Here is a 106,884-nt window from a genome sequence, read left to right on the forward strand (position 1 = left end):
AATCTTTAGGTGCCTTTTGGAAAACTCCAAGCGGACTGGCAAGTGCCTTTTACTGAGGAGTGGCTTCCGTCTGGCCAATATACCATAAAGGCCTGATTGGTGGAGTGCTGCAAAGACTGTTGTTCTTCTGGAAGTTTCTCCCTTCTCCACAGAGGAACTGTCAGTGTGACCATCGGGTCCTTAGTCACCTCCCTGACCAAGGCCCTTCTCCCCCGATTGCTCAGTTTGGCCAGCAGCCAGCTCTAGGTAGAGTCTTGGTCGTTCCAAACTCCTTCCATTTAAGAATGATGGAGGCCACCGTGTTCTTGAAGATCTTCAATGCTGCAGAAATGTTTTGGTACCCTTCCCCAGATCTGTGCCTCGACACAATCATGTCTCAGACCTCTACGGGGAGTTCCTTCAACCTCATAGCTTGGTTTTTGCTCTGACATGCACTGTCAACTGTGGGACCTTATATAGACAGGTGTGTGCCTTTACAAATCATGTCCAATCAATTGAATTTACCACAAGTGGACTCCAATCAAGTTGTAGAAACATCTCAAGGATGATCAATGGAAACAGGATGCACCGGAGCTCAATGTTGAGTCTCATAGCAAAGGGTCTGAATACTTATGTAAATAAGATTTATTTTATATATATATAAATTTGCTAAATGTTCTAAACCTCTTCTAACTGTTTCATTATGGAGTATTGTGTGTAGATACTTTTTTTTTACATTTTAGAATAAAGTTGTAAGGTAACAAACTGTGGAAAAGTCAAGGGGTCTGAATACTTTCCAAATGCACTGTAAATACATGACGGACATGGAATCACCTCAACGTAAGATTAGACCACTTTTGCAGCTTCAAGTTGACTAACATATTTTCATGAGTGAGACAATTAACAGTAACACGGCATAAAGTTATTATACATGTGTAGTAACTGAGTATTACAATAGGAAAATTGTTATAGGACTTTGGAAATGACTTTAGAATTGCATAAGTGGAATAAGGAACAGTCACTAGTCCTTGTGTACAGTACTTACAAAAACTCAGCTCATTGCTATGCATTTAAAATGCAAGTATCAAAGTATAATGTAACATGCTAATGAAATGTTGCGCCAAAACAATTTTTATTACACAGGCACAATAACCATTTAATATTAAGTGTAACTGAGAATGCTAACAGTAACTAAATATCCCGAAACTGCTTTCTGGAATCAACTACATCCATGGTAGATGGAAAATCATGTTAGTTTGTATTCTGAGTAAGCTAGATGGTATAGTGCATGTTTGAAACACTTACCCTCAGATGGACAGAGGTTCAAAGTCGTTTTTGCTAAGCATCCAACTTGCTGTTTGCAAATGGCTTTGAATTACACTGTCTTTCCAGGTATAATGAAATTAATTGCAGCTTTCAACTTTTTCAGGGTCACTTTTTCAGGGTCATTGAGCATTCAACTTATTAATACTTATCTGTACAAAATATCATTGGTTAAATATAATTTGATTTAATTATGTACACCCGAGGCAATGGACATTCAGGAGAATGGAAATATACCGAATGTTCACGTAGAAATGTATTGTATAGCTCCAATCTGACTGTCAGATTGGAATAGTATAGGAGGTTGTGTGTGCTCTATTCATTCTATTTCCATCGTCAACATGCAGTTCCAGATACAGCCCTGCCGTTAGTTGAAACCAGCCAATCCAATAGTTTCAGAAAAGTAGTCACTTCCTGAGATCTGTACGTAACGTGAAGGATTTACACACATATCATTTCAGTAGCAGTACTAAACCAACTTTACAATACGCGAGGTGACATCCTCAGGACTAATCTAAACATCAGATTATTTACACCAAGGACTGGAACATTGGAATCCGACAACAGTATTAGGATGCAACAATTTATTTTCATGACTACATCATTCCTATACATCCGTTCCAGAAGCTCTGTACAACTGTCCTACAAGACATACTTCAACAGATGGCAATATCAGATTTCGCACAAACAAATATCACAAGGTTTATTCAAGTTTCATTCACATACACAGACAATAACAATGTGTTGTAACACATATAGAGCGTGCCCAGGGAGAAGAAGAGCAGGTCAAGATGGAATATGGGCACCAACGCCTAAAAAACACTACATTCACAGTCATTCCTATTTCTCATACTAACTTCATTAAAACCACCATCACCGCTCCCGTCCTCCCAAGGCACGCTGACCAGCACATCGTAAGGGGATCCCCTGAATGACACAAACAGGAAGGCTTTTATACACAAGCCCACGCCCTTAATGAACAATCATACACCTGGCACAGGCAGACCAACATCGATGTGTTCAAAATAGGTTGATGGTTCTTCCCGTTACAAGTATTCAAATAGTTTTCATAAGTAGTACTTTTTACGGATCTGTATTCATACAGTTATAGTTACCTCCAAATTAACTATTTATTCCAACAGAAATAGTTACTTTCCAAAAAGCATAGTTCAAACTATCGTTATCCCAGGGCAGGTTAACTGTAAGGTATGTTTGTTATGTGTCAAGCCCCAGTAAGACTAGCTGTAGCCATTGGCGTCGGCTAATGGGGATCCTGACTAAATAAAAATCAATATGACCTTTTGTCTATATTCCCGGTTCTATGAAAAGGACAAAAACAATGTGTTCCAATAAACATGGATCTGATCTGTTATTGGTCCTTATTTATTAATTCATGCAACAGTGGATCACCTCACTAAGGGAACATAGACATGGTCCCACAACCACAAACAGACAGAGGTTTACTAAACAGCCACCCACGGCCTTCCACCCTGTCTCCCAAAACACAACCTCTCTTCTTGCGTGTTTCAAGGGTACGCACTTCAAGAATCAATAGGTACATATGAAAATGGAAGTAGCAACCGCAGATTTTCCCTTCATCAGCTTTTCATGACGTCACTCTGTATTCAGCTTCAAAGGAGAAGGTTTTGGTTCTATTCAACCAGTAAGTGACAAATACTGCTCTCACAAATACTGTTCTCCGTTCATTCATTGTCCTCATCCTTTACTGGTTGGGTTATTGTTAACATCTTTGTTTTTAGTGAGAGTTCAGTAAACTTACGAATACCTTTATTTCTTTATTTTATTTCACCTTTATTTTATCACGGAGTCAAACTGAGGCCAAGGTTTCTTTTACAGATGAGTCCAAAAATGACAGAAATCAAAATATATACACAAAATGCAAGCAGAAAGAAAAACACGGTCATACAAAACAACCACATTCATCAGTATTCAGGTCCTCAATCAGCTTTCTGAATTGCCCTAGAGGCACCAACACATTAGAATTAACAACATTTTGTAGACTGTTCGGATTGCTACTCAAATATCTACATGTGTTAGGTGCTATAATGACCCATAGTTGGATTACTGGTTGTGTTATTTTAAACCCATTTGTTTATTGTGAGTACTGTCAACCTCCAACTACCTACACATGGTATTGTAGGTACTATAGTGGCAAATGGTTGGGTCACTGGTTGTGTTATTTTGAACCCATTTGTTTATTGTGAGTACCGTCAACTTCCGACAGGGATGCATCTTTATGGGGGCTCATGGTCAAAATGACCTAGCTGTACAGGTGAAGATTGGCACAGATCCAACTCTTTCTCCCCAACCCCTCCCATCCTCAGTCCCTTCTCCACACATCAGATTCATTCCTCCTGTGCACCTCCCCTTGGCCAGGTAAACCATATAAATATTCAAACCTCAGTTAGCTACCCAGGGAGCTCTTGGTTGCCTCGAGACGTGGAGAAAGAGGGAGAGAGACAGGTGTAGACGTGCAACAGGTGGAGTTTCTCAGGATAAGGAGGAAATAAATGATCTTCACAAAACCACTGGGATTGAGACAGCGGTGCAAGGATGGGGCTTGTAGTAAGTCTGCATTGGACTTTTGATTATCAGGATTTTAATTGACTTATTTTGTTTTGTTTTCATCTTAACTAAAATTATTTTATTTTACAGTTCATACTTGCAAAAAATATTTAGCTCTATATTTTATGTTAATGGCTGCTTCTTAAGGGGATTTTATACATTTCTAAATGGAATTTCTATACCTGATTAGCAAAGAGGCACATTGATAGTTTACAGCTTCTCATAATTAATGTGTATTTTGACATACAGAAGGGGAAAGATGATTATAAACTGGCAGCGACCTCCGAGGACGATGGAAAGAAGAAGAGTGAAAAGCAGGTGAAGAAAGCGAAGGAAAAGACGGATATGGATGACCTGAAAAAGGAAGTTGACCTGGTGAGGAAAACTGATTATTTATTCATTTATTCATCTAATTTAGATGAGATGGACAGTGCACATGAATCCATATGCAATTTCTTTAAAATATATACAATGACATAGCTTTAAAAATGACTGTTTTCTATAAGAAAAGACAAAGTTGCACTGTAACAAAAAAATAACGTTTTTTTCCCACATGAAAAAAGACAACAGTTGACTATAGAATACTACAGCTCTAACTATAGAATTCTACAGTGAACTGTAGAATACTATACTATACACTGTAGCATCCCTCGATCATGTGTAGTACTTACTGTAGAATGTTGTAGTAAATATGACAGTATTATTGTTTTTTTTTAAACACTGTAGAAAATACTACAGTAATGTTCACAAAAACACAACAGTCCGCAAAAACACTACACTTATTTAACTTTATTAACTACAACAGTATTTTATTTGCATATACCCTGCCAATTCCATTCCCCCATATTGCATTGTGTGCCACCCATAAGTGAGAAATTATCCGTTCAGACTTCAATCCTACAAGTACAATGCTTTCTTTTAGTATTTTTTCAGTAGGTTTCCTGAAGGAGAAAACCTCCCCTTCTGTGTCAAAGATAATGAAACCAAAAAACTATAGTAAATAATATAGTAATGCAGTAATGTTATACGGTAATTTGGGTGGGGAAAGAATTGCTGCATTTCAAATGGTACTGTAATTCCATCCCACAGAATTCAGTACGATAACATTTTTTTTGGAGCTCCTAAAACCTTTTGACCACTAGTGGGTGCATGGTATTATTGTTTCTGGCTCATTACCATATTTTGAGGCTTGCCTTGTAAGAGGCTGTATTTGTTGCACCCATTAGCGAGAATGTTGTACCAATTTAACTGGTGTGTGTGGTAGTAGTGCCCAACAATTTCAAATGTATAGGGAACACATTTAATTGGCAGTAAGTCTTAAACCTTTAATGGTTGAGCATTTTGCGATGTCATTTTGGTCTGTTTTGCCCTGTAGTCACTGACAGTTTGGAAGCCTTTGTTAAGGCCTCTAGAAGTGCAAATGATATGAAACACAAAATATGAATTGATATGCTGTAATGTGTAAGCACTACCTAACAGCTAACCTGCTTGTACGAATCCCATGTCATGTAAAACACTGTGAAATACAAACCTCTTCTCTCCTCAATTAATTTCATTCATTCCAATTACAGTCAGTAGTGTTCACTTTTTTTTATCACATTTCCAACTTTAACTGTATATATAACTGTAAAACAACACATTTCACTGAACCTGGCCAGTGTGTGACAATAAAATATATATGTATATTTTTTTAACAGTATAATAGAGTCAATTCTATGATATTTTACTGTCATTACACAGTACTTGCTCTGATACTTTATTCATATTACAGTAGGCAATATGAAATACAGTAATTTACCACTAGCTGCTGTAAAATTCACGGCAACCCCTTTACAGTGTAAGCCTATTAATCTCTGTGGGCCGGAAAAGGTGCAGCACACAACCTATCAAGCCTGTATAAAGCTCTTTGGTTTCTAGATTTGCATTTGGGCACTCATTTGCATTTTCATTTACTTACTATTACTCTGCAGTGAGTCTTGGGGGCAGTTCTAAAACCCCAATAGCCTATGTTTAAACTTGAGAGAAACAGTAGCCTATCGCTGGCAACTGCTTTCTTACATGTAGCGAAATAGGAAAACGGATATGTGCACTGTGCAGTACTTTTTCAGGGCAGAAGGTAAAATTCCGTAATGGATCAGTCATGAATCAGAGCAATTCCATCCTTCATACAGAAACAAATGACTCTTCTATGGTTTAGATTCAAATCTATGCTGCATGACCTTGTCAAACATAGAATCAGTTCAAACTATTGGAGAAATGTGTTTCATCACTATATGTTCTGTTTAATTCTGCCAATGTGGAAAGATTAAAGAACAACCTAGTTCAACAAGCTCTCTCTCTCTCTCTCTCTCTCTCTCTCTCTCTCTCTCTCTCTCTCTCTCTCTCTGATTTAGGATGACCACAAGTTGACCTTGGATGAACTTAACAGGAAATACTGCACAGACTTAGCCAGGGTGAGTGAATATCTATGTGTGTTCATGTGTGTTCATGTGTGCCTCCGTTTGTAACATTGACAACCAGTTGGATCAGTAGCTCCTAAGGATGAAAGCTGACTGTAATTTGGAAGAGCATTGAAGTCTTGGAGGTTACGACACAAGGTCGTAGCGTTGGTAGAACTTCCTCTGCCTTCTAAGTCACAATGACATATGTCACGATAACACCGAATCGTAACATATGAAACATATCTATATCTTCCTAAAGTTTACACAGTTTGGAGTAAAATATATATTTTCAGATTGTGTGACATCCCTTTGCTTACTTTGTGCCTTGCTCTTTCCTCCTTCCCTCCCTCCTCCTTCCCCTTCACTTTACATTCTCCCTCTCTCCTTCTTCCCCCACCTAGGGTCTATCTTCGGTTCGGGCTAAGGAGCTTCTTCTTCGCGATGGCCCAAACACCTTGACTCCTCCCCGCACTACCCCTGAGTGGGTGAAGTTCTGCAAGCAGCTCTTTGGCGGGTTCTGCATGCTGCTGTGGATCGGAGCTGTGCTCTGCTTCATAGCCCACATTATCCAGGTCACCTCAGAGGAAGAGCCGACCAATGCTAATGTGAGAGTCATACAATCATAGAATTCAGAGATAATTTGAGACGAAGCCTCCAGTGCCTGAAAGGCTTTTCCTACTTAATGATAACGCAATATACTCATAATCATTCTGCCTCTTCTTAACAGTTGTACCTGGGTCTTGTGCTCGCTGTTGTCGTCATTATCACCGGTTGTTTCTCCTACTACCAAGAGGCCAAGAGCTCAAAGATCATGGACTCCTTCAAAAACCTGGTCCCGCAGGTTAGACTTCTGCCTTTTCAAACACCTCTGAGAAGAACTCTATCATATAGTTACGTGTACGGATGTTAATCGTGTCATCTTCCTTGTAGCAAGCCCTGGTTGTCCGTGACGGTGAGAAGAAGAACATCAACACTGAAGAAGTGGTGGTTGGCGATATAGTGGAGGTGAAAGGAGGAGATAGGATACCAGCTGATTTGCGTATCATCTCTGCCAGCGGCTGCAAGGTGGATTCTTAAAAATACATTAAGTCATGTGTCACACGCGTAAATGTAATTCATTCGTTGTTGTATTGACACAATTGTCTTTCCCCACTCAGGTGGACAACTCCTCCCTCACTGGTGAATCTGAGCCCCAAACTCGTAGTCCCGATTTTAGCAATGACAACCCCCTGGAAACCAGGAACATCGCCTTCTTCTCCACCAACTGTGTTGAAGGTAAATACCTTCTGTAACTATCTGCAATTATTGAATAGTTCAAATTACTTGTATAAATTTGTTATTTTAGGAGGGGATTCAAACCGGAGTTAAAAGTGCGTATATTGAACTTTATTCATTTTTTATACAGTGTTTATTTGTTTCTATTCTGTTTGTATTCTGCCATTGAACTTAAGCATGGGGGAAACGCCAGAAATGGAGGTGTGTCGGAGGTGTGTCTGACCTTGATTTAATACCCAAATAATTCCATCACCATTAATAAGGTCGAGCAAACATGTCGGTTATATGTGGAAAAGCATCTACTTTATTTTCCCCCGATAGCAGTAACAGCATTCTCCATGCACTGTAATTTATAAATTGATAAGAGCTAATTGATAAGAGCTAGGTAAATGAGTAATCCCCACAGTGAAGTATGAAATATGTGCCGTTATGCAGATTTTTTATTGTATGGCCTTATAACTTGCAGGGATTAAATTTGGAGACACACGCCAAATGGGATGACAAGGTAAAGAGTTGCGCCAAATTTAACCTTTGTGCCCTTTAGAATGTTTTAAACATATGCTCCAACGTTTCTTGTTTCTTTATTAGCCACTATCGTTTGGTGACTTTACACAATAACCACATATATTTAGTGTTCGTTCCCTTCTCTACATTCGTATCATTCCATCACATCGTTTGATTTAGCCTACCTTTCTCTTGTTCATCTGTAAACGCTGTCACGTCTTTGTGTCTGTGGCTGAGGGTCAACTAATAGTGTATACTATTTCATGAAGGCCAAATACAAATTGTAGTAAAAATAAATCGGGGGCATATAGGCTTGTTAAATCATTATGGTGCTCAAACCTATACACTGATCAAGACGCACAGCGCAACACTGTGCACAGTTCCATGATCAGTGTGGGCAATTAGGGTATGTTTATGATATCATACTATTTTATACTATTCTCCATATTATAATTATAAAACTATTATTGGCTAGACTACTTTCAACGTTACCATTGATTAACTGAATGTGGCAACTTTCAAAATGAATCAAAACACCTTTATTTGTGCATAAAGGCTTTATTTTTCCATGAAGTAGGATTCATGATTATTCCCTAAACATAAATAAAGTGTAAAATCAGTGTTTTAAAATGTACCCATGGGTTCTTAAACAGCCTTGAAAACGCATATTTGTCTCTATCGTTCTATATTCTCAACACATTCTCTACAATCAAGTCTTGTTGCGATCAAATTTAAATTTAAGGTACACAGTATTTAAAGAGATTACTTTAGATAAATTAACAGAAAAACTAATTAAACAAAAACTCCCTGATTGAATTGGTAGGCCACCAAGTTGGTGTGTTTTCTGAGGTTTAATTACATGTATTCAGTGCTCGCAAGGAAACCTTGTTAAGCACCTCCATAAAGTAAGTCTGAATACCAACTACTGAGAAGTGGGTAGGAAAGGGAGGCATAGGAAAAGTGTTGAATTGTCTGAATTGCCTCTTTGTGATTCTAAACAAGGAATCATCAATTTTTTTTCTTCAGCAGATGGTCAGGGGGCCGGAACATAATTGGCCGCAAGAAGACCAAACAGATATCATATTTGACTAAAACATCGTAATTTCAAACCTTGCTTACATTTGTATATGATCACGTGTCTCTCTTTTATGTGTGGGAATACTTGTGAACATATTTCCCAAATTAAAATCACCTGGAGCTGATTTCCTGGGGTTTAAATTTTAGTTTTAAATCCAACAATGAAAATGCCCCCCCCAAAGAAATATATATATATATTATTATAATATATTTTTTTATATTATTTTAACAATTTTGTTACATATATTTTTTTTCTGCTCAGAAATCATGGGGAGGCAAAATAAAACCACCCGCGTCCAAATTCGGCGCACGGGCCGCTAGTTGGAGAACCCTGTTCTAAACCATATTCTCAATTTTTGACCCTTCCAGGAACTGCCAGAGGTATCGTCATCAACACTGGTGACCACACTATCATGGGTCGTATCGCCGCCTTGGCTATGAGTCTGGAAAGTGGGCAGACGCCTCTCGGAATTGAAATTGACCACTTCATCGAAATCATCACCGGTGTGTCCGTCTTCTTCGGTGTGACTTTCTTAATCCTCTCCGTCATTCTGGGCTATGGTTGGCTGCCATCCATCATCTTCCTCATTGGAATCATCGTCGCTAATGTGCCAGAGGGTCTTCTGGCTACTGTAACTGTGAGTGCAGATGAAAAGTCATGTTTAACAAAAACTTTATAAAAAAAATATAAAACATTTTACAAAATATGTTTTTTTGTTATAACAACAAAACATATTTTGTCTAATTTTCAATGTTTTAACCCTCTGCTGTGGATTTCCATCTAAGGTGTGTCTAACTCTGACTGCCAAGCGTATGGCCAAGAAGAACTGCCTGGTGAAGAATCTGGAAGCTGTGGAGACCCTGGGGTCCACCTCCACAATCTGCTCTGACAAGACTGGCACCCTGACCCAGAACAGAATGACTGTGGCTCACATGTGGTTCGACAACCAGATACATGACGCTGACACCACAGAGAACCAGAGTGGTACCTCTTTCGACAAAAGCTCTGCCACCTGGGCTGCCCTGGCTAGAGTCGCTGGCCTGTGCAACCGAGCCGTCTTCCTGGCAGAACAGAACAACGTACCTATCCTCAAGAGAGATGTGAGTGGTGATGCCTCAGAGACTGCCCTGCTAAAGTGTATCGAGCTGTGCTGTGGGTCTGTCAAAGACATGAGAGAAAAGTACAGCAAAGTCGTTGAGATCCCCTTCAACTCCACCAACAAATACCAGGTAACCACGTGGGCTCTTTATACATAGTATCTGGTCAATCAAATCAAATCAAGCTTTATTTACACAGTACATTTCAGACATGAAATGCAACACAATGTGCTTCAAAGGAAAAAAGCAATGGAAAAAAAAACATGGAAGTAAAAACTGAAATATTTACTACACAATCAACATAAGAGGATAAAAAAAAACATAAAAATATTCAAAACTGAAAAACTGAACAAGTAAAATCCGTGGGTTGACAACGGGTTAAACTGAAATCTAAATGATGGTGTGATGGACTTAAAATCATGGATGGCTTTTCTCAATCAGCTTGTAACTGCTACTGGGTATCTACATCCAGTCAGCTTGTAACTGCTACTGGGTATCTACATCCAGTCAGCTTGTAACTGCCACTGGGTAACTACATCCAGTCAGCTTGTAACTGCCACTGGGTATCTACATCCAGTCAGCGTGTAACTGCCACTGGGTATCTACATCCAGTCAGCTTGTAACTGCTACTGGGTATCTACATCCAGTCAGCTTGTAACTGCTACTGGGTATCTACATCCAGTCAGCTTGTAACTGCCACTGGGTATCTACATCCAGTCAGCTTGTAACTGCCACTGGGTATCTACATCCAGTCAGCTTGTAACTGCCACTGGGTATCTACATCCAGTCAGCGTGTAACTGCCACTGGGTATCTACATCCAGTCAGTGTGTAACTGCCACTGGGTATCTACATCCAGTCAGCGTGTAACTGCCACTGGGTATCTACATCCAGTCAGCATGTAACTGCCACTGGGTATCTACATCCAGTCAGCTTGTAACTGCCACTGGGTATCTACATCCAATAAGTAGCCGTAACTTTACTTTACCAGGCTCACTGGTAACCTGCTGATTTATTTAAAATAAAGTCAACCCTCTTCATGGTGTCATCTCATCTTCCACTAGCTCTCCATTCATGAGGACAACACGGCCGGTGAGTCCAATCATCTGCTGGTGATGAAGGGAGCCCCTGAGAGGATACTGGACAGCTGCTCCACCATCTTGCTCCAAGGCAAAGAACATCCTCTGGATGACGAGATAAAGGAATCATTTCAGAAAGCCTACGAAGCGCTAGGAGGACTGGGAGAGAGAGTGCTGGGTAAGAGGGCACACCAATATGGAAACATTCATTCAAAGGTTTGGGAGCTAATGTACAGTCTTGAACATGCACAATTTGTTCTAAGTTGTTTCTGCCTCTGCGTCCTTTCCAGGTTTCTGCCATTTCCAGCTCCCTGATGACCAGTTTCCAGAAGGCTTTGACTTTGACTGTGAAGATGTGAACTTTCCCACTGAGAATCTGTGCTTCGTTGGCCTCATGTCCATGATTGACCCTCCCCGTGCTGCTGTGCCTGACGCTGTGAGCAAGTGCAGGTGTGCTGGAATCAAGGTATGGCAATATCATAGTAAACTCAAGACTCTTCGGCCATCACACATAGCAGCCACTGTGAACAGGCCACTCAACTTCCCGTCCTACCCTTAGGTTATCATGGTCACTGGGGATCATCCCATCACTGCGAAGGCCATTGCCAAGGGGTGGGCATCATCTCTGAGGGAAACGAGACTGTTGAGGAAATTGCTGCTCGTCTGAAAATCCCAGTTTCTGAGGTCAACCCAAGGTATGTTGAAGTTTGTTCGGGAACATTTCAGTGTATGTCATCACACTGTTTACACTTAAAGAGGAGTGACAGAAACCTATATTTTGCCATTTTGTGAAAAATACAATCCAGTTATATTTAGCATATATTTTAACTTTTCGTCTTTGTGCCATGCAGAGATGCCAAGGCCTGCGTTGTCCACGGTGGAGAGCTGAAGGACATGACCGCCGAAGAGTTGGATGACATCCTGAAGTATCACACTGAGATTGTGTTTGCCAGAACTTCTCCTCAGCAGAAGCTGATTATTGTGGAGGGTTGCCAGCGTCAGGTACTATTTAGTTAATGAATCCATGATTATGAGTCAGTCAGGATCATTGCATCCTTCGTTGCTAAGATCATTAAGGAGAGTGCACAGTTATGAACTTGAAAGTTATTAATAAACCATTATTAGGTACATTTGGGCAGTCGTATACAACATTTTTAACAGAAATGCAATGGTTCATTGGATCAGTCTAAAATGTTACACATACACTGCTGCCATCTAGGCGCCAAAATCTAAATTGCACCTGTGCTGGAATAATACATTATGGCCTTTCTCTTCCATTTAAAAGATGATGGAACAAAAAAAATACAAAAGAACGCATGTTTTTTTCTTTGTATTATCTTTTACCAGATCTAATGTGTTGTTTTCTCCTGCATTCATTTCACATTTCCACAAACTTCAAAGTGTTTCCTTTCAAATGGTATCAAGAATATGCATATCCTTGCTTCCGGTCCTGAGCTACAGGCAGTTAGATTGGGGTATGTCATTTTAGGCGAAAATTGGAAAAAAAGGGTCCGATCCTACTAAACACCTCTCTTACTTATCCACAGGGGGCCATTGTGGCTGTGACAGGTGATGGTGTGAACGATTCCCCTGCACTGAGGAAGGCTGACATCGGTGTTGCTATGGGTATCGCTGGATCTGACGTCTCCAAGCAGGCTGCAGACATGATCCTCCTGGATGACAACTTTGCCTCCATCGTGACTGGTGTTGAAGAGGGTATGAGGAGCTCTGCCGATGATTATCAATCTGCTGTGTCTTTCCATCCTTCTGTCATCACTCTGACTATCCCTTCCATCCTCTATTTTCCCCCCAGGCCGTCTGATCTTTGACAACTTGAAGAAGTCCATCACCTACACCTTGTCAAGTAAAATTCCAGAGATGACCCCCTTCCTCTTCTTGCTCCTCGCCAACATTCCACTGGCCCTAGGGACCGTCACCATCCTCTGCATCGACCTGGGAACTGACATGGTGGGTCTTTCAGATGGGGATATTCCTCCTTAGTGAACAATCTGATCATGTGTTCTGGTGCATCACCACGAACAATGTTCGTGATCATTTCAGAGGTTGTTCAGAAGATATTTTCACAAACATCGAAGTGACCAACGATATGTTTCTAATTCGGGTGATTTTTTCCCATCGTTACCTTCAAGATCCCCGCTATCTCCCTGGCCTATGAACAAGCTGAGAACGACATCATGAAGAGACAGCCACGGAACCCCAAAACAGACCGACTGGTGAACGAGAGACTCATTAGTGTGGCCTATGGTCAATTTGGTAAGGCTTCTGTTTTGCCTTCCCTCAAAGCAGGTCTTTTTGAGTTGTATGTTGACCAGTCTGTTTCATAGCACATTTACAATCTGATCAATGTCTCTTCACTGACAAAATACTTGGTCACACTTTATTAGGATAGTCCATCTGTATTATCAACAAAACATCATACTATCAACAGACTATCAGTTGATTAGCAACTGCTTGCCATGGTTAGAGTAAGGTAAAGTTATGGTTAGGACTAGGGTTAGTAGATAGTTAGTTGAAATGTAACTGATGTTAGTCTGTAGATAGTCCATCTGTGGATGCTCTACAGACTATCCAAGTAAAGTGTTATCAAATGCTCTCCTCCTTTTTCCTCTTCACAGGAGTGATGCTGGCCGCAGCCGGCTTCTTCACATACTTTGTAATCATGGCTGAGAACGGGTTCTATCCCATGGATCTGCTAGGAATCCGTTTGGACTGGGAAAACCAGTATATCAACGACTTGGAGGACAGCTACGGCCAGCAGTGGGTGAGTACACAAACGCTGCTCTGCCTTGGATCAGGGTTGTTGCACAGGTTGCATTTCGGATAGTCAGTGGACGAATAGTCACTGCCAGAGAGACAGGTCTGTAGCCTCGGCACTGCACCTCACAACCCCCAACGTCCTCTCCGTGCTTTGGGCTTCGCAGACAGCTGGCTACTATTCCTCCATCTGTGCACTTGTGGATGCCACTGCTGTCGCTGGCTCACATTCTCACCACACATTTAGTAACATTGTAATTAACATGTTCCCCCTTCTCCCCTCTGTTTCCCTATCTACCCACATCTCTTCCCCTCTCTCTTGCTCGGTCTCTCTCTCTCTCCCTCTTGCTCTCTCTCCCCCCTCTCTCTTTCTCCCCATCTCTCTCTCTCTCCCCTTATCCTTCAGACATATGAGAGCAGAAAGATTATTGAGTTCACCTGCCACACAGCATACTTTGCCGCTGTCGTGATTGCACAGTGGGCCGTTTTGATCGTCTGTAAGACCAGGAAGAACTCCTTCTTTCAGCAGGGACTAATGAAGTAAGTACACACATCGATCTCCGTGGTCTGGGTCCTAAGACACACACACACGTTCATACAGCCCTGCGACTCACTTCAAAAATCAATATCCACCCTGTTGGTTTTAAATCCCTTAAAATGTATTTTTCCTCCCACCTCAGGAACCGTGTTCTCATCTTCGGACTTTGTTCGGAATCCGCCCTGGCTCTCTTCCTGTCCTACTGTCCTGGAATGGACATTGCCATCAGAATGTACCCACTCAAGTGAGCAATAGACCCTTCAGATTATCTTATGCTCTTCTGTATACCAACTTGGAACAAAGGTCACCCTCTTTTTTAAAAGATGAGTGGTAAAATGGGTGGATATTATAAAGGGCGGAAACTACTGCGGTCTCACAGGATCAGTTAGGGCTCACTAGCTAGCTGAAGTGTGATGGGGTTTGCTGCCCAACCAAGAGAGAAAACACAGCTCCAGTGTAATGGGGTTTACTGCCCAACCAAGAGAGAAAACACAGCTCCAGTGTAATGGGGTTTACTGCCCAACCAAGAGAGAAAACACAGCTCCAGTGTAATGGGGTTTACTACCCAACCAAGAGAGAAAACACAGCTCCAGTGTAATGGGGTTTACTACCCAACCAAGAGAGAAAGCACAGCTCCAGTGTAATGGGGTTTACTACCCAACCAAGGGAGAAAACACAGCTCCAGTTTAAAGATGTTTACTACCCAACCAATAGAGAAAACACAGCTCCAGTGTAATGGGGTTTACTGCCGAACCAAGAGAGAAAACGGAGCTCCCGTGTAATGGGGTTTGCTGCCCAACCAAGAGAGAAAGCACAGCTCCAGTGTAATGGGGTTTACTGCCCAACCAATAGAGAAAACACAGCTCCAGTTTAGTGGGGTTTACTGCCCAACCAAGAGAGAAAACACAGCTCCAGTGTAATGGGGTTTACTGCCCAACCAAGAGAGAAAACACAGCTCCAGTGTAATGGGGTTTACTGCCCAACCAAGAGAGAAAACACAGCTCCAGTGTAATGGTGTTTACTACCCAACCAAGAGAGAAAACACAGCTCCAGTGTAATGGGGTTTACCACCCAACCAAGAGAGAAAACGCAGCTCCAGTGTAATGGGGTTTACTACCCAACCAATAGAGAAAACACAACTCCAGTGTAATGGGGTTTACTGCCCAACCAAGAGAGAAAACGCAGCTCCAGTGTAATGGGGTTTACTACCCAACCAAGAGAGAAAATGCAGCTCCAGTGTAATGGGGTTTACTACCCAACCAAGAGTGAAAACACAGCTCCAGTTTAGTGGGGTTTACTACCCAACCAAGAGAGAAAACGCCGCTCCAGTGTAATGGGGTTTACTGCCCAACCAAGAGAGAAAACACAGCTCCAGTGTAATGGGGTTTACTACCCAACCAAGAGAGAAAACACAGCTCCAGTGTTTATTTTACTAGGCAAGTCAGTTAAGAACAAATTCTTATTTACAATGACAGCCTAGGAACAGTGGGTTGTTCAGGGGCAGAATGACAGATATTTACCTTATCATCTCAGGGATTTGATTTAGCAACCTTTCGGTTACTGACCCAACGCTCTAACCACTAGGCTACCTGCCGCCCCAATGGGGTTTACTGCCCAACCAAGAGAGAAAATGCAGCTCCAGTGTAATGGGGTTTACTGCCCAATCAAGAGAGAAAATGCAGTTCCCAGATTTACGCTCAATTTATTCCTTTTTTATTCTCCTTCCCTCTTTCCACTTGTCTTTCATTCACTTTTACATCAAATCCTTTTATTTTCTATTTCGTTGTCTTTTTCCTCAGGCCTTTCTGGTGGGTATGTGCATTTCCCTACACCCTGCTCATCTTCATCTATGATGAGGTTAGAAAATACATAATGCGACGGAGCCCAGGAGGTAAGTGCTCAGGGACTAGCCGACAACAAGTTTTTAAGTTAACGCCGACAATTGGTCGTCACTGTCAATTATTGTACAATAACATGACAATGACATGTAGGATTGGGAGTGCGGGATTATATAATTTGTCTCATGGAGATTTGCAGTGTGGCAAGATGAAATCGAACTAATTTGTTTCTTCTCTCGGGAATTGTCTCTTCTTTCAGGTTGGGTGTACCAAGAGACATACTATTGAGACAAAGAGGCTGTCCCAGGATCACTCAATGTCACTCTGCTGCAGTATTGCCTTATAATGTAATCGTTCATTTTTACAATGATATTAAACTCATTTGCCTTTGATAGACAATTCTCAGACCTTTCTTGATAGTTCATTCCTGTAGCTCTTTAAGAGTCTCGGTTGCACTTTACTATTCATCTTTATGGAGTCAGATTGCATAGTCTTATTACGGGGTATCATCAAGCATGAAAGAGCAGCATCACACATCCAATACCCGATCACCCTAAAAAACTTTGGAGATCTCATTCCAGATCCAACATGGATCGATCTGAAATGAGCAGCAAAAACAACAGGTCACAATGTCAACAGTAGCCTATACCTGGGAAATGTGTTTAGGCCTACCTTTACTTGTAAATGAAGTCCATTCGTCTGTCCTTACATTAGAAAACGTTTCAATCAAATCATTCTGTATTTTGTTTGATGTAGGCCTATCCGAAGACACGGTGGAAGTGTCTGGGTTCATCATTACTCCTAAATGCTTAATCTTTTTTTCCTAAGCTTGTCTTTCTTCAAAATGTCACTGATTTCCTTTAGGCTACCTAAACATGAGAATAACTGTTAATTAGCCTATACGAACTTGTAAAACGTAGTCAGTGTGTGTGAAACAAACGGTGAAAAAGAGTGTCACCATGTGGTGGTCTCTGATAAAGGTGCTGGTTTAGATTGTAGGTGCAACTGTCCCAGCGTCCCGGTTAGAGGACGGAAATGACCAGTAGTTTCACGTTTTTAATGTCACATGCACAAGTACATTAAAATGCCTTTCTTTCAAGCTCTAACCCCAGCAATGCAGTAATCAATAACAATGTAATACTACAAATAACAAGGTAGAACAAAAACACACACGATATTAAAAGAAGAAAGAAGTAAGTAAGCATACTATATACAGGGTTAGTTCCAGTACCATATGTGTAGGGCTACTGGATCAATAGAGACAGATACACAGTTCACACGTTTATTACTACACTAAAGACACACACACATCAGCCAGGAAGTGGACTAGTGAAAGTCTAAGTGATAGTTGTTTCAAGAACAGAGAGAGAAATACACAAATCAAATAAAAAAATCTAATTTTATTTGTCACATGCTTTGTAAACAACAGGTGTAGACTAACAGTGAAATGCTTACTTAGGGGCCCTTCCAAACAATGCAGAGAGAAAAATAGAGAAATAATAGAAAAACAATACTACCAGAATAAATACACAATGAGTTGGGGGATATGAGGTAATTGAGGTAGATATGTACATATAGGTAGGGATAAAGTGACTAGGCAACAGGATAGATCATAAACAGTAACAGCAGCATATGTGATGAGTCAAAATAGTTCAAAAGGCTCAATACAGAGAGTAGGACAGGATAGGGTATTACAATGTGTTATATAGCAGTAAGGCTATAGCAACACAGTGCTATGGTAGCAAATAGCAGGAATGTAGAAAATGGAAGGTAATGGCGTAAACATGTAGCACTAAGTAATTAGCAAAGGCCTAACAGGCTAAGCATAGCACAGGTTGTAAACACACTATGTACAGGGGGCTAGGCTAACCTAACACACAATAGGAACCAGGCAGACTAGCATAGGCATCAGCTGTTAGAATACTAGGCTAATATGTCAAAGGCTATGGGTTACTGTACACAGTACAGCTAATAGCATTGGTTAGTAGGGATAGCATAACATACAGCACAGTAGTGTAAACAATAGTATCTAGAAGTAGCATGCTAAGCTACCGATGCTAAGCTAGCATGTAAACAACAGTACGGCCATGGGGGCAGCCATCTTGGGTTGCTTAACACAAACACGGCGGCCATCTTAAGGCCTTAGCAAACAATGGACCAAGGCTGTACTGCCTGGCTGAAGCACACAGGACTGGATAAATGGACTATGCAACATGATATACTACACCAGGACTTGACAAAAAGACAAACATCGAAGGTGGATATAGAAATGTAGTTACATAGTTATACACACTGGGCATAAGTTCTAGCAGAAGATCCCTGACTCGGCAAAGTCCACAGTAAGGTTGAGCAAGGTTCACGAGGGAGAGGTCCACCGGTGACGCCCTCTCTGTTGGTGCAGCCAGGAGGTTTGTCAACTTGCTTGCCCTCTCAGAAGGTGCCATCAGGCGTCCACCCTCCTAGCAACCGCCCCTAGTAACCAAACAGAGTGGTCAGGGGTGGAGGTGTGAACAGACAGTTTATAACCTGGGGTAACCTCTGATGGGGCTGGAGAGTCTCAAAGTGTGTGCCTCTATCTCCCAAGGTCAGAGAAAGGGTTTGAGAGAGAGTTTTGTACAATCTGTGCCCACATATCGTCTCCTGGCCTGTCCACAAACTGGAAGAATTATAGTCTAAACAGAGGTGCTGTCCGTGTAGCACAACAGAGTTAAACTGCCCAGAGGCGCTGTCCATTCAGCAGTGCTGAATCCTGGCCTCGGCCTAAGCTACAGAATATATGGAGACTGTTTAGTACCAAAAATACAATATATATAAACAATAATAATAATGTTTCCTGATCTTTCTTATCGCTCAGATATATAGCCCTACAAATGGAGGTGTCATAATAACCCATTAAACCTAGCGGTCAAACAGGGAAATGGTTCGAAACGTTTTTTCCAAAAAGATTTGGCATGGATCCTCAGATCCTCAAAAAGTTCTACAGCTGCAACATCGAGAGCATCCTGACCGGTTGCATCACTGCCTGGTACGGCAATTGCTCGGCCTCCGACCGCAAGGCACTACAGAGGGTAGTACGTATGGCCCAGTATATCACTGGGGTTAAGCTGCCTGCCATCCAGGACCTCTACACCAGGCGGTGTCAGAGGAAGGCCCTAAAAATTGTCAAAGACCGCATCCACCCTAATCATAGACTACTACCGCATGGCAAGCGGTACCGGAGTGCCAAGTCTAGGACAAAAGGCTTCTCAACAGTGTTTACCCCCAAGCCATAAGACTCCTGAACAGGTAATCAAATGGCTACCTGGTCTACTTGCATTGTGTGCCCCCCCAAAACCCTCTTTTTACGCTGCTGCTACTCTCTGTTTTTCATATATGCATAGTCACTTTAACTATACATTCATGTACTTACTACCTCAATTGGCCCGACCAACCAGTGCAACCGCACATTGGCTGACCGGGCTATCCGCATTGTGTCCCACCACCTACTACATGCCAACCCCTCTTAAACACTACTGCTACTCTCTGTTCATCATATATGCATAGTCACTTTAACCATATCTACATGTACATACTACCTCAATCAGCCCGACTAACCGGTGTCTGTATGTAGCCTCGCTACTGTTATAGCCTCGCTACTGTTATAGCCTCGCTATTCTATATAGTATCGCTACTGTTATTTTTCACTTTCTGTTTACGGTTGTTTTTATTTCTTTACTTACCTATTGTTCACCTAATACCTTTTTTGCACTCTTGGTTAGAGCGTGTAAGTAAGCATTTCACTGTAAGGTCTACACCTGTTGTATTCGGCGCACGTGACAAATAAACTTTGTGTAACAAGTGTCGTTGTATGTGGACCAAAACGCAGCGGGTATATTAATCATCTTCTTTTATTGAAGGAAAAACAAAACACTTACACAAAACAAACGACAAAACAGTCCCATCAGGTGCTCAGACTAAACAGGAAACAACCACCCACAAACACAAGAGAAAATAAACCTACTTAAATATGGCCTCCAATTAGAAGCAACGACAACCAGCTGCCTCTAATTTGAGATCGTTCCAAAACCCCAACATAGAAATAGAAAAACCAGAACAATACATAGAAATACAAAATATAGAACATACACCAAAAACCCCAAAACACACAAAACAAACACCCCCTGCCACGCCCTGACCAAACTACAATAACAAACAACCCCTTTTACTGGTCAGGACGTGACACTTTGATTTGATGTGATGTGTCTGTATATTGTTTATTTTATGCCACGTATCGGTTGTAACTGTTGATCGCTACATCAGTCTATGGCTGAACTGAGTTGAGCAGTGTCATTGTGTCGGATGACAAGAAATAAACGGCCATCAGAGGTTATGTGTATCTTGGCTACATTGGTATTTAGGCCTACATTTGGCAAACCTTTTTGTCAATTTTGGTTAATAGCCTTGGCCCATGTCATTCGGTCAACGCTAGCTGGCCTGACCACGTGATCTAACTAGCCAGCTAAATATGATTACCTGAGGTTGCTACTAATTAATAGTAACACTCTAGCTAGTGCTTGCTAATAGGCTGGCGTACAGTAATCTGTCATACCACATTAACTCAATTGGATTGAGGTCTGGGCTTTGACTAGGCCATTCCAAGACATTTAAATGTTTCCTCTTAAACCACTCAAGTGTTGCTTTAGCAGTATGCTTAGGGTCATTGTCCTGCTGGAAGGTGAACCTCCATCCCAGTCTCAAATCTCTTGAAGACTGAAACAGGTTTCCCTCAAGAATTTCCCTGTATTTAGCACCATCCATCATTCCTTCAAATTCTGACCAGTTTCCCAGTTCCTGCCGATGAAAAACATGGGGATGGTGTTCTCTGGGTGATGAGAGGTGTTGGGTTTGCGCCAGACATAGCGTTTTCCTAAAAAGCCAATCAGAGAAGGGGGTTCAGGTACCGTCCAGTAGCATTGCACTCACTCCCTCCTGGCTAGCTCGCCAAATGTTGGTTCCGTTTTTCTGGGTTCCTTATTTGTTCAGTAAATAAAATGGAGCAGAGAAAAACGGAACCAAAACTTATCAAGAATATATGAATTAAACCGTATTGCTGTATTATATTGTGATTCACAGTAGCGCCATTATGTATTGTGATTTACTGATATGTATGCATTGAATTATTCTACACTTTCTCTGTCCTTGTGTGGTAACTGCACATGACAGCTTGGTTGTAACCAGCAGTGCAACCTTGTAGCCTTGTCCATCTTCTTAAAGCAGGAAAAGAGAGAGCCGTAAAAGGACATCTTCTGCAACATCAACTGTATCAACCTACCATATTATTTCACACAAGGCTTTATTACTAAAAGCTACACATTTAAAAGGATTAAAAAGAGACATGTTTAATATGGATTAAAGGAGAGCAATGAGACCTGAGATGTCTACACGGTGAGGGTATGACCTTTGACCCTCTGTAACATTATCACTCATCATTAGTTCATTATCCGGATTATCCGTAATCATGGTAGCACCCACATGAATGTAGAAGTATTTAGAAACATATTTTATTCTTATTTGCAATAAAAGTGACTCCAAAATGACACAATACGTTATTTACCATTCATTTCTATTGGGCACAAAATAGTCTAAAACACAACCTAAACGAACTGAAAATGCATCCAACAAGTTCGTAGAGTCACATCCCTGATGTAGTCATTGCATGCTAACAATATGGTACCAAATACTATAAAGTAGTCAAAAATACTTTGGACTACTTTATTGATTAGAATCTTTAGGGGTGTCAATCATCTTTACCATTACCTTTTTGAGAAAAAGAAACATTACCAGGTAGGCCAGTTGAGAACAAGTTCTCATTTACAACTGTGACCTGGCCAAGATAAAGCAAAGCAGTGCGACACAAACAACAACACAGAGTTACACATGGAATAAACAAACATACAGTTAATAACACAATAGAAAAGTATATATACAGTGTGTGCAAATGAAGTAAGGAGGTAAGGCAATAAATAGGACATAGTAGCGAAGTAATTACAATTTAGCAAATTAACACTGGAGTGATAGATGTGCAGATGATGATGTGCAAGTAGAAATACTGGTGTGCAAAAGAGCAAAAAAGTAAATAAAAACAATATGTGTCACGTCCTGACCAGTAGAAGGGGTTGTTTGTTATTGTAGTTTGGTCAGGGCGTGGCAGGGGGTGTTTGTTTAGAGTGTTTCGGGGTTTGTTGGGTAATGATCTATGTTAGTATATTTCTATGTTTAGTCTAGTATGTCTATTTCTATGTTTAGTTAATTGGGTTGACCTTCAATTGGATGCAGCTGCACTTCATTGCTTCTAATTGAAGGTACTATTTAAGAGGGGTGTTTTTTCTATGGGATTTGTGGGTAGTTGTTCCGTGTGTAGCTGTGTGCCTCACAGGACTGGTTGTCATCATTGTTTCGTTTTTTTCGTATTAAAGAAAATGAGCATACACATTCCCGCTGCATTTTGGTCCACTCCTTACGACAGCCGTGACAGAACTACCCACCACAAACGGACCAAGCAGCGGAGGAAGGAGCAGCAGGTGGATTATAAGGAGTCATGGACATTGGAGGAGATCCTGGACGGGGCAGGACCATGGCACCAGGCTGGGGAGTACCAGCGCCCTAAGGAGGAGCTGGAGGCAGCCAAGGCGGAAAGGTGCCATTACGAGGCGTTATACGCGCCAATTGGCAAGTGTGAGAGGCAGCCCCAATAAATGTTTTGGGGGGGGCACACGGGGAGAGTGGCTAGGTCAGGTAATAGACCTATGCCAACTCCCCGTGCTTATTATGGGGAGCAAGGGATCATGAGAGCACCGGTGTATGCGGAAGTGCGCACGATCTCGCACAGTCCGGTGCGAGCGATCCCAGCCCCTCACAAGTGCCGTGCTAGAGTGGGCATCCAGCCGGGTAGGAGTATGCCTGCACAGCACATCTGGCCACCAGTGCGCCTCCTAGGCCCAGGCTACCCTACGCCTGCTCTACGCACGGCAGCCATCAGGCCTCTGCACAGCCCAGTTCGCCCTGTGCCAGCACTCCGCTCGTGCAGGGCTACTGTTACCATCCAGCCAGGACGGGTTGTGCAGGCGGTGCGCTCCAGACCGCCGGTGCCTACTCATGACCCAGTGTATCCAGTTCCCGCTCCTCGCACTAGCCTTGAGGTGCGTGTTTCCAGTCTGGCGCCTCCAAAGCCAGCACCACGCACCAGGCCTCCAGTGCGTCAGCCCAGTCCAGTACGTCCTGTTCCCGCTCCTCGCACTAGCCTTGGGGTGCGTGTCTCCAGTCTGGTACCTCCAGTACCAGCCCCACGCACCAGGCCTCCAGTGCGTCAGCCCAGTCCAGTTCGTCCTGCTCCTGCACCTCGCACTAGCCCTGTGGTGCGTGTCCCTAGTCTGGCGCCTCCAAAGCCAGCCCCACGCATCAGGCCTTCAGTGCGCAGTCCCCGTCCAGAGCTTCCGGCGACAGTGCCCCGTCCAGAGCTTCCGGCGACAGATCCCCGTCCAGAGCTTCCGGCAACAGTTCCCCGTCCAGAGCTTCCGGCGACAGTGCCCCGTCCAGAGCTTCCGGCGACAGTACCCCGTCTAGAGACGGCCCACAGTCCGGAGCCAGCAGAGACGGCCCACAGTCCGGAGCCAGCAGAGACGGCCCACAGTCCAGAACCGGAGACCCCAGAGTCGCCCTCCAGTCCGGAGACCCCAGAGTCGCCCTCCAGTCCGGAGACCCCAGAGTCGCCCTCCAGTCCAGAGACCCCAGAGTCGCCCTGCAGTCCGGAGCTCTCCAGAGTAACCCTCCAGTCCGGAGCTCTCCAGCGACGCGCATCAGCCCGAGGTCTCCAGCGACGCGCATCAGCCCGAGGTTGAATTATTTTGAGCATACATACAATATATTGCACATCTTTATCAAGGCTGTCAGTATTTTTGGACCCCCACCGTAGTAACAGTCAGAAGAGATGGTAGACCTGTCGACTATTTTGAAGGAGGTTTGTGCAGAAATAAGGCTCTAACAGTTCAAGTTGAAAAGATTGGCAGTGATGTCACTCAAGTATATTCTTCTTACTTGCTACAGATATTTGCATGCTTCGATTTAGTGCTTCTCAACTGTACCGAACCATCATTACATACAGTACACTGGATCAGGAGTTTACTGTATCACCAATCAAGTTACTTTATTATCTTTGACAGTCAGTCTTTGTTGTCGAGTTACATACAGTATGAACACAATATCAAATGCTTATATTTGGTTGTTGATCTCCTATATGGGTCCCAAAAGATGATCCAAGATCTTTTCAGTGGTTCAACCAGCTGTCACTAAAAAACTCCTCGACCAATCAGATTCATTTAGAGAGACGAGAGCCCCGGTGGTGTCTGTCGCCATTTCATCCTCACTGGTTAAGCCGACCCAACTCTCAATATCCACTTGGAGCAAGCGTGAAGTGTAAAATCTATTGTATGGACATTATAATGACCCATGTTTGTAGTCCTGGAGCTCCTGAACATGTTGATGTACAGAGTAAACAAATCTGCAGGAAGCTGAAAGGAAAGGGGGAGTGTAACAGGGTGAAGATAGCCCTGTGTTGCTATTGCATTGAATATGCTCCTGGATAGATTCCCTTTGTCTGGTTACTTTCAGGTTAACGAAGTGACTAAGCAGACTTGTTCCACCTTTCTATTAAAGAAGAGTACGATAGTGGTATGATAGTGTGCTCTGGACACAAGCCGGATCAGGAAGAGGCTGCTGCTGGACTCCAAGCTGCCAACTGGAACGGTTGCGTTTTTAATGAATTGTTGATAAGCATTTTGATAAACTAAGAGTAAAGTAAAGACTATTGTTGTTTGTTTCCTTGGTGTGACAGCTTGGAGGCCAACAAAGTAGAATGCACAAGCGGTTATTGAATTGTTTAGATGTATTATAATCTGTCTGTGCATTTGAAGGCGAAGGCTAATATTTGACCATTGAGCTTTACTTTCTGTAGTTATATTGTATTTGCCTGTGGGCCTGGTTCACTGTTTGCTGTGTTCAACTAAACTAACTGAGTGATGTGTGATATCTATCCACTGAATCTATCCATTGTGTACCTAACCTAAATAAAAACCTGCAACTAGGTGCATTAAAGGGATAGTTCACTCAAATTGCAAAATAACATATTGGTTTCCTTACCCTTTAAGCAGTCTATGGACAAGGTATGACAGCCATCCATGCTTTGGATCATTATCCCTGGTACTGTTTCCAAATGCTAATGTTTGACCATGACTTGAATGGGATTTGTGCCACAAATGCAAAAACGTCAGCAACTGGTTAGCAATTGGAAACCAAAGCATAGATTGCCGTCATACCTTGTCATAGACTGCTTACAGGGTAAGGAAACCAATGTGTAGTTTAGTCATTTGGGTGAAGAATCCCTTTAAGTAAGCTCCTGAATTTAGGAGTTTGTATACAGCCTTTCATGCTTTTCCACATGTGAGTCGATGCAACTTGTAATAACGAATATTTTATAGTCTTGTGATAAACGTGTAATATGTTTAATTCCGTGTCTGATCTGTTTCCACGACCATGTATCCATTTGACGTCTTCATTGACTGTCCAATCCAACAAGAATCTGTTTGTTAAAGGAGTTCTGGAAACGCCCTGAATTTGCTTGCGGCTGTTACGTACGATATGAATATGTCAACAGCTAGCCTTTGTTTTCCATTTTCCCTCTATGGATCTTCCTGGTATGATAGTTCCCTTGTCCATCGTCACAGATAGCTTACAGAGACAGTGGTAACCATGGAGATGTCTGGGGACCTTGTTTATACCAATGAAGATGTTTTCTGGGAACCGTTTGGAGTTGACAACCATAACTATGTCTTTGAAGAGTCCATGTGTGAAACTCCAGATATGTCTACTGACTACCAGACTGGGAATGAAGTGACCCCAAGAAGCACACCACAACCTGGTTACTCAGGTAAGGGGGGCACACACACACACACACACACACATTCCATCCTTTTATCCCTTATGTTATATTCAGACAGTTCACATTACTGTAGTTAATAGAAAGTCCTTCTCTGGTCAGGTTCTGATAGCTCATGGAAGAGACCCTTCCTTGTTGCTGCAGTGTCTCTGGGGCTGCTGTGTGTTCTCCTACTGGCTGAGATCATTGGCTTGTCAGTCTCCTGTAAGTGTGACACGTACAATTATGCTTCTCATTTATTTATGGGTAACAAGTATGAAATGGTTTAGAAAGCAACCATTGCTTCATCTGTTTTTAGATCACGTTCACATTGGCTTTGTCTGTCTATAACTTGCCAATCTTAAGAATTTGCTTTCTGGTCAATGAGTTTATATTTATTTTCTTTGTAGAATATTGATTAAATTCATTGTGATTTCACCTTGTAAATAACTGTGTTTTTCTGTTCACCTTTTTGGTCTCTGGATATGCTGCTAATATTCTCAACAACAGATCTGTTTGTTTTTTCAACAAAAAATATTTCATATTTCCCTATGTAACAAACACCAATAAATAATATGGTGTGGCTGCAGTTCTGGATTTTCTGGAAGCCAATTTACTGTTGCAAAAAAAATACGGAGATTTCTGCGCATGCGGCATCCACCAGCCTACCTGTGTTCATTTGCTGCTCGGTGACTCCACGGCCGCTTGTATGCATAACAGTTTCAACAAACGTAGGTCTTTGTCTGTTGGAACAGTAGGCCATTGCAAACATAATTATGACACAAACAGTTTGTCTAGCAATTTCATTTTTTCAGGGGGGGGAATAATATGCAGCTATTTAGGCAAGCTATGTGTAGTTTACACAGCATATCAAACATGCTAGAAACAGACAGGCAGTCAATAGCGATTTTAATGATATTTTTTCATCATCATCATTGCAAGCATTGGTTTAACAGAAGGCAGACTGCTGGCTATATGTCAGCATAACTATAATGATTACGTCTCACACAAAACGCTACTTGTTTTGCCCCAGTGCAATCGGAAGACTGCGTCTTGCTTGTGCTAGCTGTGGCAATATCCATTACAACAGACAGAAGGTTGTAGCCTTCGTATATATTTTCAGAACGTCATATATTTAGGGAAAGTTTGTTCAAATCTCAACTGATCAGAAATATGAGTCAGAGAGAGGCTACATCATCATATGATCAAATTGGTTGATGGTTCATAAGAGGGTGAGTAAAGTGAAAAACATTGAACATGTGTGTACAACATCATGTGAGCAGAACGTGATTTGGCTCATTAAGATTTGAGAAAAAAGCTTTCAGAGCGGTAGGACAGGAGCGGGCGAAAACCCCGTATTCGTAGCCTCGGCCTAAATAATAATATTTCCAACATAATAAAGATAACTAGATGTATGGGTTCTGAAATTGATTGGTTGTATTGCAATGCAATGTGTTGTTAAAGTTCAGTTAACAGCGAAAACCTGTACGGAAGGATGGCAGAAGTTTGGCTGCAGCTGTTACTACATCTCTACTGAGGTGAACACCTGGGATTATACCAGACAGGACTGTCTGAACAGAGGAGCAGACCTGGTGGTCGTTAACAGCGAAGATGAACAGGTAAGAGAGAGTGTATTCGAGGGAAGACATATGTTATTAAATCAATTTGAAATCAAAATTGAAGTCTTTCAAGACCTCAGATGACAAGAAGCTTCCCATCCTGTTGGGGGGAATGCAAAGAACTGTGGGTTGGCAGGGCACCACATTGCTGCCTGCCATGAGATCAACCAACCAACCTGCGCTTGTCTTCTATGCCATTGTGTTCTTATTGTTAACGCTATTGTCCATTGTACGTATGTTTATTTTCTTACTGATTTCCATTTCAAATACAGCCCCATCCCCCACCATTGGTTCTTTTTGCTAATGATTGTCATTGATGTTAATATAGTCAATGAATCATTCCATTTCCAACATATGCTTTGGCAATATGAACATTATGTCATGCCAATAAAGCAATTAAAAATGTAAGTCATGGAAAGAGAGAGAGAGAGCAACAGACAGAGATACAGAGAGAGAGAAAGTGGGAGGGAAGGGGTGAAAGATGGATATGATAAATCTTCATTATATGCTATAATTCGATTTTTTTACATACACTACTGTTCAAAGGTTTGGGGTCACTTAGAAATGTCCTTGTTTTTTTTGTCCATTAAAATAACATCAAATTGATCAGAAATACAGTGTAGACATTGTTAATTACTATTGTAGCTGGAAACGGATGATTTTTTATGGAATATCTAAGGCGTATAAAGGCCCATTATCAGCAACCATCACTCCTGTGTTCCAATGGCACGCTGTGTTAGCTAATCCAAGTTTATCATTTTAAAATGCTAAATGATCATTAGAAAACCCTTTTGCAGTTATGTTAGCACAGCTGAAAACTGTTGTCCTGATTAAAGAAGCAATAAAACTGGCCTTCTTTAGACTAGTTGAGTATCTGGAGCGTCAGCATTTGTGGGTTCGATTACAGGCTCAAAATGGCCAGAAACAAAGAACTTTCTTCTGAAACTCGTCAGTCTATTCTTGTTCTGAGAAATGAACGCTATTCCATTCGAGAAATTGGCAAGATACTGAAGATCTCGTACAACGCTGTGTACTACTCCCTTCACAGAACAGCGCAAACTGTCTCTAACCAGAATAGAAAGAGGAGTGGGAGGCCCCGGTGCACAACTGAGCAAGAGGACAAGTACAGTGGCTTGCGAAAGTATTCACCCGCCTTGGCATTTTTCCAGTGTCGTTACAACCCCAGTTGTAACTACACTGATTAAGTATATCAACCAGCTAGCTAATTAATAGAATCACATGTACTACATTAGGGTTGGAGTGAAAACCTACAGGACAGCTAGCCAGCCAGTTTTAGAGGAATGCCAACATTCCATTCAAACAACGCAGTCAATCCACAGCAATACGCTGGCTGAAATCAGTTGATGATAGGGCTTAGAAAAGTTGTAAATGCAATAAGTACTGATATTGTATCATATAATAGCACTCACAGCTTTCCAAGAAAACTAAATCTGATACATTTATGGTCTGTTTACATATATTTGGGAGGCTATTTATTCAGAAAATTGGTATTAAACCTGTATTAAATGTATTTATAATTATATTGCAATATTTTAGATTGACTATAACTCCATTACACAACTTCTGATATGCCTTACTTTTATTTTCTTGCTGAAGTAAAAGCAGGAAATGCATCACCTACTGTATGCCTCTACTGCAATTAATTTCTATTTGACTGGTTTTGGATTTCTCCCTGACCAAGATGGCTGCCATTTGGCCCCAGTATGGAACTTTTCAGTATTATGACAGAGCCCATCTAGTAATTTCATAGGATATCTATATATACAGTCAAGTAGAAATCTTAGGTCCCGTTCCACAGCTAAGGCGAGGCAACAACCAATGGTTGCGTGCCACGTCATCGACTGACAAATTGCTGTAACATACCGTATGATGTGGTTAGCTGATACTTCATATACCTTTCCAGGCGTTTTAAGATCTGTCAAGCGTCAGCAACATCTAAGCTCTGGAACACGTACATTATTTTTCCAAGAGATATACATTACACTGTACATTTCTCATCACAACTAAAAACGTATCAATGTTATATTTACCAGCAGTAATGAAAGAGCCTACCTTTAACGTAATACTGTGGACACAAACCACACGATCAGCATTGTCCAGGAGAGGTCTGTTTGCAGGACCAGAGGTAGTAGTCTTTTTAAATGCCTGTTTATGTTGTTGTTTTTTTGTTTGATAGGGCACCAAAATGGTGCCCTATCACCTATATAGTGGACTACTTTTGAGCCCTATGGCCCTATGGGCCCTGGTCAGTGAAATAGCACCCTATCCCCTACTTATGACCAGAAAAGTAGAATACCAGTATACCACTATACCAGGGAAGAATATGTACCCGACACAGTACTGAATCAAATAAATGACAGAAATCAGACACAAAATGACACGCTTGACTGCTTTAATTTGGATTTAAAAACCACAAACAAATCCTAGGCCTATATCTAGTTTAGTCAAAAACTATTTCTTCAGTCACCCCATTTACTTATAAAATAAAACTATTGTATCCATCCCTTGTATGTTATACTTCCAATGCAAACAGTGCACAGCTATGATTTTGATTTCACAATACAACCATGCTTTATGTTCTCATACAAATCTTTGTTCATAAAGATGTATTTTTTTGTTATCCACTTAGTTCAATCTACTGTGCCGCGCCCAAACAGCATACAAAAACAATCTCCATTCACAAGCAATATTGACCTTATTCACTCAGCAGCCATTGTTCATTGACCAAGGTAAAATGTTTTATGTTACATTTTATAGGGTATACATATTCGATTACATGTTGTATAGGCCTACATTTGATTTGGGACACTCACAAGAACATGGATAGAGCATTGTCATAGTGCTCAGATTTTAAAAGACGAGTGCTTATTAGCTACCACACTAGCCATCTATGGTAGAACATTCATCTGAGAACTAGGTCTAGAGAAACTTCAATTCACTTATAGAAATGTAAATGACTATACATTATTATAAAAACTGTAGACAACAACATGGGGGAAAACACAGCTCATCTATCCTACATCATGTCTAACTTCATATCAACAGTATTGATATAAAGGAATAACAAACTATATACTATTTATGCAATAACATGGGTCAAATTAACAACCAACACCCCTGGCAAACCCACACACCCACTCCTCCCCACCCATTCACTCCTCCACACACCCACTCCTCCCCACACCTCCCCACCCATACACTCCGCCCCACACACACACACCCACATCATATATCGTTCTCCATGTGAATCCTCTGGTGCCTCTTAAGGTTGCACTTCTGTGTGAAGCGTTTGCCGCAGTCCGAGCAGCTGTAGGGTCTCTCCCCAGTGTGAACGCGCCGGTGGGCCTTCAGGTTGCTTAACTTAGTGAAGCTCCGGCCACACAGGGCGCAGATGAACGGCCTCTCCCCCGTGTGGGTCTGCTGGTGGGCCTTAAGGCTACTGGGATGGGGGAAGACTTTACCACACACTGGGCAGCGGAGGGCCAGCCTCCCAGGGTGATGATGCTGGTAGTTCCCTTGTTGTTGGGTTGGGGTTTGGGAGGAGGTGAGCCCTCCCTGGGCGGTCCCCCTGTTGTACATCGGGTAGCCGCCCCGCTTGGCAGCATCCCTGTATACTCTCATGCGCGGCAGGGTTTGAGCACTGGGCTTATATTTGGAAGGAATCCTGTAGTTTAGAGAGCTGAAGACATGACAGCCTGATGAGGAGGAGGAGACAGAGGCCCCCGCTGTGCTGGGATTGGTTTGGGGAGCAAAATCTCTAGCTAGCTGCTTCGTCTCTGCCGATTCAGAGGACGACAGAGGCTCTCTTACCAGTCGTAGGTTCGACTGAGCTTGTCTGTGAACGTCAGTATCCGTGTCTAATATTCTACGGCCTATCCACACCGGTGAGGCTGTACTCCTCGTTCTGTCACCATCATTGCTGGGTCCTCTGCTCTGGTTCTGAGATGGCCCTGCTAGTCTGGGTGTCTGGGTGACCTGTTGGGCCTCTGGGTCCGCAGAGGGAAACCCAATAGAGTCTCCTGTACTCTGAACGAGTGAGTGTGAGTCCCGCTGCTCCTCTGTGTAGGTGTGAGCTGCAGACGGCTGTATGGCCACCTTGATTCTCCACGGCTCTATGTCCTCCTCCCCTTCCTCCTCCTTAACACTGCCTACCAGCGAAGGACTGGGAGCTGGAGGAGTGGGAGGAGTTGGTTTAGCTGCTACCTGTGATGACTCCACTGTTTCCTGTCCACAGCTTCTCCACCTGACCTCTGGCTCCTCCTCCAGCTTCAGGTCACACCCGCTCAGCAGAAGCACACCTGGGGAGACAGGTGAGACAGGTGAAAAACGTTTTGCTACACAACTAATGAGACAACAACATAACATACACCCCCTGAACTCAAAGTATGTCTCAAACGGTATAGGCTAATTGGTTATATTGTGGTTGTGGGAACCAACCTTAGGCTGGGAAAGAACAGTGGTAGATGAGCATATCTATTTATAAACTGTCATAGGGAGAAGCAACCCATTTTGGAAACAGTTGCAATACCTAAACATTCACCATTTAACCCTTGGTTATACCGAAAAGTATTTTGTGACTCAAAGGAAGCCCCCACTTACTGTCCTGTATTCCTGGAGGTCTGTCGTCTGTTTCCTCGTTGTAGACATCTGTCCTGCCACAGTCTCCACACCTGGCCCTCTGACTGACATCCTTCAGCTGACTCTCTGCCCGCTGCAGCAAGGTCCGCAGAGACTCCACTTCCTGTTGACCACGTCTTACCTCCTCCAGGAAGCCATCCTCCACCAGTCTGGTGATCTCGTACATGGCTGACTTTAGGACTGTCTCCATGACTCCTGAGAGCTGGGTCTGGAATGTGAGGACTAGGTTCTCCGACATACTGCTTGTGTGTCTTTTTCACAGATCAATTCACAGTGGGATCTGTCCCAAACATCTGTGCTTGTGGGAGCAAGTCAGGACTGTGTGTGTGTGATCCTGAAGTGAATCTCTTCAGAGAGCCCTATTATTCATAATAAGTGGGTAGAAATATGCCATGTCTATCACGTATCTGTTTCTCTAACCAATAAGAGTGACAGCTCCTCCAGCTAGCTAGCAACTAAAGTGGCAAAGACCGTCCAGCGCAGAAGAGTGCAACATAGGTTCAATAAAACGGTCACATCGCAAAATTCGACTAGGTAACAAACAAGGTATCAGCCAAAAATGGGGTCGTATCAGGCTTGCAAAAAAAAAGAAAAGTCTAGCTAGCTAACATGATACTGGTACTAGCCTTGTTACAAGTCAATAATGGGATATTTTGCAACATACAGTACTATTGATTAAAAACGTTATTACCAAAAGGCTGACATCACTTCATGAGCATGGGGTAGTTGTCTCCAGATCTTTGAAGAAATCGAAAAAAACATGCTAATCGACGATGGATTCCGGAAATCAATCGCACGTCACCCTTCTGCTGTACGGTGGTCCTGCGTGATCAACGTGCGCATGGTAAGGAAAAGTTTTAAGAAACGCGTTAATAGAACAAGTGAAACCTTTCGTTTGCGCCAAATTATACATATGTGTGGGGTAGAGAATTACTTCGATAATTACTTTACTTCGTCTATCTATGATGAAAATATAGTTGTAAGCTATATAAATAGTTAAAAACATATTTACCAATGGAATTAAAGGGATTATCTGGTACTTTTGCACACTTTAGCAATTAGTTCTGAAAGTAGCCCTCATGAGCGAAAAGTGGGTCTGATAATTGCGTACTACATCACATATGTGCAGATATGTCACCATGTCATTGATCTCTCGCTTTGCTGTGCGTGCATCTTGCTAGCTGTCACTGAAATGGCAGGGAGACTGAAGCTCATTGGCTAAACTCAAATTACTATGTGGCTAATGCATGTGTGGAGAATGTTCGAGAAAATGGCCCAGCACAGCTTCCAGAAAAACAGTCACTTTCAAACTAGGGATTTCGTGGCTAATTGAGGGTAGACAGTAATTCCGATCATAGATTATGCATGTATGAACTACAGATTGACACATCCAGCCCAAAGCGGGAGGTTTAAAAAAAGACTTAGTAGTCGCCAAAGGTCAGAAGCATGTCTTTAAGGAATGATATATTCACCGACTACATGGGGAGCAAAATATTTAATGTACATAAAAGACAATTACGGCAATTCAGGTTCAATTCATTCGGTTAACAAAGTATTATGTACAGGAAGAAAATGCATGGTTACAGTATGGTTAGTGACTGGGGTAGAAAGCTAGCTTGGTGAACAGAAAATATGAGACATGCTGCATTCATGACATGTCAGAACTAAGAAACTCAGAAATGTACAACTTGGAACTCGTTGTAGGAAGATGATACCCAAGTTTCCCACTTGGAAAGTATCAACATCAACCAATAGGAAACTCTATGCAAATAACTTCATTTTAACTCTGAGGTTCCCAGTTTCCGACTTGCAGTGGTGGAAAAAGTACTCAAAAGTCATACTGTAGCAAAAGTAAAAATACCTTAATAGAAAATGACTCAAGTAAAACTGAAAGACACCCAGTAAAATACTACTTAAGTAAAAGTCTAAAAGTATTTCGTTTTAAATATACTTAAGTATTAAAAGTAAATGGAATTGCTAAAATGGAATTAAGTATCAAAAGTAAAAGTATTAATCATTTAAAATTCCTTATATTTTGCAAACCAGACAGCAACATTTTTAGTGATTTTTTAAAATATTTACTGACAGCCAGGGGCACACTACAACACTCTGCCATTAATTTACAAACAAAGCATTTGTGTTTAGTGAGTCTGTCAGATCAGAGGCAGTAAGGATGACCAGGGATGTTCTCTTGATAAGTGCATGAATTGGACCATTTTCCTGTCAAAATGTAACAAGTACTTTTGGGTGTCAGGGAAAATGTTTGGAGTTCTTTTCTTTAAGAATGTAGTGAAGTAAAAGTAAAACTTGTAAAAAACATAAATAGTAAAGTACAGATAAACCAAAAAACTACTTAAGTAGTACTTTAAAGTATTTTTCCTTAAGTACTTTACACCACTGCAGACTTGTCATGAAAGCAGTATTATTCTAATGTTTGGTAGGTTGGTATGGTCATTATGACAGACAATCTATCATTTAAGGCATACATTCTTATTCAACACATGGTTAGATTTCCAACAACTCATATTTTCAATGTCCTTATTAATAAACAATTGATCAAAAAAATTTTTTCTCAATGTCAAATAAAATAATAACAAACCAACCTATCCTAAGATGAATGCACTAAAAGTAAGTCGCTTTGGATAAAAGCATATGCTAAAGAACAAAAACGTAACATTTTTTTTCTCTTCAGTTCAGGAGATCTGGCCTGTGTTTGCGCTGGTGCAACTTCAGATGGTCCAGTCGTTTGAAGCGGAGTCCACACACAGCGCAGCAGTAAGGTCTCTCCCCAGTGTGGATGCGCAGGTGCACTTTCAAAATGTCTGCTCGTGTGAAGCTCTTGTCACACATAGTGCAGCGGTGGGGTTTCTCCTGTGTGTGAATGCGCTGATGCAGCTTGAGGTTCCAGAGCCGGCTGAATTTGTTCCCACAGATAGAGCAGCAGTAGGGCTTGTCTGTCGTCTGGCTGCACTTGTGCCTCTTCAGGTCGGAGAAGGAGGTGAAGCCCTTGCCGCAGTGGCTGCAGAGGTGGAGTCCCTCTGCCTGGTGGACCCGCTGGTGGACCTTGAGGTTGCAGGCCTGGGTGAAGGTCTTACCGCACTGGGTGCAGGAGTATGGAGGCCCAGATCCTGACTCTCTAACAATTTTGTGTGTCTGCTTGTGGGCCTTGAGGGAACCAAAGTCTGGGAAGGTCATGGTACATTGATTGCAGGCATGACGCCTCCCCGCTCCTCCTGTTACCTGCTCTTGTGAACGATCTCGTAGGTTTAGAGAGTGTCCAAAGTCGTCAGCGGCATCATACAGGCTCTCTGTGTTGTTGTTGTGGGCTGAGCTTCCAGAGTGGATGGAGGTTAGTCCCCTGTGGCCAGCTCTGCTACCTGACTCTGGGACACCGTGTTCTGGGTACAAGACACTGGAGTCCTGTAGGTACCCCTCCTCGTTAATCAACAGGCAGTTCCGGTCTCCCACCTCCGGGTGGGGGGATGGCGTTGGCGACCCCACCTGCTCCCTCTGGCTCTGATGGGGGCGAGGCATGTTGGAGCGATGGTGATGGTCTCCCCCCTCAGACCCCCCCAGGTTCACCTGGTAGTGACCCGCAGCTCCGTAGCTCAGCGCCCCCAGACGAGACGGAGAACCAGGAAGCCTATCCAGCCCTTCCATGTCTAGAAGATGGTCGCTACCACCATCACCGCTGTAACCAGACTTCTCAAAGGCGCCCCCAAGGTCCTCCATGCTGTAACGAGGGCGGTAGAGAGGGTCGGTGGGGTCCTCTGGCTCTCCCTCGGGGCCCAGTGGTTCAGGCCCCTGGTCTAGACCGGACCCCCAGTCATCCTGGCACCGCTGTAGATCCGGCTGAATAAAACTCTTACTGGGCCCCGAGACGTCTGAACCATCGGCCTCTGAAGAACACAGGGGACATGAGGCATCAGAAGCATTAATATTTAAGACATTAGCAATAGTAGAAATGGTAGTAGAGTAACTGTAATGTTAAATGTCTACTTACAGTTTCAAGTTGACTTTCCATGTATAATAATGAATACATTTGAAATGACACAGCATACTATAAAAGTTACTCTTGTTATCATTCTCATCATCATAAAAGGTAGGCAATTGTCTGTGTTATGTTTGTTGTAAACTCCTGACTCACCGTCCAGGCAGAACTCCCATCTCTCCTGTAGCTCAGTGTTGTGGAGAGCCTCCTCTTTCAGCAGGCTGTCCAGCTTCTGACCTGCGACCTCTGTGGACTGGAAGAGCAAATTATTCTGACTAAATGATGGATAAACTGACCGTGACTGAATAGAGCTGACATGATGGTTTTCTATTCAGAATTCTCTTCTGGGACCCCCAGACATCTCACAACTTTGTCGTAGCCCTGAACTAGCATACCTGATTCAAGTAGTGAAGGGCTTGATGATTCGTTGACAAGTTGAATCAGGTGTTTTAATTCTGTAACAGTTCAAATATGAGGAGAGGTTTGAAAAAGGCTGCCCAATTCTTCCTCACAATTCTAATATGTTCTTGAAAATATATTTCTGAGCATTTTGTAACACTGCACCCTCCACTCTTCCAAGGTGTTTAGTCCCCTAGATACAAGAGGTTCTCCTAGGGGTGGTGGCCTCAGCCTCCATGAGTTTACTCAGTCCCCTACCTACCTCAGAGATTCTCCTAGGGGTGGTGGCCTCAGCCTCCATGAGTTTACTCAGTCCTCTACCTACCTCAGAGATTCTCCTAGGGGTGGTGGCCTCAGCCTCCATGAGTTTACTCAGTCCTCTACCTACCTCAGAGATTCTCCTAGGGGTGGTGGCCTCAGCCTCCATGAGTTTACTCAGTCCTCTACCTACCTCAGAGGTTCTCCTTGGGCTGGTGGCCTCAGCCTCCATGAGTTTACTCAGTCCTCTACCTACCTCAGAGGTTCTCCTAGGGCTGGTGGCCTCAGCCTCCATGAGTTTACTCAGTCCTCTACCTACCTCAGAGGTTCTCCTTGGGCTGGTGGCCTCAGCCTCCATGTGTTTAGTCAGTCCTCTACCTACCTCAGAGGTTCTCCTGGTGGCCTCAGCCTCCTCCAGATCATTGAAGGCTGTCTCCCCGGCCACGCCCCCACAGCTGCTCCACTCCTCCCCTGGTACCTTCTCCTGCTTCAGGCCACGCCCCCTCTCCACACCTGGCCACAGGTAAACAAAGAGAACATTTCATTTGGAGTAAAAGGAAAGTAACATTGTGGATAATGGAGTCTCCTCACATCAGATGAAGGAAAGGAAACATCTTATTAAGATGCCACCACCACCCATGACTTTGACTATTTTCTTAAACCAATACTGTCTGATCAGTGATCACCAAAGTATGAAAGGTACACAATACAGCAGCCCATCTTCAGAGTGATTCCTCCATATGGCCATTTCCATGTAAAAGTATCCATACATCAAAACACAATAATGTTGAAGTAAAGACCCCTGTCAAGTAATAAACACATATTTCGTTTTGGAGAAATGATTTGCCTTCTGTAAGTTTAAGAAACTTTGCCTTGTAATTCCGTAACCAAAAACCCACATATGTTTAAGATGTTTTCTCATTTCTGTCCCTCATGAGGGAGGATAATGAAAGTTCACAGAAGTTACAAGTAATGGTATACCGACCAATTAGTTAGTGTTTTTACTGATATCAATTTGTTTATGAATTATTAAGTGATTAAAACACGTTATTCTGTTACCAAATCAGTATCAGAATTACTGATACTCCAACTGAATTGGCTACATTGGGAAATCATAGTCTGTCCTCCCTTCTACTGGCATACTGTTATGTTCAGCTCATAGGATCTCATGCTACTGTCCTCTCTTCCACTGACATACTGTTATGTTCAGCTCATAACGGTTTTCTTTCTTTCTGTCGTCTGGTGGTCAAAGCAAGAGTGTGTAAACAGTCTGGACAACCGCTCCCTCTCAGTCGCTGCATCTTCTCTCTCCAGTTTCTGTTACCTCTCCCGGCTCTTACTGACACCTACCCATGAGCCCCCTCTCTTTCGATTTACCTACTGTAACCAACATTCTCACCCACTGAACACCGACCGACACCGGACGTCCATGGATTTTGAAAAGCAGTTGAAATATGATCAGTCCGTCCTGGCCTTGATTTTAACGTCCACAGACGTCGTTTTGGGGTTGGTCCGGCCATGATTTCAACATCTACAGCCTTGATTTGGCCCAAACATAGACGTCCATGATTGGTGGCTATTATTCTAATGACCAAATCTACAACCAATCATAGACATTTATGTTTCACAAGTTTGGACAGTACAGTATAGAGCATAGATCAGTACAGTACATTTCACTACAGTAGAGCAGACTAGAGTAGTATAATGTACTATACTGTACAACAACAAAAAGTAACAATAGCTAGCTAACAACCTCCTTTTCCACATGGAAAAGACGGAGAGAGACTTGCTAGCTACGTCAGCTAGCTAGCTGGGATTTTCTACAAGGAATCTGCCTCCTGAAAAAGCTTCTCCCAAGTGGATGTGACACCTACTCCCGTTGCCTGCTGCACTGCTGCTTGGATTCCACCTGGCGATCCAGCGCACATGCACTGTTGAGGCGAGTGACTCTGAACTTACAATAGCTAGCCCCAAGTTGTTATATTTATCACCTGTGCTTTGTGCTATTTGCCTCATGACTCCTGCGTGCTTTGTTGACTATGAACTTGCTTGTTTACCCAACCGTGGGACAGTCTGTTTGTTCCCACACTCGGAACTCTGACTCTCTATTGGTTACACGGACTCTTGGCCTCCCATCCTATTCTAACTTACTGTACTAAATTTACTGTACTATTCTAACCACCTCTCGCCAGCTTTGTATTCATGTTACCTGATGAAACTGCTGTACAATATGATCTTGTTGCCATCTAATGCACATTCAAATGTTATGAAATCAACACTGAAGAGCTCTCCCTGTCCTCTACCGTGCCCTGATTGTATTATTGCTGATTATATCTGGAAATGTGCATGTACAGTACATCCTGACCCATCTACTGTTGCTAGCCCCAATTCTGATATCTGCTTCATTGATTTCTGCTCTCGTAAAAGCCTGGGTTTTCTGCACGTTAACACTAGAAGCTTATTACCTAAAATTGATCAATTGAAAGTGTGGGTTCACAGCTCCAATCCAGATGTGTTGGTCATTACTGAGACGTGGTTAAGAAAGAATGTTTTGAACACTGATGTTAACCTTTGTGGTTATAACCTTTTTCAGCAAGACAGATCTTCCAAAGGTGGGGGAGTGGCAATCTTTACCAAGGATCACCTTCAGTGCTCAGTTGTCTCCAAGTCTGTCCCCAAACAATTTGATTTGCTGATTTTAAGCATTAAACATTCAAATAACACTTTGTTGACTGTTGCTGGGTGTTATCGTCCTCCATCAGCACCGGCCTGTACCCTAAATGCCCTAAGCTCTCTCCTTGCCCCTTACACTAAGTCTGAATTTGTCCTGCTAGGTGTCCTAAACTGGGACATGCTTAAACCACCTGACCAAGTCCTAAAGCAATGTGACTCCCTAAATATTTCTCTGATTATTACCAATCCCACAAGGTATGACTCCAAACACCCAGATAAAATACTCTCCTTGATGTTATCCTTACAAATAATCCTGATAGGTATCAGTCTGTTTTTTTTCTGTAATGACCTTAGTGATCACTGTTTTACAGCCTGTGTTCGTAATGGCTGCTCAGTGAAACGACCTGTCCTGACTTGTCATAGACGCTTGCTAAAAAACTTTAATGAGCAAGCCTTCCTTCATGATCTGGCCTCTGTAATTTGGGGTAGAATCAGCTTGATCACCTCTGTCGAAGACATTTGGACCTTCTTTTTTGATCTTTTCCAGTGGTACCGTTAACAAATACGTGCCCATAAAGAATATGAGAATTAAAAACAGGTTCAGCCCCTGGTCCGACCGTGATCTGGCAGAGTTACTCCACCTCAAGAATTCCATTTGGTAAATCGCTCAGCACACTCAGGCTGACTGGCTCTCGTTCAGGCACATTAGAAATAAGTGCACTCGGGCTATCAGGAAGGCCAAAGTTAGTTACTTTAAGGAGCAGTTCTCTCTCTGTGGGTCTAACCCCAATAAATTCTGCCAAATTAAAGACCTGGAGAATAAACCCCCCTCCTCACAGCTGCCCATGTCCCTTAATGTTGATGATGTGGTTGTTACTGACAAGAAGCACATGGCTGAGCTCTTTAATCACCACTTCATTAAGTCAGGATTCCTATTTGACTCTGCCATGCCTCCTTGCCCATCCAACATTTCCTCATCTCCCACCCCTTCTAATGTGACTATCCCTGATGCTCCTCCCTCTTTTTCCCCTGCCCCTCTACAAAGTTTCTCCCTGCAGGCTGACCACGGTGCTAAAGGATCTCCTTAAACTTGACCCCAGAAAAACTGAATCTGGTTCAGATGGTTTAGACCCTTTCTTCTTTAAGGTAGATGCCCCTATCATCGCCAAGAACATCTCTGACCTTTTTAACCTCACTCTCCTCTCTGGGTAGGTTCCCATTGCTTGGATGGCAGCCACAGTGTGTACTTTGGGAAAAACTTGTCAATAATCAACTGACTGGCTTCCTTGATGTCTATAGTATTCTATATGCTCAGGTTATGGATGTGTCACTGCAACCTTAAAGGTTGTAAATGATGTCACCAGTGCCCTTGATTCTAAGCAATGTTGTGCTGCTATTTTTATTGACTTGGCCAAAGGTTTTAATACGGTAGACCATTCCATTCCTTTGGGCTGGCTATGGAGTATTGGTGTCTCGGAGGGGTCTTTGTCCTGGTGCGCTAACTACCTCTCTCAAAAAGTGCAGTGTATAAAGTCAGAGCATCTGCGGTCTCAGCCACTGCCTGTCACCAAGGGAGTACCCCAAGGCCCCACACTCTTCTCAATATACATCAACAACATAGCTCAAGCAGTAGGAAGCTCTCTCATCCATTTATATGCAGATGATAGTCTTATACTCAGCTGGCCCCTCCCTGGATTTTGTGTTAAATGCTCTACAACAAAGCTTTCTTAGTGTCCAACAAGCTTTCTCTACCCTTAACCTTGTTCTGAACACCTCCAAAACAAAGGCCATGTGGTTTGGCAAGAAGAATGCCCCTCTTCCCACAGGTGTTATTACTACCTCTGAGGGTTTAGAGCTTGAGGTAGTCACCTCATACAAGTACTTGTGAATATGGCTAGACAGTACACTGTCCTTCTCTCAGCACATATCAAACCTGCAGGCAAAGGTTAAATCTAGACTTGGATTCCTCTATCATAACCGCTCCTCTTTCATCACAGCTACCAAACTAACCCTGATTCAGATGACCACCCTAACCATGGCAGATTACGGAGACATAATTTATAGATCGGCAGGTAAGGGTTCTCTCGGGTGGCTAGATGTTCTTTACAATTCGGCCATCAGATTTGCCACCAATGCTCCTTATAGGACACATCACTGCACTCTATACTCCTCTGTAAACTGGTCATCTCTGTATACCTGTCGCAAGACCCACTGGTTGATGCTTATTTATAAAACCCTCTTAGGCCTCACTCCCCCCTGTCTGAGATACCTACTGCAGCCCTCATCCTCCACATACAACACCCGTTCTGCCAGTAACACTCTGTTAAAGGTCCCCAAAGCACACACATCCATGGGTCGCTCCTCTTTTCAGTTCGCTGCAGCTAACGACTGGAACGAGCTGCAAAAAAACACTGAAACTGACCGTTTTATCTCAATATGTTCATTCAAAGACTCAATCATGGACACTCTTACTGACAGTTGTGGCTGCTTCACGTGATGTATTATTGTCTCTACCTTCTTGCATTTTGTGCTGTTGTCTGTGCCCAATAACGTTTGTACCATGTTTTGTGCTGCTACCATGTTGTTATCATGTGTTGCAACCATGCTGTTTTCATGTGTTGCTGCCATGCTATGTTGTTGTCTTAGGTCTCTCTATGTAGTGTTATGGTGTCTCTCTTGTCGTGACATTTGTTTTGTCCTATATTTTTATTTTTAATCCCAGCCACTGTCCCCGCATAAGACCTTTTTCCTTCTGGTAGGCCATCACACGAAACCCCACTAATCTACAGAAGGAAACGCACGAGGTGGCTAAATACAGACCTCCCTCCATCTTATGCCAGCTTGCTACCTATGATCTGGCTAGCTGTCTGAATCCCACGGGACACTTATGATCACTCAGCTAAGCATGCTTCTCCTTAATGTCAATATGCCTTGTCCATTGCTGTTCTGGTTAGTGTTTATTGGCTTATTTCACTGTAGAGCCTCTAGCCCTGCTCATTATACCTTATCCAACCTTTCAGTTCCACCACCTACCCATGCTATGACATCTTCTGGTTTCAATTATGTTTCTAGAGACAATATCTCTCTCATCATCACTCAATGCCTAGGTTTACCTCCACTGTATTCACATCCTACCATACCTTTGTCTGTACATTATACCTTGAAGCTATTTTATCGTCCCCAGAAACCTGCTCCTTTTACTCTCTATTCTGGACGTCATAGACGACCAATTCTCATAGCTTTTAGCCGTACCCTTATCCTGCTCCTCCTCTGTTCCTCTGGTGATGTAGAGGTGAATCCAGGCCCTGCAGTGCCTAGCTCCACTCCTATTCCCCAGGCGCTCTCTTTTGATGACTTCTGTAACCGTAATAGCCTTGGTTTCAAGCATGTTAATATTAGAAGCCTTCTCCCTAAGTTTGTTTTATTCACTGCTTTAGCACACTCTGCCAACCCGGATGTCCTAGCCATGTCTGAATCCTGGCTTAGGAAGTCCACCAAAAACTCTGAAATCTTCATCCCAAACTACAACATTTTCCGCCAAGATAGAATGGCCAAAGGGGGCGGTGTTGCAATCTACTGCAGAGATAGCCTGCAGAGTTCTTTCCTACTATCGAGGTCTATACCCAAACAATTTGAACTTCTACTTTTAAAAATCCATCTCTCTAAAAACAAGTCTCTCACCGTTGCCGCCTGCTATAGACCACCCTCTTCCCCCAGCTGTGCTCTGGACACTATATGTGAACTGATTGCCCCCCATCTATCTTCAGAGCTTGTGCTGCTAGGTGACCTAAACTGGAACATGCTTAACACCCCAGCCATCCTACAATCTAAGCTTGATGCTTTCAATCTCACACAAATTATCAATGAACCTACCAGGTACCACCCCAAAGCCGTAAACACGGGCACCCTCATAGATACAACTATGATTATTATTATTATTTGACCATGCTGGTCATTTATGAACATTTGAACATCTAGGCCATGTGCTGTTATAATCTTCACCCGGCACAGCCAGAAGAGGACTGGCCACCCCTCATAGCCTGGTTCCTCTCTAGGTTTCTTCCTAGGTTTTGGCATTTCTAGGGAGTTTTTCCTAGCCACCGTGCTTCTACACCTGCATTGCTTGCTGTTTGGGGTTTTAGGCTGGGTTTCTGTACAGCACTTTGAGATATCAGCTAATGTAAGAAGGGCTATATAAATCAATTTGATTTGATTTGATATCATCCTAACCAACTTGCCCTCTAAATACACCTCTGCTGTTTTCAACCAAGATCTCAGCGATCACTGCCTCATTGCCTACATCCGTAATGGGTCAGCGGTCAAACGACCTCCACTCACTGTCAAACGCTCCCTGAAACATTTCAGCGAGCAAGCCTTTCTAATCGACCTGGCCCAGGTATCCTGGAAGGATATTGACCTCTTCCCGTCAGTAGAGGATGCCTGGCTATTTTTAAAAAATGCCTTCCTCACCATCTTAAATAAGCACGCCCCATTCAAGAAATTTAGAACCAGGAACAGATATAGCCCTTGGTTCTCTCCAGACCTGACTGCCCTTAACCAACACAAAAACATCCTGTGGCATTCTGCATTAGCATCGAACAGCCCCCATGATATGCAACTTTTCAGGGAAGTTAGAAACCAATATACACAGGCAGTTAGAAAAGCCAAGGCTAGCTTTTTCAAGCAGAAATTTGCTTCCTGTAACACAAACTCTAAAAAGTTCTGGGACACTGTTAAGTCCATGGAGAATAAGAACACCTCCTCCCAGCTGCCCACTGCACTGAGGATAGGAAACTGTCACCTCCGATAAATCCACTATAATTGAGAATTTCAATAAGCATTTATCTACGGCTGGCCATGCTTTCCACCTCGCTACCCCTACCGCGGTCAATAGCACTGCACCCCCCACAGCTTCTCGCCCAAGCATTCCCCATTTCTCCTTCTCCCAAATCCAGTCAGCTGATGTTCTGAAAGAGCTGCAAAATCTGGACCCCTACAAATCAGCCGGGCAAGACATTATGGACCCTTTCTTTCTAAAATGATCTGCCGAAATTGTTGCAACCCCTATTACTAGCCTGTTCAACCTCTCTTTCGTGTCATCTGAGATTCCAAAAGATTGGAAAGCAGCTGCTGTCATCCCCCTCTTCAAAGGAGGGGACACTCTTGACCCAAACTGCTACAGACCTATATCTATCCTACCCTGCCTTTCTAAGGTCTTCGAAAGTCAAGTCAACAAACAAATTACCGACCATTTCGAATCCCACCGCACCTTCTCCGCTATGCAATCTTGTTTCAGAGCTGGTCATGGGTGCACCTCAGCCACGCTCAAGGTCCTAAACAATATCGTAACCGCCATCGATAAGAAACAATACTGTGCTGCTGTATTCATTGACCTGGCCAAGGCTTTCGACTCTGTCAATCACCACATCGGCAGACTCAATAGCCTCGGTTTCTCAAATGATTGCCTCGCCTGGTTCACCAACTACTTCTCTGATAGAGTTCAACGTGTCAAATCGGAGGGCCTGTTGTCCGGACCTCTGGCAGTCTCTATGGGGGTGCCACAGGGTTCAATTCTTGGGCCAACTCTTTTCTCTGTATACATCAATGGTGTCACACTTGCTGCTGGTGAGTGTCTGATCCACCTCTATTCAGACGACACTATTCTGTATACTTCTGGCCCTTCTTTGGACACTGTTAACAACCCTCCAGACAAGCTTTAATGCCATACAACTCTCCTTCCGTAGCCTCCAACTGCTTTTAAATACAAGTAAAACTAAATGCATGCTCTTCAACCGATTGCTGCCCGCACCTGCCCGCCCGTCCAGCATCACTACTCTGGACGGTTCTTACTTAGAATATGTGGACAACTACAAATACCTAGGTGTCTGGTTAGACACTAAGCTCTCCTTCCAGACTCACATCAACCATCTCCAATCTAAAGTTAAATCTAGAATTGGCTTCCTATTTTGCAACAAAGCATCCTTCACTCATGCTTCTAAACATACCCTCGTAAAACTGACCATCCTACCGATCCTCGACTTCGGCGATGTCATTTACAAAATAGCCTCCAATACCCTACTCAATAATCTGGATGCCGTCTATCACAATGCCATCCGTTTTGTCACCAAAGCCCCATATACTACCCACCACTGCGACCTGTACGCTCTCGTTGACTGGCCCTGGCTTCATACTCGTCGCCAAACCCACTGGCTCCAAGTCATCTACAAGACCCTGCTGGGTAAAGTCCCCCCTTATCTCAGCTCACTGGTCACCATAGCAGCACCCACCTGTAGCACGCGCTCCAGCAGATATATCTCTCTGGTCACCCCCAAAGCCAATTCCTCCTTTGGCCGTCTCTCCTTCCAGTTCTCCGCTGCCAATGACTGGAACGAACTACAAAAATCTCTGAAACTGGAAACACTTATCTCCCTCACTAGCTTTAAGCACCAGCTGTCAGAGCAGCTCACAGATCACTGCACCTGTACATAGCCCATCTATTATTTAGCCCAAACAACTACCTCTTCCCCTACTGTATGTATTTATTTATTTATTTATTTGCTACTTTGCACCCCATTATTTATATTTATACTTTGCACTTTCTTTCACTACAAATCTACCATTCCAGTGTTTAACTTGCCATATTGTATTTACTTTGCCACCATGGCCTTTACCTCCCTTATCTCACCTCATTTGCTCAAATTGTATATGGACTTATTTTTCTACTGTATTATTGACTCCATGTGTAACTCTGCGTTGTTGTATGTGTCGAACTGCTTTGCTTTATCTTGGCCAGGTCGCAATTGTAAATGAGAACTTGTTCTCAACTTGCCTACCTGGATAAATAAAGGTGAAATAAATAAATAAAAAATAAATAGTAAATACGATTTTTTTTCTTAACTGACTTGCCTAGTTAAATAAAAAATATGATACATTACTGTACTGAACTCTCTCTGTACTGTACTCTACTGTGCTGTAATGATGTCAAAACCTGTGAAACATAGACGTCTATGATTGGTTCAGATTTGTGCCATTCCGGACCAATCAAATTTGGTTTTGTTTGGGGGCGGAGCTCATTAGAATAATATACTACCTTTCAAAAGTTTGGGGTCACTTTGAAAAGTCCTTGTTTTTTAAAGAAAATATAGTTTTTGGTCCATTAAAATAACATCAAATTGATCAGAAATACAGTATGGACATTGGTAATGTTGTAAATGACTACTGTAGCTGGAAACGGCAGATTTTTTATGGAATACAGGCGTACAGAGTCCCATTATCAGCAACCATCACTCTTGTGTTCCAATGTCACGTTGTATTACCTAATCCAAGTTTATCATTTTAAAAGGCTAATTGATCATTAGAAAACCTTTTTGCAATTCTGTTAGCAGAGCTGAAAAATGTTGTTCCAGTTAAAGAAGCAATAAAACTGGCCTTCTTTGGACTAGTTGAGTATCTGGAGCATCAGCATTTGTGGGTTCGATTAGAGTCTCAAAATGGCCAGAAACAAATAACATTCTTCTGAAACTCATCAGTCTATTCTTGTTCTGAGAAATGAAGGCTCACAAGTCCTCAACTGGCAGCTTCATTAAATAGTACCAGCAAAACACCAGTCTCAACATCAACAGTGAAGAGGCGACTCCGGGATGCTGGCATTCTAGGCAGAGTTGCAAAGAAAAAGCCATATCTCAGACTGGCCAATAAAAATAAAAATATTAAAATGAGCAAAAGAACACAGACACTGGACAGAGGAATTCTGCCTAGAACGCCAGCATCCCAGTCACCTCTTCACTGTCGACGTTGAGACTGGTGTTTTGCGGGTACCATTTAATGAAGCTACCAGTTGAGGACTTGTGAGGCATCCGTTTCTCAAACTAGACACTCTAATGTACTTGTCCTCTTGCTCAGTTGTGCATCAGGGCCTTCCACTCCTCTTTCTATTCTGGTTAGAGACAGTTTGCGCTGTTCTGTGAAGGGAGTAGTACACAGCGTTGTACGAGATCTTAAGTTTCTTGGCCATTTCTCTCGCATGGAATAGCCTTCATTTCTCAGAACAAGAATAGACTGATGAGTTTCAGAAGAAAGTGCTTTGTTTCTGGCCATTTTGAGCCTGTAATTGGACCCACAAATGCTGACGCTCCAGATACTTAACTAGTCTAAAGAAGGCTAGTTTTATTGCTTCTTTAAATCAGGACAACAGTTTTCAGCTCTGATAACATAATTGCAAAAGGGGTTTCTAATGATCAATTAGCCTTTTAAAATGATAAAGTTGGATTTGCTAACACAACGTGCCATTGGAACACAGGAGTGATGGTTGCTGATTATGGGCCTCTGTACGCCTATGTAGATATTCCATTAAAAATCTGCCGTTTCCAGCTACAATAGTCATTTACAACATTAACGATGTCTACACTGTATTTTTGATCAATTTGATAATGGACTAAAAACTTGCTTTTCTTTCAAAAACAAGGACATTTCTAAATGACCCCAAACTTTTGAAAGGTAGTGTACATGCAATGGATGATATTGCATATTTCTACCTTTGTGTACCTATTCAGGATACATCACCATGAAGAGAATGACATTCATATCCATAATTATGCATTTCTGTGTAGTACACATCAGCGACCGATTATGTATTTCCATTTCCGTAAATCTGTTATCGGGTGTAAATCCATTTAAACTTACTGTAGTTCAATAACCAATATATTACTGTATACAGTGCCTTCAGAAAGTATTCACACCCCTTGACTTTTTCCACATTTTGTTGTGTTGCAGCCTACATTTAAAATGGATTAAAACTAGATTTTTTTTGTCAATAACCCATCATGTCAAAATGAAATTGTTTTTCTAAATGTTTACAAATTAATACAAAATGAAAAGCTGAAATGTCTTGAGTCAATAAGCATTCAACCCCTTTGTTATGGCAAGCCTAAATAAGTTCTGGAGTAAAAATGTGCTTAACAAGTCACATAATAAGATGCATGGACTCACTGTGTGTGCAATAACAGTGTTAACAGTCTTTTTTTAATGACTACCTCCTCTCTGTACCCAACACATAAAATAATCTGTTTGGTCCCTCAGTCGAACAGTGAATTTCAAACAGATTCAACCACAAAGACCAGGGAGGTTTTCCAATGCCTCGCAAAGAAAAGCACCTATTGATAGATGGGGAAAATAAACAAAGCAGACATTGAATATCCCTTTCAGCATGGTGAAGTAATTAATTAAACTTTGGATGGTGTAACAATACACCTGTAGTGGAATTTTACTGTCTCTTTCTGCTTACAGTCTCTCACACTTATCATACATGTTTTACCTGCTGCATACTTAGAAATGCGCCCGCCATAGACAGACAGGGTATTTGAGGTTTGCTCTTATAAGAATATTTTGAAGATAAATACACATCGCAGGGGATGAGAGGACGAGAGGACTAGACTTAATTGTCAATAGGGAATTGTCAACGGAAATAGTTGGTTTTCAGTTCAACAGCTGTTTAGAATCTGTTGAATGTCAGTCCTGAACTCAGAGCTACGTGTGCCATGTTTTCATTGGTCTGTACATTGAGTGGAACAGGATACTTGTTATTTGGCCATTGGCCCAGTTGTACTGCAAGGACTTCTGATTGGTCAACCCCAGGCTAGGGTGGGGGGTTATAAGTGGCATCCTGTTTCTTTGTTCTGTGGAGAAAAGCTGAGGACAGGGGAGACTGAACATCTACCTCCCAGCATAACATCTATGATTTGTCCTTCTCAAATAAATCAATTTTTCTCCCCCGATTTGCTTTGGAGTTGGAGTTAGTGTTACTGAAGAATAACATCAACTGCTAACACTCTCACAAGGTCAGCTCAGCGGGAGTGGAATTATTGTCTGAATACCCAGACTCTGTGGTTGCCAGGTGTTTTCTTCCTGAGCAGCCGGTCTCTGGGAGAAAACACTTTGCTGAGAAACAATGTACTTGGCTATCTTTGTGTAACAAGTAGTGATAGTATAAATATGCTGAGGGGGAAATACCTCATCAGAGCTTCTGACTAACTTCCACACAAAGTGCTGTTTATCTGTAATCTCTCCGCTGGCGTGAATAAACATAAATTAATTTAAGCTTGACTTTGGGGTCCTTAGTGGTAATTTCCACAACACACCCAAAGATACAGGCATCCTTCCTAACTCAGTTGCCTGAGAGGAAGGAAACCGCTCAGGGAATTCACCATGAGGCCAATGGTGACTTTAAAACAGTTACAGAGTTTAATGGCTGTGATAAGAGAAAACTGAGGATGGACCAAGAACATTGGAGTTACTCCACAATACTAACCTCATTGACACAGTGAAAAGGAAGCAAACCTGTACAGAATAAAAAATATTCCACAACATGCATCCTGTTTGCAACAAGGCACTGTACAGAACAAAAATATTCCAAAACATGCATCCTGTTTGCAACAAGGCACTAAAGTAATACTTCCAAAAAAATGGCAAAGCAATTCACTTTTTGTCCTGAATACAAAGGGTTATGTTTTGGGCAAATCCAACACATTACTGAGTACCACTCTCCATATTTTCAAGGATAGTGGCATCATGCTATAGGTATACTTGTAATTGTTCAGGACTGGGGAGTTTTTCAGGATGAAAACTAAACGGAGCCAAGCACAGGCATAATCCTAGAGGAAAACGTGGTTCAGTCTGGTTTCCACCAGACAATGGAAGATGAATTCACTTTTTATTAGGACAATAACCTAAAACACAAGGCCAAATCAACAATGGAGTTGTTTACCAAGACAGTGAATGTCCCAGTTTTTACTTAAATATACTTGAAAATCTATGGCAACACCTGAAAATTGTTGTCTAGCAATGATCAACAACCAATTTGACAGAGCTTGAAGAACTTTTAAAAATAATAACGGGCAAATGTTGCACAATCCAGGTGTGGAAAGCTCTTAGAAACATACCCACAAAGACTCACAGCTGTAATCGCTGCTAAAGGTGCTTCTACAAAGCATTGACTCAAGGGTGACTACGTATGTAAATGGGATATTTCTGTATTTGTAACCATATTTTTAAAACATGTTTTCACTTTGTCATGATGGAGTATTGTGTGTAGATGGGTGAGAAAAATATTTTCTGAAAGCACTTTATACTGTCTTCAGATTTCTCTCTCTCTCTTCACCTGTCTGTGAGGTTCCAGAGCTTCTCTCCTCGGCTTCTTCGTCAGCTCTCCCACAGTCCGCACACTTCCCCGTACGGCCTACCTCTCTGTCCCTATCCCTGCGTCTGTTCTCCGACCACTGCAGCCGCTTCTTCAGTGACTCGACCTGCTCCCGGCTCCGGGACACCTCCTTGAGGAAGCTATCCTCCACCAGCCTGGTGATCTCGTACATGGCAGCCTTGAATACCGTCTCCATGACTCCGGAGAGCTGAGACTGGAAGGTTACGATGGCTTCAGACATCATGGAAAACGGTCTATGAGTAGCTAGCTACAGTTAACAGTTGGTAACGTTTAGCTACTTTTGTTCAGGTGAGTCAGTGTTACGATCCAGTCTAGCAAAAGGCTAGGAATCTATCTAGCTTACGTTAGCAGGCTAGCAAAGCTAGTTACTGTTGGAAGTTGTCTCTCTCCATGACGGTCCTAATAACATGTTTTATCATTTCGAGATTTAAGTTGTAGCATTTACTGTATATGAAGCTATTCGAATGGATATAAATGCCAGAGGTATTGAGAGAACAAGGTTATGGTAGTTAGCTAACTAGCTACAGAGTCAACACAAAAAGCATCCACAAAACAACAGCACTTCCGGAAACAAACCTACGAATCGGGTAGTGGGACAATCTACATTGGAACGCTCCTTACTGGAGAGAGAAGACAACATTTATTTTAAGAAAAACTTTGTTTGTTCTTACGTTTACTGTAAATAATGTTCAAAATATAATATTGCTATTATTATAAAATTCGGATATTCGGATGATTAGTAGGCTATTTATCGTGGAAATTATTTACAGGAAATCGACACGGAAGCGATTCATCCCGCCCACCAGACCGTATATTATCTGGAAAAAAACGACCAACCCCCATGCTCAGCAAGTGATTTCAGCCTTTTGGTAATAACGATTTGCATCAATAATATGGTGCAAAATATCCCATTATTGACTAGCAACACGGCTAGTAGTAGCATGTTAGCTATCTAGCTATTTTCTTTAGCAAGCTGGATACGACCCCAGACAACTGTTACATTGTGAACCTTGCAATTTGACCGTCTTGTTGAACCTTTGTTGCACTCTTTTACGCTGGACTGTCTTCGCCACTTGGTTGTTAGCGAGCTGGGAGGATCTGTCACTCTTGTTGGACAGAGAAACAGATACGCGATGTGTCAGTGATGGACATGGCATATTTCTACCCACTTATTCTGAATAATAGGGCTCTCTGAAGAGATTCACTTTAGGATCACACACACCTGACTTGCTCCCACATGCACAGATGCTTGGTGCAGATCCCACTGTGAATTGATCTGTGAAAAAGACACACACGAGCAGTATGTCGGAGAACCTCGTCCTCACCTTCCAGACCCAGCTCTCGGGAGTCATGGAGACGGTCCTAAAGTCAGCCATATATGAGATCACCAGGCTGGTGGAGGACGGCTTCCTGGAGGAGGTGTCCCGGAGCCGTGAGCAGGTCGAGTCGCTGAAGAAGAGGCTACAGCGGTCGGAGAACAGAGGAAGGGAGAGGGACAGAGAGGGAGGCCAGAGGGGGAAGTGTGCAGACTGTGGGAGAGCTGATGAGGAAGGTGGAAGCTCTGGAAACTCACAGACAGGTGAGGAGAGACACATCTAAAGACAATATGGAGGAATCACTCTGAAGTGTGACTGATGTAATCTGTACCTTTCATACTTTGGTGACGAGGCAGTATTGGTTTAAGAAAGGAGTTAGTGGTATCTCAATAAGAGGCCTCCTTTCCTTCATCTGCACTGATGCAAAAAAGACTTCACAGCATCCACAATGTTGCTTTCGCCTTTCCTTTTACGTAAATAAAATGTTCTCTTTGTTTACCTGTGGCAAGGTGTGGAGAGGGGGCATTGTCTGAAGCAGGAGAAGGTACCAGGGGAGGAGTGGAGCAGCTGTGGGGGCGTGGCCGGGGAAACAGCCTTCCATGATCTGGAGGCAGAGGCCACCAGCCTTAGGAGAATCTCTGAGGTATCTTGGGGACTAAACACTTGTGAAGGGTGGAGGGTGCAGTGTTACAGGACATTCAGGTAGAAATATATTTCAGAAAACATATTAGAACAGATAGTCTGTCATGAATAATAGGGCAGCCTTTGTCCAACCTCTCCTCATATTTGAACTGTTCCAGAACTTAAACACTTGATTCAAATTGTCAACGAATCATCAAGCCCTTCACTACTTGAATCAAGTATGCTAGTTCAGGGCTACGACAAAGTTGTGAGATGTCTGGGGGTCCCAGAAGAGAATTCTGAATAGAGAACCATCATGTCAGCTCTATTCAGTCACTGTCAGTTTATCCATCATTTAGTCAGAATCAACTCATTCATTTCGTCTGGCAGTCCACAGAGGTCGCAGGTCAGAAGCTGGACAGCCTGCTGAAAGAGGAGCCTCTCCACAACACTGAGCTACGGGAGAGATGGGGCATCTGCCTGGATGGTGAGTTGTTTACAACAAACATAACATAGACAATTGCCTACCTTTAGGTTTAAGAGAATGATAAGAAGAGTAACTTATAATATGCTTTGTCATTCCAAATGTATTCATTATTACACATGTAAAGTCAACTTGAAGCTGTAAGTACAGATTTAACATTACAGTTACTCTACTACCGTTTCTACTAGTTCTAATGTCTTAAATATTAATGCTTCTAATGCCTCATGTCCCCTGTGTTTTCAGGGGCCGATGGTTCAGACGTCTCGGGGCCCAGTAAGAGTTTCAGTGAGCAGGAGCTGCAGCAGTGCCAGGCTGACTGGGGATCCGGTCTAGACCAGGGGCCTGAACCACCAGGCCCAGAGGAAAACCCAGCGGACCCCAGCCAACCTCTCTTCCAACCCCGTTACAGCATGGAGGAACTGAGGGGTGGCTTTGAGAAGTCTGGTTACGGCGTTGCTGGTGGTGGAAGAGGCCATCGTCTAGACGTGGAAGGGCTGGATAGGCTTCCTGGTTCTCCGTCTCATCTGGGGGGGCTGAGCTACGGAGCTGTGGGTCACTACCAGGTGGACCTGGGGGGGTCTGAAGGGGGAGACCATCACCATCGCTCCCACATGCCTGGCCCCCATCGGAGCCGGAGGGAGCAAGTGGGGTCGCCAACGCCATCCCCCCACCCAGAGGTGGGTGTCCGGAACTGCCTGTTGATCAACGAGGAGGGGTACCTGCAGGACTCTAGTGTCTTGTACCCTGAACACGGTGTCCCAGAGTCAGGTAGCAGAGCCGGCCACAGGGGGCTAACCTCCATCCACTCTGGAAGCTCAGCCCACAACAACAACACAGAGAGCCTGTATTGTGCCCCTGACAGCTTTGGACACTCTCTAAACCTCAGAGATTGTTCACAAGGGCAGGTAACAGAAGGAGGAGTAATGGGAGGAGGGGCGAAGCGTCACGCCTGCAATCAATGCACCATGACATTCTCAGACTCTGGCTCCCTTGAGGCCCACAAGCAGACACACAAAATGGGTAGAGTCTCAGAGTCAGGATCTGGGCCTCCGTACTCCTGCACCCAGTGTGGTAAGACCTTCACCCAGGCCTGCAACCTCAAGGTCCACCAGCGGGTCCACCAGGCAGAGGGACTCCACCTCTGCAGCCACTGCTCCAAGGGCTTCACCTCCTTCTCTGACCTGAAGAGGCACAAGTGCAGCCAGATGACAGACAAGCCCTACTGCTGCTCCATCTGTGGGAACAAATTCAGTCGACTCTGGAACCTCAAGCTGCACCGGCGCATTCACACGCAGGAGAAACCCCACTGCTGCACTATGTGTGACAAGAGCTTTGCTCGGGCGGACAATTTGAAGGTGCACCAGCGCACCCACACTGGGGAGAGACCGTACTGCTGCGCTGTGTGTGGACTCAGCTTCAAACAACTGAACCATCTGAAGTGGCACCAGCGCAAACACAGGCTGGATCTCCTGGCCTGAGCAGTGTTCTAGAAAACAATTTTTTGAGAAATTGTTTATTAATAAGGACATTGAAAATATGAACTGTTGGAAATCTAACCATGCGTTGAATAAGAATTAACGTCTTACATTATGGACCGTCTATAAATTGTCTGTCATAATGATCATGCGTAACCTATGAAACATTTGAATGATGGGGCATTCATGTGCTCGTGGGAAGTCGTAAGTCTGACATGATTGTGTTCAAGTGCATTTGAATTCAGACCAATTCTTTAAACAATAAGATTTTTGCTAGCTTGTTTGCTAGCTAACGTTGCTCATAATAAAGTTATCTAGTTTGCTTAACATTGACAGTATGGTAAAACTAGCTACATTATCCAAATTGATATGTTTGTAATTGTCAAAATTGGATTTGTTGTCATGTTTTGGTTGAAAAGGTATAAGTGGTTTCCCACTTGATATTACAACTTAGAGGGTTGTTCAAGTGAAACTTTCCAGTCCAGCCCAGATTTTTACATACAAATAAAACACATTTTAAATCAACTAGACATGAACACAGTACACCTATATTTAAACTTGTTTTTAGGCTTCTAACTTTCCTAATAAATAGAGTTGAAAACAAATTACGACAAATAACCAGAATATGTTTTAAATACAATTATTCAAGTCAAATTCCCTGTGCTCAAGAATGCCAAGGTAACCTGTCTAAATGACTATCATCCTGTAGTACTCACATCTGTAGCTAAAAATGCTTTGAAAGCCTGTTCATGGCTCACATCAACACCATCATCCCAGACAACCTGTACCCACTCCAATTTGCATACAGCCCCAACAGATCCACAGATGACACAATCTCTAGTGCACTCCACTGCATTTTCCACTTGGACAAAAGGAACAGCAACAGTACATAATGCTTTTCATTGGCTACAGCTCAGCGTTCCACACCATAGTGCCCTCCAAGCTCATCACTAAGCTAAGGACCCTGGGACTGAACCATGGACTGAAGACCTCCCTCTGCAACTACATCCTGGACTTCGTGACGGGACGCCCCCAGGTAGTGAGGGTAGGCAACAACACACCCGCCACACTAACCATCAACACGGGGGCCCCTCAGGGATGCGTGCTTAGTCCCCTCCTATACTCTCTGTTCACCCACAATGCCTGGCCATGCACGACTCCAACATCATCATTTAGTTTGTCGACAACACGATGGTGGTAAGCCTGATCACCGACGACAATGAGACAGCCTTTAGGGAGGAGATCAGAGACCTGGCAGTGTGGTGCCAGGACAAAAACCTCTCCCTCAATGTGGGCAAGACAAAGGAGCTGATTGTGGACTACAGGAAACGGAGGGCCGAGCACGCACCCATTCACATTGACAGGACTGTAGTGGGTCGAGAGCTTCAAGTTCCTCGGTGTCCACATCACTAAGGATCTATTGGTGGCAGGTAGCCTAGTGGTTAGAGCATTGGGCCAGTAACCGAAAGGTTGCTGGATCGAATCCCTGAGCTGACAAGGTAAAAATCTGTAGTTCTGCCCCTGAACAAGGCAGTTAACCCACTGTTCCCCGGTAGGCTGTCATTGTAAATAAGAATATGTTCTTAACTCACTTGCATAGTTAAATAAAGGTTAAATAAAAAAATCTATCATGGTCCAAACACACCAACACAGTCGTGAATTACTTTTATTATTATGTTTTACTTTTCTATTATTTCTGTATTTTCTTTCTCTGCATTGTTGGGAAGGGCTCGTAAGTAAGCATTTCACTGTTAGTCCACACCTGTTGTTTATGAAGCATGTGACAAATAAAATTTGATTATGAATTCAAAATTGTTCTTTTCTTTTGTGCACTTTGCTATGTCATTCTCTCGAAGCATAATTATTCCAAACAACAAAAGCACCACAAATGTTTACACAACAAAAGCTTACATTTTAGTAATTTAGCAGATGCGCTTATCCAAAGTGACTTACAGTGGCTTGCGAAAGTATTCACCCCTATTGGTATTTTTCATATGTTGTTGCCTTACAACCTGGAATTAAAATAGATTTTGGGGGGGTTTGTATCATTTGACTTACACAACATGCCTACCACTTTGAAGATGCAAAATATTTTTTATTGTGAAACAAACAAGATATAAGACAAAAAAACAGAACTTGAGCATGCATAAGTATTCACCCCCCCAAAGTCAATACTTTGTAGAGCCATGTTTTGCAGCAATTACAGCTGCAAGTCTCTTGGGGTATGTCTCTGTAAGCTTGGCACATCTAGCCACTGGGATTTTTCCCCATTCTTCAAGGCAAAACTGCTCCAGCTCCTTCAAGATGGATGGGCTCCGCTGGTGTACAGCAATCTTTAAGTCATACCACAGATTCTCAATTGGATTGAGGTCTGAACTTTGACTAGGCTATTCCAAGACATTTAAATGTTTCCCCTTAAACCACTCGAGTGTTGCTTTAGCAGTATGCTTTGGGTCATTGTACTGCTGGAAGGTGAACCTCCGTCCCAGTCTCAAATCTCTGGAAGACTGAAACAGGTTTCCCCTAACAAAATTCCCTGTATTTAGCTCCATCCATCATTCCTTCAATTCTGACCAGTTTCTCAGTCCCTACTGTTGAATGACATCCCCAAATCATGATGCTGCCACCACCATGCTTCACTGTGGGGATGGTGTTCTCGGGGTGATGAGAGGTGTTGGATTTGCGCTAGACATAGCGTTTTCCTTGATGGCCAAAAAGCTCCCACATGCGTTTTGGCGAACACCAAACATGTTTGCTTATTTTTTTCTTTAAGCAATTACCTTTTTATGGCCACTCTTCTGTAAAGCCCAACTGTGTAATGTATGGGTTAAAGTGGTCCTATGGACAGATACTACAATCTCCGCTGTGGAGCTTTGCAGCTCCTTCAGGGTTATCTTTGGTCTCTTTGTTGCCTTTCTGATTAAAACCTCTTTGGGCTAGGTGTGCCACTAGCTCCCCACCTCGACAACATCCGGTGAAATTGCAAAGCGCGAAATTCAAAATACAAAATTCGTAATATTAATGCCCTACTAGCCTGATCCGTGAGTTTTGGTGGGCGGCCCTCTCTTGGCAGGTTTGTTGTGGTGCCATATTCTTTTCATTTTTTAACAATGGATTTAATGGTGCTCTGTAGGTTTTTCAAAGGTTTGGATATTTGTTTATAACCCAACCCTGATCTGTACTTCTCCACAACTTTGTCCCTGACCTGTTTGGAGAGCTCCTTGGTCTTCATGGTACCCCTTGCTTAAGGGTGTTGCAGACTCTGGGGCCATTCGGAACAGGTGTATATATACTGAGATCATGTGACACTTAGATTGCACACAGGTGGACTTTATTTAACTAATTATGTGACTTCTGAAGGTAATTGGTTGCACCAGATCTTATTTAGGAGCTTCATAGCAAAGGGGGTGAATACATATGCACGCACCACTTTTCCGTTCTATTTTTTGTCCATTTTCTTTTAAACATATAATATTTTTCATTTCACTTCACCAGTTTGGTCTATTTTGTGTATGTCCATTACATGAAATCCCAATAAAAATCCATTTAAAATGACAGGCAGCAGCCACTTAATGTTAGTGATGGCTGTTTAACAGTCTGTTGGCCTTGGGATAGAAGCTGTTTTTCAGTCTCTTGGTCCCCGCTTTGATGCATCTGTACTGACCTCGCCTTCTGGATGATAGCGGGGTGAACAGGCAGTGGCTCGGGTGGTTGTTGTCCTTGATGATCTTTTTGGCCTTCCTGTGACATCGGGTGGTGCAGGTGTCCTGGAGGGCAGGTAGTTTGCCCCCGGTGATGCGTTGTGCAGACCTCACTACCCTCTGGAGAGCCTTACGGTTGTGGGCGGAGGAGTTGCCGTACCAGGCTGTGAGGCAGCCTGACAGGATGCTCTCGATTGTGCATCTGTAAAAGTTTGTGATTGTTTTTGGTGACAAGCCAAATTTCTTCAGCCTCCTGAGGTTGAAGAGGCGCTGCTGTGCCTTCTTCTCCACGCTGTCTGTGTGGGTGGACCATTTCAGTTTGTCCATGATGTGTACGGCGAGGAACTTAAAACTTTCCACCTTCTCCACTACTCTCCCGTCGATGTGGATAGGGGGATGCTCCCTCTGCTGATTCCTGAAGTCCACGATCATTTTCTTTGTTTTGTTGACATTGAATGTGAGGTTATATTCCTGACACCACACTCCGAGGGCCCTCACCTCCTCCCTGTAGGTCGTCTCGTCGTTGTTGGTAATCAAGCCTACCACTGTAGTGTCGTCTGCAACCTACAGTCATGGGTGAACAGGGAGTACAGGAGAGGGCTGAGAACGCACCCTTGTGGGGCCCCAGTGTTGAGGATCAGCGAGGTGGAGATGTTGTTACCTACCCTCACCACCTGGGGGCGGCCCGTCAGGAAGTCCAGGACCCAGTTGCACAGGGCGGGGTCGAGACCCAGGATCTCGAAGTTAATGACGAGTTTGGAGGGTACTATGGTGTTAAATGCTGAGCTGTAGTCGATGAACAGCATTCTTACATAGGTATTCCTCTTGTCCAGATGGGTTAGGGCAGTGTGCAGTGTGATTGCGATTGCGTCGTCTGTGGACCTATTGGGGCGGTAAGCAAATAGGAGTGGGTTTAGGGTGTCAGGTAGGGTGGAGGTGATATGGTCCTTGACTAGTCTCTCAAAGCACTTCATGATGACGGAAGTGAGTGCTACAGGGCGATAGTCTCCCAGGACAAGGGGTGGTGGAAGTGACCTTGAACGGGTGAGGCTGTGGGTGAGGAGGGGTGGCAGGAGAAGGGTTCATGTTTACCCCCATAGCCTGGCGAGGGCTGGTGCGGCATCGGCTGCAGTGGCATGGGCTGCGGCTTGAAGTGGAAGCAGCGTGAAGGCTGGGGCTGTACGACCAGTGGCGCAGTGGGGTGGAAGGCAGAAACGGTGCAGGCGCTGCAAGAAAGCCCCTGGAGTGACACAGTGCCTGCTGTGATTGGTATAGATTTCACAACGCAGCGGACCGCTCACATCCCTTGACCCCACCCCTAAAGCACCAGTTAGATGTCAATGTCATCACTCAGGCAGAATCTGCAGCAAGCACAGAGAAAATATGGATATTCAGAACTTCTTCTGTAAGAGCTAGCTGAGACCGAGAAGAGAGAACGTTTTTCTGACTGAAGCACTTATCTTCTGACAGTGACACGGTGCCCCCCTGTGGACAGATGCTGAACTTTACTGAAACATAATTCACCCTGTTTAAAATTAGCAATGTTGAGGTGGCAGAACTGACAAATTTAAATGAATCATAGTCTTATAACCTTTTCCATTCTTAAAGCAAACATGTTTGGCTCATGTCTTATTTCCATGCATTCCATATGTAACTATTTGCAAAAAAAAATATATATATATTTCATTAAGCTTTTATTTGTATTACTCTTTTTATTCAATTAGCTACATACTTGTTCTATTGTTGCATTGTCGAGAGGTTAACCTGCAAGTAAGCACCAGCCCAAAAAAAGGGAGCAGGTTGAGGCATTAGTGATTGAGGTGGAGAGGCCAGAACAGCCAGAAAGTCAAAGAGCAGCAGCAGTTACGCCTCGTTCACAACGGTGTGAAAACACAACGCCCCCTTGTGGTTCAAGGTTCCGTTGCGAAACGTCAGTCGAACAACAGGATGTAACCAAAACAGAGAAGATGAAAATATGTGGTTTTCGATATGGCTTTATGGGACAGCTAGCAACTTGTTAACAATTACCCATTTGAGTGGCACAGTGGTCTAAGGCACTGCATCGCAGTGCTTGAGGCATCTCTACAGACCCGGGTTCGATCCCAGGCTGTGTCACAGCCGACCGGGATACCCATGGGGCGCACAATTGGCCCAGCATCGTCTGGGTTAGGGGAGGGTTTGGCCAGCTGGGATTTCCTTGTCCCATCGCGCTCTACCGACTCCTTGTGGAAGGCCGGGCGCCTGCAAGCTGACTCCGGTTTTTAGCTGGACGGTGTTTCCTCCGACACATTGGTGCATCTGGCTTCCGGGTTAAGCGAGAAGCAGTGGCTTAGCAGGGTCGCGTTTCGGAGGAGGGATGGTTCTCTACCTTCACCTCTCCCGAGTCAGTAAGGGAGTTGCAGCGATGGGCCAAGACTGTAACTGTCAATTGGATACCACGAAATTGAGGAGAAAAGGGGGTAAAAGTACAACAACAACAAAAAATACACATTGGCTGTTAAGCCAATTAGAATAGTAATGTTAAATAATACACATTGGCTGGTAAAACAATTATATTAAATGACTGTTGCCTCCTGTTTAATTTTATTGTGATGGTAATAACGTTTTTTTAAGTGGAGGTCGCTAGCTACAATAGTATCTTCAACCTAGCCTAGCGTTCAGCTAGCTAGCGAGCTGCTCTGCCGTGCGAGCTAGCTTGATTTGTAATAATGTTAGAGAAACATGTTGGGAAAAAACTAAGTAATCGAAACATGTTTTATTATCACCTGAAACAATATATTTATCCTGTCTCGAATGGTGATATTTTGCAGTCTATCAAAATAAATGCAATCTCTGACGAGAAACAGGCTCTCCCCCATCTTGCATTACAAACACTACATTTGTTAGTTCAGTAGGGAGAAGAAGGCGTATGGCGTAATGAAAGTAGGCATACGGCGTAATGAAATACGTCACGATGTGAACGGGGCATTATGCCACTTGCTAGTCGGAACAAGGAAACTCTGACATTTTCGAAATGGTTATACACGTGCCGCATTTAACCAGTTAGCAAGTCAGAAATGACAGAGTTTCCTAGTTTTATGGTTTTTGCAGGGTTGGTGGTAGCTAACTAGCTAGTCTCCGTCAGCATAAACCTAGCAGCATGGTCAATTCAGCATCTGCGTTGGCCACACAGTATTTACTACGATCCGGCCTCTGCAGAAGTCAGGGCTGTTGTCAATGCGTAGCTATACAGAGCCCTCCACATTGTTAAAAATGTTAGGAGGCGTGATGTGGAATGGAGCTCACTTGGGCCTCTGCATGCCTCTGGAGGCTCCGCAAATTGCGTCACACCCGCCATATGGAAACTCCGATCACATGAAGCTCGGATCAGGGATAAATTGGCTTTTACAATGTGGAGGGCTCCATATAGCTCTGCATTGACATGATTGGTTGACTGTAGGTGGGGGAGTGAGGTCCTGTTTGAACACAAACTCACTTCCTTGACAACTTCCTTCACAGCAGCTCTGCTTTGCCAAGCGCAAGACGTATGTGTGCCCTGACTTCTACAGAGGTCATAAGAGGTTATATCGCAGTAAATGCTGTACAGCCACTGCAGACATCTGATTAACCATGCAAAGCCTTTAAGGAACTTGATTTGGCCTCCACAGATGTCCAGATCATATTTTCAGATCAAGCATAAATCTGATTTTAGGGTTGGCTACTGCTAATAAGCTATGGTTAAGCACTCAGCATCCTTAAGCTAGTGGGTGTCGGTCAGAGTTATTTAACAATATATTAAGTGGATGGGCAAGCTAAGGATGTTGATAAAAGTCACGATATTAGGAAAAGTGTATATTTCCAGCTAGTGTATTTGATGGGTTTCATTTCTGTAGCTAGCTTGGCTGGCTAGTTCAGTAGCTACTGGCTGGCTAGCTAGCTGAGACCGAGAAGAGAGAAAGTTTTTCTGACTGAAGCACATATCTTCTGACAGGGACGTCTGGAAGATGGCGGCGAGTGCAGACGAGATTTCAGCTTGCTCCGAGTAACCTTAACTTTTATCCCTCTCAAACTTACTTAAATGTAACGGAACTTGGCTTATAGTAAACACAATAGAGAACAACGCTTAGTTGACCGATAATTTGATTCAAAACTTTGAGAAATGGAAGGAAAAAATGTGCAAAAGAGCAAAGTGAGGAGAAGGCAGTTGCTAGCTGAGCACTCATACGTTGAGAAAAACCGCCACCTGACTCCTCAGGAGAAGAAATGGATTCTGGACATTCCGTTGATTCTGAAAATGCAGTCAATAGTCCTGCACCCAAAAAGACACAGATAGAATTGTCTTTGCGCAAACTACAGGTCAACATAATCGATGCTGTCTCTGCAAAGATAAACGAAAGAGCCGATGACCTGGAGAAAATTATATGCGAAAACACATAAAAAATTGTTGACCTCGAGACCTCTCTGAATCACGCATACAAGAGTATCGAGGAGCTTAAACTTGCAAACACTGCTACATCTGAGAAATGCACTGCTCAGGAGAAGACCATCGTAGACATGCAAGAGCGCTTATCGGAAGCAGAGCGATACCGGAGAAGGTGGGGGCTACGGCTTTACGATGTCCCCGAGGACCAGGATGAGAATGTGAAGCGCTTAGTAAGAGACATCTGTAACCGTGTGGCACCGGACTTCCCCGATTGATATATGTATATGGCTGTGGATGTTGCTCATCGTATTGGGAAGAAACAAGATGCCATCGTCAGCTGCTCGATCATCATCCAGTTTGCTTTTCGCACAGCGAGAGATGCAGTTTGGAAGAAAGCAAAGGAAAGCGCCTTTCTGAAAGAGAGAAAACTTAGATTCGGGGAGGACTTAACTGCAGCAGACAAGGCAGCAAAGGCAAAATTATGGCCTCTTGTACAACAGGCCCGAAATCAAGGAAAGGGTGGAGACTACAGGGGAATCAGAGCCTTTTTCGTCAACGGAAAAGAAATACGACCGGGGTGATTTGTTCTGTCGGTAGGTTTACAAGGTAGTTCCTTCCTCACTGCAAACTGAACGTTCTACTTTTGAAACATGGTGTTACTGTTTTACAAGTTAAGACTTCTGTTAATACATATATGAAGCAACTTTTTATAGAGAGGGTAAAGTTGAGATTGCATAGGATTTTTCTTTCTATTCTATAGATATGGACTTGAAGTTTATGTCAATCAATGCCAGGGGGATGGGATAGGAAACCTGTTGAAGAGAAAAGCTTTTTTTTTGTAAGGACTGCAACGCAGATCTTGTATTCGTTCAAGAAACACATTCATGCAAAGAGGACTATAATTATTCTAAAAATCAGTGGGGCAGTGACATTTTTTTGGCCCACGGGACAAATCATTTAGCTGGGGTTGCAATTTTAGCACAAAATTTCAAAGGGAAATTTTTGTTTACTTAAATGGACTCCAATGGACATTGGCTAGTAGCGGTCATCAACCACATGGACAGATTATTTGTGTTGTGTAATGTATATGGATACTGTTCTAGTCCTCCAAATAACTTACTTCTAGAGGAAATTGAAGAAATTCTTAAAAGCCTTCTGAGAAAATATCCATCCAGTCAGATTATAGTTGGTGGAGATTTTAATATGGTTTATTCTAATGAGACTGATAGATTGCCTCATAGGCCTAACATTGGTGTGAACAAGTTGGTGAATTTCTGCCAAAGCCTGGACTTAATTGACATATGGAGAGTAAAAAAACCCTGGAGAGATACAGTAGACATGGAGTAATAGAGATCGTTCACTACAATCAAGAATTTATTTGTGGGTGATAACCTCTAGTCTTGAGCCCAACACTGTAGAGGTAAAAATACTGCCTGCAGTCCTGACGGATCATAAAGTCATATGGTTGACTGTAAGAATGTGCAGTAATGATGGTAAGAAATACTCTGGTGGTTACTGGAAATTAAATAACTCATTGTTATTGCATGATGATTTAAAAAATGTGATTAAGAATTTTATTTCTGTTTACTGGAGTTTAGCTACATCTAATGCAGAATATGGGAAATATTGGGAACTGCTGAAATTTAAAATCCGCTCAGCCTGTATTACTTATGGAAAACGGCTTGCCTTAAGATGGAGATGTGAGGTAGCTGAACTCTCTAAAACAATTGCCGATATCACAAAGATTGAGCATCTTGATCTTAATGAGAAAGCTAAATTGAATGATTTACAGAATCAACTAGATACATTGTATGAGGAAAAGGCTAGAGGAGCTTTCATAAGATCTAGAAAACAATGGCTTGAAAAAGGTGAAAAGAACAGTAGATACTTTTTTAATTTGGAGAAGAGGAGAGGGGAACTCAACACACTTCGGAAACTTAATGGGGTTACCACTGAGGATAGAGAGTTGTTATCAGACTTTACCACTAAGTTTTATGAGAATCTTTACTCCTTAGATAACAATTTACGCAGACGACACCATTATGTACACTTCTGGCCCTTCTTTGGACACTGTGTTAACAACCCTCCAGACGAGCTTCAATGCCATTCAACTCTCCTTCCGTGGTCTCCAACTGCTCCTAAACACAAGTAAAACTAAATGCATGCTCTTCAACCGATCGCTGCCTGCACCTGCTCGCCTGTCCAGCATCACTTCTCTGGACGGTTCTAACTTAGAATTTGTGGACAACTACAAATACCTAGGTGTCTGGTTAGACTGTAAACTCTCCTTCCAGACTCACATCAATCATCTCCAATCCAAAGTGAAATCTCGAATTGGCTTCCTATTTCGCAACAAAGCATCCTTCACTCATGCTGCCAAACATACCCTCGTAAAACTGACCATCCTACCAATCCTCGACTTCGGCGATGTCATTTACAAAATAGCTTCCAATACCCTACTCAACAAGCTGGATGCAGTCTATCACAGTGCCATCCGTTTTGTCACCAAAGCCCCATATACTACCCACCACTGCGACCTGTACGCTCTCGTTGGCTGGCCTTCGCTTCATAATCGTCGCCAAACACATTGGCTCCAGGTCATCTACAAGACCCTGCTAGGTAAAGTCCCCCCTTATCTCCACTCACTGGTCACCATAGCAGCACCCACCTGTAGCACGCGCTCCAGCAGGTATATCTCTCTGGTCACCCCTAAAGCCAACTCCTCCTTTGGTCGTCTCTCCTTCCAGTTCTCTGCTGCCAATGACTGGAACGAACTACAAAAATCTCTGAAACTGGAAACACTTATCTCCCTCACTAGCTTTAAGCACCAGCTGTCAGAGCAGCTCACAGATCACTGCACCTGTACATAGCCCATCTATAATTTAGCCCAAACTACTACCTCTTCCCCTACTGTATTTATTTATTTTATTTATTTTGCTCCTTTGCACCATATTATTTATATTTTATCTTTGAACTTTCTTCAAACTACAAATCTACCATTCCAGTGTTTTTCTTGCTATACTTTATTTACTTTGCCACCATGGCATTTTTTTGCCTTTACCTCCATTATCTCACATCATTTGCTCACATTGTATATAGTCTTTTTTTTCTTTTTTCTACTGCATCATTGATTGTATGTTGTTTTACTCCATGTGTAACTCTGTGTTTTTGTATGTTGTCGAACTGCTTTGCTTTATCTTGGCCAGGTCGCAATTGTAAATGAGAACTTGTTCTCAACTTGCCTACCTGGTTAAATAAAGGTGAAATAAAATAAATAAATAAAAATTTTGAGTGACTCTAAGGATCTCCTTGATTCTATAGAGAATGTTAATTCGGTTAGTGAAGAACTCAATCAGTCTTGTTGCCAAGATCATTATGGACATCCAGTACGGGGTTGCTCAGTTAAAAAAGAACAAATCTCCAGGTTGTGATGGATTAACATCTGAATTTTACTAAACCTTCTTTGAAGAAATAGCACCTTTTTTACTTGAAACATTTAAGGAGGCTATAAAGAAGGGAGAACTACCTGCCTCTCTTATACCTAAACCACACAAGGATGTCCTAAGTATTGATAATTGGCGTCCAATCACACTCCTAAATAATGACTACAAAATTATAGCCTTAATCTTTGCAAAAAGGTTAAAGTCTTGCTTAAATGATCTGATTGATGAATGTCAATCAGGGTTTATGAAAGGGCGCCATATATCTAATAATCTGAGGCTGGTGTTAGACTTGGTTGAGTATTGTGATCTATTAGATGACTTCCCTGTTATCCTATTTTGGGATTTTCAGAAAGCATTTGATACAGTAAGTCACAATTTTATCTTTGATTGTCTTAAGCATTTGAAATGTTGTCGTTTTTTGTTGATGCTATTAGAACTCTGTATAATGGTGGCAATAGCTTTCTCAAACTCTGTCATGGAACATCCTCGAGGGTTAACATTTACAAAGGAATACGACAAGGTTGTCCAATTTCACCTTTTTTATTTTTGTTAGTATCTCAAATGTTATGCTCATTAGTTCATAAAAGTCAATTTGAAGGCATTACATTCCAGGCCAGAGAGATCAAGATATCCCAACTGGTGGATGACACCTCACTTTTTTTGAAAAATGTGTCTCAAGCTAGATTAGCATTGGATATCGTGAAGCAGTTCTCTAAAATCTCAGGTTTGGTATAAAATCTTTACAAATGTGAGATGTTTGTTTTGAAAGGAGCTGTCAATCCAGCAGATTGTAACATCTCTGAAAAAGATACTGTAACCTACCTTGGTGTAAAGATCACCAAAAATCTTAAGGCTATGAATGATCTTAATGTGCTGGGCTTTGTTGTATAAACACCACTTTTCACCTCATAAATGTTTTATATGGAACAATGGGTCGATATTATAAAGAAACAAGATGTTATTTAACCATAAATGGTTCTCGAAAAACATTGTCCTTGTCAGCCAATTAGTTAATATTAGTGGGAGTCTATTTACACGGAGAGAATTTATGGAAAGATACAACTTTGAGGTTTCAAGCAAGGAATATGACACTGTTATTAAAGCTATACCTAGTGGGATAAAAACTTTACTTCAGAATAATGCATATTTGGAAATATCTCCGATTGTAAGCGATATTCAGGTGAATGGCATTGGTCTACTAGATAAGAAATTCAACAATCGTTTATTAAGGGATATTTTCTACAGGAAGTCTATTCCCTCTGCGATATTTTGTTGGGCTTCATCGTTTGATGTAAACTGGCGCCGTGCTTGGCTCACTCCACACAAATTTATGGTGACCAATAAAGTAAAGGAGATCTCCTTTAAGATAATCCATAGATTCTATCCGTGTAATAGCTTGATTTCTAAATATATACTTGATGTTACCAGTGAATGCAGTTTTTGTGAACTAGAAACTGAATCTATTGAACACTTATTCTGTAATTGTTTATATAGTGAAGTGTTCTGGACTGATGTAAAAATACATCTTGGCCTCAAATTGCATACAACCATTAAAATTTCTACGTTTGACATTTTATTTTACTACACTGATTCCACAATTGAACATGAGTATGTCATAAATCTCTTTATTTTATTAGGAAAATATTTCATACACAAATCAAAATTTATGAAGAAAAATACCCTTTTTTAAATTCTTTTATCTGGTTTGGAAAACTATTTAGAGTCTTTAAAACGTATACAAAACAAAATGTCAAAAAAATGTATTCGCTATAAGGCTGTATTTGATTTGATATAATGTTGAATAGTTTTTTTCTTTTTTTTCTCACTTCTTTGGAATCCCTCTGGATGTTATGTTTATGTTTTGCATGTTACTGTTAAAAAAATAAAAATAAAAAAAATATATATATATATATATAAAAAAATAGTTTCATAAAAAAAAAAAAAAAATACATATCTTCTGACAGTGACACAGTGCCCCCATGTGGACAGAAGCTGAACTTTACTGAACATTATAATTCACCCTGTTTAAAATTAGCAGTGTTGAGGTGGTAGAACTGACAAAATTAAATGAATCATAGTCTTATAACCTTTTCCATTCTACCAGCAAACATGTTTGGCTCATGTCTTATTTCCATACATTCCATATGTAACTATTTGTAAAAAAAAAATATATATATATATATATATATATATATTAGTATTACTATTTTTATTCAATTAGCTACATACTTGTTCTATTGTTGTTGCTTTGACAAGGGGTTAACCTGCAAGTCAGCATTTCATTGCACTTAGTATTCCATGTATGTGACAAATAAACAAACTTGAACTTGCTCTACGAATGACACTCTACTACTTTTCTCCTTTCCCCCCCTTCTGACACCCAGGTGGCGACACTGCGTGCCTGGCAGATATCTCAACTTGGATGTCAGCCCACCACCTCAAGCTCTACAAGATGGAACTGCTCTTCCTCCCGGTTGACAACTCCAAAGTGTCCCAAAGAACCTTGGCGTGACCCTGGACAACATCCTGTAGTTCTCTGCCAACATCAAAGCAGTGACCCACTCCTGCAGGTTCCTGCTCTACAACATCCGTAGAGTACGACCCTACCTCACACAGGAAGCGGCGCAGGTCCTAATCCAGGCACTTGTCATCTCCCGTCTGCACTACTGCAACTCGCTGTTGGCTAGACTTCCCGCTTGTGCCATCAAACCCCTGCAACTTATCCAGAACACAGCAGCTCACCTGGTTTTCAACCTTCCAAAGTTCTCACGTCACCTCGCTCCTCTGCACACTCCAATGGCTTCCAGTCGAAGCTTGCATCCACTACAACACCATGGTGCTTACCTACAGCAAGAGGAACGGCCCCTCCCTACATTTAGGCTATGCTCAAACCCTACATCCCAACCCGAGCACTTTGTTCTGCCACCTCAGGTCTCTTGGCCCTCCCACCCCTACGGGGAGGGCAGCTCCCGCTCAGCCCAGTCCATGCTCGACTCTTTCCTGGCACCCCAATGGTAATACCATCTTCCCTCTGAAGCTAGGACAACAGAGTCCCTGCCCATCTTCCAAAAACATCTGAAACCCTCCCTCTTCAAACAGTATCTTAAATAATCCTCCTCCTCACCTCGACCCCCCACACCCCTTAAATGTTTTAAATAAAAACTTTACCTGAACTTGGTCATAAAGTCAGTCTCGTCCAAAACAGAGTTTTGTGAGACTTGTAGTCATGATTGTATCACAAAGTAAATGAAGCTTGGGTTTGTTTCAATCCTGCCCACAGTTGGCAGCACACAAGTTATCATCAATTCAGAGTGCAGCTGCATGCAACCCAATTGTAATGCCCGTGGTAGTTAAGTTAAGGACAATTGGTAAATTACATAGTTCAATATGTTAAAATAGATGTTAAAATTTAAATGTAAATTCCAATAGCTTAAAAACCTAGAATCAACTATAAATTGTTGAAATTCATATACAAATATTGAATGCATTTAATTAATTTATAGTCTCATTTAAATTGTGTAATTTATTGATGGTCCCTAACTAGCCCCGGAGATAGGATATCCAATGTCAAAGTCAGGTCGCACACCAACCGGCTGAAGCTAATTTGCAAAATAATTTGGCTAACTCTTCCCACTTGTGAACATACACACAATACACCCACATCAAACCATACCAAAGAGGATGATTTAGGTGACCTGGAAACATGCCCAAAACAAGTTAAGTTATCCCAGTATCTCCTTGACCGTTTTGGATTGCAAAACTAAAGAGACACACCAGACAATACACAGAGACAGCAACAGAAGAATAGGATTGGATGGAAAGAGACACCAGAAGAACAGAACAGGCCATAACAGAAGAGGATAGGCAAAGGAGACCGTAACAAATAAGAACCTGAGACAGCAACTGACCACACACAGACAGCAACAGACAAGACACAGGAAGTGACAGAAGAGGGCAGATGGAGAGAGAACAGAGGTAGGATGAGCACACAATAGACTGCATCACTTCAAGATGCACTATAGATTCTAATCAGTTTTATTTAATTACACAAAGTATAACAGGTTAAATATAGCCAGCGAAAAAGTAAAACATTGTTAACAAAGAATTTGCTGGTGAGGTGAAAAGGCCTGTGAAATTACTATAAAAACAATTATTTACTTTTACACTTTTAACAACCATGACAGGATGAGAAATGGTTGACAAGAGACAGCAACATAGAATACTAAGAGACAGTAACATAGAATTCTAGATTTTGCTCGCCTGAAGTAGAGTATCTTGTCATAAATTGCAGACCACACTATCTGCCTAGAGAGTTCTCAGCTATACTTTTCGTGGCTGTTTATTTACCACCACAGATGGATGCTGGCACTAAGACCCCACTCAGTCAGCTGTATAAGGAAATAAGCAAACAGGAAACCACTCACCCAGAGGCGGCGCTCCTAGTGGCCGGAGACTTTAATGCAGGGAAACTTAAATCAGTTCTACCTCATTTCTATCAACATGTTAAATGTGCAACCAGAGGGGAAAAAAATTCTAGATTAGCTGTACTCCACACACAGAGACGCGTACAAAGCTCTCCCTCGCCCTCCATTTGGTAAATCCGACCACAATTCTATCATCCTGATTCCTGCTTACAAGCAAAAATGAAAGCAGGAAGCACCAGTGACTCGGTCTATAAAAAAGTGGCCAGATGAAGCAGATGCTAAACTACAGGCCTATTTTGCTATCACAGACTGGAACATGTTCTCGGGATTCTTCCGATGGCATTGAGTAGTACACCACATCAGTCACTGGCTTTATCAATCAGTGCATCGAGGACGTTGTCCACACATTGACTGTATGTACATACCCCAACCAGAAGCCATGGATTACAGGCAACATTCTCACTGAGCTAAAGGGTAGAGCTGCCGCTTTCAAGGTGCAGGACTCTAACCCGGAAGCTTATAAGAAATCCTGCTATGCCCTCCGAAGAAACCATCTAACAGGCAAAGCGTCAATACAGGGCTAAGATTGAATCGTACTACACCGGCTCCGACGCTCGTCTTATGTGGCAGGGCTTGCAAACTATTACAGACTACAAAGGGAAGCACAGCCGCGAGCTGCCCAGTGACACGAGCCTACCAGACAAGTTAAATCACTTCTATGCTCGCTTCGAGGCAAGCAACACCGAGGCATGCATGAGAGCATCAGCTGTTCCGGACAACTGTGTGATCACGCTCTCCGTAGCCGACATGAGTAAGACCTTTAAACAGGTCAACATTCACAAGGCTGCGGGGCCAGACGGATTACCAGGACATGTGCTCTGGGCATGTGCTGACGAACTGGCAGGTGTCTTCACTGACATTTTCAACGTGTCCCTGATTTAGTCTGTAATACCAACATGTTTCAAGCAGACCACCATTGTCCCTGTGCCCAAGAACATGAAGGCAACCTGCCTAAATGACTACAGACCCGTAGCACTCACGTCCGTAGCCATGAAGTGCTTTGAAAGGCTGGTAATGGCTCACATTAACACCATTATCCCAGAAACCCTAGACACGTTCCAACTTGCATACCGCCCAAACAGATCTACAGATGATGCAATCTCTATTGCACTCCACACTGCCCTTTCCCACCTGGACAAAAAGAACACCTATGTGAGAATGCTATTCATTGACTACAGCTCAGCGTTCAACACTATAGTACCCTCAAAGCTCATCACTAAGCTAAGGATCCTGGGACTAAACACCTCCCTCTGCAACTGGATCCTGGACTTCCTGACGGGCCGCCCCAGGTGGTGAGGGTAGGTAGCAACACATCTGCCACGCTGATCCTCAACACTGGAGCCCCCCAGGGGTGCGTGCTCAGTACCCTCCTGTACTACCTGTTCACCCACGACTGCATGGCCAGGCACGACTCCAACACCATCATTAAGTTTGCAGACAACACAACAGCCTGATCACCGACAACGATGAGACAGCCTATAGGGAGGAGGTCAGAGACCTGGCCAGGTGGTGCCAGAATAACAACCTATCCCTCAACGTAACCAAGGGTAAGGAGATGATTGTGTACTACAGGAAAAGGAGGACCGAGCACGCCCCCATTCTCATCGACGGGGCTGTAGTGGAGCAGGTTGAGAGCTTCAAGTTCCTTGGTGTCCACACCACCCACCAACCCCTCTTCTATGCTACTGCTACTCTCTGTTTATCATATATGCATAGTCACTTTAACCATATCTACATGTACATACTACCTCAATCAGCCCGACTAACAGGTGCCTGTATATAGCCTCGCTACTGTTATAGCCTCGCTACTGTTTAGCCTCGCTACTGTATATAGCCTCGCTACTGCTATTTTTCACTGTCTTTTAACTGTTGTTTTTATTTCTTTACTTACCTATTGTTCACCTAATACCTTTTTTGCACTGTTGGTTAGAGCCTGTAAGTAAGCATATCACTGTAAGGTCTACACCTGTTGTATTCGGCGCACATGGCAAATAAAATTTGATTTGAGAATACTAAGAGACAGTAACATAGAATACTAAGAGACAGTAACATAGAATACTAAGAGACAGTAACATAAAATACTAAGAGACAGCAACATAGAATACTAAGAGACAGCAACATAGAATACTAAGAGACAGCAACATAGAATACTAAGAGACAGCAACATAGAATACTAAGAGACAGCAGCATAGAATACTAAGAGACAGCAGCATAGAATACTAAGAGACAGCAGCATAGAATACTAAGCGACAGCAGCATAGAATACTAAGCGTCAGCAACATAGAATACTAAGAGACAGCAACATAGAATACTAAGAGACAGCAAGATAGAATACTAAGAGACAGCAACATAGAATACTAAGCGATAATAACATAGAATACTAAGAGACAGTAACATAGAATACTAAGAGACAGCAACATAGAATACTAAGAGACAGCAACATAGAATTCTAAGAGACAGCAACATAGAATACTAAGCGATAATAACATAGAATACTAAGAGATAGCAACATAGAATACTAAGAGACAGCAACATAGAATACTAAGAGACAGCAACATAGAATACTAAGTGATAATAACATAGAATACTAAGAGACAGCAACATAGAATACTAAGAGACAGCAACATAGAATACTAAGAGACAGCAACATAGAATACTAAGAGACAGCAACATAGAATACTAAGCAATAATAACATAGAATACTAAGAGACAGTAACATAGAATACTAAGAGACAGCAACATAGAATACTAAAAGACAGCAACATAGAATTCTAAGAGACAGCAACATAGAATACTAAGTGATAATAACATAGAATACTAAGAGACAGCAACATAGAATACTAAGAGACAGCAACATAGAATACTAAGAGACAGCAACATAGAATACTAAGAGACAGCAACATAGAATACTAAGCGACAGCAGCATAGAATACTAAGAGACAGCAACATAGAATACTAAGAGACAGCAACATAGAATATTAAGAGACAGCAACATAGAATACTAAGCGATAATAACATAGAATACTAATAGACAGCAACATAGAATACTAAGAGACAGCAACATAGAATACTAAGAGACAGTAACATAGAATATTAAGAGACAGCAAGATAGAATACTAAGCGACAGCAACATAGAATACTAAGCGATAATAACATAGAATACTAAGAGACAGCAACAGAAGAGGGCAGACAAGAGATACCAACAGATGACACGGAGAAAGTGATGGAGAGAGGCAGAGGAGTGGTGAGCACAGTAGACTGTATCACTTAAAGCTGTTCTGTGCATTCTAATTTGTGTGTGTGTGTGTGTGTGTGTGTGTGTGTGTGTGTGTGTGTGTGTGTGTGTGTGTGTGTGTGTGAGAGAGAGAGACAGAGACAGAGAGAGATAGTGTGTGAGAGAGAGAGGGTGATTGAGTACTGTGGGATTCTTTAATCAGTTTGGCTTATTGCACATGTCAGAGTCCATGGTTGAAGTTGTTGAGTGGTTTTTGGCAATACACTATAGATGTACAGTACCGGTCAAAAGTTTGAACACACCTTCTCATTCAGGGGCTTTTCTTAGTTTTTACTATTTTCTGATGATTGTGGAGGCCAGGTCTTCTGATGCAGCACTCCATCACTCACCATCTTGGACACATAGCCCTTACAAAGCCTGGAGGTGTGTTGGGTCACTGTCCTGTTGAAAAACAAATGATAGTCGCACTAAGAGCAAACCAGATGGGATGGCATATCGGTGGTAGCCATGCTGGTTAAGCGTGCCTTGAATTCTAAATAAATCATTGACAGTGTTACCAGCAAAGCACCCCCACACCATCACACCTCCTCCTCGATGCGTCACCGTGGGAATCACACATGCAGAGTTCATCTGTTCACCTACTCTGCGTCTCACAAAGACAGACGGCGGTTGGAACCAAAAATCTCACATTTGGACTCATCAGACCAAAGGACAGATTTCCACCAGTCTAATGTCCATTGCTCTTGTTTCTTGGCCCAAGCAAGTTTCTTATTATTGTTGGTGTCCTTTCGTAGTGGTTTCTTTGCAGCAATTCGACCATGAAGGCCTGATTCACACGGTCTCCTCTGAACAGTTGATGTTGAGATGTGTCTGTTACTTGAACTCCGTGAAGCATTTATTTGGGCTGCAATTTCTGAGGCTGGTAACTCTAATGAACTTGTCCTCTGCAGCAGAGGTAACTCTGGGTCTTCCTTTTCTGTGGCGGTCCTAATGAGAGCCAGTTTCATCATAGCGCTTGATGGTTTTGCGACTGCACCTGAAGAAACTTTCAAAGTTCTTGACATTTTCCAGATTGACTGACCTTCATGTCTTAAAGTATTGCTGGACTGTCGTTTCTCTTTGCTTATTTGAGCTGTTCTTGCCATAATATGGAGTTGGCCTTCCCTGTGGCTCAGTTGGTAGAGCATGGTGTTTGCAACGCCAGCATGGTGTGTGCAACGCCAGGGTTGTGGGTTCGATTCCCACGGGGGGCCAGTACAAAAAAAAACAAAATATGCATGAAATGAAAATGTATGTATTCACTACTGTAAGTTGCTCTGGATAAGAGCGTCTGCTAAATGACTAAAATGTAAATGTCTTTTACCAAATAGGACTATCGTCTGTATACCCCACCTACTTTGTCACAACACAACTGATTGTCTCAAACGCATTAAGAAGGAAAGAAATTCCACAAATTAACTTTTAAGAAGGCACACCTGTTAATTAAAATGCATTCCAGGTGACAACTTCATATAGTTGGTTGTGAGAATGCCAACAGTGTGCAAACTGTCATCAAGGCAAAGGGTGGCTACATTGAATAATCTCAAATATAAAATATATTTTGATTTGTTTAACACTTTTTGGGTTACTAAATGATTCCACATGTGTTATTTCATAGTTTTGATGTCTTCACTATTATTCTACAATGTAGAAAATAGTCAAAATAAAGAAAAACCCTTGAATGAGTAGGTGTGTGTAAACTTTTGACTGGTACTGCATGTGTTCCAGAGTAGAGAGTGTTCCAGAGTGGAGACTGTTCCAGAGGAGACTGTTCCAAAGGAGACTGTTCCAGAGTAGAGAGACCCACAGTAGTAACTGTACTTGAATACTGGCAATGTCTGCTGTTGCAGGTGGGAAGATGCAAGTTAGTTACCTGAAAAATATTCAATCTCTCAGTGTTCATCTTAAAGTGCACCAAATTCATGCATTTAGCTGCTGATATTACTTTTTTGTTGGCAGCGGTTCTCTTCAACCCACACTTTCATATGAATCTACAATCGATTAATATATTATTTTTTTAATTACAGGATTGATCAGAATTGGCCTATGTTGGTGATATGACTTCTTCTTTTATGGACTCGGCGCACAGTGCTTTGTGTGACGCATTGAGTGATGGCTGAGAAATTGCTTCCCGTGTACATTTCCTGTCAATTTATACACAATAAATAAAGGTCGTCTTTTTTAACTCGAATAAGGTAACGTTCCGATGTAGAATGTCCCACTACCCGACCCGTTGGTTTGTTTCCGGAAGTACATTCTTTGGGGGTGGATGCTTATTGTGTTAACTGGCTAGCAAAGTAAGTGCCGAGCCAAATACCATAGCCTTGCTTTCTCTCAATACCACTGGTATTTGTATTTATTCGAATAGCCTCATATACAGCAAATGCTACATCTTATATCTCGAAATTATAAAAAATTGCATTAGGTAGAGACCACAACATCCAACAGTAACGTTTGCTAGCATGCTAACACAGACAAAAGTGGTTTAGTTACCTGTATCTGCTGCTAATTTTAGCGATTTTTCCTTTTGATATACGGAATCGTAACACTGACCAACCTGAACAAAAGTAGCTAAAAGTTACGATCTCATAACTGTAGCTAGCTGCTCATAGACACTTTGCCATGATGTCCGCAGCCATCATAACTTTCCAGTCTCAGCTCTCCGGAGTCATGGAGACGGTCCTTAAGTCAGCTATGTACGAGATCACCAGGCTGGTGGAGGATAGTTTCCTGGAGGAGGTGTCCCGGAGCCGGGAACAGGTCGAGTCACTGAAGACGCGGCTGCAGTGGTCGGAGAGGAACAGAGAGGGAGGCCAGAGGGGGAAGTGTTGGGACTGTGGGAGAACTGGCAAGGAAGATGAAGAAATAAGCTTAGGAACTTCACAGACAGGTGAGAAGAGAGACATCTAACGACACAGTACCAGTCAAAAGTTTGGACACACCTACTCATTCAAGGGTTTTTCTTTATTTTTATTATTTTCTACATTGTAGAATAATAGTGAAGACATCAAAACTATGAAATAACACATGGAATCATGTAGTAAGCCAAAAAGTGTTAAACAAATCAAAATATATTTTACATTTTAGATTCTTCAAACTAGCCGCTTTTAACAGCTTTGTGTAACCGATGTGAAATGGCTATTTAGTTAGCGGTGGTGCGCGCTAATAGCGTTTCAATCAGTGACGTCACTCGCTCTGAGACTTGAAGTAGGGTTTCCCCTTGCGTTGCAAGGGCCACGGCTTTTGTGGCGCGATGGGTAACGATGCTTCGTGGGGTGTCAGTTGTTGATGTGTGCAAGGGTCCCTGGTTCGAGCCCGGGTTGGGGCGAAGAGAGGGACGGAACCTACACTGTTACATTTGCACACGCTTGGCATTCTCTCAACCAGCTTCACCTGGAATGCTTTTCCAACAATCTTGAAGGAGTTTCCACGAATGCTGAGCACTTGTCGGCTGCATTTCCTTCACTCTCTGGTCCAACTCATCCCAAACCATCTCAATTGGGTTGACATCAGGTGTTTGTGTTGTGTTGTGTTGTGGAGGCCAGGTCATCTGATGCATTACTCTCCTCCTTGGTCAAATAGCCCTGGAGGTGTGTTGGGTCATTGTCCTGTTGAAAAACAAATGATAGACCCACTAAGCGCAAACCAGATGGGATGGCATATCGCTGCAGAACACTGTGTTAGCCACGCTGGTTAAGTGTGCCTTGAATTCTAAATAAATCACATAGTGTCACCAGCAAAGCACCATTACACCTCCTGGATGCTTCCCGGTCGGAACCACAAATGTGGAGATCATCCGTTCACCTACTCTGCATCTCATGAAGACATGGCAGTTGTAACCACAAGTCTCAAATTTGGACTCATAAGACCAAAGGAGAGATTTCCACCAGTCTAATGTCCATTGCTTGTGTGTCTTGGCCCAAGCAAGTCTCTTCTTATTGGTGTCCTTTTAGTAGTGGTTTCTTTGCAGCAATTCGACACGCAGTCTCCTCTGAACAGTTGATGTTGAGATGTGTCTGTTACGTGAACTCTGTGAAGCATTTATTTGGGCTGCAATTTCTGAGGCTGGTAACTCTATTGAACTTGTCCTCTGCAGCAGAGGTAACTCTGGGTTTTGCGACTGCACTTGAAGAAACATGAAAAGTTCTTGAAATTTCCTGGATTGACTGACCTTCATGTCTTAAAGTAATAATTGACTGTCATTTCTCTTTGCTTATTTGAGCTGTTCTTGCCATAATATGGACTTGGTCTTTCACCAAAAAGGGCTGTCTTTTGTATACCTCCCCCACCTTGTCACAACACAACTGATAGGCTCAAACGCATTAAGAAGAAAATAAATTCCACAAACTTTTGACTGGTTTTATATATATATATATATATATATATATATGAGTGGCAGGCTGCTGTATTGTGTACCTTTCATACTTTGGTGATCACTGATCAGACAGTATTGCTTTAAGAAAATAGTCAAAGTCATGGGTGGTGGTGGCATCTTAGTAAGATGTTTCCTTTCCTTCATCTGATGTGAGGAGACTCCATTATCCACAATGTTACATTCCTTTTACTCCAAATGAAATGTTCTCTTTGTTTACCTGTGGCCAGGTGTGGAGAGGGGGCGTGGCCTGAAGCAGGAGAAGGTACCAGGGGAGGAGTGGAGCAGCTGTGGGGGCGTGGCCAGGGAAACAACCTTCCATGATCTGGAGGAGGCAGAGGCCACCAAGAGAACCTCTGAGGTAGGTAGGGGACTGACTAAACACATGGAGGCAAAGGCCACCAGCCCTAGGAGAACCTCTTGTATCTAGGGGACTAAACACCTGTGAAGGGTGGAGTGTTACAGAAAGTTCAGTTAGAAATGTTATTTTAAAGGATATATTAGAACAGATCAGTCTGTGAGGAAGAATTGGGCAGCCTTCTTCAAACCTCTCCTCATATTTGAACTCTTCCAGTTCTGGGCTGCAGCAAAGTTGTGAGATGTCTGGGTGTTCCAGAGGAGAGTTCTGAATAGAGAACCATCATGTCAGCTCTATTCAGTCACTGTCAGTTTATCCATCATTTAGTTAGAATCAACTCATTCATTTCGTCTGGCAGTCCACAGAGGTCGCAGGTCAGAAGCTGGACAGCCTGCTGAAAGAGGAGGCTCTCCACAACACTGAGCTACGGGAGAGATGGGATTTCTGCCTGGACGGTGAGTTGAGTTTACCACCAACATAACAGACAATAGCCAACCTTTATGATGATGAGAATGATAACAAGAGTAAGTTATAGTATGCTGTGTCATTTCAAATGTATTCATTATTACACATGTCAACTTGAAACTGTAAGTACACATTTAACATTACTGTTACTCTACTACTGTGTCTACTATTGCCAATGCCTTAAATCACGTGTCAAACTCATTCCACAGAGTGTCTGTGGGTTTCGCTCCTTCCTTGTACTTGATTGATGAATTAAGGCCACTATTTAGTAAGGAACTCCCCTCATCTGGTTGTCTAGGTCTTAATTGAAAATCAAAAACCAGCAGACACTAGGCCCTCTATGGAATGAGTTTAACACCCCTGTCTTAAATATTAATGCTTCTAATGCCTCATGTACCCTGTGTTCTTCAGAGGCTGATGGTTCAGATGTCTCTGGGCCCAGTAAGAGTTTTATTCAGCAGGAGCTACAGCAGTGCCAGGATGACTGGGGATCCAGTCTAGACCAGAGGCCTGAACCACCAGGCCCCGAGAGAGACCAAGGGAAACCCATCGACCCTCTCTACCGTCCCCACTACAGCATGGAGGAACTAGGGGGTGACTTTGAGAAGTCTGGTTATGGCAGTCCTAGTAGTGGAGGCCATCTTCTAGACATGGAAGGGCTGGATAGGCTTCCTGGTTCTCCGTCTCGTCTGGGGGCGCTGAGCTACGGAGCTGTGGGTCACTACCAGGTGAACCTGGGGGGGTCTGAGGGGGGAGACCATCACCATCGCTCCCACATGCCTGGCCCCCATCGGAGCCGGAGGAATCAGGTGGGGTCGCCAACGCCATCCCCCCACCCGGAGGTGGGAGACCTGAACTGCCTGTTGATCAACGAGGAGGGGTACCTGCAGGACTCCAGTGTCTTGTACCCTGAACACGGTGTCGCAGAGTCGGGTAACAGAGCTGGCCACAGGGGGCTAACCTCCATCCACTCTGGAAGCTCAGACCACAACAACACAGAGAGCCTGTATGATGCCGCTGATGACTTTGGACACTCTTTAAACCTCAGAGATCGTTCACAAGAGCAGGTAACAGGAGGAGCGGGGAGCCGTCATGCCTGCAATCAATGTACCATGAGCTTCCCAGACTCTGGTTCCCTCAAGGCCCACAAGCAGACACACAAAACGGGGAGAGGGTTGAGTTCAGGGTCTGGTCCTCCGTATTCCTGCACCCAGTGCGGTAAGACCTTCACCCAGGCCTGTAACCTTAAGGTCCACCAGCGGGTCCACCAGGCAGAGGGACTCCACCTTTGCAGCCACTGCTCCAAGGGCTTCACCTCCTTCTCCGACCTGAAGAGGCACAAGTGCAGCCAGACGACAGACAAGCCCTACTGCTGCTCCGTCTGTGGGAACAAATTTAGCCGGCTCTGGAACCTCAAGCTGCATCAGCGCATTCACACGCAGGAGAAACCACACCGCTGCAATATGTGTGACAAGAGCTTCACGCGGGTGGACATTTTGAAGGTACACCAGCGCACACACACTGGGGAGAGACCGTACTGCTGTGCTGTGTGTGGACTCTGCTTCAAACGACTGGCCCATCTAAAGTTACACCAGCACAAACACAGGCCGGATTTCCTGGCCTGAGCGGTGGTCTAGAACAGTGGTTTTCATATTGTGAGGCATGGGGTCCCCCAATTATTATTTTTTAATATATATATATATACTACCATTCAAAAGTTTTGACACACCTATTCATTCAAGGATTTTTCTTTATTTTTACAATTTTCTACATTGTAGAATAATAGTGAAGACATCAAAACTATGAAATAACACATATGGAATCATTTTGTAACCAACAAAGTATTAAACATATAAAAGTATAATGATTTATTTTTTCAATATATATTTTGAAAGTTTCTTCAAGTGCAGTTGCAAAACTATCAATCGCTATGATGAAACTGAATCTCATGAGGAGCGCCACAGAAAAGGAAGACCCAGAGTTTCCTCTGCTGCAGAGAATAAGTTCATAAGAGTTACCTGCCTCAGACATTGCAGCCCAAATAAATCAAGTAACAGACCCATCTCAACATCAACTGTTCAGAGGAGACTGCGTGAATCAGGCCGTCATGGTCGATGACATTAGATGGATTGGACATTAGACCGGTGGAAATCTGTCTTTTAGTCTGATGAGTCCAAATTTGAGGTTTTTGGTTCCAACCGCATGTGTGGGTCCCACCGTGAAGCATGGAGGAAGTGGTGTGATGGTGTGGTGGTGCTTTGCTGGTGACACTATGTGATTTATTTTGTATTCAAGGCACATTTAACCAGCATGGCTACCACCGCATTCTGCAGTGATATGCCATCCCATCTGGTTTGCGCTTAGTGGGACTATCATTTGTTTTTCAACAGGACAATGACCCAACACACCTCCAGGCTGTGTAAGGGCTATTTGACCAATAAGGAGAGTAATGGAGTGTTGCATCAGATGACCTGGCCTCCACAAACACGCGACCTGAACCCAATTGAGATGATTTGGGATGAGTTGGACCGCAGAGTGAAGGAAAAGAAGCCAACAAGTGCTCAGCATATGTGGGAACACCAAGACTGTTGGAAAAGCAAGCCAGGTGACACTGGTTCAGAGAATGCCAAGAATATGCAAAGCTGTAATCAAGGCAAAGGCTGGCTATTTGAAAAATCTCAAATATTATTTGATTTGTTTAACACTTTTTTTGGTCACTACATGATTCCATATGTGTTATTTCCTAATTATGTCTTCACTATTATTCCACAATGTAGAAAAAGAGTAAAAATAAAGAAAAACCCTTGATGTGTAGGTGTTCTAAAACTTTTGACTGGTAGTGTGTGTATGTACATACATACATACATACATAAAGTGCCTTCGGAAAGTATTCAGACCTATTGACTTTTTCCACATTTTGTTACTTACAGCCTTATAAAATTGATTATTGTTTTTTTTCCTTATCAATCTACACACAATACCCCATAATGATGGGGAGTGTTGCTGCACAGCTATTTTCAGGTCTCTCCAGAGATGTTTGATCAGGTTCAAGTCTTGTCTTGGCTGTGTGCTTCGGGTCGTTGTCCTGTTGGAAGGTGAAACTTCATCCCAGTCTGAGGTCCTGAGCGCTCGGGAGCAGGTTTACATTAAGGATTGCTATGTACTTTGCTCCGTTCATATTTCCCTCGATCCTGAAAAACATCCCCACAGCATGATGCTTCCACCACAATGCTTCACCGTATGGATGGTGGCAGGTTTTTCTAGATGTGAAGCTTGGCTTTTTATTTTTTTTATTTCACCTTTATTTAACCAGGCAGGCCAGTTGAGAAGAAGTTGTCATTTACAACTGCGACCTGGCCAAGATAAAACAAAGCAGTGCGACAAAAACAACAACACAAAGTTACACATAAACAGACGTACAGTCAACAACACAATACAAAAATCTGTATACAGCGTGTGCAAATTTAGAAGAGTAGGGCAATAAGGCAATAAATAGGCCATATTGGTGAAATTATTACAATTTAGCATTAACACTGGAGTGATAGATGTGCAGATGATGATGTGCAAGTAGAGATACTGGGGTGCAAAAGAGCAAGAGGATAAATAATATGGGGATGAGGTAGTTGGGTGTGCTATTTACAGATTGGCTGTGTACAGCTACAGTGATCTGGCATTCAGGCCAGAGTTCAATCTTGGTTTCATTGGATAATATTGACTCTGAGAGTCTTTAGGTGCCTTTTGGCAAATTTCAAGCGGGCTGTCGTGCCTTTTACTGAGGAATGGCTTCTGTATGGCCACTACCATAAAGGCCTATTGGTGGAGTGCTGCAAAGATGGCTTCCCTTCTGGAATGTTCTCCCATCTCCACAGAGGAACTCTGGAGCTCTGTCAGAGTGACCATCGGGTTCTTGGTCATCTCCCTGACCAAGGCCCTTCTCACCCGATTGCTCAGTTTGGCCGGGCGGCCAGCTCTAGGAAGAATGATGTATGCCACTGTGCTCATGTGGACCTTCAATGCTGCAGAAATGTTTTGGTACCCTTTCCCAGATCTGAGTCTCGACACAATCCTGTCTCGGAGCTCTACGGACAATTCCTTCGACCTCCATGGCTTGGTTTTTGCTCTGACATGCACTGTCAACTGTCGGACCTTATATAGACAGGTGTGTGCCTTTTCCAAATCATGTCCAATCAATTGAATTTACCACAGGTGGACTCCAATCAAGTTGTATAAACATCTCAAGGATGATCAATGGAAACAGGATGCATCTGAGCTCAATTTCGAGTCTCATAGCAAATTGTCTGAATACAATTATTTTATACATTTGCACAAATTTCAAAAAACGTATTTTCGGTTTGTCATTATGGGGTATTCTGTGTAGATTGCTGTGGATTTGTATTTACTTAATCAAGGCTGTAACGTAACAAATTTGGAAAAATCAAGGGGTGTGAATCCTTTCCAAAGGCACTGTATATACTCAGTCCAGCTCTGAAAGTTGAAACAGTAGAATGCACAAGGTGCAATTTGGAAATTGGGTAGTGCATCATCAGTTCCTCTTGTCATGTCAGTCATTACATACCTCAGAGAGCTATTTATAACTTGTCAGAAATGTCCAGATCAACTAGCCCATGTCAACTAACATGTTTTTCCATTTATACCTTACAAAAATATAAACAACATGCAACAATTTTACTGAGTTACAGTTCATATAAGGAAATCAGTCAATTGAAATAAATTCATTAAGCCCTAATCTATGGACTTCACATGACTGGGCAGGGGAGCAGCCATGGGTTGGCCTGGGAGGGCATAGGCCCACCCACTGGGAGCCAGGCCCAGCCAAACAGAATGAGCTTCTCCCCACAAAAGAGCTTTATTACAGACATAAATACTCCTCAGTTTCAACAGCTGTCTGGGTGGCTGGTCTCAGACAATCCCGCAGGTGAAGAAGCCGGATGTTGAGGTCTTGGGCTGGCATGGTTACACTTGCGGTTGTGAAGCTAGTTGGATGTACTGCCAAACTCTTGAAAATGATGTTGGAGGTGGCTTATGGTAGAGAAATTAACAGTCAATTATCTGGCAACAGCTCTGGTGGACATTCCTGCAGTCAGCATGCCAATTACACGCTCCCTCAAAATCTGAGACATATGTAGCATTGTGACAAAACTGCACATTTTAGAGTCATTTTATTGTCCCCAGCTCAAGGTGCACCTGTGTAATGATCATGCCGTTTAATCAGCTTCTTGATATGCAACACCTGCCAGGTGGATGGATTATCTTGGCTAAAGAGAAATGCTCACTAACAGGGATGTAAACTAATTTGTATACAACATTTGAGAGAAGTAAGCTTTTTGTGTGAATGGAACATTTCTGGGATCTTTTATTTCAGCTCAAGAAACACGAGATCAACTCTACATGTATTTACATTTTTTTTCAGTATAGGTTATTTAGCACAAAGATCTTGACAAGTTTGTCAGTCAAATAACACATGAATACACATTAGACATGGCCAAATGTATAGAATTGCAAGAAAATTAGCTTTAAAACGGCAACATTCTCTCCACCAACAAGAGCGGTGTGAACATAGTGTCATGAACAGTGCTAGTGCCAATAGAAATAGACGTGTTAGATTCTGGGTTAAACTTGGAACATTGTTATACTCAGAAGGATAGTATCTAACAGTGTGGGACTGGTTTTTACATCAGAAGTTAATGGTTATCTGTAGGAGCCAGATGTCTTTGGTATGTGTAGGGGAGACGGGTGGAGATCTTAGAACCTAACCATGTCACTGAGGGAGAGAGGGTAATGTATAACGTTTACATTATGTCAGGATATGTTATTGTTAGCCATCAGGGATCCTATGGAAGGGATCCTCTGGGAGAAGAGACACCATCTGATATCAATCACTAAAGACAGCCTTGAGTTGAGAAGACTCAGCCTAGGAGAAAGGGTTAAATATCAGTGCTTGTGTGAAATGTTGTTTGTCTGAATGCAGCTCTATGGACCCTTTGGGAAGAATTAAACTTGGTTAAGCTTTCCTAGTGTCCGTGGAGTCATTAACTCAAAGAATTAGAACCTAACATGTGGTACGCGTTCCGCAATGCTGGAAGGGGGGGGGCCCCCTGCGTGAAAAGATTTGGGATCCCTTGGTCTCATTTTTATTTGACATTGAGAACTATTTTTTTGTGATCAATTGTTTATTAATAAGGACATTGAAAATATAAACTGTTGGAAACCTGACCATGTTTTGAATAAGTATGTATGCCTTTTATATCAGGATTTCCCAAACTCTGTCCCCACGTTTTGGTTTTTGCCATAGTGTAAAGGACATCATGCTTATTGCTAAGCGAGCACCACATCCTCCTGATTCGGCCCATACCGGTCTTGAACTTGGGACTTCTGCCTCCCAAACACACGTGACCGCCCTCAAGCGCCTTAGCCGATCGCGCCACCTCAACAGTTAGCTAATGAGGCGATGCAAGCAGGACACTTTTAAGGCTGAGAGGGAACAGTTTGGGAAACCCTGCCTTAGATTAGACTGTCTAGGAATTGTCTGTCATAATGATCATGCCAACCTACCAAACATTTCAAAAGCACTTAAACACGATCATGGCAGATTTACGACTTCCCACAAGCACATGAATGCCCCATATTCAAGTCTGACCAATTCTTCAACCAATAAGATTTTAGCTAGCTTGATTGCTAGCTAACTTTACTAATAATAGAATTAGCTAGTTTGCTTAACATTGACTATATGATAAAACTAGCGACATTATGCGCATTGATAAGTTTGTAATTGTCAAATTGATTCGTCATGTTTTGGAGGAAAATGTATAGGGTCAGTGGTGAAATGTAACAACCTCCTCCACAAGTACAATTACGACTTCGACGGTTGTTCAAGTGAAACTTCCTATGCCAGACCAGATTTTTACTTACAAATAAAATGGAATAAACACATTTTAAAGCAACGACTTCAAACCCGCAGAACATAAAAAAGCATGATGTGTGACGTGAACACAGTACACCTACATTTAAACTTGGTTTTAGGCATCTAACTTTACTAATAAATAAAATAAAAAACAAATGACAACCAGAATTAGTTTTAATTAAATTAATCAACTCAATTCAAAAAAAATATTTTTTTACATTTTGCTACATTCTCTCGCTGCATGATTCTTCCAAACAAAAGCGAATTCACAGCAAACAGAGAGAACTATTCCCTCATCACCATCTGACACCCTATTCCCTATATAGTGCTATATTTCTAGTCCAAAGTAGTGCACTATATAGGGAATAGGTTGTCATTTCAGACTCATCCCCTGTCCTCTCTATCTGTCTTTGTGTATTGTCTTCAGGTGTTTCTTCAGATGGCCAGTCTGTTTGAAGTGCTTGCCACACTCAGAGCAGGTGTAAGGTTTCTCCCCAGTGTGGACAAATTTGTGCCTCTTCAGATTATTGTAATCCAGAAAGCCCTTCCCGCAGTACGAGCACCAGTGTCTCTTCTCCCCGTTGTGCCACCTCAGGTGAACATTCAGCTCCACACGCCTCTTGAACCGCTTCACACAGAGGGAGCAGGCAAACGGTTTCTCTCCAGTGTGAACGCGGAGATGCGTTTCCATGTCGCGCCGGATGACGAAGCGTTTGTCACAGATTGGGCAGATGAACGGGCGCACGCCGCTGTGGACCATCTGCTCATGCTTAGTCAGGCCAAAGCGGTAGACAAAGGTCTTGTCGCACTTCGGACACTGGTGGCCACGCTGTTCACCATGGACGCGGGCGTGGCGGTTGAGGCCTTTGAGGTTGGGGAAGTCCTTGCCACAGGTGGAGCAGGCGAACGGGCGCTTCCCCGTGTGCAGGGATGCGTGGCTCTCTAAAGCAGCGGCGCTGCTCAGGACGCGACCGCAGTCTGCACACTGGTTCTTGGTAAAACGTTTCCGTGGAGACTTGGGAGACTGTTGGAGCTGGAACGGTCCTGGCGGCGACCACATCGGTTGTGACTTGCGATACCGCTGCGCCTGCTGGAACGTCAGCGTGCATGGGGGGGACTTTTTGAATCCGGAGTGAGGGCTGACGGTGACAATGAAGGGGATAGGTTGAGGGGTGGAGGGAGAACGTTTCAAATTCAAAACCGCCGCGGCCGCCGAACGAGGTCTGCCGCGACGAGGGGTGGCGGAAATTACCTTGAACTGGTGAGGCTGTGGGTGAGGAGGGGTGGTAGGAGAAGGGTTCACATTCGCCCCCGTAGCCTGGTGTGGGCTGGGGGAACCGTGAGGGCTGGTGCAACGCGGGCTGGTGCGGCGTGGGCTGAGGCTTGAGGTAGACGCAGCATGAGGGCTGGGGCTGTACGACCGGTGGCGCTGTGGGGTGGAAGGCAGAAACGGTGTCTGTGTGACCAGACCTCTAAGCTCTGACCTCTGACCTCGCTGTGAGGTCTTAGTGACCTTCGACCTACTCCTCTTAGCCTGGGCTAGGGCCAAACCTCTCTGAGCCTGCACCCAGGTCATGCTTCTCTTCTTGGATTTGGACACACCTCCAACACCTCCACCAATAGGTGACTGTCTGGTCAGAGAGGTCACATCAGTGTTAGCTCCTCCCTCTTCCTCACTGATGATGTGGTTACTACTTCCTTGTCCACTAGACTTGTCGTCAGCCGTCTCACCGTTAGCGGTGTCCTCTACTACATCCTGGTCAACGTGAGATTCCCTGGACTTTTCTCCTCTGTTCCACATCACCTTTGAGTAGTCATGGTCTAGAGGGGCGGTTCTCTCTCCTCTGGGTTTCTTAGCAACCACTGGAGATGGAGTACTGTCCTGGGGGCGGGGCCTTAAGCGGAGGCGGAGACCAGAGAGGATTGATTCGCGTCGACTCGACTTTCTGCCACCACCTACCTGGACAACAATCTCCTCCTTTTTCTCACCGACAGGGGTCGTCTCCGTAGCAACAGACCTGGTCATCACAGCTTCCGTAGATGTGGCAGGGAGGGGGGAAAGCCTCTCCCCCTCATCTTCCTCCCACCCTTTTTCCTCCACCCTCGGTGGAGAGCGTCCTAGGGGTACTACTGACAACTGAGCTAAAAACGGTGTCTTAAACATCTGACAGGGGCCAGAGGGTGTGGTTACAGCAGGGGCTGACAGCTGTACAGGGGCTTCATCAGACGTCCTCTCTGGGACAGCAGGTGGCACAGTGGGGGAGGGTTGCACATGCTCAGTGACCAACAACGCCTGCTTCTCAGGGGGGCCAGCAAGTTCTTCAGACAAAGTCAGCAACAGAGTGGACTGGACCGGCGTTGGCGGAGTTGCCGTGGCAACACCCGACTGCGCCAAAACTGTAGGCGATTGCGGTTGTGTTGGTGGTGCGGCCGGTGGTCCATCAGGTACAGCTGTAGGCCTAGCTGGTTGTGTTGAGGGCACTGCTATTGGACGAGCTACAGGTAGAACGTCTGTGTGAGACTGTGCTGATGATGGTCGAGGAGATCGGGGTGGAACGGGGCTGGGCTGTGTATCCTGAAGAGGGGTTCTGGGTAACCCGGAGAGGACAGGTGGCGGGCGCTCTGACGCTGCTGCTGTAGACTTCACCGCTACAGTCGACTGGACCGCTGTGGTCGTTTGGACAGTTTCTTTTGACAGAGTAGTTACCGTGGACTGGGCCATTACAGCAGATGTAGAATGGATAGTGGCTGCTGATTGAGGAGATGCTGTCAGGTGTGATGTTGGAGACTCTGCTGCTGGTATTACCAGTGACTGCTGTTCTGCTCCAGGGGCCTGGTCCTGGCCTGCACTGCCACTGTTAACCTCTCTGGTCCTGGGCTGGGATGGGCTGAGAGCCTGGGGGACCTCCTGGGTGTCTTGATCTCCCTGGAGGGGGGCCTCTGCTGAGGTAGACTGGGTGGTGGGAGTCCTTTCCTGGCTGTAACGGTTGACCAGGGCCCTTGCGGCTCCAGGTGGGACCAGGGCTACAGAGGGAGGGAGATTGACAGGAAGGAGAAAGGTAGAGGGGAAAGTTGAAAGGGAGAGACAGAAAGAACAAAAGACAGAGAGAATAACAGTGGAGAGATTATTATAGATATTATTAGAGCCTGGTTCTCATCCCAATACTGTTTATTACATTGTAATAAGATGTGTGATTCAGAAGCAGGTCTCCCTAGTTCCTACCTCTGCCTGGTAACTCTCTGAGAGGTTGTCTACGGACCAGAGTTGGGGGCTCTCCCCCCTCCTGCTTCAGCAGTATGTACCCGGGGGAGTAGTCATCAGAATAGTCTGCCTCCTGGGGGGGGGTGAATGGGAAAGTCAACCACAATAAGGTCAACAAAAACTCTGACGAAGGCTGTGAGGTAAATATGTACGCTTTAATACACAATTGATTCTAGGGAGAGCAGTGTTAAGGTTTTTCTTTTCACTGGGGTCGTCAATAACAGGTTGAGTTTAGAGGTAGATTAATTGGCAAGACAGCACCTACAGATCTGGCACTCAGGCTAGGAGCCCCGTCTTACCCAGTCCACCTCCTGTTTGATCAGTACAAAGGCCATCTGTGGGTTGTCCTCCTTGTCGTAGGCCCCACGGTGCAGCTCTGTCCACTGGTCCTCCTCACGCAGGTGCTGTTCCACAGACCGAGGCAACGCTTGCACTGTCAGAACTGGAAATACCAGATTAGGAGAGAGTGGTTAGGAGATAAGGAAATCTAGAAATGTAGAGGTGAAGATTACAAACCAGCTGATGACATGACAACATCCTGTGTTGCAAAGTGACTAGCATTATTAAGGTTATCAGTAATTTACGAATGCATAATATAGGCTACACCTCTCAAACATGTTCTGTTTAATATTGTAGTCTATTAAACATAGGTACATGAAGCAGTTTTGTTAAATATTCTCAACTTTGAGCCTTCATATGCTCAGCTATATAGCTAGCTATCAGGATGTGTGATCACTTGAACGTAGCTTAGCTAGCTTGTCCAAAGGTGTATTCATTCCACCAATTCTGTTGCAAAACGTTTCTTGAAAGGGAGCAAACGAAACGGGAGGGACCTACCTGAATTTCTACAATATTTACTCATTTTAAACTCAAAACAAACTGTTTGGAGGGAACAAATAACCCGTTTTCTACTCACCACATTGGACACCAATGTCACGTTTGCCGATATGTGAGGTTGTTCTTTGACTCGGTCCAGGCTCTGCGGTTCGTCTTTCACTTTCACCCGTCGATATCTTCGCCTTTTCAGGAGATCGAATTCTCGATTTGAGGTCCTCGTTCTCTTCTTTTATTCTAGATATTTCAGATCGCAGCTCCTCAATAGTTGTTTCGAAAAGTTGCGTTGTCTCCATGACTGCCGTCTTCAGCACCTTCTCCATAACAGAGGCGAACTGGGTTTGAAAACCTTCTTTCGCCATGTTAGCGGCGGCCATCTTCAACCCACACACACGCATATAAAATATCTTCTTCTATGGTATATTGGCGATCGCACAATTGAATCTGCATCCCGCCACCTACTGTGCGAGATGGAAACAGGATTCCCAAAAAGTGTAACAAACTACCAAACATGAAAAATTATAATAAAGATGTAAAATCCTTAAGTCCGAAAAACGTTCCGGCAGCAGCCACAATAATGTCCAGTTTCTTAGACCTCTTTGAGACTTGAGCAGCACAGTTTATAACTGTGGCAATGAACGCCACAAAAAAACACATTTTTTCCCACACACAGCATCTTTTGACTGGCAGCACACATTTACTACAGGCTGTGGTGCTTCCACTATCATATCTCCACTAGCATCAATTGTTCTCAATTATATGAATTGCCTCCGCATAGGAGATTGATAACTTTTGCAACCTCAGTCTCCTTCACCCTGTATACAGGGCACTCGAGATCATGATCCCCACCACAAGTGCAACACCATCCTACACACGTTGAAACATTGGCCAAATCCTTTACCATTCTTAGACTGCAGTGGTTTGGGGATGAAAGCTCTTACATAACCAAGCTTCACATGCATAGGTAGGTGTTCTTTATCAAAAAACAACAGTACTGACAGACTTTCTTCTTTTTCTCCACTCACCCAGCGGGTCAGACGCCGGGCACCAACCACACCAGGAATTCTCTTCAGGTATTCAACCTGAACATCTGTCGTCACCCGAAGTTTAAAGCACAAAATGTGTGTTGTCCGGATTCATTTGAGGCCCACTGCAATCTTCCTCTGTTCTTCATAATTACAGTTAATCATAATAAGACCACTCTTGGTCACTCATAGGCCTACTTCACAATTTGTTACACCTCAAACGGGTCTCCCACATATACATCCTTACTAGAAGTGATTCAATATCATTCATACACGTGTCCTCCACTCCAATTTTAGACCATTTCCTTTTTGTTTCAGTTTGACACTACTGTTATCTTTCACCCGTCGATTTCGGAACATTCATATTCACCAACTTTGATTGATGTGCTGCTTGATTCGAACTCAGCATCCACTTCCGCCATCTTACTTATTTTAATTTTTTATTGCAATAATAATAATATTACACATCAATACAGGGACATTCCTGTGAATACAATTTAAAAAAATGAAATAATAGAACACCAGTCGAACCCCCCCAACAACAAAAAATAATCATTTGGAATTTGTGGCTGTGATAACTAGTGAAAACTGAAGCCATGTTCTGATCAATCCTGTCCATTATATTCAAAATAATAATATAGCTACAACAGACACAAAGTCAGAAGGCCAACCTACTCAAACCCGAACAAACAGATGCACAACCTTTGGCAGGAAAAAAACCCTCAATTGGGAGTGTAGAAGTCTCCCATTCAATGGTGTTCCATTTCAAGATGTGGGCACAAAGACGTCTGAATGGCACCAGGGGAAAGACAGACAAACAAAAGCCAAAGAGAAAAATGCTGCTGAAATGGCAGAAAATTCAAAGACAGATCATTATCATTTATACCATACACTTTTACATGAATTTCATTTTAATACTGTACTATCGAAATAAAGAAAGTTGCACACTCCATGTGTAATCTCCCAGCAATTTAATGGGTGTTACCAACGTTACGGTATCACTGTGATGCCTCACCCTGAGGAAGGCACAGTGATGCCGAAACGTTGGTAAATACCCATTAAATTGCTGGGAGATTACAGGGAGTGTGCAACTTTATTTTGATAGTTTATTCACCATTAGTCAGCACCTCCACACAAACTATTATTCTGGGTGTGCGCCAGCTCATATTTTTTTAAATACTGTACTAACAGAATGTTACTCAATAAAATTGAAGGTGGGACTTTAAACGGGTGGCCTAACTCTGTGGTCGCTAAAGATCCAACAGCACTTACCAGAGCACGTCATGATGAGTAGCATTGTAGGTGTACTGTGTTAATCAAACTGTATTCCTATCAGTAATATGTATGTCAAGTGTATGAATAATGTATATTAAACAAAATATCTGTAAAAAAAATAAACAAATACTCATGTAAAATAGTTAATTTTGTGGATGGGAGGTGGATGGGACAATACAATAAGGTTAGGATGATGTGTTCCCCCTTAAACTGTTAAGCGCTTTGGGTGTCTAGAAAAGTGCTATGTAAGCCCAATCAATTGTTATTATTAATAAATGTTTTGCCATCTTCTGTAGCTTGAAGACCAAGTAACATGGTTTAATTGTTTATCTTAAATCAGCCATAAATCTGCCAATTTCAAACTTCAAACATTTACCTTCATCTGAGCATTTCTGTGAAACCGTGTACATTTTACTTGTGGATTACGTGTTGGTTTTCATTCGTTTGCCTACATTCCATTTTAAAAACAATGCCGATATTGGAGTAAACCTATTATGGGTTAAGACATGACTCCAACACCATCACTAAGTTTGCCGACGACACAACAGAGGTAGGCCTGATCACTGACAAAAATGAGACAGCCTATAGGGAGGAGGTTCGAGACCTGGCAGTGTGGTGCCAGGATGTCACGAACCGGCTCAAAGTTCGTAACAAAAGGGAGACAACATGGAGACAAGGAATACCAAAATATATATTTATTAAAGTAAACTAAGTACAATTAACAATGGTGTGTGTAATCAGTAGTGTAAGTGAGTGTTTTGCATGCATAAATGTCATAATGCAGGGTGTTGAAAGGTGCCAAAGCAAACAACCAAAAGGCCACAAAAATACCACAACAAAATCTATAAAGGTGTCTGCATGGAGAGAGTCTCTCCAATGAATAGAGAAGAGGGGCATTTATCCTGGGACACCGGGCCCAGGTGTTTCCCATGTCGCTGACGACCCTCCCAACTACAGAGTGGGAGGGTCGTCACACAGGACAACAAGCTCTCCCTCAACATGATCAAGACAAAGGAGATGATTGTGGACTACAGAAAAAGGAGGACCGAGCACGCCCCCATTCTCATCGACGGGGCACGACAACGCCTATTCCCCCTCAGGAGTCTGAAAAGATTTGGCATGGGTCTTCAGATCCTCAAAAAGTTCTACAGCTGCAGCATCGAGACCATCCTGTGACTGGTTGCATCACCGCCTGATATGGCAACTGCTCCGTCTCCGACCGCAAGGCATTACAGAGGATAGTGCATACGGCCCAGTACATAACTGGGGCAAAGCTTTTTACCATCCAGGATCTCTATACCAAGCCGTGGCAGACAGTCACCTAGACGAAGGTGTCTGACGCCCCCCGAGGGGTCCCCGTGTTGAGGGTCAGTGTGGTAGATGTTGCCTACCTGGGCACCTGGGGGTGTCCCGTCAGGAAATCCAGGATCCAGTTGCAGAGGGAGATGTTCAGTCCCAGGGTCCTTAGTTTAGTGATGACCTTGGAGGGCACTATGGTGTTGAACACTGAACTGGAGTCAATGAACAGCATTCTAACATAGTTGTCCCTCTTGTCCAGGTGGGAGAGGGTAGTGTGAAGTGCAATTGAGATTGCGTCATCTGTGGATCTGTTGGGGCGGTATGCAAATTGGAGTAGTCCAGGGTGTCTGGGACGATAGTGTTGATGTGAGCCATGACCAGCCTTTCAAAGCATTTCATGGCTACAGATGTGAGTGCTACGGGGCAATAGTCATTTATACAGGTTACCTTGGCGTTCTGGTACAAATGAAACCCTTTGTTTGAGCCAAATTCTACATAAGTGTGGGAAAGCGAATTATTACTTCACTTCATCTAAGGTAAAACATATAGAGGTAAGCTACAGAAATGGTTAAAAACCTATTTATTTACAAATGGAACTAATGATTTATATATTAACTGAAAACATGGGGAGTATAATACTTATTGTACAAAAATACCAACCATGAAACACAATTATGCCAATTCAGGTAAGGTTTTCCATTCAGTTAACATAAAGTATTACGTACAGTAAGAAAATGTATGGTTATAATATGGTGAGTAATTGGGGGAGAAAGCAAGCATGATACTTGATGAACAGAAAATATACTTATTCTAGTTTGGTTGGTTGGCTTTAGTCTGACTACCCATACACATCACTCTGTCCAAGAGACACGCCCACTAACGTTTCTTCTGGAGCGATCATTAGAGCAGCAGAACTGAATTCAGGATGAGTCGTCTAATAATCAAGATTAGACAAAACTAGAGCCTGCAGAACTTGCTTTTTGGAGTTTGGTGTCAAAAAAGCAGAGCATCTCTTTATTACGGCTAGACCTCTCCCCATCTTTACAACCATTGAATCTATATGTTTTAACCATGACAGTTTACAATCTAAGATAACACCAAGTAATTTAGTCTTCTCAACTTGTTCAAAAGCCACAACATTCATTACCAGATTCAGCTGAGGTCTAGCACTTGTCGTGGAAAATTGCAAGATTGTTATAATGCTTGTTTTATTCGACAGAATAGAGTATTCTGTTAACTATTGTGTGTGTGTTCTACTGAGGATGGGCCTCTATGAGATAGCACTGACAGAGGAGATTTACGATGTCTTTGGGTGATAAAACCTAAAAGAGCATTCCAGATAACGAGGTAATGTTTTTGTGCTATGAAGTACCAGGAACGAGATTAGAACCTCGTCTTAGGGACCAAACTGAACGATAATTTACAGCGAATGCTATCTGGCTAAGGGATACTCCTTTCTCATTATAAAGTCTTTCTTTGTGAACTGTTCCTAAGATCTGTTGTTCGTCATGTAGGTTGAGAGGGGTGTATCTTGGCTATAAAAGATATTTGTACTTTTGTGTTGTCACTTTCAACGGTTCATTAGAAATGGCGAATCGTTGAAAGTCATTGCTAATGCAAAGCTCTTATTATTAAAAATTTAAGTATAACTCTGACTGGTGTGTGAAGTTTGTTTCTCCTCATTTGTTAATGCAGAAATTAGCCACCACACACTTAAGGAATGATTTATACCAAATACAATGCTTTTAGTTTTAGAGATGATCAGGACCAGTTTATTACTGGCCACCCATTCCAAAACAGACTGCAACTCTTTGTTAAGGGTTTCAGTGACTTCATTAGCTGTGGTTGCTGATGCATATATGGTTGAATCATCAACATACATGGACAAACATGCTTTGTTTAATGCCAGTGGCAGGTCATTGGAAAAAATAGAAAAGAGTAGAGGGCCTAGAGAGCTGCCCTGCGGTACACCACACTTCTTTTTTATGCATGAATACAATTGCTCACTGTTTGTTGTAGGCATTTCCTGCCTACGTTTGCCCACTTTACCAATGAAATAATCATAAAAATAATTGGCAACATCAAATGGTTTTGTGATGAATAAACCATCTGATTCGATGAAAGATGGAGTTGAATGTCTTTCTGCCCATAATTTCATTTAAAGTACTCCAAAGTTTTTTTTCCATCATTCTTTTTATCATTGATCTTGGCTTCATAATTAAATACATTTTTGTTTTTGTTGAGTTTAGTCACATAATTTCTCAATTTGCAGTAAGCAAGCCTGTCAGATGTGTAGCCAGGCTTATTAGCCACTCCTTTTGCCCCATCTCTTTCAACCATACAGTTTTTCAATTCCTCATCAATACAGTCTTAACAGGTGCATGTTTATCAATAATTGGAAGAAGCAATTTCATAAAAGCGTCTGGATGCTCCTCATTAATCACATCAGACCGACAAATATTTTTAACATCATCCACATAAGAGTCACAGCAAAATATTTTATATGATCTCTTATACACTATTTTAGGCCCAGCTGTGGGAACATTCCTTTCCTGGCTTTTCTGGATATAGCCACTATACAGTGGATTGAAAAAGTATTCACCCCCTTGGCATTTTTCCTATTTTGTTGCCTTACAACCTGGAATTAAAATATTTTTGGGGGGTTTGTATCATTTGATTTACACAACATGCCTACCACTTTGAAGATGCAAAATATTGTTTATTGTGAAACGAACAAGAAATAACACAAAAAACAAAACTAGAGCGTGCATAACTATTCACCCCTCCCAAGGTCAATACCTTGTAGAGCCACCTTTTGCAGCAATTACAGATGCAAGTCTCTTGGGGTATGTCTCTATAAGCTTGGCACATCTAGCCAATGGGATATTTGCCCATTCTTCAAGGCAAAACTGCTTCAGCTCCTTCGAGTTGTATGGGTTCCACTGGTGTACAGCAACCTTTAAGTCATACCACAGATTCTCAATTGGATTGAGGTCTGGGATTTGACTAGGCCATTCCAAGACATTTAAATGTTTCCCCCTTAAACCACTCGAGCGTTGCTTTAGCAATATGCATAGGGTCATTGTCCTGCTCGAAGGTGAACTTCCGTCCCAGTCTCAAATATCTGGAAGACTGAAACAGGTTTCCCTCAAGAATTTCCTTGTATTTAGCGCCATCCATCATTCCTTCAATTCCGACCAGTTTTACAGTCCCTGTCAATAAAAAACATACCCACAGCATGATGCTGCCACCACCATGCTTCACTGTGGGGATAGTGTTCTCAGGGTGATGAGAGGTGTTGGGTTTGTGCCAGACATAACATTCTCCTTGATGGCCAAATAGATACATTTTAGTCTCATCTGACCAGGGTACCTCCTTCCATATGTTTGGGGAGTCTCCCACATGCCTTTTGGCAAACACCAAACGTGTTTGCTTATTTTTTTTTTAAGCAATGGCTTTTTTTCTGGCCACTCTTCCGTAAAGCTCAGCTCTGTGGAGTGTACAACTTAAAGTGGTCCTATGGACAGATACTCCAAACTCCGCTGTGGAGCTTTGCAGCTCCTTCAGGGTTATCTATGATCTCTTTGTTGCCTCTCTGATTAATGCCCTCCTTGCCTGGTCCATGAGTTTTGGTCGGCGGCCCCCTCTTGGCTGGTTTGTTGTGGTGCCCTATTCTTTCAATTTTTTAATAATAGATTTAAATGGTGCTCTGTGGGATGTTCAACGTTTCTGATATTTTTTTATAACCCAACCCTGATCTGTAGTTCTCCACAACTTTGTCCCCAACCTGTTTGGAGAGCTCCTTGGTCTTCATGGTGCCGCTTGCTTGGTGGTGCCCCTTGCTTAGTGGTGTTGCAGACTCTGGGACTCTTTCAGAACAGGTCTATATATACTGACAGCATGTGACACTTAAATAAAGTCCACCGGTGTGCAATCTAACTAATTATGTGACTTTGAAGGTAATTGATTGCACCAGATCTTATTTAGGGCTTTCATAGCAAAAGGGGGTGAATACATATGCACGTACCACTTTTCCGTTTAATTATTCTTTTTTTTTTTTAAATCAAGTAATTTTTTTCATTTCACCAATTTGGACTATTTTGTGTATGTCCATTACATGAAATTCAAATAAAAATCTATTTAAATTGCAGGTTGTAATGCAACAAAATAGGAAAAAAATACACCAAGGGGGATGAATACTTTTGCAAGGCACTGTATTGTGATCACGGCATCCAATGGGTACAGATATAGCTTTAGAACAAAGCTCTATAACATTAGTAAAAATGTGATCGATACATGTGGATGATCTTGTTCCTGTAGTGTTTGTAAACACCCTGGTAGGTTGATTAAAAACCTGAACCAGATTACAGGCACTGGTTACAGTAAGAAGCTTCCTTTTGAGCGGACAGCTTGATGAAAACCAGTCAATATTCAGGTCCCCAAGAAAGTAGACCTATCTGTTTACATCACATACACTATCAAGCATTTCACACATATTATTTAGATACTGACTGTTAGCACTTGGTGGCCTATAGCAACAGCCCAAAAGAAAAGGCTTTAGATGTGCCAAGTGAACCTGCAACCACAACACATAAGATCTTCTCTAAGCATTACAGGGATATGGCTCTGAATATATACAGCAACACCTCCCCCATAAGCATTTCTGTCTCTTCTATAAATGTTATAGCCTTGTATTGCTACTGATGTATCATCAAATGAATGATCTAAGTGAGTCTCAGAAATGGCTAATATATGAATGTTATGATGTTTTGCAAGTTATTGATTTCATGAACCTTATTTCTAAGGCTACATATATTAATATTGGCTATTTTCAGCCCTTTCCTGGGTAGCTTATCAGAGATAGACATAATAACGAAAAGAGCAGACAAAGCAAGAGAAAAAATATACAATCAGCAGTCCATAAATCAATTGGTGTGTGTGTGTGTGTGTGTGTGTGTGTGTGTGCGCGCTCGCGCGCCGCGGGGTTGAGGCTACGAACCATAGGCTTGGCTCTCTCATCCCTTCCAGTCTTCTGGGAGGGAGGGTGGACAATGAGCCTGTCATAGCGGATGTAAGCAATGTCCCCACGCGCTCTTGCCGCTTTCATGGCTGGGATCAGTTCTTTCCTCTTCTGGCGCACAGCTTCAGGATAGTCCTCATTGAGGAAGATGTACATTCCTCTCAAGTTCTTGGCTCTTTCCAGAACAGTTACCTTGTCCTTGAACCTCAGGAACTTGACCACTATCGGCCTGGGCCTATCACCTGGGCCGGTGGTGGGTTTTCCAGTCCTGTGGGTGCACTCCACCTCAATCTTCCTGTGGTCCATCTTAAATTCCTCAGAGATCATTTCCCTCACTTTGTCCTCAGACTCTGTCCAAGTCTCATGTGGAGATTCTGCAATTCCGTCCACAACCATGTTGTTCTGCCTTGATTTATCTGTCATTGCTATCATGGATTCACAAACAGAACTGATGTCCTCTCTCAATGACTTACAGATTGCTGTCATTTTGCTGTTCTCCTGTTTCAACCCATCGAGCTGACCCTGGGAGAAATGTAAACTGTTCTTCAGGTCCTGGACCTTTCTGGTCAGGTCGTCCATTCTTTTATTAGTAGAATCCATGAGTATTTGGACAAAACATTTGAAACTATTTTCTTGTTGTTGTAACAACTGCTTGTAGGTCTCTTTTTGTTCGTTTAAAATATCCTTCACGTGTGATTGAGAGACACCACTGTCTTCAACAGTATTCCTGCCGGCTTTGGTCTTTGTCATGGTAGCTAGCAACGTCTGTTACCCTGTTACTCCTCACAGTTTCAGACAGGGCAGGTCACGGGGAAAATTGAAAACAACAAACAGCAGGGATCTAGACAGCCACAAACCCGGGACAATCCGCAGTCCCAGCCACAATGGCTAACCGCATCGCGGGCTGCATTCAAGAGCACCTCGCTAGCTTGATATGCTGCTAGCTAGCAGCTAGGCTAGCGGTGACGCCAAATAGCTCCTCAGACCCGTCCTTGGTCGGCAGGATCACTGGAAAGAGACAAGCCAGCAACTGATGATGCCAACTGCTTCGTGGGATTCAAACGATTAAGCTAGCTAGAACTTTCCAAAATACTTTCAAACAACAAACTTTCCAAACAAACAAAACCGAGTTCTTCCTCATTCCGCGTTCAACAGGAAGTTACAGAGTAAGTATCTTTTATAAGCGTGCATGAAATCGATTGTAATTTTATAAATTGTGATGGAAGTCCCGCCTTCGCGGGAATCCCATGTGGCTTTGGCCTTAGGGATAAGTGGCCCTAGTGGTGAATGTACACTAACATTTGAACTACTGGTTACACTTATGATAATCCAGACAATCTCAATTGATTGGATATCGTCGCCTCATTTAATTTAATAAGTTAAATTGTCTAACATACCTTTTCAGGTTCTTCCAGGTAAATTAGACATTTTAACCTTTTCATATTAACCTATATGAAGCAAAACTTTCAGGTTAATCAAAGTTTAATTCCCAGATAGCCTATCCAGGTATGATTAATCATTAGCATCAATGAATCAATAAAATGTGCTTTTGCAAATTCATTCACGTTCAACTCCCACATTACGGATACAGTAGTGATGGTTCATTAACGTCTACAAATAGATTAAATTGTTTTTGCAGCTTCCAACGAATTCCAAACCCAAACTTTGAAAAAAATAGAAACAGATTCTCTCAATTTTTTCAAATAATGTGCAAGCTACCACTCCCCCGCTAATTAGTGAACACTCACAAAGGATTGACTTCTGACCTCAGCAGCGATACCAACCCAAACTATGCCATTAGTGGAAAAACAGTAGAAATCGCTACAAGCGCTCTCCAAAATCAACCATCGGGCGCAGGCCTTGTAAAAGTTCTCTCCAGTTTAGCCCTGATGTCTTGCCATCCAAGATTGGCATCGGTCCAATACCGCAGTGCTCAGCCGAAGCACGAGCAGGAAATGATAGACATAAAAAGGGACAGGTGGAGAGAACTGGGAAACTAATGGCAAAAGCAGAAAACGCAAAAATTCTGCTAGCTATGGAACTGCGTTTGAAAACTGAACAATTAAATGTAATTGCTAAAAAACTTATGACGACGAACGAGCAAACTCTTCAACAAAATGTTCTTCTACAGGAAAAAAAATGTTTTCTACAGGAACAACTCGATTTAGCCAAAACTAAATACGACGATGTCCACGCCAAACTAGATAAATCTGACGAGTTATCTGTTAACAAGAGCGAGCAAATTGATAACATGCATGCAGTTTGGTTGAACGTTACTCAAAGTAACAATGTTCTACTCCAAATGCTGCAGGCCAAAGATGATCAGTTAAAGAACACAATGACTAAGTTGGGTGACAAATTAGCAGAACTCATTGAAGTTGCTGACCTAATGAATGATGAGAGAACTCAGGTGATGAAGATCGAAAGAGTGATTTCTAGACTAGCGGACGAAATCTCATCAATGAATCTCTCGCTCCGTACTCAAGACCTCTATCTGCAAACCAAGACAGATAAGTATGAGACCGAAAGGAGCAAGCGCGACACTCATGTGTCCAATATTAGTACTCTAAGTGCTCAAGTGGACTCTGCAATGCAGTAGAATACCACCCGTAGGTACAATCTGGTGGAATTCCAGAATGGTCACACGCTACAATGTCACTACTCAACCAAGCAACCGTAGCCCGGTACTCAAAGGAGTGAAGACGATAGAAGGTTTCAAACTTTGCCTCCCTCATGTAGCCAACCCTCTCTGCCCACTTGGTGCGGAACGCCTTGACAAACTCATCAAGAATTTCCCCACCTTTGACCCCATTCCAGGACAGCCAAACGATACTGAGACGTTCCTAGCTGACGCATTGGATGGCTACCCAAACGCTATGGGTTCTGACAGGGTTTACCTGTTGAAGCAAACGTCGAATAGACACGTGACGAGGTTAATTTGTCTACAACAGCAACACGTGCTAAACGACTACGCTAAACTTGCCACAGCTTTGAAATTAGAATTCAGTGGTTCTGCGACTCACAAACACGATAGCTCACTGGCTAACACTGTCAATCAAGCTTGGAAAGAACACCCACAAGCTTACTGTCATAGGCTTCGTTCAGCTTACTTTGGCCTACTCACTGAAACAGGAATGGAAGAGCTGTTACCATTCAAACAAATGTTTCTGTTGAAAATTTATCCCACGTTCATTACCTACTTGGGCCCTACAGCCCACGTTGGCTTGCCTATCTTACAACTCAGAGAGCTTGAAGCACAGCTTTTGAAGCATCAAAAGCTCACCAGGCTAAGAGCCCTGACAACTCGGTTTTGAAGTTTGACCAGGAGCACTCACTCCAGTTAGAGGGTGCATTATCAGGTATTGGAGCACTGAGAGATGACGCACAACAACGGTTTCTACCACGAATCCAATAACCACCATGGTCGAAATAACTGTAAAGTACGTCGCCATCGAAAAGACTACAATCGACCTGTTCGCTACGTTCCTGCACCCAACCCAAACAAAGTGTCAAAGCACGAGGGTAACAAAGAGTTAAAGGACGATCAAAAAGTAGACCAATGTTCTCTAGAAGCGCCACTATGTGAAGAACTAAAGCGAGAATTTCTTTTAGAAAAGGGTAAAAGATAGGTCACAAGGACTAGACAGGGAATTGCCGGACACCAGGTCTGCAGGAATTAACACCCTTAGCAAGTTAAACATTTCTCCCGCTCTCACTCGAGACCCTATCCAGGGCCCGCTCGATCAAGAAACAAGCCCACAGGCTTTGTCTATAGACTCTGATACAAAGGTTGCGAAGAAAAAGGTCAAAAGCTTTGCTAAAACAAAGCCCACTCAAAATCAGAAGTCGATCTGTTTTCACCTTGAACAGAAATGGCACATCACATCATTGTGAATGACCACTCCACTTTGTGGGGAATGTGTCCATCAAACGTGACTCTAAACGACCTTACCTGGAAAGTCCTGGAGGACTGCTTAACTTGTCATGTGCTAATGGATTTGGGTGAGACAATATCGCTCACCTCTCAAACATTGTTCAATGATCTCAAAATGGCTTTGAAGCCAACTAAACATTGGTTAAAAGTGGAATGATGAGATACTACACTTCTAGGTTTCACTCAGACGACCTCACCTCTCACATTGAGAATCATGCTGAAACTAGACTTCCAGGATGTATCGCTTGTTCACGCTGTGTATGTTACCAGCTTCGAATCTGAACCCCTGCTACTCGGAGCAGATTTGATGGATCGGTTACTCCCACTGATGGATTGGAAAACCAACCTTGTATGGTCACAAGTCACAGTGCCTTCTCCAGTGACAACACTGTCTTCCCTTAACACAACTTGCAATGCAGTCATCCACGAGGGGTATCTGTCAAAAGCACACCTTGGTAAAAAGACGTTTAGAAATCTCTTGGTGTAGAATCCGACCCAAGGAGATATTACGATATCTCGACACATTCAATCAGCAAACCTGATTTACCATTCTTTTCATGGTTTTGAGCCAGCAGTCTCTGTGAATGAGCAACTTCCCTCCTCCTTGATGTTGTGCAATTCTGTAGTTGAGATAAACTTCTCTGGCCCTTCGGACACTTCTGCAAGCACTGCGGCTGTCTCAGCAAGTAAAACATCGACTCGCAGAGTGTACTCTGCTTCCGATGATACATATCAGATATCCTCGTCTCAGTCCGCAGGTACTGAAGAAGTTACCACACGCGGACGCTGTGGTGACTGACAGGCCTTGACAGCCACAGAGTTTTGAAGCACAAACACCAGGAGATTTGGTTGAAAGGTTACAGCCATTCTCATAACAACGGGGAAGCTGACAACTCGTACAAAGGGTCCGAACATTTCCATTGTGCCTTGGACACCAATACCAACCGCTGGTGGGGGGGTCCCGAGACATGAAGGGGGGAATGCTAGCCCAGACCCATGATAAGCCTCAGGCCGGTGGGGTGGGGGGGGGGGTTGAGACTATGTGCAACACTGTATGAGGCCGCCAGAGCAGAAAACAAATCTAGTTGTAAACTTCCCCATGAGAACAGAGAGGAGCGGACAGGCCCCTTCATGGGAACACTCTTCTGATGTTTAACACACATGCCACTAAAAAGTAGAACCCTCCATTCAGGAGGAAAGTTATTAGAAGTCATGAACCATGATCACACCGCGTACGACTGATTCAGTGCTTAGAGAGTACTTCCGTCATGATGTTAGCTCCTCCGTGGATAACATAGCTATGAAATGGACTCCTTCATATCTATCACCACTACAATGGTGTAAGACACATTGACGTGTAGTAAAACTACTACAGGTCCACCTAAACCGGTCTTGAGGTCGACATCAATTCTTACTAACCTCCATGCATTGACCTGGAAATGATCTGATGACTTCAGACTAATTCTGAACAGGTTGCAGCCTACCCAGATACTTGGTTTCTTTCCCTTGGTATGTACGCTTGTGTAAGCACAAACGCACACGTACAACGGAACATTTAATGAGGATTTATGCTCGGATCGCTTAAGGGTATGAACAAAATACCAGCCTTAGTAAAGTTGAAAATTTACTCTTAGGCCTTTTGACTCTACAGCTACAGTACTCACCAGTTTCTCCACAGAGGTCCAAAGGTCATCCAAGGTAGACTGCCCGAAGCTGGTGCCTTCCAGCTGTAGACTTATCATGTAGTTATCAACTTAGGATAGCGCCCTAAGCACCACATCGCAAATTAGGAACGCCCTAGATATGACATTAGACAATGCCATGATAGGGTCACTTTGCCAAGACCTTAGACATATATAGAATACAGTTCAATTAGATGATTTTGGTGTGATAACTATATTTTGTATATCTTTTGGTTATGCTTTAATTTCTTTTAGTTTTATTTCCGTTGACACTTATGAAGTTATAAACAAGTTCCCCACACAACCATCGCTTAGTGCCACAACGCCGCTCATTTGGCAAGAAATGTAATTATGCATTTCATGAGTGTGTGCGTTGTTAACATCTGCCTAAGTTACTGCCTAGATCCACCAGCCTGGACGACCAGACGACGGGTCCGGAACGGCGACCCCAATCTGGACAGCCGCTGCCCATCCTTGTGGCGGCCTGCTCCATTTGCAGAAATCCTACGCGGGTCGACAACCCGAAGGGGACTGCAACGGCAATCACCAACTGGACATCCACTGCCCATCCTTGTGGTGGCCTGCTCCAGCTGCAGAAATCCTACCCGGGTCGACCACCAGAGGGGGACTGCAACAGCGATCACCAACCAGACATCCACTGCCCATCCTTGTGGTGGACTGCTCCGCTCTCAGAGAGCCTACCAAGTTCAAACACCAGAGGGGAACTGCAACGATGATCCAGAACCAGGACATCACGTGGTCGTTATTTTTATGTTGGTTTGCAACTTGCAGGATAATCACAAGATTGAACCCACCAGAGGGGGACTGTCACGACGTGGCCCTTTTGGGTGTATATCGGGGCTCCCCCTATCCCTCTCCCACATCAGGTTTTACAACGTTCATAAATTCCTGGTAGAAACTCTCAGTATGAAGGGAGAGCCTATAGAGAACAAATACAATATCCATGACAAAACTCCTATCCCCAAAGTGGGAGAATTAAACAATATTTATATTTTTGAGAATATGTGAATGGTCCGTGGACACTTAAGGGACAGTCATGTCGAGTGTGTTTCATTTGGTGATCTCATGAAGGACAGGAAACACACATTACTGTGTCTTTGGTTGCGTACACTTCTCAATTATGGTGTTTACATCTAAATGTTGTGAAACGTATATGATTACATATTAATCTATTTGTGAAAAGATGAAATGTGAAATAAAGTTTAACTGGTCAGTGGCCACGCCCCCGTGAGCACAGCCATGACACAGTGTCATGGAACGCCCCCTTTTCTACAGAGTATAAAACCACTTCTGACAAAATGTACATTAGATCAGAAAACATGAAGCGGAATCTACATGTTGAAATGGTTAAGAACTACAACTCTCCCAAAGGACAAGACCAGAGAACGTGGAGATCATTCCCACGTTGAAATGGCAACGAAATCTACAAACTAAAGAACAAAACATACACTCGGAAATATGTAAATTACAATTGTTTTTGAATGAGCGGTTGTTCATGTTCAAAGTATTAGCAATTTCTATGAGTGTAGTTATCCTCTATGAGTTTCCCCGCTCTTGAGCGGTCCCCACCCCTTTCCTTTGTCTACCAAGCCGTCATATCGGTTTTGTCAGCTAGAGACTTTTTCTTTGTATCATCTAGTAACCAATGTGTGAACTATTTGGGTGTGTTTATGTAATTTTGTGATTGATTAAGTTAGTTAGTAAATAAATAATTAAGCCAAATTTGTATATCGCTTATTCATGATTCTATGCTAGGGTTTGTGCAGATATCCAAGGGTTTGCGACGTTCAGTATTGAGACTGATGAGGTCAAAATTCATTAATAAGCAACTGTTTTGATAAGATATGAAAATATCTGAAGAGTTATATTCGGGAAAATGAAACTCTATAAACAACATGTTCCTGTGGTGCCCCGACTTCCTAGTTAATTAAAGTTACATGT

The 106,884-nt window shown here is 43.0% G+C and overlaps 6 protein-coding genes across 7 annotated transcripts; 3 read left to right on the forward strand and 3 right to left on the reverse strand.

Moving 5' to 3' along the window:
• Positions 1–3,652: 3,652 nt before the first annotated feature.
• Positions 3,653–16,903, forward strand: LOC106610479 (sodium/potassium-transporting ATPase subunit alpha-1). The gene is given in 22 exon segments (XM_045722983.1): positions 3,653–3,888; positions 4,138–4,263; positions 6,282–6,341; positions 6,731–6,934; positions 7,057–7,170; positions 7,260–7,394; positions 7,487–7,604; positions 9,555–9,823; positions 9,972–10,415; positions 11,346–11,538; positions 11,651–11,826; positions 11,920–11,968; positions 11,971–12,055; positions 12,212–12,362; positions 12,908–13,076; positions 13,174–13,328; positions 13,511–13,634; positions 13,997–14,142; positions 14,542–14,675; positions 14,816–14,917; positions 16,473–16,564; positions 16,771–16,903. Coding segments are annotated over 22 exon segments (3,087 nt in total). The 5' UTR covers positions 3,653–3,876; the 3' UTR covers positions 16,800–16,903.
• A 13,575-nt stretch (positions 16,904–30,478) lies between these two features.
• LOC106610480 (zinc finger protein 324B-like) lies at positions 30,479–33,662 on the reverse strand. The gene is made up of 2 exons (XM_014209859.2): positions 32,700–33,662; positions 30,479–32,398 (listed from the first exon to the last, which is right to left on the reverse strand). Exons 1-2 carry the CDS (start codon positions 32,974–32,976, stop codon positions 31,326–31,328), a joined length of 1,350 nt encoding a protein of 449 aa, XP_014065334.1. The 5' UTR covers positions 32,977–33,662; the 3' UTR covers positions 30,479–31,325.
• A 556-nt stretch (positions 33,663–34,218) lies between these two features.
• LOC106591649 (zinc finger protein 180) lies at positions 34,219–51,853 on the reverse strand. Its single transcript, XM_045722984.1, has 4 exons — positions 51,215–51,853; positions 37,769–37,899; positions 36,886–36,982; positions 34,219–36,637 (listed from the first exon to the last, which is right to left on the reverse strand). The coding sequence occupies exons 1-4, from the start codon at positions 51,495–51,497 to the stop codon at positions 35,427–35,429; spliced, it is 1,722 nt and encodes a 573-aa protein (XP_045578940.1). The 5' UTR covers positions 51,498–51,853; the 3' UTR covers positions 34,219–35,426.
• Positions 51,854–51,956: 103 nt separating this feature from the next.
• LOC106610547 (zinc finger protein 768-like) lies at positions 51,957–55,695 on the forward strand. The gene is made up of 4 exons (XM_014209934.2): positions 51,957–52,853; positions 53,100–53,233; positions 53,602–53,698; positions 53,939–55,695. The coding sequence occupies exons 1-4, from the start codon at positions 52,577–52,579 to the stop codon at positions 55,171–55,173; spliced, it is 1,743 nt and encodes a 580-aa protein (XP_014065409.1). The 5' UTR covers positions 51,957–52,576; the 3' UTR covers positions 55,174–55,695.
• A 20,989-nt stretch (positions 55,696–76,684) lies between these two features.
• LOC106610374 (zinc finger protein 180-like) lies at positions 76,685–81,955 on the forward strand. Of its 2 annotated transcripts, XM_014209702.2 has the most exons (5): positions 76,685–76,771; positions 77,110–77,364; positions 79,077–79,207; positions 79,563–79,659; positions 80,081–81,955. In XM_014209702.2, exons 2-5 carry the CDS (start codon positions 77,145–77,147, stop codon positions 81,292–81,294), a joined length of 1,662 nt encoding a protein of 553 aa, XP_014065177.1. In that variant the 5' UTR covers positions 76,685–76,771; positions 77,110–77,144; the 3' UTR covers positions 81,295–81,955. The 2 variants fall into 2 exon arrangements, with proteins under 2 accessions (XP_014065177.1, XP_014065176.1); XM_014209701.2 differs by having other exon boundaries at positions 76,702–77,364.
• A 3,073-nt stretch (positions 81,956–85,028) lies between these two features.
• LOC106610465 (uncharacterized) lies at positions 85,029–91,112 on the reverse strand. Its single transcript, XM_014209843.2, has 4 exons — positions 90,770–91,112; positions 90,153–90,295; positions 89,815–89,926; positions 85,029–89,615 (listed from the first exon to the last, which is right to left on the reverse strand). The coding sequence occupies exons 1-4, from the start codon at positions 91,083–91,085 to the stop codon at positions 86,992–86,994; spliced, it is 3,195 nt and encodes a 1,064-aa protein (XP_014065318.2). The 5' UTR covers positions 91,086–91,112; the 3' UTR covers positions 85,029–86,991.
• Between the last annotated feature and the right edge of the window lie 15,772 nt (positions 91,113–106,884).

The sequence above is a fragment of the Salmo salar genome, chromosome ssa08 (assembly GCF_905237065.1).
Source record: "Salmo salar chromosome ssa08, Ssal_v3.1, whole genome shotgun sequence".
Classification (NCBI taxonomy): domain Eukaryota; kingdom Metazoa; phylum Chordata; class Actinopteri; order Salmoniformes; family Salmonidae; genus Salmo; species Salmo salar.

What these genes read in the sequence shown, in the direction of transcription:
- LOC106610480 (XM_014209859.2), bottom strand. Translation starts at nt 32,976, where the DNA reads ATGTCGGAGAACCTAGTCCTCACATTCCAGACCCAGCTCTCAGGAGTC. An exon ending in ACCTCCAGGAATACAGGACA is followed by an intron (nt 32,399 to 32,699) that starts GTAAGTGGGGGC and finishes CTGTCTCCCCAG; the next exon opens with GTGTGCTTCTGCTGAGCGGG.
- LOC106591649 (XM_045722984.1), bottom strand. Translation starts at nt 51,497, where the DNA reads ATGATGTCTGAAGCCATCGTAACCTTCCAGTCTCAGCTCTCCGGAGTC. An exon ending in CTCTGGAACCTCACAGACAG is followed by an intron (nt 37,900 to 51,214) that starts GTGAAGAGAGAG and finishes ACCTGTGGCCAG; the next exon opens with GTGTGGAGAGGGGGCGTGGC. An exon ending in ATGGGAGTTCTGCCTGGACG is followed by an intron (nt 36,638 to 36,885) that starts GTGAGTCAGGAG and finishes TGTGTTCTTCAG; the next exon opens with AGGCCGATGGTTCAGACGTC.
- LOC106610547 (XM_014209934.2), top strand. Translation starts at nt 52,577, where the DNA reads ATGTCGGAGAACCTCGTCCTCACCTTCCAGACCCAGCTCTCGGGAGTC. An exon ending in GCCTTAGGAGAATCTCTGAG is followed by an intron (nt 53,234 to 53,601) that starts GTATCTTGGGGA and finishes TTCGTCTGGCAG; the next exon opens with TCCACAGAGGTCGCAGGTCA. An exon ending in ATGGGGCATCTGCCTGGATG is followed by an intron (nt 53,699 to 53,938) that starts GTGAGTTGTTTA and finishes CTGTGTTTTCAG; the next exon opens with GGGCCGATGGTTCAGACGTC.
- LOC106610374 (XM_014209701.2), top strand. Translation starts at nt 77,097, where the DNA reads ATGATGTCCGCAGCCATCATAACTTTCCAGTCTCAGCTCTCCGGAGTC. An exon ending in CTTAGGAACTTCACAGACAG is followed by an intron (nt 77,365 to 79,076) that starts GTGAGAAGAGAG and finishes ACCTGTGGCCAG; the next exon opens with GTGTGGAGAGGGGGCGTGGC. An exon ending in ATGGGATTTCTGCCTGGACG is followed by an intron (nt 79,660 to 80,080) that starts GTGAGTTGAGTT and finishes TGTGTTCTTCAG; the next exon opens with AGGCTGATGGTTCAGATGTC.
- LOC106610465 (XM_014209843.2), bottom strand. Translation starts at nt 91,085, where the DNA reads ATGCGTGTGTGTGGGTTGAAGATGGCCGCCGCTAACATGGCGAAAGAA. An exon ending in TCAAACAGGAGGTGGACTGG is followed by an intron (nt 89,927 to 90,152) that starts GTAAGACGGGGC and finishes ACCCCCCCCCAG; the next exon opens with GAGGCAGACTATTCTGATGA. An exon ending in CAGAGAGTTACCAGGCAGAG is followed by an intron (nt 89,616 to 89,814) that starts GTAGGAACTAGG and finishes CTCCCTCTGTAG; the next exon opens with CCCTGGTCCCACCTGGAGCC.